Source organism: Pelobates fuscus, chromosome 7 (genome assembly GCF_036172605.1).
Source record: "Pelobates fuscus isolate aPelFus1 chromosome 7, aPelFus1.pri, whole genome shotgun sequence".
In the NCBI taxonomy this organism is placed as follows: Eukaryota; Metazoa; Chordata; class Amphibia; order Anura; family Pelobatidae; genus Pelobates; species Pelobates fuscus.
The window spans coordinates 109,792,019-109,936,197 of NC_086323.1; the positions used below are offsets into that span (position 1 = coordinate 109,792,019).

Genomic DNA, 144,179 nt, shown 5'->3' on the forward strand with positions numbered 1-144,179 from the left:
CGTTGTCTGCAGTTGTGAGGCCGGTTGGATGTACTGCCAAATTCTCTGAAACGCCTTTCGAGACAGCTAATGGTAGAGAAATGAACATTCAATTAACAGGCAAAAGCTCTGGTGGACATTCCTACAGTCAGCATGCCAATTGCACGCTTCCTCAAAACTTGCGATATCTGTGGCATTGTTCTGTGTGCTAAAACTGCACATTTTAGAGTAGTATTTTATTGTGGCCAGCCTAAGGCACACCTGTGCAATAATCATGCTGTCTAATCAGCATCTTGATATGCCACACCTGTGAGGTGGATGGATTATCTCGGCAAAAGGAGATGTGCTCACTAACACAGATTTAGACATATTTGCAGGGTCGCCATCAGTGGGTGACAACCATGACGCCCCACGTGGAGCGACGAAACTGCCGCAGGTGCATCTGCACCAGGGCCCATCAGGTGGCCCAAGCATGGTGGCCCAAGCATGGTGGTCAGCGCTGCGGCCGGCCCCTTTAAAAAAAATTGTGGCTGCACCGCAAGTGCTGCTGGGAGGAAGTGACGGACGGTCACTTCCTCCCAGCTTACTCCGCGTAGGGGGAGAGACAGCCGCTCCCATAATCCCCAGCCACCCTCCTGCAACGAAAAGGTAAGGAAGAGGAGGGTGGCTGATAAATGAGGTGTGTGTATATGTATATGTCTGCATGCATGTCTGTGTGTGTATGTCTGTATGTCAGTATGTATGTATGTATGATGTGTGTATGAGTCTATCTGTATGTGTGTGTGTGTGTCAGTATGCATATATGATGTTAATATGTATGTATGTGTGTGTATGTCAGTATGTATGTGTGTATATATGTATATATCTATCTATCTATCTATCTATCTATCTATCAGTGTGTATGTATGTCAGTATGCATGTCTGTATGTATGTATGTGTGTATGTGTCTATCTGTATGTGTATGTGTATGTCAGTATGTATATATGTCAGTATGTATGTGTGTGTATGTCAGTATGTATATATGTCTGTGTATGTATGTTAGTATGTATGTGTATGTATGTATCTATCTATCTATCTATCAGTGTGTATGTATGTCAGCATGCATGTATGTCTGTGTGTATGTCAGTATGTATGTATGTCTGTGTGTTTGTTTGTGTATGTCAGTATGTATGCATATCTCTATCAGTATGTATGTGTGTATGTATGTATGTCTGTGTGTGTCAGTATGTATGTGTGTATGTATGTATGTCTGTGTGTGTCAGTATGTATGTATGTATGTATCAGGGCCGGACTGGGAAAAAAATTAGGCCCGGGCTTTTTTCAATCAGAGTGGCCCCCTAAGAAGGGGGCAGGGCCTGAGAGGGTGTGTTTTGTCATCACTAATGACAAGCACGCCCCCTCTCAAAGTGAGCATGTTGGTTCAATGCGCAGAGCCGCGCTGAAGAGCTCTGGCATTAGAAAAAGGCCCTGTATTTGTTCTGCGCAGTGCAAGCAAATTTAATAACATGCTTGCGCTGTGTTTGCTTTTAAATTGTCTCTGGTGTCTCCACAAGTGGGATACCAGAGGACAAAAGGGCCAGGAAAGTGTATGGTGCATGTGTTTGGAGCCTGCTTGTGGGATTGCGTGTGTGTAGAGTGTGGTGTGGTATTGTGTAAATAGGTCAATTTCATTTGTGTTTGTGGTGTAATATGTGTGGCTAGGGGCTGTAGAGAGTGTGTGTATAGGGGGCATAGTGTTATAGGGGATGTAGCGAGTGTGTGTTTAGAGAATGTTGTATGTGTTTGCTGACACGGAATGTAGTGTGTGTGTAGGTGGTGCAGTGTGTGTGTGTGTAGGAGATCTAGTGTGTAAAGGACCCAGAGTGTGTATAGGAGATTGTGTGTGTGTGTATAGAGGATTAAGAGTGCATATAGGGTAAGGGATCTAGCGTGTATCTGAAGCGTAATGTGTGTAGTGCTGTAGTGTGTGTGTGTGTATATATATATAGATATATATACACACATATATATATTTGGATGTATTGTATGTGTGAGGGGCGCAGTGTGTGTGTATGTAAGAGGGGTGCTGTGTGGGAGGGTGTTTTTATCTGCCGTCACATTCTAATTTTTTTGTCTGTTAACTCACTGAGGGTTATTTATATATTATATATATATATATATATGTGTGTGTGTGTGTGTGTGAGCGAGGGTGCTGTCTGTCTGAGGGTGCTGTGTGCTGTGTGTCTGAGTGTGCTGTGTGTCTGAGTGTGCTGTGTGTCTGAGTGTGCTGTGTGTCTGGGTGCTGTGTGTGTCTGGGTGCTGTGTGTGTCTGAGGGTGCTGTGTGTGTCTGGGTGCTGTATGTGTCTGAGTGCTGTGTGTGTCTGGGTGCTGTGTGTGTCTGAGGGTGCTGTGTGTGTCTGGGTGCTGTGTGTGTCTGAGTGCTGTGTGTGTCTGAGGGTGCTGTGTGTGTCTGGGTGCTGTGTGTGTCTGAGTGCTGTGTGTGTCTGGGTGCTGTGTGTCTGGGTGCTGTGTGTGTCTGTGGGTGATGTGTGTGTCTGGGTGCTGTGTGTGTCTGAGTGCTGTGTGTGTCTGAGGGTGCTGTGTGTGTCTGGGTGCTGTGTGTGTCTGAGTGCTGTGTGTGTCTGGGTGCTGTGTGTCTGGGTGCTGTGTGTGTCTGGGGGTGATGTGTGTGTGAGTGTGATTTTTTTATTTAAATGTAATTTTAATAATTTTTTAATAATTAATTTTTATTAATAATAATAGTAAAAAAAGTTATATCCCCCCCTCCCTTCTTACCTTTAGCCTGGGAGGGGGGGGAGCCGTTTTGCCTGGGAGGGGGGGGAGCCGTTTTGCCTGGGAGGAGGGGGGAGCCGTTCTGCCATTGGAGAGCCATGCTGCCTGACCCCTGGTGGTCCAGTGGTGAGAGTGAACTCTAGCCTGCAGGCTAGAGTTCACTCTCGCGAGATCTGAGCGTTGCCATGGTAACCGCGGCAACGCTCAGAATCCCGCGAGAGGACCCGGCGGAGCTGCTGGATAGAGCTCCGCCGGTCCTCTCCTACCTCCCTCTCTCACACCCCAGCAAGCGGCCGCCTGGAAGTGTCTCTGGGTCGGTAAAGGGAGATCTTTGATCTCCCCACCGGCCCATGGAGACACACAGCAGGGCTGGCGCTCGGGTAGCGCTGGCCCTGCAGGAGCCGGCCGGGGAGATCCTGTGATCTCCCCGCCGGCCTCGGCCCCACGGCCATCGCAGCCCACCGGGCATTTGCCCGGTATGCCCGATGGCCAGTCCGGGCCTGGTATGTATATATCTATCAGTATGTATGTGTGTATGCATGTATGTCAGTATGCATGTATGTATGTCTGTATGTATGTGCGTATTTGTCTATCTGTATGTATGTGTGTGTCAGTAAGTATATATGTCAGTATGTATGTCTGTGTGAGTGTCAGCATGTGTATGTCAGTATGTATGTCTGTGTGTGTGTGTGTCAGTATGTATATATGTCTGTGTATGTCAGTATGTATGTGTGTGTATGTATGTATAAATCTATCAGTATGTATATGTGCATGTATGTCTGTGTGTGTGTGTATGTCAGTATGTATGTCTGTATGTATGTGTCTATTTGTATGTGTGTGTGTATGCCAGTATGTATATATGTCAGTATGTATGTATGTATGTATGTCTGTGTGTGTATGTCAGTATGTCTGTATGTATCTGTATATGTATATATCTATCTGTATGTTTGTGTGTGTGTGTGTGTATGTCTGTATGTATGTATATCAGTATGTATATGTATGTATGCCATTATGTATGTATGTATGTCAGTATTTATTTGTGTGTGTGTATCTGTATATCCTTATGCATGTGTATGTGTCTGTATATGTGTGTGTGTCTGTTTCAGTATGTGTGTGTTAGTATGTGTATATCTTTCTGTGTGTGTCTGTGTCCTTTTGTGTCTGTGTGTGTATTCCTGTGGGTGGGATTTGGAGGCGGGGCTTGGAGGCGGGCACCTGGGGGGCCCAGACCTTGAGCTGTGTTAGGGGCCCCACAATTTCTGATGGCGGTCCAGCATATTTGTGAACAGTATTTGAGAGAAATAGGGCTTTTGTGTACATAGAAAAAGTCTCAGACCTTTGAGTTCAGCTCATGAAAAATGAGGGAAAAAACAAAAATGTTGTGTTTATAATTTTGTTCAGTGTATTACTCCTTTGCCTGTACCAATCACCCTATATCAGTACCCAGTGGTACACATAAGTTGTTTAGCATTCTATACAATTGTTTATTTTCATTTTTAATAGCCGCATAGTCAGTCGATCCAGCTTGTTTCTCATATGTCTTTTTGTCCCACCACTGATTATCTCTCCTACTTATATGCTATAAAAATGTGCAGTATATCTGAAAGTCACGCCAATGATTTAACTGTCAGTATTTACTATGCTTGTGACTGCTGTCGTGGCTCAGCAAGCTTGTTGTTATTCTTTGCACAGCATAAATAAAGATTGACAAAAAATGATTTTGTTTGTTGGATTGTCAATTTAAAGGACAGTCTATCTGTTTGAAATATGAGTGACTATTGGTTACTTCACAGTAAAGCATCACATTTACCAGTTAGAACATGAAGTACCATGTAAATATACACAAAGTGGTGAACCACGCCCTGAGACAGTATATAAAAAATTGAAGTTTACATACACCCAGCAGAAGGAACTTTCCTGGGTGTAACTTAACAGAAAAATATAATAGTACAGCACAGTATAATTTATATCTCAATTAAATTAGCAATGGCAAAGGAGTACTCACACTTTATAGAGATAATATAGTTCTGTTTCTGTAGGCGTAGACGGTATAATTCCCGTCTGTGGATACAATAATGGAATCCAGGAGTCTTGGCTTCAAGCAATGGTATATGTAAAGAAACATAAACAAGAGACTCCAATTGTGCAATACAGTTATGCAGTGTGACAATGTATAGGTAAGTATCCTACCTACAATACCCAGAGCATGGACCTGCTCTGGTATATATAGGCTTGGGTGGAATAATCCCCACCTATGGATATGCTGGATGTCCAGGGAGCCAACTGGAATAAAAATTTAATAATATTCCAGGGACTGGATATAGTAAATTAAAATATGTACTTTATTAAACGGTGAATAATTTTAATTAAAAATAATTAAGAAAATACCAGTCCACAATGGAATTAGGAAAAATATCAGTCCACAAAGTGTGTGTTGCTCAGGCATTGCTAATTTAATTGAGATATGTATATTACATTGAGCTGCACTAATATATTTTTCTGTTTTGTTGTTAAGATACACCCTACGAAAGTTCCTTCTGCTGGCTGTATGTAAACATCATTTTTTCAATACTGTCTCTAAGCACACTTCACCACTTTGTATATTTGCCTGTTTGTCACAAGGTTGCGGGAACTCCTTGAGGGTGGATTGCTGCTACTAATTAGATAGAGAGCACCTTTTTAGATATTTGGTTTCTATAAAATACCATGTGCTTTAAACAACTACGGTCTTAATCTCGAACGATGTTTTTCACCCTTTTTCTACTAAAGGAGGAATACAAAAAGTTTGTGTCGCCTTCAAGGTGAAGTGAAAACATACAGAACTATATTTGAACTTATCTAGACGGTGCCCTGATATTTAACCTGGACCTAAAGGGAAACTCCAAAGTTAGTTTCACACCATTATAATACATTATACATTCCATACCTAATAAAATGGATACTTTCTTCTTGATATCCTTCTTCTGCAGATTTTCCAAGGTATCAGATCCTCCTTCACTTAATTTCAAACAATATTTTAACGTGATATTTTTGCGGTTCATTTCACATTAGCCATTCCATCTTTATTAATCTCTAGATTTGAATTTAAAATGATGGAGCAACTGGTGGAGGGTTGTACATTATCTAGCCCATTAACAGTGAAGCGGGAAAACTTGTCAGCCTTGTTTCAAATCTGCTACTTTCAAATAATACAATTCCTGTTTTAAAAGTGTAAGTGACAATGTCCAGCCCACCCTATAGAATAGGACACATTCAACCAGTCTATTCTGGAAAAACTAGTTTAATAAACTCAAAGAGAAGTGATGCTACATAGTAAAGTGCCTTTAATGACACTGTGTTACTTTAAATCCCAAATCTTTCTTGGTTAAATATACACAGCATCTGTAATTGTGGGTAGGTGCTAAAAAAATATTTCACAACATTTAGATTCTAACTTCCCAAATCCCCAAAGAGAAACCACAAGCTGAACGTTTTTGTTTTTTTGAAACTGCATCATTACATGTGTGTACATGTATGTTTAAAGCATGTGGGGGAGGGGATTAGTGAGGCGGTTTAATATAATTATGGTGATTGCTTCACTGTGCTTTAAACGGGCTCTGAGGTGTTTTCCTTTTGAGTCCCTTTTTTATTTGACTTGATTTTGCTTATCATGAGAGAAGAAGGCGTTGCAAACTGGACTGTAATAGGGAGAACAGACACTCTCCAGATAGGCTGGAAGCAAACACAAGGAGAGAGAGGGAGGGGGCATTGAGAGATGGGGGACATAGAGGGAGAGGGGGAGAGAATAGCTGGGGGATATTGAGACTACAGGGGCAGCTAGGTACAGGAAAAGACAGGCAGATTCTGAATCACCCAGCTGAGAGAGGCTTGGGAGAGAAAGGAGAGCGTTGTGATCTGCAGACAGCAAGCTCTTTATGCAGAGAGATACTGGAAGGAGACAGGATGCTAGAGATGTCACTGGACAGGGCCATTTAAAGGACAGCGTGTGAAGGGGACTGAGTGTGGGAGAGCGTTAAGGGACGGTGCATTAGAGAAGGGTTTAAAGGGGCACAGACTGAGCATACAATCAGGTACATAGCTGTGCGTGCTACAGGGAAGGCACACACACACATTGGGGAGGGACACATCAAACAAGATAAATACAGAGAGACGCTGCTGCAAGGAGAGAGTGCAGAGAGTGGGTCTCTCTGCTCTGTGAGGGCTCTCACTTTCGTAGGAGGCAGTTTGGAAGGAGATCCACACACATAGAGAGGCTGCTCTGCTCTCCATAGATGAAGTCAGCTGCCCCTGCTTTCTATTGAGGGAGTCTCAGCTGCCCTTGCTCTCCACATTGGGAGTCTCAACAGCCCTGCTGTCCTTTGAGGGGTCTCTGTTGCCTCTGCTTTCCACTCAAGGAGTCTCAGCTTCCTTGCTCTCCACACAGAGGGTCTCTGCTGCCCCCTGCTCTTCAGAGAGAAGGTCTCAGCTGCCCCCTACTCTCCACAGAGGGGGTCTCAGCAGCCTGGGATAGAGAAGGCGTGTGTGAGAGAGAGAGAGTGCAGGAGCCAGGCGCAGAGATACAGCAGCAGGACCCACAGACTGATAGAGAGCCTTTCTTTGTTTATTTGCTGCAGTAGCTGATAGCAGAATCTGGCATTACAAGGACACACATGCTATAGCTGTCTGTGCCAGGCTGCCCCGGGAGCCCAGTGATCAGCCCAGGTTTGGGGATGGGGACACAGGCCGGGGGTCTCCCCAGGATGAGGCGGGGGCTGTTGGACTGGAGCCCGGGCTGTGCTGTGTGCTACTGACTCCTGGACTATCTCATCACCAACCCCCAACCCCGAGCAGACCAAGGATCCGCCGCCTGGGACTCAATCTCTGCAATGGGTGAGTAGGGGGCTCCTGATGGGGGCTAAAGGGGTGGATCTGGAGATGAGAATGCAAGGGAGGGATAGAAAATTGTTACATTCCCACCTCCACAAACACCATCCATGGTCTCTCTACAGCTCCATCCTGGAAGATTATGATGCCTCATCATCAGTGCAGCTTTATTATACAAATAATGTCTACAGTCATGATTTAGTCGTTATTTTGTTTGATCAGCCTTGCTGGAACATCTTCCATCCATATATACCCCCCACACACACATACCTACACATCCATACATATAATATGATGTGTAACTGTTCTATATGTCTTTAATTCAGTATCCTGATCATGACATCATTGGCCTAACAGTGCGATATGGTATTAATCACAATATCCTGTGAGAATAGATTCATCGTTGCAGATTCATTTCCATAGAGCTTCATGTCTTATCAAGGCATACATTGGGATTTAACTGTATAGAATCCTGGTAGAATCCTGCATATTGCAACATTGCATCTTCAGACTCCTGGGGGTGTTCAATACAAGGTATACGCACAGATGGCCTTTTCTTATATAGATTCGGCACATTATCTTGCCTTTAATCTTGAATATAAGCCTATCATGCACAATATCCGCAATAAGTTACTGCAGGAGGAATTCACCCCTCCCTATTATGGGCCAAAACAATGCTGATCTTGTATGACCTTGTGATGAAGGTGCTATAATGCATCCTATGAAATAACTCACTTTCTATTAACCCAATCACTGCCCCATACAGTGTCTCATTTCTCAGGCAGTGTGACATAGTAATCCATTGAGGGCCTTTCAAATCCTCTCAACACATCAATTCCTATTTAAACCAATTGAAAATAGACCACTTACAGCTTTTTACAGTTCACCATAACATAGGGCATTTTAATAAGCAGGTATTGCAGATACTGCTTTGCAGAGGCCAAATCAGTACTGGTACCATGAAATGGATGAAAGTCAACTGAACTTTTGCCTTGCGTTTTGTACCTCTAGCCTAAATTAAAGGAAGATGGATGAGTTGGTTGACAAGCTTAAAGGGACACTGTAGGCTCCTTAACATTTTATCCCATTGAATTGGTTATATTGTCTGGTGTCCCACGGCCCTTTTATCAGTGTTAAACCATTTTTAAACAACTCAACAGTAAATAAGGTTTTTAGCCACCTGTAGCTCACCACCACTAAATGCATTACTAAATCAGAGATTACACACTTCCTTCTAGCCATACCAATTCATACCAGAAATGTGAGTTGTGATATGCTGAAAGTAGTCAGCTGACACTCTCAGCCAATCAGAGTCACCCATTGCTGCTCAGGCTAATGCTTCCTTAGTACCATAAGCAGCACAGAGGGGATGGCTGCTGGGGGCACTCTTTTATCATTAAACCATTTTAACACTGTATGGATGGATGTTGGCAGAAACACTCCAGATACTATAACAACCACTTCAATAAGATAAAGAACTTACACTGCCTACAGTGTCCCTAAGGATGGCATATTTAGATTGTGAGCTTGTTTCATTCGTTTGCAGGGCCCTCTTTACTTACTAATTCAATACGTGTCTTGCTTCCTATTGTACAGCACTGCAGAATACGTTGGCTCTATATAAATAATTGAAATTGCATCCTTGCAGTTCATTTGAATAGTGAATTAAGGTCTTGTAGGCATTGTCCTGTTGCACATGGGGTTAACACAGCTGTAATTTAGCACTTCATATTTTTAATATACCTGCATCTAGCTGCCATGTACAGAGTCTTATGAACAGCAGAATCCCTCCCCTTCCCTCACGCTAGCGAGACTGAAAGTGACTGACGTTTAGTCATCAGCACCTGTTGGGATCGTTCATTGGGGCGGGGGGGGCTAAACCATTTAGGGCCCTGAATGTCCCCAGTTCATTGGGTGAGCATATAAGCATCAAAATGAAACACACTAATAAAACCGCTTAAAACTTGTAACTCAAAATCAGAAAACCCCTTATTATATGGTGTGGACTTTTTAGCCAGCATCAGACATTTCATTGCGAATGTGGCAGGGTAAACTTATTAATAGATTAGCATGGACAGAATTGCCATCTGCACGGTTAAAAATATCACAGGACTTGCATGAGGATTGCCTTCTTCAGTTTTATATTCAATTCACAGGTATTATAAATTCTTTAACCACATTTTACATAATGTGAAAATGTCACCATTAACTATTAGAATACTGACTAACTATGGTTCTATGTAGATCTGTGAGTGCACTATATTGTACCCAAAACTGAGATGTTTGCAGCTCCCTCAATGTATCCATCAATGTAATCCAATTATTGCATCATGGGTGAGGTCACTTGAATCAGGAGCTCCTAGAAACAATAGATAATGTAGGTTAGGAAAAAAATAAATAAATGTTATGTCAAGTACAAAAAAACAAAGCAATCATAGGGTAACCAAGAGTATCCAAATCAACCACATTAGCTACTAGGGTGCACTAGTTTGGGGGGACACAGTACCAGACATCACAGGTAAATCAAAGACATGTGTATGCTGCTCTACTTCCAGTGGGTCATTTCAATAAATTTACAAAACCCACACTTCTTTGATGCCCACGATGCAACTAGTCCTCATAGGAGTGGTTGTCATAATGCTATGTTTGTACTTTTCTAAACTAATCACTTGTTGAGATTGATCTTTATATTTTTGGATAATCAGTAATGAAAGGCAAGAATGTCAGGGCATTGCATAGCAAAATGGAAATAGTATAGGGTAATTAATATGATCAAAATGTCATCACTTACGCAAGACTCATCTTTGCTTTAAATTTGAGGTTTACAAAAAGGAAGAGGAAAAGAAACAACATCTAAGCCTTGTACTCTATATGAAGCATTGCTTTTAGTAGTGGGTTAATCAAAGAAATGATCATTTTATAGGCAAATGATTGGCTCGCCGAAGAGCAAAGATCGCATGACGACTATAACAAAGTATTTTTTTTATTTTTTTTTAAACTTTATTCCCGAGGAAGTCAACCATGTATACCAATGAAATGTGCTGGGTTTTAATTTACTGCAGTCACTAATTTGTGATCACTGCCTGTGTGGACTACCTCCCCACCCTCCTCTTAAATAGGATACCATTCTCTTTGTGCAATTTTGAGTTTTTACCCTGGAAGGTCAAGATTGACAATGGCTGCTATCTGTTTACGTGAGTAATCATTACATGATATCTGCAAGGCATCATTTAAACTACGTTTTCAGCAAATATGTTTTCAAGAGGAAAAAAATCCCTATGCACACTCAAATGGTGATGTACTTTGCAAAAACATATTTTTTGACGTATTGACGTATTTATGTCAACGGACCCTAAAAAGGAGTTTAGTCAGTGGTTTGACTGAATACTTTTTAGCCAGTTATAACTATTTCTAAATCCATTTTCATTAAGTATCATCTTGTTCTTTTATTCAATTTTTAAGCTTCTACAAGTGGAAATCTTAAATCCTAAATGTTTTTGAGACAGCTAAAATGTGTTGTATTGGCATTTAGGGGTTTAAGCTGTATTAGTATAGGGTCATACATGTACACATACATACATTCTGTTTGGAAAAAAGATGTGAAATTTTAAACTATTCCAGCAAGTTACTGGAGCTGAGTGAATGAAAAATGCTAATTTAAAACTGGGGTTAAATAGTAACTTACATTTTAAAGATTCTATCATCTTGGGACTGGTTAACAAATATGTGCTATAGTTCACTCTTTCAAATTGTCATCACTTTGCTCTTTCTTCCCCACCCCCAAACTTCCTTTCTGTACTTTGTTTTTTCAACACGGTTTCTTCTCTGTGTTTTAACATTGCTTTTGCCAGAAAGCACAATGCATTTGTTTTATCAGATTTGTGTTCCCCCAGCTTTCTCCCCTTGTAAATTTTTTTTATTTTATTTTATTTCTTGTGATTGCTACTACTTTACATAAAAAAAGCATCCTATGCTATATAATTAACTGAAAACAAACACATTTATGCACGTAGGAACTATGCAAGACAAGAACCCATTTGAAAAGAGTGTATAAGTGATCTGCAGCTCTACAAATTCTTTCTGGAAATATAAAAGCGCCCAATAGGTAATTATCCCACAAACCTATTATAGTATCAGTGGACAGGGCTGTCTTAGCAGAATTATGACCCTGCCTACACAACCCACCGGAATGTAAATGTAAATTATCAATAACATTAAACTTGTACTTACTTCCAGCTAAATCAGTGTTTAGACATTACAAAACATGCTGTAGAACAGTGATTAATCCACACAAACCTTTTGTAGGTAGCAGGGGAAGGTAACGTACATGGACTGTTGGAAATATTAGAAGAACTTTATTATAGCTTTTTTTTTTTTTTTTTATCATTCTTTATTTTTGCATTGACAGACAATACAGCTTGTAAGCAGTACTTGGGCTTGTGCAAAAGCCGAGCTTCAAAAGGTACAATGGCATTTCAATGATACAGAAAGAAGATGATGGTTTTGTTAGAAATACATTTGATGTTCGGAAGCCTCATCTTTTCTTTCTTTGTTATTTTTCTTGAGGCCGCAGTTCGTCAATGTTTTTTAATTTTTATACAAACAATAAAAATTCAAAACCGGAAAACACCGTAATAGGTGTATTCCTTGAGGTAAAAGGTAACTCTAGAATTTTGGTATGTAACCTGTTAATCTTTTTTTTTTTTTTTATTAACATTCTTTATTTATCGGTTTTGTGGTTATATCAATAGTCAAGGGAAGGGATACAGAGAGTAATAGGGGTGGGGGGTGGGGGGGGGGTGGGGTGGAGTACCACAGTTCCATCCACTCAGGTTTGTACCGACGTAGGGTTCGTTATGGATTGTTGTAGTACAGCGGTGAATGTTGAAAATTACAAAGATAGCCATCAATCATTGATACCTTATTTATTTGCAGTTGTGGGTCTACGGTTGTATTGTCCGGTGCACCTTCAGTGCGGTGGAGTTATTGAGGTAGGGTTTATTATAGCTTTGCAACTTCTGTGTGTTGATTTTGTCTTGCTTATGTACAATCAGTAAGTGTAAGTTGTTTTTATCAAGGTCAAGATATGTATTCGCAACAGGAAGATCACATGTACAGAAAACAGCTGACAGTGAGATGATTAGTCCACCTAAACGTTTTAACAAAGCAGATCGGAAGGTTCTGAATAAATCTCACGGAATAATATATTGAAAAGTTGGCAAGGCTATGGGGCCCCTGTGCATGTGGGGCCAACAGGCAGCTGCCCAGCGTGACCGTGCATTATTATTATTATTATTTATTGCCATTTATATAGAGCCAACAGATTCCCTAGTGCTTTACAATATTAGAAGAGTGGGAGGATTTAACTATAAATAGGACAATTACAAGAAAACTTACAGGAACGATAGGTTGAAGAGGACCCTGCTCAAACGAGCTTAGTCTATAGGAGGTGGAGTGTAAAACACATTAGGACAGGAAATAGCAATCAAAATAGGTTGGAGTGAAGCAGAGCTGGAGTAGAGAGTAGAGTTCTGCCCTTTAGGAGAGAGCAAGAGACAGGTAGGTTACTCTGGGAGGCCATAAGCGTTAAGGCACTTCTTAAATGATTGAAGACTAGGGGAGAGTCTGATGTGGTAGGCAAACTATTCCAAAAGAAGGGAGCCACCCGCAAGAAGTCCTGCAAGCGTAAGTTGGCCGTACGGGTACGAGCAGCGGACAGGAGAAGGTCACGGGCAGAGAGAGACCGAGCAGGGGCATACCTATGGATCTGTGTAGAGATATATATGAGGGGCTTGAATTGGTCAATGCTTTATAGGTATGGGTTAGCACCTCGAACTCCTATAGCTTACAGGAATCCAATGTAAGGACTGACAGAGGGGTGCGGTGTGAGAGGACCGACTAGAGAGGAAAATCAGTCTGGTGGCAGCATTCATTACAGACTCTAGCGGGGCAATACGTATAGTCTTTTTGGGAAGACCAATTAGAAGAGGGTTACAATAATCCATGTGGGAAATTACTGGAGCATGGACAAGCTCTTTAGTAGCATGTTGCGTAAGAAAGGGACGGATGCAGGCTATGTTTTTAAGATGGAATCTACAGGATTTGGTAACATGCTGGATGTGAGGCTCATAGGTAAGGCCAGAGTCAAGTAGGACACCAAGACAGCGTGCTTGCAAGGATGGACTGATGTGTATTCCACTGACTTCAAGGGAGAGCGAAAGAGGAGGATCAGTATTGGGAGGAGGAAAGACAAGAAGTTCAGTTTTAGAGAGATTTAATTTTAGAAAGCGGGAGGACATCCAGTCAGAGATGGAGGAAATCAAGCAGTCACATGTTGCAGAACGGCAGGGGAGAGGTCCGGGGAGGAGAGATATAACTGGGTGTCATCAGCGTACAGGTGGTAGTGGAATCCACATGAGGCAATAAGTTTGCCAAGAGAGGCCGTATAAAGAGAAAAAAGAAGAGGACCAAGGACGTAGCCTTGGGGAACTCCAACCGAGACAGGACGAAGGGATGAGGTATCATTAGAAAAGGAGACACTGAATGAGTGTTGGGAGAGATAAGAGGAAAACCATGGGAGGACAAACTCAAAGAGACCAAATGATTGAAGAGTTTGAAGAAGGAGAGCATGATAAACAGTGTCAAAGGCAGCAGAGAGGTCAAGTAGAATTAGTATGGAGTAGTGGCCTTTGGATTTAGCTGCTATTAGGTCATTAGTAACTTTAATAAGAGCAGTGTCAGTAGAGTGGAGGGAGCGGAAGCCAGATTGAAGAGGGTCAAGGAGAAAGTTGGAATTGAGGAAGTCAGACATACGGGTAAAGACAAGTCTTTCCAGAAGCTTTGAAGAAAAAGGGAGCAGGGATATGGGACGGTAGTTAGAGGAGGTGGACGGGTCGATGGATGTTTTTTTCAGGATAGGTATTACAGTAGCATGTTTAAGGTCAACAGGGACAATGCCAGAAGAGAGAGAGAGCAGTTGAAGATGTGTGTTAAGGAAGGCACAAGACAAGGGGAGAGAGAGATCTGATAAGGTGAGACGGGACAGGATCAAGTGGGCAAGAGGTGGGGCAAGAGGAAAGGAGAAGAACAGCCACCTCTTGTACAGTAGCAGGGGAGAAAGTCTGAAGGGTAGGAAAGGCATGATTTATGTGTGGTTGAGAAAGAGAAAGGCAGGGTGGGGAGAATTCTTTCCTTAGCTGTTCAATCTTGTCGTTAAAGTAGCATGCAAAGCTCTCAGCTGTAAGGTCAGTTTGAGGGTGGCCACAGCAGGGCGCAGAAGAGAGTTAAAGGTGTCAAAGAGACGCCTGGAATTGCGGAAGCATGAACTAACGAGAGAGGAAAAGTATGACTGGCAAGGGCAAGGGCTGCGCTGTATGAACACAATATGAATCTATAATGGAGAAAGTCTGACTGGGTGCAAGTCTTCCTCCAGAAGCGTTCAGCACAACGGGAGCATCTTTGCAGGTAGCGTGTTGATTTAGTATGTCACGGCTGGGGGCGTGTCCTCTCGAGGTGCATGTTTGGAGCGGGGCAATGAAAAAGGAGCATTAACACAGCCCTGTCAGAGGAACAATAAAAAAGTGTGAGTGTGTTAATATTAGAGGGAAACAAAAACAAAAATCAAGATTTATTGAAGGTGCCAAATAGGTACATACACACAGAACTCCAATAAGTCTCCTTTCTCCCCATTGAGAACAATAATATAATCACATACATAATAGAGTAAGTAGAAATGTATTAAAAATCCTCTTCTCCTTTAGAGACAGCAGATCCCAGTACCTCAAAACTAAAATAAAACAAGAAGATAACCATGTTTACAAATCATCATGCATTGTTGTATATTAAAACAAACTAACGTGTATTGGTTACAAATCACACTCTTACACTTTAACAATATAGCAATCCATCCAGCTACAGGTTACTTTTTTTGTGTCAGGTCTGCTTGTCAAGTTGCACTTACGGGGTAATTTTAAAATGCCAACCAAACTGGATACATAAACAATTTAGGCTATTTGACCTTAAAGGAACACAGTAGCCACCAGAACAACTACAGCTTAAACAGCTTAAACTTCCTTTACCTCCTTGTTTGCTTAGCTCACTGGATGAAAACTCAAAAGGCAGCAATTGCTCAGGCCACCTGCATTGCAAAATCTTCTCATTGAGCTGCATGGGGAAGTCTGTGATTGGACAGTCACAGAAAGCCTGGGTGGAGTTAGAAGGAGAGGGCCTGTAAAGGCTGCAGACAGCAGATCTGCAGTGCAAACTGTTTTTAGATATATCCCCCAATGACAATATTTCACAAAGCTACAACTCCTTGCAATGAAGCACTCACAGTGCTCTTCCTGGGAACATAACAAAAACAGAAACTGGGAAACCATGGGACATGGGTCTCAAATAAGAACTGCTCTGTCATATTCAGAACAGTCAGGATATGCTCCATACCTGTTATGTCATCCAGGAAATGGAAGCAATGCAATATCACTGTGTTCACTGTTCTTGAATATATTTCTGAGTGAGAATTACTGAGTGTGTTGGGCCTGTTTGACTGGCCCAACACAAACTCTGTGACAACTCTGAAAACAAAGTGAATTTAAAATGAATTTAAAACTTTAAAGGGTTACTCCAACCATCATGACCACATCGCTGATTTGAAGTGGTCATGGTGGTAGGAGTGAGTATGTGCAGTGTGTCTGCTTGAAACACTGTGCATATACAGATATTTTAATTGTGTGCTGGGGGCTAGTTACACCCCCAGCACGTGTGACACTGAATGCTGACAACAAACGTTACCCCACAGTGCCAAATAGGGCATATTGCACTGCTCACTCCCTCACAAAAGGGTTATGGTACCTTTACTTCAACATGGCCAAGCTGAAAACCTGGATGAATTTAAGATTTTTCTCCTGTTTCGCTTTTTTGGCCTAAAAATTTAAATTCACTTTAAATTCGCAGTAAGTCCATGTAACATTTGGGGAACTCACTCGAAACAGGTTTGGGCTTCACAAATTTGGTGCAGTTGTGCTTGCTTTTTAAAAATAAAATAAAAAATAAGGGGATAGTTTGATGAGCTCTAATTTTAGGTCAGCTCCTTTATGAGCTACAGAATATCAAGTCATATAGAACATCCCTCTTGGAGCACTGGCACAAGGACATCTTCCGGCCTTGCATTGCAGCTAAATGAAGTCGACCCCTTCTACGATAAGAGCAACCTTTAGGTTAAATATTATCAACAATCTACCTATGTTATGCAATGTTGCAGGTGACTCAACATTGCAAAACCTTTTGAAGAGAGATAGGAACATATATATATAGTTTTACATTAATCTGTAGGAGATTTAGAAGCGTCATAACACTTTCATACATACACATTTATTACAAGGTGACATAACAAAGTTTGCAAGTCAATAATCTAAACATACAGAGTTTCTGTTGTAGCGACCACAAATCTAGCCTGGATGTTCTGCTAACTTTAATTAATTCCATGCTAAAATAAAAAGTGTAAAAAGGCATAAAAAAAGTTTCAGCCAACAAATTCTAAAATGAAATGTTTTAAAGAAATAAAAAATTTCAACCATTTCAGGGTTATTTACTGTGAATTTAAAGTCAGTTTACAAAGAATTAAAAATTTTGAGCCACACATAGTCAAATCAAAAATAGAACTAAATTGTAGAAGCTTTCCAAAATCACCTATTATGGCCTAAACATTGAAATTCTATTTGAATTCTGAACTTTTTCACAATTTAGTAAATAACTAAATAAATGTGCATTTAGTAAGGTTCTCGTCATACCCCAACTTGATAAAAATGATTTTTGAATGTTGTACTCATTTACTGACCTGATGATAAATATTGCATGGGCAGCACCCAACTTTTGGGCTGCCAACCTTTTTAAATCTTTTTGATTGCCTTTCTCAATTACCATGCTGCCATACGGGTAACCCTTTCACATTATGACTCAACCCATTGTATCTGTGTTTCCCTATTTTGTTGAATGTGTAAAATGGGCATACTCAATAGAACAGTGAGCAGTGGCTGCATACAACAGCTTTATTGTGTGTGGGTATGCTGTCCTCTGTTCCTTGAATGAGAAATGACTTAGTCTATGTAAGTGGGAAGTCAAACAGGCCCAACACACTCAGTAATTCTCACTCAGAAATATATTCAAGAACAGTGAACACAGTGATATTGCATTGCTTCCATTTCCTGGATGACATAACAGGTATGGAGCATATCCTGACTGTTCTGAATATGACAGAGCAGTTCTTATTTGAGACCCATGTCCCATGGTTTCCCAGTTTCTGTTTTTGTTATGTTCCCAGGAAGAGCACTGTGAGTGCTTCATTGCAAGGAGTTGTAGCTTTGTGAAATATTGTCATTGGGGGATATATCTAAAAACAGTTTGCACTGCAGATCTGCTGTCTGCAGCCTTTACAGGCCCTCTCCTTCTAACTCCACCTAGGCTTTCTGTGACTGTCCAATCACAGACTTCCCCATGCAGCTCAATGAGAAGATTTTGCAATGCGGGTGGCCTGAGCAATTGCTGCCTTTTGAGTTTTCATCCAGTGAGCTAAGCAAACAAGGAGGTAAAGGAATTGGTTGTCTGATTGACAGCCAGAGGGGCTGTCATTTATAAAAGTGCCAATTTCTATTGAAATCTGCATTAAAAAAATTAAAGGGACACTACAGTCACCAGAAAAAACTACAGCTTTTTAAATTTGTTCTAGTGAGTAGAATCATTACCTTCAGGCTTTTTGCCGTAAACACTGTCTTTTCAGATAAAAAACAATGTTTACATTGCAGCCTAGTGATAACTTTACTGATAACTTCACTGGCCACTCCTAAGTTGGCTGTTAGAGATCCTTCCTGGGTCATGGCTGCCTAAAATGCATCCAAACACTCAGTGTCTCCTCCCTCTGCATGCAGACACTGAACTTTTCTCATAGAGATTCATTTATACGAGGAGATGCTGATTGGCCAGGGCTGTGTTTGAATCATGCTGGCTCTGCCCCTGATCTGCCTCCTTGTCAATCTCAGCCAATCCTATGGGGAAGCATTGTGATTGGCTTAGGCTACCACTTCTGATGATATCAGCACACTGCTTGTTTTTCTGAGTCTAACAGCATGCAGAGTTACAGCTTCAGGCTTGAATACAGTAAGATTTTTACTATATTTATGGAGGCATGAAGGGCTGAGGGGCTAGATGGTGGTTTTAACACTATAGGGTCAGGAATACATGTTTGTGTTCCTGGTCCTATAGTGATCCTTTAATAAAACAAAAAAAAAAAGGACACACGCTTCACACATAAAGCTCTTAGCAAGCTAAAGTGTGTAGGTGTTAGGAGTGTTCTTCTCTTAATGCATTATTTCTGTAATACTCAAATATTATTGATAAATCTATGCAAGATTATCATAGGCAATCATGAGGAAAACAGTCATGATGTGTTCAAAATGCCAGTCTACCTAAAATAGCTTTATACTGAATTCTGTTAATGTTTAATGGACCAGGGGGTAAGGCTAATCCTTCCTTATAACGAAATGTATTGCATAAAACTAGTCCTTGAATGATGCTGAACCGGAATAGTAATGTTGTTCCACCATAATATGTAGTACATTGTCAGAGACGTGCCCAGGTTTTCTTACAATCGCATACCTCTCAACTGGACAAAGAGGGACACTTTAACTTTAACAGAGTGAGTTGGGGTGAGGGATGGAGGCATATGGGTCTAAATGGACTGCCCATCCAAAATATGGGTGCTTGGGAGACATTCCAATACCTGACAATGCCAAAGGAATGCCCAGTCCCGCCTTCCATTAATGTCACAAAACTAATTATAAAAATATTTTCCTCCCATGATAAAAGTACAGTGATCAGCCTTGCCCTGTTCAATCAATCATACCTAATCAAAAGAAGACAAACAAATGACCACATTTCCTTATGTTTTGCCTATTGAAATTGGCATAATTAAACATATCAACTTGAAAATAATATAAATAAAGATGGCTACAACCCCATTCCATTTCAAAGAAAATGTACGCACTGGGCTGCTCACTGTGTGCAGTAATGAGAAATCCATTTGTGCCAACATATTGTAAAGATGATGTATACTTGCCCAAATATGGCTTTCTTATTCACATGTTCACACTAAAGGGGTACTATCAATTCTCAGGTTTTTTTTTTTACATTATGTTTACGTATTCTCTATGTATAACAATTAATCCTTTGTGAGGTCTAAAAAATAAAATTCAATGTAGATATTCAGACATCAATGCTGGAACTGGACCCTCCATCTTGTTCTTTAACCCCTTAAGGACCAAACTTCTGGAATAAAAGGGAATCATGACATGTCACACGTCATGTGTCCTTAAGGGGTTAATAGGTTTCATTATCACAAGAAACATTTTATTGCTAGTTTCTTAAACAAATGGTTACAAATGGCTCCAAATTCAGTATTGGACATCAAGAGATGAAACAGGGCATCCTCCCACAGACGGCTGTGTTAATGTCCGGTATTGACTCCACTTTTCCTGCACAGAATATACACATACTCAGCTGTCCTAATTATGTCTGACAACCCTATATCTGAAATAGGTCACTTTTGAGAATTAAGACATGTAAGTTCCATGACTTACTCATATGCTTCAGACAGTATGACCTTGTTAAAAAGAGAGTCACGTAAGTTGCAGGACTGTATGTTGTGGAGCAATATGATAGATTATTAACTAGCATCCACATTAGTTAAATACCATGTCACTCTTTTCCAAGAGGAACGCGGAAAGAATACAGCCCGACACGAGCCGTTGAACCTTTCCCACAAGATGTTCATTTCTGCTATCGGTTTGTTTGTATGGCATGTTAGTCATGGTGAATATATTCAATGGGAATACATAGACAACAGGTAGTATCGCATTCCTGCCCACACATGGCTTAAAAAACACTTTACTAAATTTACTAAAGAAGTTGCATGCTTTCTCATTGTTTCCTTAGATAAATAAAAGCCCCACTGCCATGTAATCAACATACTGTGACATTCTTTTTTTAGCCTTTGCTTGAACTATCCCAATCTATTGTTTAGTGTGACTGAAGGCGTGACTGGTTACTCAGACTGAGAAGTTTTAGGACGCTTGTGTTAAAGAGGACAAAGTCTAATTTTTTTAGTGCTTCTGCAATCTTTCTCTACATCGTGCAAGTCATATATAACTTGATCAAGTGTTGTAAAACACGAAACCCGTAGATTACCAATATCGGTCCTGCAGGAGAGAGTTTTTCACTGAATGTCCAACGTAATTTATTTTACAAGAGTACGGCTTAATAATAATTTTTTTGAAGGAACGGGCAGTGAACAGAGTCTTGTTGCATGATGGCCTACTCGGTTACTGCACTCTCTAAGCGTGAACGGCAAGGAGGTCAATCAGTTATCAGTTTAAGCACTGTAAGAAGTACCTAGTGATGTGCCTATGGGGTTCTGAGTGCATCCAAGGAGTTAGAAGGTGGAGAGCAACTCCTCGGCCAAATGTCTGTGTCCTGGGCTTCTCCAGCGCTGCTTTGCAAGTGTAGTTAGACTTTTTTATGCAGTAAACATACACCCATGAGAAATATTATGGATAGATGTGGATAGAGCAAATTATAACACCATTGAGTGGCACTCACTGAAAGTTTCATCATCAACTAGTCCCACCTCCTGGAAGGCATTGTGTAACATTCCTTTGTCTGTCAAATCTATACCTAAGATGAAGGTGACTCCATTATCCTCATGGGTTTGTGATGACAGGGTCATTGTGATTCTCCCAACTAGTAAACTGGAGCTATGCCATTTACTCATTCAACAAAGAGTGTAGTCTGATTGAAAAGACAGGCAGAGCTCTAAGGAAAAAAAATGTAGGAGATACAAATGTCAAAGAGGAACTATGCTGGAAGAACAGGGCTAGAGCATTCAAACCATGGGTGTTCCCTAAAGAAAGCTTTTGCTATTGAAAATACAGGACCATGGTCTGTTGGAAGAGTAAAGTCCAGATGAAAAGGTAATAATATATGCAGACACCAGGTTGCAAGGCTAGTTGAGTACTTTGGACTCTACTTGTGTTTTACTTAATTTCTTCCTTGCATAAAAAATCCATCTGCTTCCCACAGCAGTAAGAAACAATGACAGTGGATTCTCACCAACTCAAAGAATGTTAAATACAATTTTCAGAAGAAAAGGAATCATTACGTGAGTTGCTGCTTTGTTGCACAGTAACTAATCCTTGTGCTTCATCTCAGGTTTATGTCAGTGTTCTTGAGTGCCCCCAGTTCCCATTAGTGTTAGGCTATTGTAGAGTGTGTTTGTCTATGTACAGGTCAGTATATGTGAAATTGTGTCCTATGTTGAGCTTTGCCTAATAGTTTCATGTTAAACGTTGTGGAGTCAAACACCCAGTATTGAGATGTGATTTGCTTTATGCACATCTAACCGATATCTATCGTTATAAAGATTCTAAAATAACAACATTCATTTCGTAAGATCACATCTTAAAACTAATGCCAATCCGCACCCCTTGTTTTGTGTTCCAGCATCCATTGTATTATAACATACTGCTTGGCAACACGTGCATATTGCACACTGTTGAGTAATCTGGCATTCATGCTTTATGAAATCTTATTAAAATCAGCAATTGTTTGTGGTTTATGAGGCGCACGTGGAGATGGTAAAGATTGAACTTGGCGATCCCCGCACCATAACAACTACATCCAATTGTTATGGCGCTAGGAATTTACGGGAACAGTCCCTTTTACCCTTTAATTTGCGACATCATTCGGGAATGTCTACCATTTATATTCATGTATGTAATCATCACAGTGATGATTGCATGATTTTGATCACTAAATTTCAGGCCAAATAAGCTGACTTGGGATAAACAAGCTGAATTAGAGTTTTTCCAATTTGGTTGCTTTGAGCTAAATATTTTATGTTCCCTTGTTAGTCCTCACAATTCCCAGTTAATAACAAAATATAATAAATAGGATGAATCGTAGTGAAATGAAAACTTAATTATAAACATTAGGCCAAACTAGCCGAGTATGAAAAATTAATTCATCCATTTTAGCTATCTTTACAATTTGACTAGTTCAGGCATGATTTTGCAATCCAGCTTGCAGTTCACTTCAACTATGTGTATAGTGAACAAAGCTATTTGTCTTTACACATGCCCAATGGCATTGAATACACTGATTATTCTTTTATTATTTTGGGGCATGAACTTTTTCCACTTTGCTGTATGACAATTTAGTAGAATATATGAAGAATTATTATTATTATTTTTGGCATTTGTATAATAAAAGGGGGAAATATGACAAATAACAAAGTGTTAGAATTAAACCAAACTGTGCAAAGAAAAATATTAAGCATGAACTATTCAGATCATATCTACAACAACATGCTAACTAATATTTGCATAACATCATTAAATTATTTTGTTGTGTTTATATGCAATTAGAGTGGCAGTATCAGGTTGCTAGGTTTGGAACACCTACAGAGAGAATACAAAGTGCTCTTTGTAAGCTAGGTAATTATAGCCTGTGCTATCATATGTATAATTACTGGTAATATTTACAACTTGACTTGTCACTTTGTATGTGTTTTTTTACGCATTAAACCCTTAAGGTTAAAATGCAGTCCATAGCTTTATTATATAAAGTGTGAGTCTTGTATACCCTACGACTGTATGGAATCTACCCTGCTTACCTAATATCTGCAGTTCTATACTACCCTGTTATCAGTTCTTCATTCCAATGGACAAGAACAGTGCATCTTATTTACACAGACTGGTTTCTGAACACATTTATTGCAGTTTAAAGACACATTACTGAATGTATTATTATTATTATTATATTATAAATTATGATTGTGGAGCTCTGTTATAAAGTCAGACACATCAAGAATACTGAATACCTACTAAAGAGGGACATTAGGAAAGAAAAGCGAGACAGGAGGATATATAGATACTGTCACTACTAAATAGGGAGGTATGATATATAATATATATACTATACATATATATATAGTAGTTTTGATATGTAGAACCCTCCTTCTGTGGTGGAAGCTCGGTAGAAATTAAATTTAGTAGGCCAGGATTGCCACGTGGCATGTGTTTGTGCATATGTTGGTGTATCAGTTAGTCAGTTACACGTAGCTAAGATACAATCAACAGTGTACTGAGCAAGTGCAGGAATGCAGGAACTGAAAACACTTCCCCTCCTCCATTGTTCTGGGTGAGCCATGTGGTCTAACATGTAAGGGAAGTTAGGCTTTGTTCAGCTGATTGGGTAAAGAGTATATGTGGGTAGAGTTAACTATAGGAGGAGCTATATGTCTATATCATGCATTTACACAGTCAGTTCTGGGCTCAGACTGTTTGTTGTGGTGACGCTAGTCCATCTGAGTCCCGGTCGGTGAATCGAATAAAGATCTCTTCCTTCCTGAAGAAACCTGTGTCCATCTCTCTGTGCTTGGCTTCCGTCAGTTTCTCCGGTATCATTTGGTGCATTGGCCGGGAATCTCATCGTTCAATGGTAGCTGAGAGCAGAGGCGTGAGACGGTCTATCTTTGCCCACGCTCCCTACGGCTGCACCCCTGAACTTTTGCGTGGACCTCCCTTCGTCTCGGCGCCACTGGTCTGTTGTCCAGGAGATCATCAGCCTCTACGTAGTAAGTGCTGGGGTGCATCCGTCGATGAGTGTGAACTCAGGTTCAGGAACGAGGAGGTAAGACGACTACCGTTTTAGACGGTGGACCCACTAGGGGTATTGGATACCGATTGTGCGGTAGGCCCATAAGGGGTTTGTATTGTGTATGGAATTGGCCCCCTCAGTAGAGGGAAGGAGTGAAGGCGCACCGCTCGTAATTAAACGCCCTGTAGTCAGCCCGTTTAATCTTGGTTTGGAGTCAGGCTGGGTCCTGTGTAAATAGCCCAAGCCGGACACCGGTGTCTTGTCTAGACTAGGGTATCTAGGGTGTATATTTTGTTCGCTAGGTCGGAGGGACCGGGAGACTAAGCGGCGCCTGGTGTATATTCAGTCCGCTAGATCTCAACCTATCTTGGCTAAGTGGGAAGGTGTGTAAACCCACTAGACTATTGATAGAGTAGATAGACTAAGAGGGTTCTGTGTAAATTCCGCCCTCTAGTTCGCTATATGTGGTGCTTGGGCAGCGTCGGCTAACCAAAACGGATGTAAATAGTAGTCCCTCAAAGTACTGTCCGATAGATTAGTTGGGGAACTGTAAATGTGTTAAAATTTATTGTAGTCGAGTGTATATCTTGCTAGATAGCATGAGCTCTGCCGTCTAGCGAGAGTGTGAATAGTGTGTAATTGTATAATAGCGCACGGTACCATAACTATGTATTATAATTACTGATACTGTAAATAACCACTAATAACTGTCGTTTATGTTGTATGTTTAACACCATAACTACTACTAACTGACCTGTGACTTTAAAATTGTACTTTAACCAATGCTAACCGTACTATAACTACTGTTTGTAAAGACGATGTTACTAGGGTGTGTTATAGACGGGTAATTTGAAAATTTAGAATTATAGCGTGGGTAATTGTATAGTTTCACCAAAAGTACAGTAATAGGTATTTAGTGTTTGGTGTAACAGCTGTGTGTATATGGAAATTCCCTGTATGTTTTGGTGTATGAGTTTGACCTAGTAACTGTGCCACATGGTGCTGTTGCCAAGGAAACAAGTGTGACTGTTGGAGGTGTGTTTGTTGTGTTTCTTTGAATTAGACGCTCAGTTGCTAAGTATGGGTGCGCCGGATTCAAAGATTGTTGATCCCTTAGAATGTATGCTAAATAACTTTAAAAAGGGATATAATGTGTGGGATTTGGGGGTTAAATTGGCTCCAAATCACCTGACTACCTTATGTAGTAGAGAATGGCCTCTGTTGTAATCTGTCTTGATTTAAATCTAGTGCAGCGTGTACATGTGGCTGTATCTATAATGCTTGAATTCTATGACCAGTTTCCATATTTTGACTGTTAAACAGTTTGTGTTACTAGATGGCTACCAAAACTGGTTTGTCCATCCCCAATGGAATCTGACCCATTTGACCATCCCTCAACTAAATTATTTAGCAAGAACTGGTGAAGCTGGTATGTCCACCTGTGCTCTATTGTGCCTGGCTCTCAGATGCCTGTCCCCTTGCTTTAAGCCGTCCTATTTCTGTGCCTACCTACCCCCCCAACTGGTTCATTGTACCCTGAGGCCCTTTTTGGTGGAAGGGTATTTTAGTGTTTTTTTATTATTGTTCAGTTTTATTATTAGCAGTCAAAATTGTGAGGAGAATTCTTAATAACAGTAACTGAGTCCACTGAATCAGATAATTCTGAGCAATTACACAATACCATTACCATTGACTATACCATAACCACTGATAATACCATAACCACTGAAAACACCATAACCACTGACATAACACTATAATTACTGATATACAAGAAACACTGCTGTGCAATTACATGCAAAGATGGTGCAAAAGGTGGAGCGCTTACAAATAAAATAGAACACTTACTCCTATGGACTTTAGGAGGTAATACAAATGTTGTTAGAGTCCTCTTAGGTCTTCATGGAATGTGAAGAAACCTCAATAAGGAGACATAAAAAAGAGGCAGGGAAGCAATGCTAACCCTAGTGTAGAAATCCTTAATATGTTGGAAAATAAGATAAAAATCACGATTTACTTCTCACCTTATTAGGAACCTATAACTGGGCTCCAGTTATGATGGTATACTGTCAATTATAGGGTGGCAGTTCCCTTCTTGGTGGTGGTATAGATGTGTCACACACACATAGGATACTTGTAGGCTGTGAGGAAACCTTTAAAATGGAGACAGAAAATAAAAAAAAACAGGGAAGCAGTGCTAACCCTGGTGCAGGAATCCTTAATATGTTGAGAAATAGGGTATAAACAACAATTTTCTTCTCACCTTATTAGGAGCCTATAACTGGGCTCCAAGTATACAGGTATACTGTCAATTATAGGGTGGCAGTTCCCTTCTTTATAGCAGCATAGATAAATCACTGGTCCACTTGATGAAAATAATTAACATTTATTGTAACTTTATCCATAAAAACAATAAAATATACTCAAGTGCTGGGTCCAAGACGCGTTTCGCAGATATAATCCGGCTTTCTCAATTGGTGAAAAGCCGGATTATATCGGCGAAACGCGTCTTGGACCCAGCACTTGAGTATATTATATTTATTTTATTGTTTTTATGGATAAAGTTACAATAAATGTTAATTATTTTCAAGTTAGGCTTTGTTCAGCTGATAGGGTAAAGAGTATATGTGGCTAGAGTTAACTATAGGAGGAGCTATATGTCTATATCATGCATTTACACAGTCAGTTCTGGGCTCAGACTGTTTGTTGTGGTGACGCTAGTCCATCTGAGTCCCGGTCGGTGAATCGAATAAATATCTCTTCCTTCCTGAAGAAACCTGTGTCCATCTCTCTGTGCTTGGCTTCCGTCAGTTTCTCAGGTATCACTTCCTTGTCAGTTATGGGATTTAAGACTGGTTACAGCAATGTCTGCTGGTAGTATTAAATATGCAGAAGGTACGTAAATTATGCAAAACATTATCTCTTGTGTGCATTTATACAAAACTGCTAGGGTCACTCAATGTTCCAATGATAAGCTTTCTCTTATCAGTTTTTATAACGCTATGGACACTGAAGGGATTATTCTTTAACCCTTTCACTGTCAATATTATGTATCGTGTGAGAGATTCATAATACCCCAGCATTGTTTATATATTTCATAGGCACATTTGCAGCTCTTGTAGTTGCCCAAGTCCTAGACGCATGTACATCAATTGTCTGTATCCAGCACATGGCAGGGGATTCTGCTAGTTCATGGTCATATAAAGCAGAATTCAGCATTGCAACTGGAAGGAAAATGAATACAGAGATCTTGCAAAGCTGCTTGAGTGAATGGTGAATTAAAAGGAAAATTGTGTGTGTGTGTTTGTACGTATTGTCTGGAGACAACATGGCAGCAGTTATGTGCGCCAAAAAAGCACATGGAAATTTGCAGGTAATATGTGGCATTTCTGGGTAATGCAGCATTATGGGGCATGGCGGCAGTTTTAGTCAATGAGGTGGCAATGTGCACCATGTAAAGCAAAGAATATAGGACTAATTTGATGACACATGAGACATATATGGGGCACTATCACAACTTATCAGGCAGCATATGTGGCTCAGTATGAAACACATGCAAGGTCAGTTGTGTTGCCTCGTGAATGTGGCAATATACAGGCAGATGTGTGTTAGATGATTGCTTGGTAGCATATGTAAAATAATTATGGTAAATATATGGACAAATATGTCATATGAATAGGCTTGCAGCATTGATTAGAACCCAGGAAAATGGCAAAATAATGCATATTCAAAAATAGTAAAATATTGTTCCCTGATATTTATTATTCCATAGCTGATTATTTTGAGTTCTGTTCTGCCCGTAAAGTAGAATGAGCAAAGATCGTATTTTTTTTTTTGTCATTAAAAAATGTGATAACTATTGCATACTGATATAAATAAATAAATAAATAGTAGACGTGCACATTAATGTTCATTATAAATTTATAGTACCAGGCATACCATATCATATCCAGCTGCGTTTATTGGGGATACGTAACAACTTTCTCGAGCCTAACATACAACTAACTGTTGCACATATGTATACCGAAAATCTATATGTAATTGAACAATAACGTGTTTAATTAAACAGTCAGTGAAGTCTCTAACCACTACAATAGTGTATTAAATAGACAATCAAAATACTAAAAAAAACAGCTGACCTAGAACAAAATGGCCTGTCTATTTGCCTAAACCTTTCAGTTCAGATGTACATTTCCTGCAGTTAATATTTTTTTTTACTGACAAAGCTCTTATGATATATAGAAAGTGGCGTCACTGCATTCACTCCAAAATTAGGTTGTTTTTTTCTGTTTCTACAAATATTTTCCTAACGCTGTTCCACATTTTTCCTGTTTGTGCCCTTCCCTACTGTTTGGTTCTGCTTACTTTTTGTTGTTGTATTTTTTTTATGGTGGTTCTCTCAATGCATAAAAGAGCATCATTTTGATTTAAAGAGCAAAAAAATGAAAGAGGAATAAAAAATGGCAGAATGACAATTATTTTGTTGAATTACAGAAAAAACAAACCTGTTTCATACATAAGTAAATGGTTCATTTGCACAAAACTGCATCAAAAGTGAAAGTGACAATATTTATACATAGCCCCTTAGTTCTGTCCAAGTTCAAACTGTACTGAAAATCAGATCTCTTTTTAAAACCAGTTTTTTTTTGTTTTTTTTAACCTTTTCTTTCAAGGTTTCTTAGTGTGTCAGTGTGCTTGGAATTTCTGTCGTGTTCAGTTGTATAACTTGTTGACACTGTGTAACTAAATGACAACATAAATATGTTGTAAACATTTAATAAACTGTGGCTAAGTGGAAAGCCATTTCTTTGAGATGCCTAACCCATTCCGTAATATATTTTCAACAAGGACTAAGGATGAGAAACAAGTGGTGGACACGTAAGGTTACAATAAGATCTCAGAAAAGAATGTGGTTTATTTATTAAACAGTTAATTGTGTTAAATTGTAAACCGATTTGCAGATTTCTCAGTAAAATAGACAGGCTTTGACTATAACTGGAGAATTTTTCCATAAGATTCAGACAAATAATGTTTGTCATATACAGCATGCTGATCTCCCCATTTGTATATAGTATTCTACATCTTGTGAATATCCAGGTTACCTTAATTTGTTTTGCCTTGGTGAATATTTCCAACTTGGCTATTATGGTATGAATTTTGCAGTTTGGTTTTAAATTCACTTCAGTTAACTATTTAGTGAATAAACCCCATCATAACATTAGACTTTTTTTATCGAGTCTTGATTTGTATTTAAAGGGAATCTCCAGTGCCAGGAAAACAATCAGTTTTCCTGGCACTGCAGGTTCCCTCTCCCTCCCACCCCCCAATCCCCGGTTACTGAAGGGGTGAAAACCCCTTCAGTCACTTACCTGAGGCAGCGACTATGTCCCTCGTCGCTGTCTCCTCCTCCTCGCCGCTCCTCCTCTGCATTGCGTCGGCCGGTGGGCGAGACTGATCCCGCCCACCGGCCGAGGAGACCTAATTAGCGCTCCCCATAGGAAAGCATTGAAAAATAATTTCAATGCTTTCCTATGGGGAAATGAGCGACGCTGGAGGTCCACACACACCGTGAGGACGTCCAGCGACGCTCTAGCACAGGTTTCCTGTGCTATGAAGGAGGAAGTGACCTCTAGTGGCTGTCTAGTAGACAGCCACTAGAGGTGGAGTTAACCCTGCAAGGTAATTATTGCAGTTTATGAAAAACTGCAATAATTACACTTGCAGGGTTAGGAGCAGTGGGAGTTGGCACCCAGACCACTCCAATGGGCAGAAGTGGTCTGGGTGCCTGGAGTGTCCCTTTAATATATTCCAGTGTAGAGTTCGCTCATAGAATCTAATGACTCTCACATTTGCAAGTACAGACAGAATTAATTTATCGATGATGAGTGTGTAAAGTCAGTGATTCATGTTTGCTCTAAAAAGATCAATCCACACCTCTTATTTTTTTCTTTCACTCTCTTAAAACTCATTTTCTTTCCTTCAGCAGTATTTGATTATCTTAACTGTTATTTCCCTACATATTGTTTTCTTATGACATTTCAGCTGTACATCTAATAAACTTTGAATTAAGAAAATAACTATATGTTGCTACCAACACAGCCTATATTGTAAAACATCAATTGAGCCCGTGTGGCAAATTCTATCCTATTTTACAACTATGACTAAGTCTAATACTAAAAAAGCTTTCATAATGTAACTTTCTTTTTGTATTTATATTTGCATATACACTAAAAACCTAAAAAGTAAAATAAAATTCACATCTGCACATGGGACATAGATAGGCAAGAACGCTGCTGTAATCGATTACTAATACAAAAAGATAAGTCCCGCGCTCACTCCCATCACTCCTGGGTGGCAGCAACGACCACAGTACACATCAGCCCCAATACATACAGTAAAAAACAAAGAAAAAGTTACCTGCGCTCTCTCCTAAATCTCTATGTATATTTAAACAAATAGAGGTCATTTAGTTACTCCAATGGCCATTTGTAATCGATTACTAATCTATCTCTGTTCCTCCTATATCTGCATCTGTTCCAAAGAATATCCTTCCACTTGTCGTAAGTTCCATCCCGTAGGACGGAACAGGCAACCTTTGGCACTCCAGATGTTGTATAGTACATCTCCCTTGATGCTTTGCCAGCATTGTGGGTGTAAGAGCATTATGGGAGATGTAGCTCACAACATCTGGAGTGCCAAAGGTGCCTAGCACCATCCTAGGATCTATTCCCACTCTCCATTCATATCCCTAGTATAAATTTCCACTCTACAATAGCAACTCCTTCTTGGGACCCATATTCCCCCAACTTGCCATAAACACTATGTTATTCTTAAGGCAGGTAGCATGATTTGGGAAAGGAGGCTGGGTACCATTTCACTAACTCTCCAATATCCCCCAATAGTGCTACTGGGCTTGTTAGGTGGTGGTAGTCTGCTAATCATGTGCAATCTGTTCAATGTGTTCTTAGTTCATAAGACACTCGAACAAGCAGTCCATATGTAGCAATCGGCTACTAAACAATTCATTGAAAACACTTTCCATTGTGGTTGACAGTTTTTAATGTTCTCTATATTTGTTTCAACTGGAGTGGGCTTTATAATAGGATTTCTCTTTAGTTTTAATATATATTTATTATTTATATGTATTTGTGTTGATATTTAATTCACTCAAAGGCTCAACGGGTCTAAAGAAAGATCAGTTGAAGACATTGATTGATTGGCTGAATTTGCCACTCACATTAATCCCAATACACACATTCTCTCTCTCTCTCTCTCTCTCTCTCTCTCTCTCTCTCTCTCTCTCTCTCTCTCTCTCTCTCTCTCTCTCTCTCTCTCCACAGAAGGGTTCATGCTGAGCAGCAATTATGCAATGGGAACCTGGTAACTGCCTTTGGGGTCAAAGGCCGGTTACAGCCTATAAGATCTAGAGGAGGGGTATTTAGACCCAGTTCTCATCCTGCTCAGTGCCCTGTCGTGGTTTCCCTTGTGGTTGTCCGAGAGCACGTTATTGATTCTGGTTATTCTGGTTATTTGACTTTGGTATTGTTTTTGACTTCCCTGTTTTCTGGCATCCCTGACTCCTGGCTTTTCCTTATCGTTGTGTCTCTTTCTGTATCCCTTGACCTCGGCTGTTCCTGACTATTCTTTGGTACGTTAGTCCGGCCATTCTAAGGTCCGGTATACGTTACCTATCATTCTGTAATCCTGACATTACGACATGGCCATAGATCCTGTAGAATTGTGTAAGTACATAGCTGCTTGTGAAAGGAAACTGGAGGACAATGATCACCGCATGGATCAATTTGCCCAGGCCTTCAGTACGTTTCTTACCCGAACAGCGCATCTGCAACCTGCGGCCTCACCTCCACCTTGTGTACCTCCAGCTATAGTACACAAGGCACCTACTATCTCCCCCCCCTGCAGTTTGATGGTAATATTCAAGAATCCCGGGTATTTAATAACCAAATGGAGTATCATTTTGAGGCCTCACCGGGATCTTTTTCCACAGACAGAGCTAAAATTGGTTACCTAATGGATTAATTAAAAGGTAAAGCTTTAGCTTGGGCCAATCCATTATGGGAGAGTAATAGGAGTGTGGCACACAATTACCAGGAGTTCCTTACGGAATTCAAACTTACGTTTGAACCTTTAGGCAGAGAGGATGACGCCTGTACTGCCCTGATGCACATCAGACAAGGGAACCGGTCTATCTCGGAATTTGCCATAGAATTTCATACCCTAGCTTCTGAGGTAGACTGGACTAATAGTGGGTTAATCTCTGCATTTAAAAAGGGATTATCTGAAACTATGCTAGATGAGATTGCCACCATAGACTTACCCAAAAGGCTTAATGAATTTATCACTTTTGTCATGCAGATTGATAATAGATTAAGAACCAGAGAAGCTACTAGAAACAAGACCAGACGCATGAGTATGCATTTAGCACCCCGTTTCTCCAGACCTATTGTCCCTAAAATTCCTGTACAGTCCGAACCCAAACCCATGCAGTTGGGGGTCACTAGACTGTTGGAAGCAGAAAGACAATATAGGAGAAAAGAAGGGCTATGTTTATACTGCGGTGGGAAGGGACATGGGATATGATATGAGAAACAATTGTCCCATATGTCCGGAAAACTACCGCACCTAAGCACCTTAAGGGGACAGGTCTTAGGTGTAATGGGAACGTCCGCTGAAGAGAATAAAAATAGGTTTCTCCTTGACATTTCTATCGCCTTTGACAAAAATAACTTTTCATGCAAAGCCCTGATGGATTCAGGTGCTGCTGGAAACTTCATCGACGTTCAATTTGTCAAAGGTAATACTATACCTATTAAAGAGAGACTATCACCCCTAGCTGTTGAAGCTATTGATAGGAGACCACTCTCACAACCATTGATAACGCATGAAACCTTACCCATTAATATTTCCATTGGTGCATTACATAAGGAAGAGATTACATTTCAGGTGATTGCATCTCCTTCTTGTCTTATTATATTAGGATTCCCATGGCTTAAGAAGCATAACCCTCATATTGACTGGGCTAATGGGGAAATATTAGAATGGGGTAAGGATTGTTATGAAAGGTGCATATTGCATGTCACCAAAAGAGCAGGCACTATTGAATTACCCACTAGTACACCTCAAAATCCAGAGATCCCTATACAATACCAAGACATTAAAGAAGTATTCAGCAAGACTCTAATAGATAGTCTAATACTCTACCTCCTCACAGACCATCTGACTGTTCCATTAACTTACTACCAGGCGCTATGTCACCTAAGGGAGCAGTCAATGCTCTACTTCCTCAGGAGAGTAGTGTAATGGAGGAATATTTTAGGGATTCAATGAATAAAGGCCATATACGAAAATCATCCTCGCCTGCTGGCAGTGGTGTATCCTGGTTTTGTGCTGCCCTGGGTGCCAACTCCCACTACCCTTAACCCTGCAAGTGTAATTATTGCAGTTTTTCATAAACTGCAATATTTACATTGCAGGGTTAACTCCACCTCTAGTGGCTGTCTATTAGACAGCCACTAGAGGTCACTTCCTGGGTTCTAGCACAGGTTTCCTGTGCTAGAGCGTCGCTGGACGTCCTCACGCTGTGTGAGGACCTCCAGCGTCGCTCAAAACCCCATAGGAAAGCATTGAAATGATTTTTCAATGCTTTCCTATGGGGAGACGTAATGCGCATGCGCGGAATTTCCGCGCATGCGCATTAGGTCTCCTCGGCCGGTGAGCGAGATCAGTCTCGCCCACCGGCCGACGTAATCACTAGGAGGAGCGTTGCGGAGGCGGAGACAGCGGCGAGGGACATCGCCGCTGTCCCAGGTAAGTCACTGAAGGGGTTTTCACCCCTTCAGTAACCGGGGATTGGTGGGTGGGAGGGAGAGGGACCCTCCAGTGCCAAAAAAACGGATCGTTTTTCTGGCACTGGAGTTTCCCTTTAACCCTTTTTTTTTAATTTATTTTTAACACATTAACACATTTTTTTTTAATTTATTTTTAACAAATTGTTTTTTTAATTTTTTTTTAACACGTTTTTTTTATTTTATTTTTAACACTTTTTTTTTAAATTAATTTTTAACACATTTTTTTTTTTAATTTAACACCCCCCTCCTTACCTTTGGGAATGCTGGGGAGGGGGGTGTCTCTTCCTCCCTGGTGGTCCAGTGGCTGCTGGGTGATCGGGCGGCACTGCCTGGCGGGCGGGCGGGCGGCCGGCTGGCCGGCGAGGGAGCACTTCCCCTGAGCTGTCTGCTCAGCTCCCTCGCCAGCCGCAGAGTGAGGCTGGGAGGCGGAGCCAGAATATGACGTCATATTCCGGCTCCCAGACTCACTCTGCGGCTGGCGAGGGAGCTGAGCAGACAGCTCAGGGGAAGTGCTCCCTCGCCGCCCGCCCGCCAGGCAGTGCCGCCCGATCACCCAGCAGCCCGCCGGCATGTCTGTTAGCCGCAAGGCTAACAAGACATTTGCCTTGGGCATTTGGGGGCGGCTTTTTTTGCCGCCCCCTGGAAAATGCCGCCCAAGGCAAATGCCTTGTTTGCCTCGCGGCTAATACGCCCCTGCCTGCTGGTGCAGGATGCCCATGTATCGATTACAGGGCATTGAAAAAAATCACCATTAAGAACGCCTTCCCCATTCCTCTTATTGCTGAATTATTTGACAGACTCCAGGGCGCTAAAGTGTTTACTAAGCTTGACCTTAGAAGCGCTTACAATTTAGTGAGAATTGCTAAATCAACACACACTGCATCCACTACACAAACACACACACACTGCATTCACTAATCAAATACTCTCACTGCATCCACTACACACACATATTCTTGAAAACATAAAAAATTCTGACAGGCATGTATATTTTGTGCATTTACCTTAATTTATATAAAAAAAAATAAGATATGCTAAAAAATAAATACCGTAAATAATATAAAAAGCATTTTGTAGGATATTGCAAGTACCTTGTAGCATACTGTAGGAAATTAGTTGATTCTTTTTGCAAGAAATAGAAGGAAAACAGCAGTGTTATATTCCATTACATTATTGTTACCAGTGACTTTTCATTTTATTTTATTTTGCCTTTTAAAATGCACCTGTCACAGCTTACACAACTCGGGCTAGTATTGAAGAAATGCCAGCAAATGTATAGGTGTTTATATAATGCTGTGGACCCTTCCCCCACCTGCCAATCAGTGGCTCAGCATTAGACCTGTTTATCAGTAGCACAAATCCGAATCTATGTCCCAGCATAACCCCACACAGAAATGTGTACATCTGTTGCATAATTGGTTATCACAAAGATTTTTGAATATTGAGGATAATTAAAATGGCTGCCGTGTGACCTATGACCTTTTTGTTGCATAGGGTATAGCACAACATGATTCAAAAGTTTCCAACAAGCAGTTTGGTTTTTACAGGCATTTCTAAAAAGTGGCATGATTATAAAAAATTTTAAAAACGGTTTCCAGCTATTTTGTTGCTTTGCCACATAATAAATGATATTGCAAGAAGACTTGTATAAAATGCTCATACTCTATTTTACTGAAACTGGATTCCTTTCCCTGTATATCTTACAGTATAAATAGTCATTTCCGTTTGGCTGGAAAAGAGATGTATACAATAAGTGCCACTTGTGTAACTACATGTCCAGCTTTTACATTTATTAGACAAAATCTATAGTCTCTGTGTTTAGTTCTACGCTGGTGGGGATCTTGGACTCTAACCAACATAAGAGTTAAAGGAACACTATGGTCACCTAAATTACTTTAGCTAAATAAAGCAGTTTTAGTGTATAGATCATTCCCCTGCAATTTCACTGCTTAATTCACTGCTTAAGTCATTTAGGAGTTAAACCTATAGACTGTAAGCTCGATTGAGCAGGGTCCTCTTCAACCTATTGTTCCTGTAAGTTTATTTGTAATTGTCCTATTTATAGTTAAATCCCCTCTCATAATATTGTAAAGCGCTACGGAATCTGTTGGCGCTATATAAATGGCAATAATAATAATAATAATAATAATAAATCATTTTGTTTCTGTTTATGCAGCCCTAGCCACACCTCCCCTGGCTATGATTGACAGAGCCTGCATGAAAAAAAAAACTGGTTTCACTTTCAAACAGATGTAATTTACCTTAATTAATTGTATCTCAATCTCTAAATTGAACTTTAATCACATACAGGAGGCTCTTGCAGGGTCTAGCAAGCTATTAACATAGCAGGGGATAAGAAAATCTTAATTAAACAGAACTTGCAATAAAGAAAGCCTAAATAGGGCTCTCTTTACAGGAAGTGTTTATGGAAGGCTGTGCAAGTCACATGCAGGGAGGTGTGACTAGGGTTCATAAACAAAGGGATTTAACTCCTAAATGGCAGAGGATTGAGCAGTGAGGCTGCAGGGGCATGTTCTATACACCAAAACTGCTTCAGTAAGCTAAAGTTGTTCAGGTGACTATAGTGTCCCTTTAAACCAAGACAAATTTCATGAGCCACCAACTGATTAACATCAGGAAAGAACATTTCCTGTATTATGCAACAACTCACAATCTCGATCACATAAATAAATATATATAAATACCATAGCAAGGCCAGGATGAGAAAGTCCCCACAGTAAAGTTAATTCTCTGTATCCCAGCATTTATCATTCTTACTGAATGAGCTGATATGATTCTATTCTCACTTTTGATCTTTAAGGTGCAAAATGTTTCGCAGGGCACATACAGAGGTCTTAGCGGCCACAACTAAATCATACTGGATTTTATCAGGTAGTTTCTGTTACTACTAACCTAGCAAGCATCACATAATTTTGCACTAAATACACGCAATACCTATACATTATTATAGCTTTAGGTTTTCTTTGTTTTTGGACAAGAACCCAATGTAGGTATGGGCATTGATTTTGTTATTTATTCCGCATTTGTATTCATGTCCAAACAAACTCTGTAAAAATAACCCTTTGTGCTGTCAAAAGGCAAGGCAGCTACCGTAAACCATCGTGGATATATCACGGGTTAGTTAAATGTGTATATGTCAGTCAATGGGTACACCGACATCCAATTCTGTGATCTAATTCCAAGACCCAATTTTAAATGCTGACCCAGAAATTAAGAATTTCTCAATTAGGTCTCTGATTAAGGACTCTCTGTTAACCCAAACATTGGGATTTACTATGTAAACATTGTGGCTAAGTGAAATACGAATTGAATGATGAAAAAAGACAAGTTATAAAACTTCTCCTATACAACTATGTGCACGTATCGCCTAATTTGAACTTAATCTTGAAATACAGTGTTCATGTTACCTCATTTCACTATTTAGTAAATAAGCAATGTATCATTATATCCTTGTTTAATATTCTATTGGATCTCAAAGCCAAATTATTTATTAAAATAAAGTGACTGAGAGTACAGAAGTTTCTCTGGTCTTTTCTGTATTGTAAGAGATAATCAGTAATAACTAACCACAAATGAGTATGAACTGTGTTAACGTGATCCTCACTCAGCCACTAGACTGCCTAAGGATCATGAGGAATATAGTTCAGAAGAGATACCAAAGTTATCCAACATTGTGTGTACTGGTAATAATCACTGCCAAGCTGAAGATTACACAGAGAAATGTATGTATTCTGCTTACAATAACTTAATATAAAAGGGACACTGTAGGCACTATAACCATTTCATCTCATTGCCTGGAGTCCTTTGGCACACTTCACCCATTCAGTGTTAAAACATCTTCCAACAATGGAACACTAGATAAGTGTCCCTGGTCACCTACAGCACAGTCCGTACTGGATATATTGCTAAGGCAGGGATCACACACTTCCATCTATCCATAACAATTTGGTCCTGTCTTTATTAAAATATGGATAATGATGTCACCAGGCTAATATAATCTCAAATTCACACCAGCAATTAAAGCCACCCTTTGCTGCTCAGGCTAAAGCTGGAAACTCTCACTTAGCATTAAAACATTAAACCCATTTAACGTTGAATGTAAGGACAGTTCCAGAGATTCTAGGCCCTATAAACACAAGCAATGAGATGAAGCAGTTACAGTGTCCCTTTAAGTATAGAATTAATAATAAACATGTTACGTTTCTGAGCTTATATCACACTGTGTTTAGCTTTAAATAAAGTAAAAATAATCATAGCACCTGTGTAGAAACATAATCCATTTGCAAAGTTTGTGGTAAACAAATGAATGAGCTGCTCTCGCTAACCGAAAATACACTATTAAACATGCAAAATCAGTTTCCAAAACCAAATGTGGAACAGAGGACGAAAGACACATTTGTACTATGACCATTTAGTTGTCTAGCTAGCTGTAGCCAGTAGTTGGTTATTCTGTGTACATTCTTTTCATACCACATTTTAAGGCCAGGATTTCTCAACCACATGTCACTAAGATCACTTGAGCCAAATCTTCCCGTATAAACAAATACCAACTACTAGCAACTGCTTTCTTCAAAAAAACCTTGTAAAATGTTGTGCAATATGGGAGCGCCATGAGATGTATGGGGTATCTGTAGCAAAAGTCGAGAAGTTCACAGATATATAATTAAAAATGCTGAATTTATGCAGTGTTCAGGCTGTGTCTTAGCCCATGTCCAAATAGTTAACAAGTTAAAGAAATGTAATATATAATTAACTATGGCACAGAAAACCAGAGTCATAAAATATATTTCTGCATTATTATTATTATTTTGAAAACAAATTATGCAACTTAAACCATGGTTTTAATCAGTTTGATTTAAATCAAATCCACCCTGTCAAATGGCCCCTATAGTAGCCCTAAACCCTATACCGGCATGAAGAATGTTTTTAATTGTGTTATAATAGTGGTCTCACAGGGTTAGTTAAACATCCACAGAGATGTTTAGAGTTATATACATGCAGAGCGTCAAGGTTTGTGCTTCATGTTCCTATGTGGAAGTAATAAGACAATTGAAATATTTTTGTCAATATATGCAATTATGCACTATTTCTCCTACGATTATCATTTACTGCAGTCTATCCATGTTGAATTTATATAGGGCACAGTGTAGTGCCCTTGACCTAATCTTCACTTATGCATGTACAGTAACTAATATCTGCAACACTCCATATCCACTCTCTGATCACCACCTCTTATCATTTGCTCTTGCGTACCCCCTCACCCAACAACCTCAGCCTAACCCCCCTCAACTCAGGAGGGACCTTAATTCTCTTGATCTCCAACAGTTGTCAGCTGACATTGATTCACAACTGCTGTCCATCCCTTCCCTCTCCTGTCCTTCACTGGCCATCTCCATATATAACTCTACTCTTACATCTGCCTTGAACACTGCAGCGCCACTCCAAACCAGCACCTCGAGGAGGACCCGCCCCCAACCATGGCATACTAAATCAACGCGCTACCTGCAAAGATGCTCCCGTTGTGCTGAACGCTCCTGGAGGAAGTCTCGTACCCAATCAGACTTTCTCCATTATAGATTCATATTGTGTTCATACAGTGCAGCCCTTGCCCTTGCCAAACTGTGCTATTTTTCCTCTCTCATTAGTTCATGTTCCCGCAACCCCAGGCGTCTCTTTGACACCTTTAATTCTCTTCTTCGCCCTGCTGTGGCCACCCCCAAAACTAACCTTACTTCTGATAACTTTGCATGTTACTTCACTGACAAGATTGAACAGCTAAGGAAAGAATTCTCCCCTCCTTGCCTTTCTGTTTCTCAATCACACATAAATCATGCCTTTACTACCCTTCAGACATTCTCCCCAGCTACTGACCAAGAGGTGGCTGCTCTTCTTTGCTCCTCTCGCCCCACCACTTGCCCGCTCGATCCTGTCCCATCTCACCTTATCAGATCTCTCTCCACTTGTCTCGTGCCTTCTCTAACACACATCTTCAACTGCTCGCTCTCTTCTGGCATCGTCCCTGCTGACCTTAAACATGCCACTGTAGTACCTATACTAAAAAAAACATCCCTCGACCCATCCACCCTTTCTAACTACCGTCCCATATCCCTGCTCCCTTTTTCCTCAAAGCTTCTGGAAAGACTTGTCTTTACCCGTTTGTCTCATTTCCTCAGTTCCAACTCTCTCCTTGACCCCCTTCAATCTGGCTTCCGCCCTCTCCACTCTACAGAGACTGCCCTTATCAAAGTCACTAACGACCTAATCGCAGCTAAATCCAAAGGCCACTACTCCATACTAATTCTTCTTGACCTCTCAGCGGCCTTTGACACCGTTGATCATGCTCTCCTTCTTCAAACTCTTCAATCGCTTGGTCTCTGTGGCTCTGTCCTCTCGTGGCTTTCCTCTTATCTCTCCCAACGCTCATTCAGTGTCTCCTTTTCTAATGATACCTCCTCCCCTCGCCCTGTCTCGGTTGGAGTCCCCCAAGGCTCCGTCCTTGGTCCCCTTCTATTTTCTCTTTATACTGCCTCTCTTGGCAAACTTATTACCTCTTTTGGATTCCACTACCACCTGTACGCTGATGACACCCAGCTATATCTCTCCTCCCCGGACCTCTCCCCTGCTGTCCTGCAACGTGTCACTGCTTGCCTTTCTTCCATCTCTGACTGGATGTCCTCCCGCTTTCTGAAACTCAATCTCTCAAAAACTGAGCTCCTTGTCTTTCCTCCTCATAATACTGATCCTCCTCTTTCGCTCTCCCTTCAAGTTTGTGGTACCAACATCAGTCCATCCTTGCAAGCGCGATGTCTTGGCGTCATACTTGACTCTGGTCTCACCTTTGAGCCTCACATCCAGCATGTTGCCAAATCCTGTAGATTCCATCTTAAAAACATAGCCCGCATCCGCCCCTTTCTTGCACCAGATACTACCAAGGAGCTTGTCCATGCTCTAGTAATTTCCCGCATGGATTACTGTAACCCTCTCCTGATTGGTCTTCCCAAAAGCCGTACTGCACCCCTACAGTCCGTAATGAATGCTGCTGCTAGACTGATTTTCCTCTCTAGTCGTTTCTCTCACACCTCACCCCTCTGCCAGTCCTTACATTGGCTTCCTGTATGCTATAGGAGTCAATTCAAGGTACTAACTCACACCTATAAAGCACTGAACAACTCTAGCCCCTCTTATATCTCCTCACAGATCCATAGGTATGTCCCTTCTCGGTCTCTCCGCTCTGCCCGTGACCACCTCCTGTCCGTTGTCCGCACTCGTACGGCCAACTCGCGCTTGCAGGACTTCTCGCGGGCGGCTCCCTTCCTATGGAATAGCCTGCCTACCGCCATCAGACTCTCCCCTAGTCTTGCATCTTTTAAGAAGTGCCTTAAAACCCATCTCTTTAGGAAAGCTTATGGCCTCCAAGACTAACCAATACCTCACATACCTGTCTCTTGCCCTCTCCTAAAGGGCAGTCCACCTTATTTGATTGCAAATTCCTGTCCTAATGTGTTTTACACCCCACCTCCTATAGAATGTAAGCTCGATCGAGCAGGGTCCTGTTCAACCTATTGTTTCCTGTAAGTTTATTTGTAATTGTCCTATTTATAGTTAAATCCCCCCTCTCATAATATTGTAAAGCGCTACGGAATCTGTTGGCGCTATATAAATTGCAATAATAATAATAATAATAATGTAGTAGTCACGCTGTCAAGACTTATGAAACAAGTGAAAATTTTATTAATTACTTTTCATGGTAAGGAATTTTATGAACCTTAATTAAAACTGGTTTAATCTGTGCAGAATCCAAAATGATACTCTATTAATGCTAATATCATTAAATGGTAACTCCAAGCACAATAACCTCGACAGACTGCTGCAGTAGTCGAACCATTTACTAATGGTTTGACCATTTGTCTGCGGTCCAAGCCTTTCTGTAGCTCAGGGGTTCTCAACCCAGTCCTCAAGGACCCCCTACCAGTCCAGGATTTAGAGATTACCTGGGTGTGTCTAAAGTGTTTGAAAAACAAACAAACAAAAAACACCTTACACACCCAGGTAATCCCTAAATCCTGGACTGGTAGATGGTCCTTGAGGACTGGGTTGAGAATCCCTGCTCTAGCTGGATGATGAGATAGGATTTAATATAAAAAAAAAACAAAAAAAAAAACAAGACTTAAGGTAAGAATTTAATAAGAGTTGGGTAAAAGGCAAAACTTTCATTAACCTTGTCATTTTTAAAGAATTAGTAATTTATGTAAATTACTAATATGTATGTAGTTATTATAATACATAATAATGAAAGTTTAAATTTTTTAAAATTCTTTGGTAGTAAGAAGTTTAATGATTCATAATGAAATATTCTGTGGCAAAATAAAATTGCACAGCGCACATTTTGTGCAGAAACTGAAACAAAATATTGAAATGTCTGTTCTGAGCCAACTGTCCTGAAACACTCTAGAACTGAATCAGAAACAACTGTCCTTAGAAATGCTACATAAATACTTTGTTCATGAAAATTAGATTCATATACTCTTATACTTTGGAGAAATGTAGTTTGACTGTTCCTTTAAACTGATACACACATGTGTATGCCACTTCTTTTTTTAATTAGCATTTTTAAATTACATGATATAAAACAGTGGTACAGCTGCAGCCAGTCGTGTAGATAGCACACAAAATAAGGATGTTGCAAATCAATTTAATGAAAGAGAAACGTCTGCAGAATTGGACCCCAGCAATCAATATTCTGAGACTTGCTTCGTAGATAAAATATCTGTGTAATTGTCTTTGAGGGTGATTTTAAAGTCAAGATCACAAAGTAATACATAAATAATAATAAAGTAATTAAATATAGTGAGATTGAATGTGTAGAGAAATTATAGTGGGTTCTAAATTTATCCCTTTAGAACACAGTCAGTCATCAACATGGAGACTACAGCTTCATTCTACACAATGAGGCTCTAGTGTCCTCCTCATTAAGAGGTCTATTTGGTGACCTTTTCTTTCTTTTCCAGTAATCAAGATATGCTCATAAGATTTTGACAATAAAAGAACATGCTATGGATAATTAGGAAAATCAGACGCTAGGTAGATGAATGATAACACTCATTTCCAGAAGGACTTTGCCACCTTAGTTTGGCAGGCAGCATTCTAAATTAGAAAAAAGTGAGACAATTTGTCTACATTCTTTAAAAAAATGAATTGGATCCCATTTATTTTGATTTGCGGAGTATTGGAGGTATGAGGGAATATCTTGTGAGTTCCATAGTTCCTTGTGGAGATGCAAAGAAATGTTTGGGCTTGGCAAACAGTAAAGTTTGAAGAGTTTCCTGTCAAATTGAGTGGATGGTTTGACTAGTTGGCTGTGAGTAAAGGTTTGGGGAAGCCCGTTTCAGACAAATTATGTTTTTTAAGCTTGTTCTTCCCATGAGAGTGAGTTACACTAATATAAATAACAGTTTCTGATGGTTTGCATTTTAAATCTACCGGGAATTAATCAAATAAGAGCAGAAAGTATCATCAACCATCAAACGGGGCAGGTCACCTTGAAAGGAATATAATGTTTCTATAATGTGTGTATGGCAAAGTCCCCTTCAGATATGAAATATATATTATCTATAACAAGCAAATGTGCAGATGATAATATATTCTTTTCTAAATGTCCCTTCTCAGTTCTCCATTTGCTAAATAAACATATCTTGATTTTGAACGTCCTCATTTTATGTCTGCATTGTACATGATTTTTATGTGGGGATTTGTCTTTCATTACAGTTAAAAATGTAATTAAAAACAAACAAATGTTTAATGTGATTAAAACAGAAAAATTATTATCACAATTACATAGTGAACAATCTAACTAAGGTTATAAAAGCATGAGACTAGAAGTAACTAGAGTGAGTATGACTACCAGAGACATAAACGATCAAGGAAAGAACTAATGTAACACTTTGGAATATGTTCTAAAAGCAATAAAGAATATGGTCCAAAGTATAAAAAAGTTATGTTGTCATCATTAACTAGGTTAGATCATCTCTCAGTTCTAAATAGATTAAGAAAAAGATGGGGTAAGGAAAAAAGAAAGATGAAGTTTAGAGAAGCAAGAAATAGAGTGGAAAGAGAGAGAGACTGGAAGAAGCTGTTAAACAGTTTTAACTCTAAAACCAGTTGTAACTCTAAATAATTAGCAAGGAAGGGTTGAGACAGAATGCAGACATAGCCAAAACAAACTGGATCTATAAAATATATCATGTCTAAAATTTGATTTGAATGTCCGGAAGAGAATGAAAACCATAACTAAAGCCCCAGATTTCAGTTACAAATCTTTCACAGTATTTGCAACCCCCCTGCAATATTGCATACAATTGATGGCTAACATGCAGGATGCAATGTTTTTATACCCCACTAATATTAATGGGTAGTACACTCAGTGGTGTACACACAACCCATGGGTCCCTGGTGCGAAACGGATCCATGCCCCCCCTCCCTCCCTCTTTCCCTCCTCACACTCCCTCTCCCCTTCCCCCCGACAGACATACACACACATACATACACACACACATACAGACAGACAGACACACACACACAGACACACATACATACAGAGACAAATACATACACACAGACACATGCAGACAGACAGACAGATTAACATCTGGGAGGCCAAAGTTTAACAACCTTAGGATAATCGGAAACTGTCACTTCCGGAGTACAGACAATGCTGCTATGCAGAGAACTTTCTATTGGTGACAGTTCTTTAGACTCATCCCATTAAATATCCTAAGAATGTATACTTGGGTGAGATGTTCAGTGGAGTTACACTTACCTCTGCCGCACTCCTTGGCAATGAGAGCCCCAACACAGTGCGCATGCCATCATGGGACAATTGTGCCAGACTAGCATAGCATTTAATGCACATTGATATAAAGAATTATTAAACCAATAGCTAGCTCTTAGTTATTAGAAGTTGCCTGTCCCTCTGAAATGACAGTTTCTCTTTAACATTATTTTTGAACATTCCTTAGCCAAGTCAAAATCACATCTTGTGGCATTATTCTCAAATGCACAGATATGCATACACTGTTTGTATTCTATTTACATTAGGCAAAACACACTAAGTAGACAGTTTGACTAGCTTATCCGCAAATTAATAGGTACGTCATCTGGCAATATATCATCTGGCGGAGAATCCAAGAGCCATCTCCAGGGCCGGACTGGGGATACGAAGCAGCCCTGGAAAAAAATCCATGCCAGTCCCATAAGTCATTGTGCTATGTAGTGTGCACACACACACACACACACACAGAAGCTCACTCACTAGCAGATGCGCGCACATACACACACACACACACACACACAGAAGCTCACTCAATCACTAGCAGATTCACACACACAAATACATCCACACACACAGAGGCAGACATCCACACACAAAGAGGCAGGCATCCACACACACAGAGTCAGACATCCACACACAAAGAGGCAGGCATCCACACACACAGAGTTAGACATCCACACACAGAGAGACAGGCAGACAGCCACACACACACAGACAGCCACACACACACACAGGCAGACAGCCACGCATACACGCACAGGCAGACGGTCACACACACACAGTCAGACAGTCACACACACACACAGTCAGACAGTCACACACACACACAGGCAGACAGTCACAGACACACACACACACAGGCAGACAGTCACACACTCACAGACAGACAGTCACACTCACACAGGCAGATAGTCACACAAACACAGGCAGACAGTCACACACACACTCACAGGCAGACAGTCACACTCACACACACACACTGACCTGCTTCTTACCTCCACATCCCTTGAAGCTCCTGGAGGCTGGTTGTTGGGGAAGCAGGGACTCCTTCATGCTTCCCATGCTGCAGTTACCAGGGCCCCCGCCGCACAGCTCTGCCCCGTCGCCCTGCTAATAGCCGTCCGCTAAGCTCCGCCCCTGCCGAAATATTGTTTTTTTTTCTTTTGATTTTATTTTATAATCCCGGCCAGCCATGTGCGAACTGTACACCTGGATTCCTGGAAAATTTCCCGGTGGGCCAGTCCGGCCCTGGCCATCTCAACATCTGTAATTTGAGCAATTGCCTAGCACTTGTCTTCTTGCCTTAGTTATTACACTAAACATCTGGGGCACATGAATGACTAAAACCACCTTAGTAAACCTACCTGTAGGCAGAGCCTCACCTAACCTAGATGTGCATGAAATTTTACTAACCTCTCACTATTGATGAAACTGTGCAGTAAGATATCAGTATTTGAACAAGGCAACAACTGAGCAACTGTCAGGGTACCTGAGGCCTCTACCTCTAAGGGAGGTAGAGACTTGGTGGTTTATCCATCCAGGCGAGCTGTTTCCTCCGTTCCTCGCGGTCCATCCAGCCACTTAAACACCGGCCGCGAGGAATCCACATCCTTTTCTAGCAGGACGCTCAATACGTGACGTCATGACGCTATCACGAGCGACCTGTCACTCAAGTGTCCGATATCCAATCGGCACTTGTCAGAGGCGTGCTTACCATCCGGAGCCAGGGTATTTAAGCTTACTTCTCTCTTCAGCTCATTGCCCTGTCGTGGTTCTAGCTTGTCTAGTCACTCAGTGCTCTGGTATTCTAGTTTGCTCTATTTGGTTTTGACTCGGCTTGTTGTACTACCCTGCTTCTCTGTTATCCCTTGACCCGGCTTGTCTCTCGCTTATCTGTCTTCTCGTTCCCTCGACCTCGGCTTGTCTCTGACTATTCTCTATCACTCTCGGTACGTTAGTCCGGCCATTCTAAGGCCCGGTATACGTACCTTTCCACTCTTTGTACCCTGCGTGTTGGATCCCTGTCCCGATCCTGACATTACGACAGGGCCAATGGATCCTGCAGGTACAAACAGTCAGCTTGGTTCTTCGGATCCCAGGTTTGACGCCATGGAGCATAGGATGGATCAGATGGCTTTGGCACTACAGGCACTTTTGTCTCGTGCTAGTAATCCACCTGAGGAGACATGTACTCCGTCTATTTCTCCTGCAGTCTCAGGTCTAGAGGTAGCCACTGTAGGTGCTTCTTCCCGTATTACCCCACCAGTACGTTATGGCGGGTCACCGGAGAGGTGTCGTGGCTTTCTGAACCAGATTAGCATCCATTTCGAATTACAACCCCGCTCTTATCCTACAGATAGAGCGAAGGTTGGATTTGTTATTACCTTACTCATTGAAAAAGCTTTGAGATGGGCCAATCCTTTATGGGAGAATGATAATCCACTAGTCTATAATTATAATGCCTTTGTAGCTGCGTTTAGAAGAACTTTTGACCCTCCTGGTAGAAAGGTCAATGCAGCTAGATTACTGTTGCGCCTTAGACAGGACAATCAAACACTTGTGGACTATGCACTAGAGTTCAGGTCCTTGGCGGCAGAAGTTAAGTGGAACGAACAGGCTTATATAGATGTGTTTCTGAATGGGTTATCAGATGTAATTCTTGACGAGGTCGCTACTAGAGAACTCCCTGAAAATTTGGAGGATTTAATCTCTTTTATATCTCGTATTGATGAACGCTTAAGAGAGAGGCAGAACACTCGAGATAGAACCCGTAGACCCTCCTTTAAACTAGCGCCTACCTTTCAAAATTCTGAGTTCGAGGACTTACGTATTCCTGAACCTATGCAGATAGGCAGTACTCATCTCACAGAGAGGGAGAGACAGTACAGGAGAAGGGAGGGTTTATGTATGTATTGTGGAGTCAGAGGTCATTTACGCCTAAATTGTCCCAATCGTTCGGGAAACGCTCGCACCTAAGTTCCTCTAGAGGACAGGCCTTGGGTGTTTCTACTTTGTCCTCTATTCACAACTACAAAGAGCTCAGGCTTCTGTTACCCGTTTCTTTAAAGTGGGAGAGGGGAGTAGTTAAGACTATGGCACTAATCGATTCTGGAGCTGCTGAGAGCTTTATAGATCAGGGTTTTGCTGCCAAGCATGCTATTCCATCCCAGTTAAAAGAGACACCACTGGCTGTTGAGGCCATCGATGGTAGACCGTTACTTGAGCCTGTTATTTTCCATGAGACCATACCGATTAACTTAACTGTTGGCATCCTACATAGAGAGGACATATCCTTACTGCTCATTTCTTCTCCGTCTATTCCCATAGTTCTGGGGTACTCCTGGCTGAGGAGGCATAACCCTATTATTAATTGGGAATCATGGGAGATAGTTTCGTGGGGACAGAATTGTCAAGAGAAATGCTTGCGGAAGGTTTCACCTCTCGGCTTGACCAACACATCGACTAACTCTGACAATCCTACAGAGACACAAATTCCGTCTCAGTATCTAGATTTAAAGGCAGTATTTGACAAAAAGAAAGCCGATACCTTACCCCCACACAGGTCCTTTGATTGCAAAATTAACCTACTCCCTGGTACCATGCCTCCCAGAGGTCATGTATACCCATTATCTACAAAAGAGAACTCAGTTCTAGAGGAGTATATTCACGAGAATTTAGACAAGGGATTCATCAGGAGGTCCTCCTCCCCTGCCGGGGCTGGATTTTTTTTTGTTAAAAAGAAAGATGGTTCTTTGAGACCTTGTATTGATTATCGAGGCTTGAATAAGATAACCATTAAAAATGCCTACCCGATTCCCTTGATCACCGAACTCTTCGATCGTTTGAAGGGCTCTACAATTTTCACCAAGTTAGACCTCAGAGGGGCATATAACTTGGTGAGAATCCAGCAGGGACATGAGTGGATGACGGCATTCAATACTCGATATGGCCACTATGAATATACTGTTATGCCTTTTGGGTTATGCAATGCGCCAGCTGTATTCCAGGATCTGATAAATGAGGTTCTTAGGGAATTTCAGCAAGATTGCGTCATTGTATACCTAGATGATATACTCATTCATTCTAGTGAGATTGAGACTCATCACAAGCAAGTCAGGAGGGTTTTGCACAAGCTTCTCCAGCATGGCTTGTACTGCAAGTTGGAGAAATGTAGCTTTGATCAAACCCAGGTAACCTTTCTCGGCTATGTGATCTCTGGGGAGGGATTTAAGATGGATCCGGATAAGCTCCAATCCATTCTAGAGTGGCCTTTACCCCAAGGTCTTAAAGCCATACAGAGATTTATTGGTTTTTCTAATTATTACAGGCGCTTTATTAAGGGCTATTCTTCCATTATCGCACCTATCACTAATATGACCAAACAGGGGGCTGATACTAAGAATTGGACTACTGAAGCTCTCCTTGCGTTCAAAACTCTCAAGGAGCTTTTCGCTTCCGCTCCAATTTTAGTTCACCCCGACACTTCTCTGCCTTTTCTACTTGAGGTAGACGCATCAGAGACTGGTTTAGGTGCTGTCCTATCTCAAAGGTTGGGGGTTGATAAACCATTACACCCATGTGGATTTTTCTCTAAAAAATTGACCGGTACTGAAAGCAGATATGACATTGGTGACAGAGAGTTACTAGCGGTTATCAAGGCTTTGAAAGAGTGGAGACATTTATTGGAAGGTACATTACATCCCGTTACCATTCTAACTGACCACAAAAATTTGTCTTATATCGGAGAGGCTAAGCGGTTGTCCTCCAGGCAGGCTCGTTGGTCGTTGTTTCTTACCCATTTCAATTACGTTCTGACTTACAGACCTGGGTCAAAGAATTCTAAAGCCGATGCGCTATCTCGCCAATATGAGCCCTCTGCTTCAGTTGAACCACTTATGTCCTCCATTGTACCCAAATGCAATATTATTGCTAATACCAGTCTCAAAATTCATTCTCCGCTACTTGACCAGATCTTGAAGTCACAACATCTAGCTCCCGGAAACACTCCTGAGGGAAGAAACTTTGTTCCTCCTGAACTTCAACTGGAGCTCTTACAGTGTTTTCACGAAAGTAAAATAGCTGGTCATCCTGGGATTCGCAAGACATACTCTTTGATATCCAAGGATTTCTGGTGGCCTTCACTTCGAAAAGATATTGAGGAGTTCGTCGCAGCTTGTGAGACTTGTGCCAAGACTAAACTACCTCATGCATCTCCATGTGGCCTGTTACACCCCTTGGACATTCCTGAGAAACCTTGGTCCTGTTTGTCCATAGACTTTATCGTTGATTTGCCTGCTTCCAAGAGACAGACTGTTATTCTCACGGTAGTGGATAGATTTACTAAGATGGCCCATTTCGTGCCATTACCTAAACTTCCGACTTCTCCTGAATTAGCGGAGATTTTTGCAAGAGAGGTTTTTCGCCTACATGGGATTCCTTCGGAGATTGTTTCTGATAGAGGCTCTCAATTTGTCTCACGTTTCTGGAGATCTTTTTGTTCTCAAATGGGCATCAAATTGAACTTCTCCTCGGCCTATCACCCTCAGTCCAACGGAGCTGCTGAACGTACCAATCAAAAGATCGAACAGTATCTGCGTTGCTTTGTTTCCGAACACCAGGACGATTGGGTCGGTCTGATTCCTTGGGCGGAGTTCGCACACAATAACCTTGTTTGCGATTCAACTCGCTCTAGCCCTTTCTTCATGAACTATGGCTTTCATCCCTCGATTTTTCCTTCGGTTTCCTCTTCTCAGGGGATACCGTCGGTTGATGATCATGTCGCCAACCTGAAGAAATTATGGGATCAGACTCGGCAAATTCTCTTACATAGTTCCTCGTTGTTCAAGAAACACGCTGACAAGCATAGAAGAGCGGCTCCTGTTTTCGTTCCTGGGGATAGGGTATGGCTTAGTACTAAGAATATTCGACTAAAAGTTCCATCTATGAAATTTGCTCCTCGCTACATAGGCCCTTACAGGGTTCTCACTCGTATCAATCCGGTTGCGTATCGCCTTGCTCTGCCACCTGCCTTACGCATTCCTAACTCTTTTCATGTCTCCTTGTTGAAACCTCTTATTTGCAACAAATTCTCCTCTAAGGTCTCCTCGCCTCGTCCTGTTCAGGTGGAGGGTCGGGAGGAGTACGAGGTAAGCTCCATCGTTGATTCCAGAATTTCAAGGGGAAAATTGCAATATCTGGTCAACTGGAGGGGATATGGTCCTGAGGAGAGGAGTTGGGTACCTCAGGAGGACGTTCATGCTTCTCGCCTTCGCAGAGCATTTCACCTCCGCTTCCCATCTCGCCCCGGTTCCTTCCGCCCGGTGGGCGTATCTGAGAGGGGGGGTACTGTCAGGGTACCTGAGGCCTCTACCTCTAAGGGAGGTAGAGACTTGGTGGTTTATCCATCCAGGCGAGCTGTTTCCTCCGTTCCTCGCGGTCCATCCAGCCACTTAAACACCGGCCGCGAGGAATCCACATCCTTTTCTAGCAGGACGCTCAATACGTGACGTCATGACGCTATCACGAGCGACCTGTCACTCAAGTGTCCGATATCCAATCGGCACTTGTCAGAGGCGTGCTTACCATCCGGAGCCAGGGTATTTAAGCTTACTTCTCTCTTCAGCTCATTGCCCTGTCGTGGTTCTAGCTTGTCTAGTCACTCAGTGCTCTGGTATTCTAGTTTGCTCTATTTGGTTTTGACTCGGCTTGTTGTACTACCCTGCTTCTCTGTTATCCCTTGACCCGGCTTGTCTCTCGCTTATCTGTCTTCTCGTTCCCTCGACCTCGGCTTGTCTCTGACTATTCTCTATCACTCTCGGTACGTTAGTCCGGCCATTCTAAGGCCCGGTATACGTACCTTTCCACTCTTTGTACCCTGCGTGTTGGATCCCTGTCCCGATCCTGACAGCAACATGCCACCATAACCTTTGTGCCCTCCTGTATCTGACCATCTTTTCCTGTGACTAATTTAGGATTAATTCACAAAAGTCTATTTGCACACCTGCACAAAACAAATGCTCCCCAGGTGGCAACTTAAATAAACCATATATAGCATGTGAGCTGCACCATGTGTACTTTGCACACTGTACTCTGATGGTTTTAAAATAAACATTGCCTTACTGATTATTATTATTTATAAAATATTTTACCAGGAAAGATACATTGAGATTTCTCTCGTTTTCAAGTATGTCCTGGGTCCACAAATCATTGCATTGTTACAGTTAGTGTACAATAAAATACAAAATATACAATATATACAACATTTAACATAGAACAGGTAGGAAATATATAATCAACCATGACAGGTACATTCTGTTTTGAGGTATGTAGAGAAGGATCTCTTAAAGGACTTTAAGCTTAGGGAAGATTTTAATTTGTGCGGGAGGTCGTTCCACAACTGCGGTGCTCTGTAGGAGAAGGAGGATCGGGCGGCTTTCTTTTTATATTGAGGTAGACTAAGTAAAGTGCTGGTACTGGATCGGAGGTTGTAGGAAGTGGGAACAGCCGGGGAAAGCATTGCGTTCAGGTATGGTGGGAGTTTTCCAGAAAAACTCTTAAACACAAGGCTGGAAAGATGAAGGGTGCGTCTGGATTCCAGCGACAGCCAGTTTAGCTCTTTTAGCATGTCACAATGGTGGGTCCTGTAATTACATTGTAGCACAAATCGGCAGAACGAGTTATACAATGTGTTGAGTTTATTAATGTGGGATTGCGATGCAGATGCATATACTACATCCCCATAATCAATGATTGGCATCAGCATTTGCTGTACAATCTTTTCCTTTACTGAAGGGCTTAGGCAGGATTTGTTTCTGTACAGGGCACCTAGTTTTGGATAAAGTTTAGATGCAAGGTTTTCTATGTGCAGGCCAAAAGATAGATTGGGGTCTAACATCATACCCAAGTATTTGAAAGAGTGGACTGCGGTCAGTGTGCCATTTGAAATTGTTTTGATGGATAGGTGAGAATTGTGTAATTTGTGTAATTTAGGTACTGTTCCAAAGATCATTGTGACAGTTTTGTCAGTGTTCAGGAACAGTTTGTTTTTTGCAATCCACTTTTCTACCTCTGTAAACTGGTCTTGGAGCACAGCCTCAAGCTGCGGTAGATCGGAACTGCTCGCATAGATTACTGTGTCATCTGCGTACATGTGTACATTTGAGGATTTGCAGACATTAGGCAGATCATTTATAAATAATGAAAATAGTAGGGGGCCGAGAATGGAACCTTGGGGAACACCACACGTGACTGGGAGAGGGAGGGAGTCGCTATCAGAAATGGACACATATTGTGAGCGTTCCGATACATACAATCGAAACCAGTTTAGTGAATGATCACCCATACCTGAGTTTTTGAGTTTGTGCAGTAGAATGTCGTAGTCTACTGTGTCAAAGGCCTTAGCAAAATCAAGGAAAATAGCTCCAGTTAGGTCTCCTTGTTCCATGCCAGTTTGGATGTCATTGCAAACTTTTAAGAGGGCAGTTGTAGTGGAGTGATTCTGGCGAAAGCCTGATTGATCAGGGGTCAGATAGTTTGATTGTTGGTAATACTCACATAGTTGCGTATGGACAAATTTTTCTAAGATTTTTGACAATACCGGGAGCAATGATATAGGGCGATAGTTAGAAACCAAGGTAGTGTCACCACTTTTATGGATAGGCACTACTCTTGCAGTCTTCCAAAGTTTGGGTAAGTATCCAGACACCAAGGATTCATTAATTAGAGTTGCGACGGGTTTAGCAATTGCCGGTGCACTGAGCTTCAACAGCATTGCTGGGATTTGGTCAGGTCCGGACTGGTTTTTCATTTTTAGATTATTAAGATGTTTTTCAATGACACTAACAGGTACAGGTCTAAAAGTGAACTTGTCTATATTGGGCGTTTGCAAATTTAGTGAGACCTGATCCACATTTGTAGTTTCAGGATGCGTGCCATTTATTAGCTTGGCAATCAGGGCAGTAGAGCATCCGACAAAATAATTGTTAAAGGCATTTGCTACATCTAAGGGAAGTTGCAGGGTTTGGTTATCCACTTTGACAGTGGAGGGTTGGGAGTGGATTGGGGGAGTTTGTAGTTTATTTATGACTTTCCAAAAGTTTACATTGCTTTTCACTAGACACACTAGATGAGCACTAACAGGGTTATTTACTAACGTGAAAATTGTTGTTCCAAGTGAATTCAAAGTGGCTATTAGGCCATATTAGCGAGTTAGAAAAATTCTCCAAATCACTTTTCATTTCAGTGTGGCTACTTTGGCCTGCAATTCAGTTCACCTTGAATTCACTTTGAATTCCCAACAATTCTTACAGGATTATTTACTAACGTGAGAATGCAAAGTGAATTTCAATGTAAAGCCAGAGTAGTCAAACTGAAAGCATGGCACTTTTAGAGAATTTTTCAAGTCTGGCTGTTAACTTTAATTTTAAAATTCACTGTGAATTCAATTTGTGTTCTCAATGAATAATCCTGTTAGTGAATAGCATTGCAAGTGTCCAGGATAGGCATAGTTTCCATGTTGACACTAATGTCACATAAATTCAGTTATTGAATCTAATAATAATTCAAACTCCTAGTGGCTGCCTCAATGACAGCCCCTAGAGGCGTGGGAACTACAAAGTAAATAGTGTTTTTTCCCCCAGGAAATGCAAGGCTGCAATGGCAGCATCTTATACTACAAAATAATGTAAGATAAAGAGATTTTGGTGTCAGTACCTTAAATCTAGGTTTATTTACTAAAGTTAGAATTGTCAGAAATTCACAGTGAATTTTGAATTTAAGCCCAAAGTAGACAAACTTTGTACAGCTGACTTTTTTTCCAATGCAGGTATTTTAGCTTTAAAGTTTAAATTTACTTTGCTTTCCCAACAATAATCAGTTTAATGAATAACTCTATATGTTATGTTATTAAAATTAGTTTTGTTTTTTTTAGAATTTGTTGTTGTTTTTGTAGTGCATAGTTTAACAGACATGCTTGCATTAACATTTCAGATGATTATATATCACAATGAAAGATAGTAATGATAACATGAAAAGTCAAGAATACTGCACTTGGGACGTGGGGGGGGGAGAACACTATGGGACAGGGAGGGGGGAAATAACACTATGGGACGGGGAGGGGGGAAAGAACACTAAGAGACGGGGAGGGTGGGAAAGAACACTATAGGATGGGGGGAGGGAAAGAACACTATGGGACAGGGAGGGGATAAATGATGCTATTGGACAGGGGAGGGGGGGAAAGAACGCTATTGGACAGGGGAGGGGGGGAAAGAACACTATGGGACAGGGGAGGGGGGGAAGAACACTATGGGACAGGGGAGGGATGGGACACTATGGAACTGGGGAGGATGGGGGAAAGAACACTATGGGACTGGGTAGGAGGGAGGAAAGAACACTAAAAAAGAGGGAGGGGAGAGGAACATTAAACAGGGGGAACCACTAAAAGAGAAGGGAAGTTTTTCATATTAAATTAAAGGACCACTATAGTGCCAGGAAAACATACTCGTTTTCCTGGCACTATAGTGCCCTGAGGGTGCCCCACCCTCAGGGTCCCCCTCCCGCTGGGCTGGATGGAGAGGAAAGGGTTAAATCTTACCTTTTTTCCAGCGGCGGGCTCCCTCGGCGCGGGGAACTCTCCTCCTCCTTTCCCCTTCATTTGCTTTTCTATGCTTTTCTATGGACGCTGGTGTCTTCTCACTGTGAAAATCACAGTGAGAAGCGCGGAAGCGCCTCTAGCGGCTGTCAATGAGACAGCCACTAGAGGCTGGATTAACCCATATGTTTACAGCAAGCAGGGTTAACCCTAGAGGGACCTGGCACCCAGACCACTTAATTGAGCTGAAGTGGTCCTTTAATTAAAAAGTCTAATATTAATAAAATTTTACGAAAAAAACTTTTTAAAAATCATTTGGGGGGAAAAAAGTAATTTTCGGTTTTCGGCCAAGGGCATCCTGAATTTTCGGTTTTGGCCCAGAATTTTCATTTCGGTGCATCCCTACATTTAAGTACATCCTAAGACTTCAAACAGCTCCATTACAAGGGAGTGGTAGGGTGGAGTATTTGTAAGCTTTATTTTACGTGACCTCAAATCAGTTCTAATGTACATTGTTAGAAAGTTAACTTTCTGAGCTAATACCAAAGAAGAACACAATTATGACAGAACTATTTTTTTTTTGACATTCTTTATTTTAACGTTTTCCAAAGAACATAATGGTATACAAGTTGCCGACAATTCGGGATGCAACAGTTTACTAGTAACAATGTATAGTCCAGTCATGGTAACAGCGCCCACTGCCTCCCATTATTCCCGCGGGGGTTCCCTTGTTTGTTCGGGCCCCCCCCAGGGTGCGCTTCAGAGACGACCCCTACCCGGGTGTTTGCTTTCTGTGTGACTGTGTCCCTGAAAGGGGGGAGATAATTAAGCGTTATCACTAATGACTGGGACGAGTGGCTTATCACCCATCTGTGGGTCGGAGGAGGGTTCCAGCTCTCTGCCCCTCAAGCTGCTGGGGACTACTTTGCCCCTTGGCCTCCCATCCCGGGCCAGCCCTTTGCAGGGCAGGGGACCTTGTCTACAGTTAGCTGATGTGTGTGTGTTATCATGTGAGGGTTTGACTGTTCCCCCACTCCTGGCATCTCAGTGGACGAGGGGCGGTGGTGGGCGAGTGTCCTTTCGTTTATGTATGCCCCCTCTCTCCGATCCACAAGTCGCTTCGGGCCTCCCCTCCGTGTCTATTGTCTCCCGTCCTCTAAGTCACCGAGAGTTTCTTTCAGGCTGGGAAAACAGGGGTATGCCAGTCTCTTGTTCGTGGGGCTTATGTTTGTGGGTCTGTTTTGTTTGGAGTCGCGGGAACAGTCGTTCGTTGTATCAGTGGGTGTCTAAACTCGGAAACGTGAGTCAGTAGTCAAGGGCGTGTTGCAGTTGTGGTCTGTGTGGATGTTCATAGGCAAGTAGCTGTGCGTGTGCGTGGGTATCTGTCCAAGGGAGAGTCTACTAGGTCCATCAGTCAGTAGGTGGTCAGCGAGTTAGGGGGGAGGTGGAGAAAAAAAAAAAACGAGGGAAGGAGGAAGGGTCCCACCCCGTCACCGGCCAGAGCCCCACAGGTCCCTACTCAGCCGCCTGTCCGGGCCCCGGCGGTGTTCGTCCAGGCCCCCGCCCGGCCACATGCACGACCCAGGGCGCCCATCTTCAAGCGTTGCGTTCCTGAGTTCCCCGTATCTCAGCCATCAGGGACTCCATCGCGAAGATCTCCTCCACCTTCGCCATCCATTGTGGCAAGGTCGGGATGTCTTTTGATTTCCACCTGGGAGGGATGAGGCTTTTGGCGGCATTGAGTAGGTGTCTCGTTATAGTTTTCTTGTAGGTGGCCAGTGGAGCCTGCGTGTGGTTGAGGAGCATGGGTAGCGGTTCAAAAGGCATGTCGGAGTCTAGTATTTCGGTGAGCTTGTTGTGGATCTGCCGCCAGAAGGCCGCAATCGGGGGCACGTCCACCAGAAGTGAAGGTCGGTCCCCTCATCTAAAAAAAAACAATATACACACTCTAATAGACTGTGCAAAAACGATATAGAAAATAGATAAATAAATAAACTTAACTCAATGACAGCTTCCCAACGGCAACTTTCCACATAGGTGCCAAAATAGAACAAATGGATACACAAATAGGGGAAAACGCTGTCTGAACCTATAAAAAATTTATAAAACATAGTGAAGACTGTTACAAGTATGCAATAACAGAGTAGTATCATAATTATTGTTTGAGTTATATGGAGTATTTTCGTCAAAAATTTATTTTATGCTAATTATTATTAGTGTTTGTATGTTTTATTTATATTTTTCACTTATTATTCTATATTTAGAGTGCATATTAGGATTATTATCGCTATATATATCCTTTAATATTCATGCATTGGATTAAAGGGTTTATAACTATTGAAAATAGACACTAAATTAATTAAATATGAGGTGATTGTGTTTTTGATATCATTTCAATTTATGTTTTGATCTTTTGATATTGATACTTTTTTCTTTTTTCCAATGTGGAGTGTTAGTAGCAAGATACTGACCAATTATGTCTAAGTATGGCTTTTTGCCCATTACGCATGTGCATCCATTATTATGGGGACTCACGAAGACCATTTTACTTGTGGACGCGAAATAACAGCTGGAACGCACGGAAGTGTGATTTGGAACGCAGACATCACTTCCGGCGACGTCTTGGAAACCCGAGAAGCGGGAAAAGAACACGACGATCAGCTGTGAGTCGGCAAGCTGTTGATGAATCCGGAACCAAGTTCGAACACACCCACCACACCACCAATGGGATCAAGAGGTGTCTTATATATTGGGACTGTGGGACGAGGGAGGGTATAGCGGGAATTTTTATGTATGGTATTTGTATCATTATTTTAACTTGAGAGGTCCCTGATGAAGTTCTGATTGAACGAAACGTGTTGGACCAGTGCCTTTTTATTGTATCCAAGAATAAATACCTTTTTTCTACCATACTTTGTTCCTGCTCTACCTTTGGTTTCCGGATTTTAAGATCCATTATATCCAGTGGATTCTAAGTGTGACCCCCCTACAGGAGTAGGTGGTGGTAATTTCAAAGCGATTTTCCTAGCTACATCTTGTGAGTGCGGTCCCCTCATCTGCCTCGCAGCGCCAGCACGTATTGGTCGGCACGATCCCCATTGCGTGGAGTCTGGTTGGGGTCCTGTACCACCCGGTCAGGAGCTTGTAGTTGAGCTCTTGTATTTTGGAGCTGAGTATTCCTTGATAGGAGAGGACATGAATATTTTCCCATTGTTGGTCTGTGAGAGTCGTTCCGGTGGCCTGTTCCCACTTAGAGTGGAAGCGGGTCGGGGGGTCCTGTTCTGCTGCTTGGAGTAGGGAGTATAGAGTCGAGACCCCCTGGTGAGGTGCTCCTTGCTTGCGCAGAGGGTTTCAAACTGTGTGGAGTCCCTGTGCTGGAGATGCCTCCCAGCAGGGCCTTAGATATCGATATCTAAGGATGCCCGTAGCCTCTGGTTGGGACAGCATCTCCTCCATCGGTCTTAGTGTATTGTTGACGAGCCATGCGCAAAGGTTTTGAGCCACTCTTCCCCCGAAGCCCTCGATGTCTCGCAGCGTCAGGCCTCCGGCGATATCTGGGTTGTGGATGATCGGGGTCAGGGGGGACGGGTTTGTTGTAAGCCCCATCTTGTACCTGAGCCTCGACCAAATCCCCAGCGTCGCCCCAATATAAGGGTGGGTCCTCAGATCACCGTCTTGTATTGGGTTCTGTGTCCACGTCACTGGGGGAATTCGGCCACCTGCTTGCACTCTTTCAATGTGTACCCATTGCTTGTCCGTCGTGGGGACGTGCCAGTCTATAATCCGCAGGAGGTGGGTCGCTAGGTCGTAAGCTCGTAGGGACGGCAACCCCATTCCCCCTCTGTGTCTCGGGAGGGTTAATTGTGTATGTTTAATTCTCGGGGGTCCAGTCGCCCAGATAAACCCAGAGATTGCGGGGCGCAAGGTGCGGAAGTAAGCCGGCGGGATCGTGATCGGGATAGTTTGAAATAAGTACAATAGGTACGGTAGCAGGTTCATCTTCACCGCGCTAATGCGCCCAAACCACGTGACGTACATGCGTCCCCACCTTAGTAGATCTTTGCATAGTGTTTGGAGCATGGGGAGGAAATTTTTCTGCTAGAGCTGCGTGGGTTCCCTCGTCAGCCATATGCCTAGATACTTGATGCTATTTGAGCACCATTTAAAGGGGAAGTTCGCTGTTAGCCTGTCCGCCAGCTCCCGTGGGAGGGATAGAGGCAGTGCCTCTGATTTGTCCTGATTAAGCTTAAAATTGGAGACCGACCCATATCTAGTGAACTCGGCTAGGAGGTTAGGCAGTGTGACCGCAGGGTTGCGTATGAAAAAGAGCAAATCGTCGGCATATGCGGCTACCTTATGTTCCCTGCCGCCATGGGTTATCCCCTCAATGCCCCCGTCCCGTCTGACCGCCTCCAGAAATGGCTCCAGAGGGAGGGCAAACAGAAGGGGTAACAGAGGGCACCCTTGCCGCGTACCGTTCCGGATGTCAAATGTCTGGGAGAGGACTCCATTTATGCGCAGCTGTGCTTTCGGGGCCGTATATAGAGCCAAAATCCATTTAAGGATCTGGGGTCCGAAGCCCATAGCCCGCAGTGTGGCTTGCAGATAGTGCCAGTCCACCCGGTCAAACGCCTTTTCGGCATCTGTTGAGAGGAGGAGACCCCCCCCGCTGAGTGGTTTGAAAGAGGTGCATGATGTTAAGCGCCCAGATGGTGTTGTCCTTTGCCTCTCTCCCGGGGATGAATCCTGTTTGATCCGGGTGGACCAGGGTCAGAATTAGTCGGCCTATTCGCTGTGTCAGGATCTTAGTGAAGAGTTTGAGGTCGGCGTTAAGCAGGGATATGGGTCGGTAACTAGCACACGCCGTGGGATCCTTTCCTTCATTGGGTATCACTGCGATTGTAGCAAGGAGAGTGTCACTAGGGAATCGATCGTCCTCTAGTAGTGAGTTCAGGCCGTTAAGGAGCTCCGGTAGCAGAATGTCTTGAGGTACCGTGCGGGGAGGCCGTCCGGTCCGGGGGCCTTATGGAGGTGTGAGGTTTTCAATGCTGCCGATAGTTCCTCCAACGTGATGGGGGCGTCCAGCTCCTCCCTGTGCTCCTGCGTGATGGTCCGAGTCACATTTTGTTCCAGGTATTCTTGCGTCAGTCTTTGTCTCCGTCATTCGCGCGAGATCCGACACTGCTGTTGGTAAGTTGTAAAGCTTTGTGTAGAACTTCTTGAATTCTCCTACAATCCTGTCAGGGATCTGGGTGAGGGGACCGCTCAGCGTTTTGATCTTGGTGATTTGGCATCTCCGTCTTTTTAGTTGGAGCATCCTCGCCAACATGCGGCTACACTTGTTGGAGTATTCATAAAAATGTCGGTTGGACTTTCGGAGTGCGTGGGCCAATTTCTGCGATAATAATTGTTGTAGCTCCCTACGGGTCTCTGTTAATTCCCAGTACGTGGTCTCCGATAGGGAGGCCTTGTGTTCCGTCTCGAGTTGGGCAGCCCTCTTATGTCGTTCCATGATTCGTGCACTCTGTGCCTTCTTCCACGTTGTGCAGGTCTTAATAAAATGTCCCCGGACCACACACTTGTGAGCTTCCGAGCGGGTCAGTTGCGGGGTCTCTCCTGCCCTGTTGTCATCGAAGTAGTGCCGCAGGACTGTTCTAGTTTCCTCGAGGGCCACTGTATCCGTTAAGAGCCGTTCATTTAGTTTCCATTGTCTGCCCTTGGGTTTATGAAGAGGCGAAGTCAGGAGGGACAGCATTGGCGAGTGGTCCGACCACGTAGTGGGCAGGATGGTGCTAGTTTGCAGGAGTGAGAGGTATTCCAGTGCTATCAGTATGTAGTCGAGGCGGCTGTAGCCGCGGTGTACCGGGGAGTAATACGTAAAGTCCCTGTCATCAGGGTGCAGGACCCGCCAGCTGTCCGCCAGGCCTGCGTCTCTGAGTGCGGCTTGTGTTGTCCTGAGGCACGACGGAGGCAACGAGCATCGTCCTTTGGAGGTGTCCACTTGTGGATCCATGGGTAAGTTGAGGTCCCCGGCCACTACAAGCAGTCCCTCTCGGAATTGTTCCAGCAGTTTGAGCATTTTGGAGATGAAATTGTGTTGCTTAGTGTTTGGTGCGTAAATGGAGGCGAAGGTGTACTTTCTATCCGCGATCGTGCCCTTGAGGAATAAGTATCGCCCCAGAGGGTCCGCTTTTTTGTCCGTACAAGTGAAGGGTGGCTGGCTGGCGAAAAGGATGGCCACCCCGGCTCTTTTAGCTTCCCTATGGTTCGCAAAGAACCCCGCCAGGACACCCATGGCCCCAACCCACCCCGAGGTCCCCAGGGCGTAAGGGATGAGTGAGTGGCCACAGATTTGGTGGGCCACGTGGATATGCTGCTGGTAGGTCAGCCCGTCCCCCGGAATCCCGCGGGTACTGGTATCACCCTGTTCAAGGCTCAGGTGGGCTTTTTGAGGTCCCACGAACCCCTCATTTATTCCCTCCCTCATCAGCCCGCTCCCGGCACTGCAATTCTCGCCTCAACTCCCAGTCAGCCCGACATCCGCCCCGTGCGTGTGCCCTCCCCCCGTCAGCCCGCACGTGTCTCCACGTCTCTCCCCAACCCCCACCCCTCCAGTGTCCCCCAAGTGCTCCCTGTAGCAGGGCTGCAGTAGTTCATCAATCCATCATAATCCCAGTGTCTAGGACTATCGAACCCCATGCCAACCCCGTGGAATCCTTAAACACTCCTTGTCCCTACTCTATCCCAAGGAGGGGGAGGGGGGGAGGGAAAAACCATCAGCACGAGATGTCCTTGGGCAGGCAGTCCTGAGGGTGCAAGCCGTGGCGGGGGGTTGAAGGGTCAAGTGCCCATGTGGCTAGTGTCCGGCTGCCATTTCCCTCCCCACCTAAGATAGCCTATTCCCCCTAAGGCCCACTTCCCGGCAGTATCCCAGTACCTTAGGGCCCGGCTGATGCCCGGCCCGCGCAGGCCTCACAAGTCTGCTCATTCTTTAGCCCCTCCAGGGCCACCCCACATCCTGGGCGTCCGGGCGTCCTCCCTCCGTAGTGCTGTCTGGCGGGCTTCTTCCCTTGTGCCCTGCTGCGGTGCCAGCGGGGTTTCCAGCAGCCAGTTGCGAATGCGGAGGTTCGGCAGCCGTAGGGCTCTGGTGATCCTGGGGACGTCCTCCGGCCAGCGGACCTGGAGCCAGGCGTTCCCCTGTTTCACCTGGAGACTGAAGGGGAACCCCCATCTGTAGACAATCCCCCTGTCTCGCAGGGTCGTGGTCAGCGGCCGAAGGGCGCGTCTGGCGTCTAATGTGAGGCTGGACAGGTCTTGGTAGAACGCCACCTCCGTGCCCACGAAGTGGAAGCTGTTGGAGCCTCTTGCTGCCGCCATGATCTTTTCTTTTAGGCTGTAGGAGTGTAGGCAGCAAAGGACATCCCTGGGGCGGCCGTCCGCTCTCGGCCGCCCCAGGGATCCGGTCATACTGTATCTCCGCTGGGCAGTCCCGGCCTAGGAGCTGCTGGAATAGCGTGGTGACCGTTTCTGACAGGGGAGACTCCTCTGGCTCAGGGAGGCCGCGGATCCTGATGTTGTGGCGTCTGCTGCGGTTTTACAGGTCTTCTACCTGTCTTCTGATGGAAAGTAGCAGTTTTCCCTGGCGGGTAGTGGCCAGCTAAGCCGCCTGGTGCTGTGTGCGGCTCGCCTGGGCTTCTGTCTCTAGGGCTTCCACGCGGGCCTCCACCACCGACAGGTCATTGCGCAGGGCCGCGATTTCCTCGCGAACGGCCATCCGGAGATCCTGCAAAAGGCTGGAAGTATCAGCCTTCCTCAACATTTGCCCTGAGATCGCGGCCAGCTCCTGCCGGATCATCGCCAGGGTGTCCTCCTGTGTGTCTCCTGCGGTGGCGCTTCACGCGCTTTCTGCCCCCGGGGAGTCAGGCGCCATGTTTCCCAACAGCCGGGGACCACCGCGGGAGCCTGGGGTGGACACGTAATCACCCAGCGTGCCGGTTTGTGTGGGGAGCCTCCCAGGGTGGCAGTCTTCCTGTTGCGGACCATTTTGGTGTGCTCCGTGAGAGAAGAGGTGCTGAGTTCTCGCTGTTTAAGGGCCGGGAGGTGAGGAGCTCTATCTCTAAGCGTCCTTCACCATGCTCGGTGCGGCCACGCCCCCATGACAGCACTATTACGGTGCTTAAAGGGGAAATGTAAATGGTATAGATGAATAAACCACTGAAAATCACCCATAACGTAACGTAACATAACGTATCAACCTTTTTCATATGATCCTCCATTTTCTTTAAATGTAGATTAAATATTTAGCAATTAGCATCGGAATCCAGACCAGTTAAGGCACAGCCAGGGCACACGTTGGAGAACGAAAAACAGGAACACCACTTCTGTTTCTTCTCTTTTCTACATGGTCTCTCTGACTGCCTCTCTGCTGTTTCTAACTGGATGGCTGCCCACTTCCTTAAACTAAACTTGACCAAAACTGAAATTCTGGTCTTTCCTCCCTCAAGTGTAGTTACTCCTGTGTCTGTCTCCCTCCAAGTCAATGGTGCTACCATCAGCTCCACCACGCAGGCTCGCTGCCTAGGTGTTCTCTTTGACTCCGACCTCTCCTTCAAGCCTCATGTTCACTCTATCACCAAATCCTGTCATTTCCATCTCAAAAACATTGCGCAATCCGCCCCTACTTAACGCCAGATGCGACTAAGGTGCTGGTCCATTCCACTGTACTTTCTCGCCTTGACTACTGTAATCCGCTTCTCAATGGTCTTACGTGCTCCCAACTTGCACCGTTACAGTCCATAATGAATGCGGCGGCGAGGCTCATCTTCCTGTCCGCCCGCACCTCCCATGCCTCACCCTTCTGTCAGTCCCTACACTGGCTTCCTATAAAATATAGAGCTCAATTTAAAATTCTGGTTCTTGCTTTCAAATGTCTACATAATGCTGCTCCCACCTATCTATCCTCCCTTATACACAAGTATGTCCCGTCTAGGCCCTTACGATCTGCTGAAGACTTACGTCTATCTTCTGTCCGTACTCCCACCTCTGATGCTCGCCTTCAAGACTTCTTGAGGTCTGGAGGAGAAAAATGGGGATTAAGGTCGGAATACAAACGCTTACAACCAAACCACTACAATACCCCTACTCAGGGGGGCTACCAAATCGAATGGTGCCCCTCACGAGCTCCTGCATTGCCAACCTGACGAAATGAGGCTTGCGGCCTACCTGGGACTGAACCGCGGGGAGACGGCCGCTCTCTGGGGCACTGACAGTGCCAGGAACCGCAGCGAAACACTTCCCCCACCCCCCCCACGACCGGTGGGGGTTATCCCGGTCACGAGAAAACAACGGGACTCACCCGTCTCTCCCCACTGCCGCAGCACACACGGACAAGCCACACAAATCAAGATGGCGGCAGCGGGCTGTGAGATGGAGACAGCAGAGCGGCAAAAAACACTGGAGCAGCGTCTGGACGACCTGCTACAGAGATTCTGGCAAAAGCTTGAACTCAAAGCAGACCAACACAAGCAAGCACAGCGGGGAGGCTCACCTTTTGGGGACAGACCTCACCAGAGGGAACCCCCTCGACTGCAACAAGCACCAAGCGACACACACGTGGCTGGGCCCGCCATTACCATTATGCGCGCCCTGTCGAAAGGCCCACGAGACCCCCCGAGGGTGGACACACTGGGCCAACCACGGAGACCCACACCCCCCCGGAAAAAGCGAAAAACCTACCACCGACAAGCACAGCGCAAGCTGCGAGCTGTACTCCAGCGGCAAGCCCAGCGGAGACCTGCTAGCCGCACACACCAACACCACCACCTTAGGGTTGTACTAACCCACACTCCCGGCACCCGAACCCAGCCACAAACCAAGACACGAGCCGGTGAGTTGGGGCGCATGCAGCGGGGAGCGAGGAGGGTGTCCTCGGGCACAGCAACAGCACAGCCAAGTACCCCTACTCCACGTAGCCCACCTGGGCTGAAGGCCACCAGGGCTAAAGCCCGAAAGCATCTTCCACAGCAGCTGAGGTCCCAGCGTTGTAACCGGCAGCACAACGCCAGACCCCCCAGCACTCCCACAAGAGGAGGAAACTCGGACTCTGGCAGTCACCGGGTTTGTGGCACAGTGATGCAGGCCTGCTCACCAGCCTGGGGCTGGAGGATCACCACTTCCCGTAACCGCACAGCTGCGGCCCTGTACAGCCCGCCAGCGCGCACCAACGTTTTCCCAGCGAGCCACAGAATGGACTATCTGCTTCAGCACACCAGTGGCGTAGGGTGAAGGTTTGCAGTAGCCTCTATCCCTGCTGCCACCCGGTCAGCAGAGCTGAACCAAAGGGGTATTTACCTTACAGTTGCCCTATGCTCAGCGGCTTAAATATATAGCTTAAAATGTTTTACATGCTTAATAAACCACACAATACTACACATACCTATGTCACACAGGACCGACAAGTCTAACATTGTCCCCACACTCAAACGCAGGTGACAAACACACACATACCTGTTATAATCATACTTTTAGAAAAAAGCCATCACCAGCTACTTGTCTGTTTTACATGATTGTACCAGCCTAACTCTACCACCATGACACACAGGCCCAGCATAAATATGCAATGTATGTTCTACTTTGTCATTTACCTTTCCTAAACTAGATACTAGCATTGCCTGTTAGGTCCTTTTTGCATTAACGTTACCAACTTAAGCTATAATTTTTGATGTTAAGCTATAATTTTTGATGTTAAGCTATAATTTTTGATGTTACTATGTCTAAAACCCGGTTACCTCACCATAACGGGAACAACCAGGCGTTAACTCTAAGGCACTAATCTTACGCTCCCACATATCCTAAGCCATTGCTATAGTCTAACTGTGTCCTTCATTATCAACAATGTGCCTATAACCTACTGCTCTATCGCACCAGTATCGCACTGTTCCTCATGGCACGTAGTTGTTAAAATCCGACTCGATATTACGCGTATGTCTAATCAGTTTTAATGTTATCTTGTTAAACTTGTATGAAACTCCAAATTACCAAAAAATATGCAAGCTATCTATGTACCACATTTATGTTAATCACTCTATGAAAACCGCGCTTGTGAGGGCTGATGTGGCTGTACAAGCAATGTTGTAACCTCCTATGCACAACAAAAATAAAAATAAAAAAAAATAAAAAACCCACTTCTTCATAAAAGCGCATCAATTAAACTCTTAATAGCTCCCAACTGATTCTTCTTCTGCAACTGTCACTAGTCTAATACTATCCTTACCTTTTTTTTCATTTTACCCCACTCCCTCTAGCATGTAAGCTCATTGAGCAGGGCCCTCAACCCCTCTGTTCCTGTGCGTCCAACTTGTCTGGTTACAACTACATGTCTGTTCGTCCACCCATTGTAAAGCGCTGCGGAATTTGACGGCGCTCTATAAATAATATAATAATAATAATAATAATTCTGAATGTCAAGTCCAAAGGGCCAGCTTATAACAATGATTAACAGCGATCTAAGACAGGGTTATTCTATTCTAGATTAGAGCTAAGTACAGGGGTGTGTACAGGGGTGTGTATTTCTATATTTTATTTTGTTTTTCAGGTATCACAAACACCGGCTTGTTAAATTAATCATAATATCAACCCCTTAGAAATCAATGCTATATTAATACCGTCTCATCACACGCTTCCTCCTTATACTTTTTGCTTTTAATAAATGTTGAGTTTATTTGCAGTTCTTTACAGCTTTTTCAACATTAAATGAGCAGGGCATTCAATTTTAATAAAGGATCATTAAAAAACCTGTTTGATATGGTGGAATTATTTTGTCGTTGGTGCTTAAGGGGTTAAAAATGTCAAGCTGTAATGTTTCCCTTTAAGAGTCGGCATCTATTTATGTAATACTTTCTATTGTATATACTTTGTATTATGTACAAATCATACATTTATGCAGTTTATTTGTTTCTCCCCACCCACATTATGCAGAATTAATAGTCAGGCATTGGCATTATCACTGACAAAGCTAGTGGAGGTTTTAAGTGAATAGTTGACGCACATTACATCAGTGTATTATGACTACTGAATGCATGGAAGATTTAACGCCTCATCCTCTAAAACAATGATATTGCCCATCATAACTTGGAAAAAATCTGTTAACTCTTACTTCACCAAGGAAATATGGAAACCAAAATATTCAAGTTAAAAAAATATATTATTATAATAATTTTGCCTTAACTGTTTTCTAGATCATATAGTGATTATAGATATTCGGGTAATTAGTAAGATGCAATAATTACAGTGTATTATTACTATTTTATAGAGGGAATATCATTATTTAAAATTAGGTCTCAGATATTTTAGCTCTGATTTCAGTACATTTGCTCTCATTTGCAACAGCATTTATAGTATGAAATGTTTTTAGTTTTTTTAAATTACATTTTTTTTTTATAAAATCCATTAAAAATAAACAAGGCTATGGCTGTATCTCACTACCAGTTTGCACTTAGCCAGATTAAATGTATTATACATATGAATTTATTACAATGTTCCCTTAACCTGCTCTATTAAACATATTTATAGCACAATCTGCTATTTTGTATTATATGCCTGGACATTATTGTATGCTTTGCCTAGTTTTATTGCATAATATCTTCCTATATCCATTCTCTATGGTGCACCCAGTTGGCCTTTAACCGTGTTATTTTACATATTTTTATGTAGAGCAGTTTTCCTGTAAACATATATTATACTTTTTCATTTGCTAGAGTTTAAAACTATTCTTTTCAAATAATGTTTATTAAAAAGTTTTTATATTTTCTATAGAGGATTGGGCAAAAAGGCTCAAAACCAGGGTACACACAGATCCCATCTCAGTGTCAACTACATAATATACAATGAAGGGATCACAGGGTACATGAATGACCAAAAATGATAAGAACAATATTTATGAAAAGGTTAGAAGAATATAGTCATTCCTACTGAAAAGTCCCTGGACCCTCAAACAATATTGAATTTTTTTGTTGTTGTCAATCTTTCTTTTATTAAGGCATATGTGATGGGTACAGAATAAAGAAAGGGAAATGCATGGGTGATTTACATGTTAGGGTTAATACAGTGAAAGCATTGTTTGATTACATTTCCAGAAAATTAATGCCTCATTTTTTATTTTTTGTATGTCAATTAATGTCTCTAGCTGTCTCTAGCAACAAAAACAAACAAATTAAACTGATAACAGGTTGAATCTAAACGTACAGGTGCATATACACCGAGCTGGCGTTGTGCAAGCTAACTGTGTAGGTTGATATAGTGGCTGGTTCTCTCCCTTCCTTGCAGAGCAACCCTGTGCAGCGGTAAGACTATGTATAGTGAGGCTTTCTGAATGCTATTAACGTGAACCTAGGTGGGGGATGAGAGGATAGCTTACTCGTTGCTTTTAGGTCCATCATTTTGGTAGTCCAATGTCCCACATGTGAGGGTAAGTCCAAGTTCAAATGCCTGAAATGGCTGCCGGCAGTAGGTTTGAGGTGTAATTTCCCTTCATTATCGGGTCATCAGTGCAGTTGCGGCATACAGTGGAGTGTGGGAACGCGGGGTGTGGCTGTTCGTTTGGTCGTTGGAGTTAGCCGCTACCTCTGCTGGGCTTCCTGGGGGGTGGCACCTTGGAGTACCGGTAAGCGGATCAGGTGTATGTGTGGCGGGGGTCCCTCCCCCGCTCCAGGCCTTGTTGACGGTTGGCACCTTTGGACCACAGACTCGGGTGCTCTGGGTTTCCTCTGTGGGCGCTACAGAGGAGCCTGGTGTTCTTCCACCGCCAGCGGCATGTGGCTCTCCGGCGTTGTGGCCTCGGAGGGGTTAGCCTCACGACCTTTGGCCCAGATGGGTTCATGCCGTTGGGTATATGCTGTGTAGCTGCACCCGGGCAGGGCCTATTCCGCCCCTCTCCCCACTCCCCTCCGCATCTCCTTCACAGGGAGCCGCTCGCCGTTCCAGTGTCTCCCAGAAGCGCTGAAATAAGGCGTCTAGCCGCTCTTGCAATGGCTGGTAGGGCGCCAGCTTGGGCACGTGGTCCTCCGCCGCCATCTTGCAAGCAGGGAGTAGGCCGCTTGGGGTCATTGATGTGTGTGGCATCTTGTAAGCCAGGTCGGTGTGGACCGGGATAACCCCCGCCGGTCCATGGGGGGGGAACGTGGGCTCTGCAGATTGTCAGCCGAGTGTGGTGGCAGCGGGAGAGCGTCCGTCTTCCCCAGGACGCCCATGCATGTAGGCTGCATGTGATGGCCGAGCGGTATCGAGCGGGATACCCACTTGTGTGGCATCATTATGATGGTCTCAGGCTCCCCAGACGAATGTCAGCTCGTGGGTATCAAGTTTAGGTGGCTGTGCGGGTAAATGTGGTTTAATTTCTCGTTTGTGGCAGGAGCTGATGTTGCCTGCGTCCGCTCAGCTCAGCGGCCAGGCCCCCACAATATTGAAAATGTTATAAGTATTGACACAAGAAAAGCATGGGGAAAAAAAAGAACAAGTAAAAAGTAAAAAAAATAAAAATAAATAAACACACAAACTAGTCTGTAATACACGTCTGGATTTCTTATACAGAAAGTGCTGACTTTCTTTTTATTTTGTACTCTCTTCTCCCTTTCCTCATTAATCGTCACTATGTTTCAGGTTTATTCCTGTTGCTCTTCCCTTTTCCATTGTTCTCAGTGTTTCTTTTTTCCCTCTTAATTGTTACTTTCCCCATCTCTCTTTCATATGCTCCCTGCCTCTTTATTCAGTGCTCTTCTTGCCTCTCTTCTCCCTTTCCATGCACCTCTTTTTTCATTTCTCTCACCTACCGTTTTTTCTAATATATGCCTTCCATATTTCTCTCCCTGCTTTTGTTTCACCCATACCTGTGCCTTTCCTTTGTATTAGTTTGTAAATTTAAAATGCTACTTACCTCTTTGTTGCATTGGCATTACTTGCTTTTAGCAGCAATGTAACAATTCTATGCTCTTTCTATGCTGTGGCAACAGAGACAACGTCAGGTCTACTTTGCAGTCCTGTTCTCCAGTATTGAAGCAAGTTATAGAAAATGCAACATCACGAGTCTCCATCAGCGATGCCGCAAACCTCCTCCTCGGGTTGTGTCATCCTAGAGGCGTGCCTCCAGGATGATGTAGCAATCTAATGCCCCTCATATAGTAGTATTGGGGAATGTAGACGCATGCACGGCACTCGCCATGATGCGCCAACAATTCCTCCACAGAGAATATTTGCAAATTCATGAATGCGCGTGTGATGTCTCTCGTACCTAGAGGGCCTGGAGGTGTGACTTGATGCCTCGCTTCCAATCCTTCTATTTAATTTAATATTGAGTTTTGGGGGTAGGACAGTGGGGGCAGCACTGCAGGTACTATAACAACTTCAGTAAGATAAAGTTGCTAAAGTGCCTACAGTGTCCCTTTAGCAGGCTCATTTTGGCTTTTGAAATAGATGTAGTGCTGAATGGGATCAGAGATCTGACCCATAGCATGTACTGCCATGCTCAATAGTGCTTTCCTATCATGTGACGTGCATGTATGTACGCACACTGATGTGTGTCTCCTGACAGCCTCACTGAATAAACCATTATGATCCAGGAAAGTAGAAATAGTGAATAAAACCGCAGTATTTCCAAATGAAATTGTGTACGAAACCAAAAATCCTACCCTAGACAGTGAAGCAAACAGTAGTTTGCTTCACAAATCTCAAAGATGAACCACTGTACTGTACTTTCTATAAGACTATAAGACTATTGCCCAAAACTTTACTTTCCATGTAAGTGAAAATTATCATTTATACTTGTTATACCAATCGACGAGGCAATCTTTATATACCTTACATTGTCAGGTCTTTATAATGATAGTTCCACTGGTGCCTCATACTTCACTAATACTTTACCTTGGATTTACTTGGTTGCTACAAGGATTCTATAACGTCTAAACATACAGTTTATCAGATTGACTTTTGTACTTTTCAGGGCCATAACACAGATATTTTCTATGGCACTCCCCCTTGTAATATGGATGTTTCTTGTTTTTTCTTCACATTTTTGTTGCTTGCATGCAATCACTTACAACGCTTTTCTATGCTGTCAAGTACTTCTAAGGACGAATGAAAACTGTGAGCAAGTGTCACGTTGTAAATGTAGAAATGATCGTGTTTGGAGCAATGAGTTTATCTGATATCTGCTGGAGGTCAAATATAGACGATATATGTCATCTATGGAATTAAATTAGGAGTACATGTGCAGGAAAGCAGGAACATGAGAATTATTAGGTATGTTGTATTCCATTTCTGTTTTTGTCAAGTTTTTAGATTATACTTTTTGTGGTAGCAGATCATTCGCAAGAAAGGAAAGTCTGGGTTAGTGAATGCAAGAAGTGGATGATTGGTTTGAGTTATGCCACAAGCGATACTGTAGATGAGCCAAGTAGATGGCAGAATGAAAGCATTATTATGATACAAAGAAACAAGTGACATAATTATTAATGACATTCAAACATTCTCAGAACATCGCAGACATTCAGACTGTAATTTGTTTGTGGCAATGATCAACTTTCCTAATGTATCTATTCATATTGTATCTCCTAATGCAGAGGTAGGCAACCTTTTAGTATTTTCTGTGTCAAACCAAAATGTTGGCATGCCTATTTTTTTTAAATTGAGGTGTGTGTGTTGCTGTATGCTGCTTGTGTTATTTATGGGTGCTGCAGTTGCTTTGTAGCGTTGTATTTGCTTGTATGTGGGCTGTTATATCTTGAGTAGTTTGTGGTGTTGTGTAAGATACTTATGCATGTAGGCTGTGTGTAGGGGCTAGTTGTGGAATTGTGTTTGGGTGGTGTGTATATGTGTGGACCTGCTTGTGGTATTGCATTGGAGAGGCTGCTTGTGGGATTGTGATCGTGTATGTGGATTGTTAGTGGGTTTTGTGTTTTGGGGGAATGTGTCAGGTTTTTACAGGTTTTTAGCTTTATTGACTCCCCCCTCATTATTTTTTGAGGGAGGGGGGGGCTAGGTAGGGGGATCATCTTTTTTTGGGGGGGGGGGAGGAGGTGACTAGGGGTTTGGGGACCCCTAGTCACCTGGGGGGACATTTTTTTTAGGGCCCCCACCCGCCGCTCAGGGGTGGGGGCCGGGGGAGGACAATAGGTCCCCCCCCTATTGGTATTTAGGGCCCCCACCCGCCGCTCAGGGGTGGGGGCCGGGGGGGAGGACAATAGGTCCCCCCCCCTCTATTGGTATTCAGGGCCCCCACCCGCCGCTCAGGGGTGGGGGCCGGGGGGGAGGACATTAGGTCCCCCCCCTATTGGTATTTAGGGCCCCCACCCGCCGCTCAGAAGTGGGGGTCGGGGGGGAGGACAATAGATCCCCCCCCTATTGGTATTTAGGGCCCCCACCCGCCGCTCAGGAGTGGGGGCCGGGGAGGAGGACATTAGGTCCCCCCCTATTGGTATTTAGGGCCCCCACCCGCCGCTCAGGGGTGGGGGCCGGGGGGAGGACAATAGGTCCCCCCCTATTGGTATTTAGGGCCCCCACCCGCCACTCAGGGGTGGGGGCCGGGGGGGAGGACATTAGGTCCCCCCTATTGGTATTTAGGGCCCCCACCCGCCGCTCAGGGGTGGGGGCCAGGGGGAAAGGACATTAGGTCCCCCCCTATTGGTATTTAGGGCCCCCACCCGCCGCTCAGCCCCTCCATGTGTCTCATTCCACCCCAAAAGTCCTCCCATGTGTCTCATTCTCTCCCCTCCATCTTCTCCATGTGTCTCATTCCCTCTCCCCAGTCCCTCCATGTGTCTCATCCCCTCCCTCCTCCCCCAGGTTTTCCCATGTGTCTCATTCTCTCTCCTCCAGCCTCTCCATGTGTCTCATTTCCTCCCCCCAGCCCCTCTTGTCTCACCCTCCCCCCAAAAGCTCCTCTATGTGTCTCATTCCCCTCTAGGCTCTCCATGTGTCTCATTCCCCCCCAGCCCTTCCATGTGTTTCCTTTCCTCCTCCCACTCTCTTAGTGAGCACTTCTTGTCAGACCGCTCAGACTGTCACAGCGCTGCCCTCCTGCCGGCAACCTCTGGCCCCGGGCTAGTGCAGCTGTGCACTGGCCCTGAAGGCATGCCGGCGGCACATGGTCGCAGCTGCTGCTGGCCCCCTGGAGTGTTCCCTGCGACCGTGTTAGGTACGCCACTGGTTTGAAGGCAGCCAGTAGAAGAATTGCATGCCATTTTCTCCTGTGCCCATTGCTGCAGTCTATCATTTAATGGTCGCATGTCTGACCTGTTGCAGACCTGTGGCCTCTGGACTTCTATTTGTTTCTATATCCACTTTTAATTACGATTGCTGTATGGCTACAGCCTTCCCTCAGATTGGAACCCTTCACAATTATTCCATCCACCCTTTAGAATTAGTGGTTAGTTTTGCAAAACCAAAAAGAGCCCTATAAACAGCAGCCTTTACCTGTCTTAGAACCCCGCTGCTTTTGTCAATTTATCAACAGGTCATTTTTTTTTTCTAGTTATACCGGAATCAGGCCATTGGTCCCACCTTTAGGTGGTAGAACCTAGCACATGGCTATACACTCATTGTACATACATATGCATGCAAGAAATGTTTGGTTTCTGGTGATTCACGACTCAATGTTCCACACTTTGTGACCCACAGTGTTACTCTTCTGTTGGTGTTGTGAAATCGGTATTTTAGTGAAATATTTTCCATAAACAACTGTGACTTCATTGTGCATTGTGTGGGAGGAAATGATAAGATTTTGAAGGGGGACAATTTTTTAAATTATCTTTAGACGTCTCAATAACTGAATATTCTGAATATTCTAGATGCTTCCTTGTTAAACAGCTGCTAGGTTACTGTAGCTTGGGTAGACTCTTGTGTAGCGTTCTTAGTTTAATCATTATACCATTCTTTGTTAGTTGAAAAAGCAAGTAGCACGTGCCCTCCATGACTTGACAACTGAGCCTTTGTTAATCGAGCGTGTGTACATAGAGCTTGTTTTGTCACGGTAATTGCATTTTAAAAGGCAAAAATATGCTGCATTACCTTGAGGTGGATTTATGATCATTTTAATCCTGTCTTACATAGTATAGTTTGGCGATCAGGTTGTGATGGTAAAATGAGCCACTCTATAACTAGGTGATGGACGCCTTGCTGCAGATAGCATGGTGGAGAGTTGTTGCTTTTTGGTTTAATGTTCCCTGACCAGCCTGCCCTTAGGCTTGTGTGTGTGTGTCTAAAATCCGTCAGTCTCTGCATTCACAGTTTAGACTAGAATTTTCTGGCTCAAATCAAACGCACCTTGGATTACACCATCCGGTAGATGCTTAGTTCCCTTCCCCTGATAAAACCTTACCTAGTACCCATTTAAACCCATGAGATGTCATTCCCTGTTTAAAACCAGCTGCATTTAGAGTCATCAAATGGGGAAATGAAAACAGCAGATACAGTGTAATCATCAGTAGTCCTTATAATGATGCTAATAGATGTAATTCTTAATTTAAAAACAAACCAATTTGCAACAAAAAACTGGGGGGTTGCTGCTCCACCTTTCCCTCCAGCCTCCACTGTTGGCTACTACTAATACTTAACACCCAGAGAGTTCATAATCCCCCTTCCTGGGGTGAATATTCTAAGTTGGTTACTGACAGAGTTTACAGATTTAGTGAATATCCCAATTAAAATGCGGAATGTTCCACCCTAAGATACACAACAGTTTCTTAATTTTGTATTTATTTCAATATACTCTTTGGTAACCATATTTATTTTTTTTATTTTGCAGCTTTTATATAGTTTGTTAATAATAAATCAAATTTTTTTTTTTATAATTTTGGCTTTGTATTTCCCATGGTAAAATTACTTATTTCTGCCAATGAAAACTAGGGGCTTGCGGTTCACATCACCACATTGAAATGTCATTTTAGGCAGAATAAGCATTATAACTCAATGTAGTGATTATGGTGCCAAGAGTCAGTGGGTGCCATCCCCCAGTTTTTTGTTAAACCATTTATTTTTTTAGCAGTTTCTCAAAAGCCGAGGTTGTCCCTGGCACCAAGTAAACACTCACTCACCAGCTGACTTCAAAATAATGAATTTACACTTCTGCATTATCAGTATCGGTTTTGTTCAACCTGAACAACAAAAATAGACTGAGTGGTTATGTGTTAGTGCTTATAGTTTCCACTTTAACAATGTGCAGCTGGCACCTGTACGTGACTGATACCCAGTTTAAAAACATGCTGCAATATCAGATTTAGATTCTTAATTTAGGAGCAGTGAGACATATGTTTAAATGGATTTATGGTGCAAATTGCTCTATGTTGAGCAATAGCTGTGGAAACCACAGACTGTTAACGCTGATCGCTCACATTAAGCATTTCGGACCATATTTGCTCTACATGGTCCACCGAGTTTTTGACGTGGTTCAACATCATGCTGACTTACAGCTGTTGTTGAACTAGAGCTGCAGGCACTCTTAATCATTCCCTAGCTGGCTGAACTTTATGTGTCTATGAATACAGGCGAACCTACTCTGGACAGTCTTATTCATCTTCTCTAGAGCCAAAAAGCACACTCGATGCAGTACCATTACTGACAGTTTCCAATGATGGAAATGAATCAATACATTGAATCCTGAACGAACCAACTGAATCACTCAATTATCGTCCATAGATTATTTTAGTTTGCTAAAACACAGTTTGCAATTCGTGCATTATATAAGTCCGATTGCTGTCAGGTTTATTAGAAAAGTATAGCTAACAAGATAAATGTGTGACGACATGGCCACGTTTCAGTGTATTAATGACAGTTTCAGTTCTTCTCACACAGAGATCAAACACTATAAAGACAAGGAGGGAGCAGCATTAGCCAGAAATTACGTAGGTTCACTTTAAAGCCTAGCCACCAGCCCCCTCTCCTCTTCCCCGCTATGGGTAACCTTGCCTTGCCAGTTCAAAAACTTGTGCCTTTAGGACTTTGTACCCACAAGGAAAACAGTAATTAATTTATTTGCAGTAAACTCTATGCATCAAGGATTAATAAGCTACACACTTTATATTGCGCAAACGTATCCGCTAAACACGCTTCAACATACCGGTGTTTATGTGTGAAAGAGCCATGCTTATCATCTTACATGGTTGATTGCAGAATCATTTGAAAGACTTTTTTAAGACTTTGGCAGGAAAATGCAAACATAACATGTGATTACATGTTTAAATAGTTGTTTTTCCGCCTTCATCCGAAAACATGCAAGCACACTTTTATATAAACCATGTGATTGCCATATTTCGAATTTAGACAGGGTTTCAATGCTAGGAGGAGTAGCATAAACTCACCTCAATAAATGTCAGTAGTATGTTAAAGTGATAATTCAGAACTCTAAAGGAGTGTGTGAATAGTATGTCCTCTTTTTCATTTTACAAAATAAGATTTACAATAAAAAATATTTCAGCAGAAATTAGCACTTTTATAAATTAACCTGGTTATCGGTCCTGTTACTTCCTGGTTTGGTTAGCTCAGTGGAGCTCAACTCAAAAGTCAGGAAATTTACCTTGCAAGACTTTTCACTGAGCTGCATTGAGAAGTCTGTGATTGGACAGCCACAGAAAGTGTGGGCGGGTTTAGAAAGGGAGGGCTTGCAATGGCTGCAGACAAGAGAACTGCAGTGTTTGCAGGCTGTTTTTAGATGTATCACCAATGAAAAAAAAAATGCATAATTAAATGCATGCATTTTTTCCATGGAGTTTATTTTAAAGGACCACTCTAGTGCCAGGAAAACATACTCGTTTTCCTGGCACTAGAGTGCCCTGAGGGTGCCCCCACCCTCAGGGACCCCCTCCTGCCGGGCTCTGGAAAGGGGAAAGTGTTTAAAACTTACCTTTTTCCAGCGGTGGGTGGAGAGCTCTCCTCCTCCGATCCTCCTCTTCTCCTCCCCGTCGGCTGAATGCGCACGCGCGGCAAGAGCTGCGCGCGCATTCAGCCAGTCACATAGGAAAGCATTCATAATGCTTTCCTATGGACGCTTGCGGGCTCTCACTGTGATTTTCACAGTGAGAATCACGCAAGCGCCTCTAGCGGCTGTCAATGAGACAGCCATTAGAGGAAATAGGGGAAGGCTTAACCCATTCACAAACATAGCAGTTTCTCTGAAACGGCTATGTTTATGAAAAAATGGGTTAACCCTAGAAGGACCTGGCACCCAGACCACTTCATTAAGCTGAAGTGGTCTGGGTGCCTAGAGTGGTCCTTTAACTAAACAGTGATTTTTATTTATTTGGGCAGTGGAGTATCCCTATAAGTTAAAGTTTGTCTAAAAATCGAGAATACTAAGAAAAAAGCTAATTTTAGGGAAAGTATGCACTTTCATGTTCAGGTTTACACAGGTGTAATATGTTCTGGATGCTAGACGGCAGAAAATGCGAGCTACTGAGAGAGAGAGAGAGAGAGAGAGAGAGAGAGACAGAGAGAGACAGAGAGAGAAAAGACAGAAAAATCGCAATGAACTTGAAATTAAAACGGACTACTAAATGGTTAATTGTGGGTTTTAGATACCTCAATTTGTATTATTTTTTAAAATATATTTTAACTACTTTGCCCTTTGCTCGTGGGGCATTTATTTATTCAGGGGAAACAACTGATGAATGAGTGCACGTATATCTGCCTTATTATGGAGTGTTCTAAATCAGATCGCTTCCAAGTCAATTCAGGGGCTGTACAGCAAATTATGAAGGATAGAAATATGTACTAAAAAAGAGTAAACAGTTGAGTCTTTTGCATATAATAATGTTTGAAATATTAGGACCTGAGACCCTTGATAATATTAAGTTAATTAGCGTATCATCACGTTCATGAGTCGCCACTTGTTCTACACCCCGCAGTCGCAAACAAAAGAACATCTGTCAAGTCAGGCACCTCACGCAACTTGGACATCTGTGTTAACACAGACTTTTCTCTGTAATTTCGAAGTAAGAAAAAAATAAATAATGATTCCTTATCTTATCAGTCAGCCCATTCACTTGGCGCACAAATGAGAAGGATTCAGTTTGTTCAGTCCCAGTATGAGAGCTATTTTCCCAGTCTGAATGATCAGTTTAACAGTTTTTTTGAGGTCTCGTGGAAAAAAAAAGAAAAAGTGAAATTAACATTAAAATAATTTGCTGCACATGTATGTTGGCATAATCATGTCACACAATCAAACAAATGGATTGCTGTTAGAGGAGGAAACAGGCACAGAATGCAGTAAAGTTAAAGGTCCATGGACCATCGTCATGCAAATAACAATCTGATCAGACTCCTCTAAATAGGGAGCAGGTAGTGGTTATGCGTTGGGCTTGGGTTGCCAAATCCACCATGTTTTTCTGGACGCATATCACATCTTACTGTTGACAGACAGCAAACTAAAAGTGTTGCCCTGGTGCATGTAGAATTTATATGCTAATGGATTCTCAGTAATTAAAAGGTTACTGCAAACACCATGACCACTTCAATGCACATTAGGAGATGCCTGAGGTGTAATTCTACCTCTGTCGGTGTCATTCCAGAATTGGCGTCTGTCGCCAGCACAAACATACAATTGCAGCAGGGACACTATAGGCACCCAAATTACTTAAAGTTGCCTGGGTGCAATGTCCCTGTCACTTTAATCCTGCCATTTAAATCACTACAGTTTTTGAGAAACAGCAATAATTACATTCCAGGACTAAAACTGCCTGTAGTGGCTGTCAACCATAGGCTTTTCCTGGTGGTTAAGTGACTTTTGGTCACCTCACTGACACTGGGCATCCTCACACTCTGGATGAGGACATCCAGTGTCAGTTAAATTGCCAAAGAAATGCATTGAAGCAATGCTTTTCTATGGGGAGGCTCTAATGTGGTTGCAGCACTTGCCGGGTGACGGCAGAGGATGCAGAGTGCTGATTCAGCGCCCAGAGAGATCAGCACAGGAATCGGGAAGAGTTCAAATGTTGTTGGTTTTTTTTAACCCTTGCATGAAGGGGGCGGAACAGAGGGAACTATAGTGTAAGGAATACAACTTTGTATTCATTACACTAGACTAGAGAAACCCTTTACTTATACAATCAACAGTTTTTTTTTCGAGCATCGGAATATAGAAACTTATAAAAAAAGCTCTGACTCTTACACTGTATGAAGTCCATTATATTCCTGTAACCTGAGTTTTTCCTAAGGGGAACAGAAAGAATTTTGAAAATGTAATTTATAAAACTTTGGCACACAAAGAGGTTATGTGGGGACCCAGAAAAATTCATCCTGAAGAGAAGGGAATGTTGTGATGTGCATGTTTTTAAAAGTCTTTAATATCCACCTAAACAGATACATTTATAAAAAAAAAAAAAAAGCAAATAAAAACAGTAAATGCGTTTATTAATAGATAAAGATATATATAGATAAATGCGTTTATTAATAGATATGGCATTCAGTGCCTGCTTTTTAAAGGAACATTCCAACATTAAAAAAAACAACAACAATTCATTCAATAATACTACACAGATAAAAACCCAGATCGACTTGTTGGGGTGTGAATTAAAAGGAATTTGAACACATGACCGCGTGAAAATCTTTCTCATCATGGTTATAAGCTGTAAGCGTCGAGATCTGCATGTCTCTTCCTTCCTGATACGTTAACAGACCTGCGTGTCTAAACCTCTTACAGTTAAAATTTAATATCTTATCTCCTAAGTTATGTGCGAGACCTGCGAGTCTCAAACCCTTGCCATGATATATGATTATACGTTAAACCAATAAAAAAACTAGATTTACAAATAAAAGGAATTTGAAAAGTACAAATTGCTCCAAAAGCCTTTTTTTGCTCAACTCTACCAATTTGTTAGCAGCCCTTTACTAATAATGCTTTATATGTGCTGTCCATCAGAATGCAGATAATAAGTGCTAAAGAGAACCTATATTGCGAGGAAAAGGAAGTTTTCTTAGCACTAAAGCTCCCTATATTGCCTCCCCCTCCATGGTGCTGAAGTGTCTAAAAACTCCTTTATCACTTACCTGATTCAAACTCCGCCTCCGCTCCTCTAACAATGTCAGCCGCGGGGGGCCCTAATACACATACGCCAACAACGCATTAGGACTTCCCCCTTAGAAAAGCATTGTGTAATGCTTTCCTATGGGGTTTAAGTGACGCCGGATGTTCTCATGCAGGGCATGAGTACATCCAGCGTTAGGCGACCAAAAGTTGCCTAACCACCCAGAAGTCCATCTAGTGGCTGTCCTTCATGTGACAGCCACTAGAGGTGGGGTTAACCCTGCAAGGTAATTATTGCAGTTTATCAAAAACTGCAATGATTAAAATTGCAGGGTTAAGGGAACAGAGACATTGCACCTCAACCTCTCCAATGAGCTGAAATGGTCTGGGTGCTATAGTGTCTCTTTAAGAAAAGGGTGTACGTGGCAGTCATAATAATACAGCGCACCAGTTCAGTGATGTTGGCCACAATCTCCTGAGGTGCCATACTCCCCTTAATAAATCGACAACTTGATAGATACCCCCCCATCCCAGAAATGTTTTGCTCCACTAAGTACATGGATAGAACATGCATTCAGGTGCTAACAATCCCAATTTATCTAATAATTACTTTGCCCAATTGGCAAAGCACATGTTTATATAAATAAGGGTTGCAGAATGCACCACATTTTCCTGAATACATATAACCTCTTCATGTTGACAGGCAACACCTGTAAAGTGCTGTCCCACAGAATGTAGCATTCCTACGCTGCAGAATTCCTCAGTAATTTAAAGGGACATTATAGTCACACAGACCACTTCAGCTCAATGAAGTGGTCTGGGTGCCAGGTCCCTCAGGTTTTAACCCTTCAGATGCAAACATAGCAGTTTCCAAGAAACTGCTATGTTTACATTGGAGGTAAGGCCAGCCTCTAGTGGCTGTCTTCCTGACAGCCGCTAGAGGCGCATCTGCGACACTGGAGGCATATTATGCCTCCATCGCGCTGAGCGTCCATAGGAAAGCATTGAGAAATGGTTTCCTATGGACACTGCCGTGCATGCGCATTCGACTCCGCTGATGTCAGACGGGGGAGCTGATGTTGGCGGGGGAGGAGAGGTCACCAGCGCCGAGGGTGCCGGGCGCTGGAATAAGGTAAGAGGCTGAATTATTAGCAACTATAATGTTATCAGCAAGTGTTACAAAACTGTTAAAAACTAAACAAAAACAAAGCATTGCATATATCATAGTGCCAAAAATAAAGCTTTGCATAATGGTCGCACACTGCATAATGGGCGCACCCCCATTTTTAAGGAAAGGAATTAGGCATAAAATCTGCGACCATTATCCCGTGAAATATGGTACTCTCAGTAATGTGTCTTTAAACCGCAATAAATGTATTTAGAAATTAGTCTGTGCAAACAAGATACATTGTTCTACTTCTAAATTCCATTTGATTTTCATTAATTGCTATTAGTAAGCCACCTAAAATTTCTCAGAATAGCCCTGCCCGTGGCCACCCCCCTCACATCCCTAACATTAAAGTGTCCCTCTTTATCCATTTGAAATGTTGGGAGGTATGGAATAGTGGTTCTGCCAAGCCTAGACATATATCACTAATTCATGCTGTGGATATGTAGACAAAAACTGTTGCGTTTAAGTATAAAGGGTATTTCTGGGGTTACATTCTAAAAGAGGAGCAGTCACCATGGAAACCAATGGAATGTCTCTACTGCCATCAACCCCTAAGGTTCCAAAGGAAGAACAGTGATTGTATAATTGATTTCAGACTTGCATCCATGTATAACAGCACGAGCCGTTTATATATGTGCTCTGTGATAGCACTGCAATCTGGCCACATTTTATGGGATGCCTAATATTCTACAGGTTGCTGGCAGTGCATGAAAACACTCTGGAAGATTATAGCATTCATATGATCCCAAGGCAACAGCAGCAACTAAACAATTACAAAAGCATTTGAACGATATATACTGCTGGATAGCAGTTTTTACTTTTGTAATACTTCACTCATATACTTCATATATAATACTGCAGAGAGAGGGGGCTCTGAAATCAATGTTTCACTGGATGCAACAATAAGTACCAAGCATCTAGAATGTGACAGTCTATTTTCACTATATAACATTTAATGCTGAATTCTAGGAAGAACGCTCTAGTTGAGACCAGGTTTTGTAGCATATGTCTACCGAGTCAGAAAATAGCTTTTAAGGTAATTCTTAAGGCCCAAACAGCCAAACTGGAGACGTAGCTGACTAGGAGAATTTTTCCAACTCTGCTATTTTGGACTCAGAATTGAAATTCACTTTAAATTCTCAGAAATTCATACGTCAGTCAATAAATCCTGTGAATAGAATTCATTGCCAGATCCACTAATTCTCCCTGCACCTATTTTACAAACACACAAGTAACATTTATACAGGAGGGAAATCTTTTAATTGATCAAGAGGATATTTCCAAAGGAATGTGGGAAGCAATTTTCATGCACTGCCCACCAACATAAAGACTTGATATGCGTCAAGGAAAATGTTGCATCCATTCGCATACACATGTTGAGTACTATGGCGTTTACTCACTAATCTCCGAGCAGTAGCGAGTTGAAATCCAATGGTAAAATTCAGGCTGTCTTCAATTTACTGCAATCTGACATTTAGTGAATAAACCCTTAAGTGTAATTAAGCTTATTTCCCAGAGAGCTAGTGATTTGTAGAGGAGCTGGTCAATTACATTGTCTTTTCATTGACAAATCTTTCTTCTTCTTTTTTTTTTTTTGTAAATCACATTAGTGATTCAGGTTGACTCTGTCACACCCTTCCACTAAAAGGTTTGTGTTTATTAATGTCTTTGGAGGATTTGACTTTAGTGTTTGTCAAATTGGTTGTTCACACTTATGAAGGCCAGACGGACTCTTTGATATTTACATGTGAAATCTCTTTGTATAACTGTTAGATCACTGCATTCTAGTGAATGTGTTCTTGAGTAATCTTACACAATGGTGCCCACTTTTTTTTTGTGCCAGTTTTTTTAAATCTGTTTTTATATCAAGAGCATCAAATTGATGCCTTTACTGTAACTCCCACAAATCTTTACAGCAGATAATAGCAGATCATTATTTGTATTGCAGTTTAACACAAATGTAGAGAGGACTAAGCATATTTCCTGTAATAAAAGTGTAATTCGTCTTTTTTTTTTCCCCATAGATTGAGATGTAAGGATTTTTATATTATTATGCTGCTATTCTAAGGAATTGACCTTTGTTAAGTATTGGTGTCATATTATGCAGTCGATAATCATAAATGATTCAATCGTAGACTTTGGAATTCAGCAAAATTCTTCAGAATGTTAGCTGAACTGCCCTTTTCTATAAATGATCAACGGCAGTAAAAGTTTATAGGCTGCATTTATATGTTTTAGCTCCATTTCCAGCACATATATGTTAGGTTATTTCTTTTGCTTGAAGCACTGAGCTTGCCAGATCTTTGTTTAAATTATGGATACGTAAAAAATAATGCATAGGGTTTTCTAAATTAAATCATAAATGGCCCCTAGAAGTCCACTTCTAAATTACTGTGCTGACATTGTCTAATCTCGGAAACCCTGATGTTTCTGAACTACATTGTCCATAAAAATAAAAACATCCTGGGAAATATAGTTTAAAACCATCTACTGACCTCTCAGCTGTCAAAGGTGAGGGTTCTTAATTAGTATGGTGTGCAAAGCAACTGTGATCACAGTAAGACTATAACAAACAAAGTCTAAGATGGTTATAAAAAAAAAAAAAAAACAAGAGTATTTATACATTAGAATAATAAAAAAAAAAAATCATGTTTAAGTTACCATTAAAAGTAAAAAAAAAAAAAAAAACATATTTTGTTACTAAACCCTACACCCATTTTTGGGTCTGCTAACACTTCCCTTCTCTCTATGGCTAACTTAGAAAAGGGAAAAACCCTTATTACAAAATATGTCAACATAGTTCAGAAAAAAAGATAAATCTGTTGAAAAGCAGAAGAAAAAAATGTTTTTACTCCATAAGTTATATTCCATAAAGTGGCTGACCTCAAGGGAATAGCAGGTTTACCGTGTTATCAAGAAGTTTGTAAGAGCACTTGCTTGACGCTTGTCTGTGTGTAATGGCACCATAAAATATTACAGTTGTTTGTCTCTATTATCTATACGTTAAAGTTTAGAATTCTTCCAATAAACATATGTTGGAAAAATCATCTAGTGCCAAGGTTAGCCGTAAAGTATTTTAAAAAGCACTGGGTGAGTTTCCTAAGCTCTGCTTAGCCGTCTATTAAGTCATTATTACTGCTGACTAGTGTCCAATCAGATGCTTCGCAGAGAATCCATGAGACACAGGGCGTATGAGCAGGCATTTGCCACAACTTAAGCTTGAAATCAATGCTTTTCTAGCACGTTAAACTACAATTTAAAGTAAGCGAGGCCAAAACACCCCAACTGTCTGCTAGAAAACTGTGGATTTACTAAGATGTTCTTATAAGAGTGCAAATTGCAAGAGAAGTTAGAAAATAAGCCTGCAATAACATGGACATTAAAGCGAACCATAGTGGTTATGGTTCCAGAAGTGCCATGGTGCCATACCACATTGTAACTAGTCAAATACTGTTTAGACAGTTTTGCTACCAACTACAGAGAACTAGAAGCTCCTAAACAGTATCTTCTGTTAGATCTCCTGAGCTAGCTCAGACAGAGACCTTCCAGATCTTCATTGGAAGCAGAACAGGTAAAATGTTTTGACTACTTATAATGGGAAGGTACCATGGCACTCCTGGCACTATAACCACTACACCACGCGTAGGTGGAGGCAGCGGCACACGTTGGCGTGAAGCTGCGTGCCTCTTCGCGCCTCAACACTCCTCCCCCTGCTTCTCCATATGGCCGCGGTCCTCACTATAAGAATGGATGGGGGCTGACTCATGACACTGGCAGTCATGGAGGCCCCCGGGGCGGACCGCCCTCTCATTAGACGCCATTGTCACTAAGGTTTTTAATATGAACCTGTGACCTTTTCAATAACAACAAAAATTTTATTTCAAATTATTCTATTAGCCAAGATGTTTTTTCTTATGTAAACTAAATGACAAAATGTAAGATCTCGAATGTAAAATCTCTCATTTTAACTAACAGAATGAGCTGTACAATTTCCTGTAAAGCATCCACAACTCAGTGTCCACCGTTTCAGAGCCATCTAAAAATCCTGGATTGGAGATTGTTTCGCCTAGAATAGATAAAGGTTCAGTGCTATTAAAGCAACATGCCAACGTTAATAAAATAATATTCTAGTTTAACGGTTGGAGTGCTAGTGACAACTGTCTACAATTCCTGTTTATATGAAATTGGTGTGTGTAAGCTGAAATGTTTTAGGTGTCTGGAGTGGCTCTTTAAGATTGAGGGTTGATACATGTCCCTGACTTTTTGGGGGCTTTACCACTACACATTATAAGCACCTATGGCATTATCCAGGTAAAAAAAGAGCTCTTCCATTCAAAGATACATTTGCAGACAGGAAAAGGGCAAAGACAAGGGGGTAACAGTTTTATAAGGCTGGAGAATGATTGAAAGAAGGGTGAAGGAGGAGAATAGAGGAGCCAGAGAAGGACAAGGTTGGGGGCAATATACGTACAAATCATGGCCTGGCAAGAGATAGGTCTCCAGATGTTATAGAACTACAAATGTATGATGCTTGTTAGCTTTCAGAATAGCAAAGCATCATGGAAGATTCAGTTCTATAACATCTGGGGATCTACCATTTGCCCACCCTATGTCTAGATGGAAGAGCAGGCGGAGAACAAATGGAAGTAGTCAGCAGAGAGAGCCAAGTGTGGGCCAATAGGTGGGAAGGACAGTAAACTGTTATGAGTGTGAAAGAGAAATATATTGGGGGTATAGAGATGGATAGGCCAAAATTTGAGATGTGCATGATAGGCAGATGGGGTTGGAGAAATACAAAAGAGGCAAAATGAATATGAACGAAGATAGACAAGAAGCAGATATAAAAGGATGGTTCTAAAGCTTGATGCTGTACGCTGCTGTAAGTGCATATATGTTTGAGCATGTATACACATGTTAAGTATTGTTAAGGATAATTAGTAAAATGGGAAATTAACCAAGAAATCGCAAAATTTAGGTAAAAATACATGAATTTGAAACATTCCTTAAATTAAATATTTTTCTTGTCCAGCCTCTTTTTGGCTTCAAATTTAAAACTTCATGACGAACCCCCAGCATTTTACAGTGTAGTGAATTTACTAGACATCGATACAGGACTCAGCTCTGCATTATAACATAGAAGGCGACTGTGACAAATGCACACCATCATTGTTTGTATTTTAATTGCATTCGTTCCATTTTAAAAGTTTGTTACAGTATCTGCAGTTAATTGTGTTGAGGTGGAAAAAACCTTTGAGGGAGATTTGCCAATGACCTTCTCAAGTGTTTCTACTCTTATTAAGATGCTCAGTTCCCATGATCTAAATGTGTAACTATTATATGTTTTACCAGCTGGTTTAGATCAGACTGTCCAAAATAAAATATTTTTCCTGCATATAAACCAAGAGTATATGCACAAAATTGTTTATAGTGAATTGTAGAGAAATGGTCATGTTATGCAAGCCCAGTTTATCTAACCAGCTAATGCATCATATGTATTTTTTTTCATGTTGCTTGGCTTAAAATAGAGCTTGAATGTAAAATGTTGAACTTAGGTGTTTGGCAATTGCAATAATGTGCTGTTGGTGAATTGTGTAAATGCTAGAGGCTATATTTTACATAGATGTTTTGAAGTGAAAATTAATCATTTGATCTTAGCAGATGTACATAGCTGTCATAGGGCCATAAGAAACTCAACAGTTACCAATAGCTAATGTTTCCAAGTTATGATATTAGTTTCTACATGTTTCTTAATGTTTCCCTTTTCTGTGCTCCACATACAGGATGAAGATGAGGTGGCACAAGATGTTCCTGCTGCTTTGCATGGCTGGCCTGTGTGTTATCTCCGTTCTTCACTTCCTGAAAGCCCTATCCTATGTCTCCCTCTCTCGGGAGTTGGTCTCTTTAAGTCCTAACTTAATATCTGGCATCTTCTGGGAATCTCGTCCCTTGGTTCAACAGATTGTCGTCAGAGATGATGATGGTGCTGAGGTCTTGCGCACCCCTGCCTACTATCCACCTCAAATTCATGCTCACCTGCCCAAACCACCTCCCTCGGGGCAAGGTGAGCAGCTGAACATAGATGACCTGCATCTAGCTGAGTTTGTGTTGCAAGAAGACACAACAGAATATTTTGTACGGACCAAATCAGGTGGTGTATGTTTCAAGCCCGGTACAAAATCCCTGGAGCGTTCCCCTTCAGAAAAACCAGAACGCACCTCACCACGAAAGCAAGCTTCTGGCTTAGCCAAGCATCAACAACAACAACAGACACATCGCAGAAAATGGGTAGAATGTGTGTGTTTGCCAGGTTGGCATGGGCCTAGCTGTGGTGTACCCACTGTTGTTCAGCATTCCAATCTTCCTACCAAGGACCGCTTAACACCTCGGCAAAAACCAAGGCGTGTAATCAATGCTATCAACATCAACCATGAGTTTGATCTACTGGAAGCACGATTCCATGAGTTGGATGTGGTTGTTGATGTCTTCCTTGTATGTGAATCAAATTTTACTGCATATGGGGACTCAAGGCCACTTTTATTTCGTCAAATGCTTCTTAATGGCACTTTTGACTACATAAAATCCAAAGTGGTTTACGTCTTCTTGAATCATTTTCCAGAGGGTGGCAAACAGGATGGATGGATTGCAGATGACTACCTACGGACATTTCTTACTCGAAATGGTATTGGACGTTTACATAATCTCAGAGACGATGATCTCTTTATCATAGACGACGCAGATGAAATCCCCAGTAGGGAAGGGGTTTTATTCCTTAAGTTATATGATGGGTGGACAGAACCCTTTGCTTTCCATATGCGCAAGTCGCTCTACGGATTTTTTTGGAAGCAGCCTGGGACCCTGGAGGTAATTTCTGGGTGCACTATTGGAATGCTTCGAACAGTGTACAGCACAGATGGTATTCGCTTGCGTAGGCGGGAATACTACACTATGCCCAATTTTCGCCAATATGAAAACAAAACTGGCCATATTTTGGTGCAGTGGTCTTTGGGAAGCCCATTACACTTTGCTGGTTGGCACTGCTCCTGGTGTTTCCCACCTGAGGGAATCCACTTTAAGCTGATTTCTGCACAGAATGGTGATTTTCCACGGTGGGGAGACTATGAAGACAAAAGGGATCTAAACTATATTCGATGGCTTATAAAGACAGGGGGTTGGTTTGATGGGACCAAGCAAGATTATCCACCTGCTGACCCCCACGAGCACATGTATGCTCCTAAATATATCATGGAAAATGTCCAACGTTATAGCTACTTACTTAAAAACCCCTACAGCAGCTGAGTTGATTGGAAACATAAATATGATGGTTATGGTACAAATATCATTACCCTTTGGGATGTTGGCTTTTTTTTTTTTTTCATCCATTACAAAGGAAATTTTCCACTAACTGGAGATGAAGGTCCTAGCTTTGTAGGCTGCTAAGCTACACAGATGAGCTACTGGTTTGCAGTGTTTAATGGTTATATTCAGAATGGTGAAGGCATTCCTTACCCACAAAAGAGGTATTTTAGCTGTGATATTCAAACCAAACAAAGAGGACATTGCTGATATTATAATTTTTGGCTTCATAAAGTACAGAATCATGGTCCCTAGCCTTGACTTCCAACTTATTTACTACCAGTGCACCACTTTTGCTTAGTGGATGAAAAGGTAACCGGTTATGTTGCAGGCTTTTGTAGTATCACTAGTTGTGTAAATCTGCTTTTAACACAAACTGGAGATGATCACAAGTTACACTGTTATAAAATTTATATATGTGTATATATATTTATATGAAGCCATTTACAAATTTACCTAATAACACTCCTGGGCAGCAAAAGAAATACAACTTTTGTCTGGATAGCCTTAAAAAATGAAATTGTAAAAAAACATAGGGACCACGCATATTGAGATATACAGCAACATGATTGGTTTATGAGGATTTGTCTAGAATGGGGAAAGTCTGCTAAGTTTTTTTTAAATTATGTTTACTAGAGAGTTAAAAACATATTGTGTTACACAACCCTCTAGTATTTAAGAAGGTTAAAGGAATAATTTGTGCCTAAAATTAATTTGGCTTTTGTATTAAAGGCTGAAGAGATAGTATTACGCATATGTATGTGAACGTCTGTCAATCACTGTAGCTTCAGTTTGCAGAGCCAAAGGAACGGTTTGTTCAGCTTAGTATAAGTGACTGCCCTGTGAGTTGTTTTTCCGCATACATATCATGCAGGTCTACCTAAACCAAATCACATGAAGGTATATATCTCTGCGGGAACCAGACCTAGCCAAAGTCCAACAATGAATATGGCCAAGACTGGTCAAGTCTGTCACAGTCTTTGACAGCAGTAATGGTAGACATAGTTAAACAGCTTGGAAATCTTAATTGCCAATCTTAGTTTTAGAAGTACATCCAAGAAAAGGTGAGAGCTTGATTCTTTTGCGTTGAAGAAAAAAATATATTTTGTTAACGAAAATCTTCAGTGAGGAACAAAGTTTTTATCAAGCTTGGACATATTTAATGTTTAGTTGTTTCCAAACATATACATACGTGCAGATCATGCATGTTGCACAAAACAGAATATATGCAAAAAGAGAGATTCTTATGATTCCTCTAGTAGGTTGGGACCCTGTTGTGATGCAATATCTTCTAACCCTTAACTCTTATCAGGAGTTAAGTTTTCCCCCCAAAACAGCTGGAGATACAATTTTTGGAAAGCCGTAGGCTGATTAAATGAGTCTTCAACTCATCAATGCTCACTTGTCTGTGGGAGTCGAAGAAACTGGAGTAGACAGATACACTCTGATCACTATCAATTGAAGACGTGATTTCCGGACGGTATGCATAGATAAAAGATTGGCTATCACAAAGACTGCATGTTTGCTTTTTGTAGAAACGAACTATGTCCACTCACATATGGGTAGATGTAATTCTATAATGATGGATTATCTTTAATGTTGTACCTTGGGTCTTTAATTCATCACCAGATGATGTTCAGCATTGCATTGACTTAGAGCCATCCATGCCAATGCTTTAATTAAAGAAGAAAAACTGTGGTATAATGAAGGCAGAAAGCACTTTTTTGTAAATGTTTTGCAAAATATTAGTGTACGAATATTTGAAAATATTAAGGACGTTTGTTAAGCCAAATCTGTTTACAACAGCCGTGGGGACAGTAAAAGCCAGGTTTCATGGGATAAGTTTTTTGAAATTTGTCTGAATATGATTTAAAAGAGACTTCACCTGCTATTGAAGCCAAGATGCAAACATGTTGGACATATGATTTAAAATATGCATGACTGAAAGACAATATTCACTCATTGTTTCTAGACAAGTACTAGGACCCTATTGGCAAGAATGGCTGTATTTGTGTCTTTCTTGTAGCACTAGACACATACAGACATTGTCTGCTGAGTAGTCATCAAGTAATTGTTTGTAGGGCTGTGGAAGGGTGGCCAGACAATTTAGGGCAGGATTTCATTACAAGAAATTTCATTAACTCTGGTAATTGAATAACAGCTCTCCCAGTGACATCTATGGGGAAATTTCTATGACCTAAGAACTGCTGTTTTCTTTTTATAGAAACTTTCCCATAGAAAAAGACCGGTATTGAACACGTTATGCGATAGGGTCTCATTAATTCCTTCTGGACCAGGGTGAAGAGAGTCAGTCACTTTTTTTTATTGTGAAGGTCCTGGCATATTGTTGGTCATGAAGGCATTGCCTTTAAACAGTCCTGGATTTGGCAGGATTGTTCCAAATCACGGCTCCTGCCCCCCATCCTGGATTTATTCCCTGGTGTCCTACTTTAAAGACACCAGGGAATCATCCTCACGTCAAAAGACCCACTTGCTCTGCACAGCGTATTCTCAGGGCATTGAGCCCATGGGCAAAGTGCTTTAGAAATACTATGTACATGGTATGCCTAAGTGACATTGACTAAAATAAAAATGTTTGTAAGCCTAGCATCCATTTACGGCAGAGTGACAGGCCCCATTTCTTGGGCAAGCAGCGATGTCCTCTACTTGCCCACCCAACCCATTACTAGTTTCATACCTCCCAACGTTAGAGGTTCTTTTGTTTGCATTTTTATTTCATTATAGTTGGTGTTCTCCTTAATAAGGGCATCTGGTCATCTTAACCTGTGGTCAGCTACCAGGAAGATGTATGGGCCTTATAAAAATTCTCTATATTGTTGAGCAGAAAAAAGAAAAAAAAAGAACTAAGATAATTTAATTATTCATAGTTTGCATGTGAATTGTTGAAATGGATAGCCTGAAGTATAATTTAGTTTATATCTGACCAAAATTACCTCACAGATCCAAGATGTCTGCAAATAGGTGTGGGACTCAATAGGAAATTGCAAAATGCAGTTTTGTCATTAATTATGTGGAGTTTGGTTGTTGTTTTTTTTATTTGAAGCATATCACATAGTTTTATTTTAGTATGAATGATGACCAGAATTTTTAATCCAATGCTGCCAAAGTAGGCCCAGTAGGCAGAAATCAAAAGTGGGTGATTCACTCCAAGCTTAGCACTTTTTTTTATCACTATCACATAGGTTCCTTGTCAGAGCTTTGCTAATGAGGATTAAATCTAACTGTTTTAGGTTGGGTTTGATTCCCTGCATGGGAAGTCCGTATATGAGTTTATAGGTTAACATTAAATTGCCAATATATCACGTCCAAGGTGGGAAAGAAATGGGCATTATTGAAAATCATATCTCCTTTGTTCTTAATCCACTGCAGAAGGTAATTGACTACTAAATACACTCTGCCCTGTAAGGTTGCCACATAGAAACAGGCATGCCAACTCAAAGAAGATCTATTATTCTCAAATTTATAGTTTCTTTCTTTTTTTTTTAATGTATATTTTTGTAAGTTCAATAAAGATTTCTTTTGTCCATAAATTTTGAATCCGGGGCACAGACAAAAATTGAAAAGGAATAAAAAAACATGGCACATCCATTAGGCCCCTTCTGGTTGTGGGTAATATGACGTAATATATGCAGCTGTTTGCTTTGGTCAAGAGTGCCAGCAATCGTACTGTGTTTTGAAATGTTGATTGCAATGTAAGAGGGAAAAAAAGATCAAATGAAAAGTTTTCAAACTGCAAAAAAATAAAAATAAAAAGTAAATATTTAATTTTTGTTTTTTTTTATTAGAACAAGGCTCACTCCTTGTTCAATATGAGTTTACAATGATACAAGTCGCTCACACATTCAGAGCTTTATATATCATTTTGTTTTTGGAGTTTTCAACCAAAATTTAATACCGAGCTGCCTGTACAGATAATCTGGACCTATATGGCAGCCCTACAGACCAGTAGTGATGGGGAATTGTATCAATTTACAGGAAGAGAGTCCAGTTACTACTGAACGAGTCGCTGCTATGACATAGCTTTTTCTTGCATTGTTTTGCTTGTACAGCGGCTCCTGATCAGCTATCAAGCAACGGAGAGCAGTTTGTTAAGCTGCAGAGTGTGTCTAAATAAGGACTGATAGCAAAACCAAGTGCCTGAAAGAGAGACGTTTAATAGGCTAAATTGACTTTGTAATGGAGCTAAATAAGGTGAAAAACTCCATCAAATGTGACTTGAACCACCATTTTTGCTATATCAAACTTCATCCAAAAGCTCATCTCCAAGTGAACTGTGTATCTATATTTAGGCTAAAACATATTCCATGTATGATGGGAAGTTATCAAACGGACACGGAATATACAATTTTCTTTATATAAAGTGTTTTGATAAATATTTGGGTATAAAGATGCATTTTAATGTATTTTTTTAAAAACCTAATAGAAGTTCCGCAACATCATCTGTGCATGTCCTGTTTTAAACCTAATTGCTTTGCTAAATGGCAGGCACAAATAGAAATAAATATAGGTAAATGCTTAAAGGGACACTCCAGACCCCTAAAACACTTTAGCTTGCTGAAAAGCTTTGTGTGAAGATTTTTTTGGGAAGATTTCATTTTGGAAAAATTGCAAATTTCAAAAGAAATTGACACTTTTATAAATTAACCTGGTTACACAACCTATGCTTTCAAGCAGACAGTGGGTTCTGTTACTTCCTGGTTTGGTTATCTCAATGGTTCCGAGTACCTGCCTTGCAAAGACTTCTCATTGAGCTGCATTGGGAAGTCTGTGATTGGACAGCCACATAAAGTCTGGCAGGGGAGGGCTTGCAAAGGCAGCAGACGAGATCTTCAGGTTCTGCAAGTTATTTTTAGATATAACTCCAATGAAAAAATGTGTAATTAAATGCATGCAACTTTTTATCTGGGCTTTATTTACTAAAAAGTGATTTATTTGATTAATTTTGTATTTGGGCCGTGGAGTGTCCCTTCTAATTTTTCAGAGGCCAGAGTAAAATTTGAAATAAGTTAAATAAAAATATAGAAACAATCTCAGAAAAATATGACAGTCCAAACTGTACTGATCACATCTCGGAGCATTTCAACCGAGGTGTAAATCAAGCAATTTGGATGCAGCAGGTTCAGCTTGCATTGCATTGTGGGTAACGGATGCCATTTGCTACTGCTGCTAATCAAAAACGTTGTAACTTCATTTTACCTTGCTATTTAACTATCCTGATTATTTCCTTAAATTCTTCCCTCTCCCCCCCCCCTCCCTAAATATGCACAACATTTAACTAATACACTATTAAAGCCTCTCCATTTTTTTTTGTTTAAACCAGAAACGCGGGCCCTGTGATATCTAGAAACTTTTTCTTTAGTCGAGCTCGGCAGTGCAGTCTGTCTGTCGTTTTCTCTCTCTCTCTCTTTTAATGTTGCTCTAATGTTGCGGTGTATGAGGCCGTAGGGATACTATTTCTGCGGCTGTTTCCTGTATAAAAGGAAAGGTCCCCCTGCACACCCAGCCCTGTGTGAAAATAGCAACAGTTGTCTCCCTTCCCCCTCCACTAACTAACCCTATAACATACGAGTCAGTTTTTCTAGCCCTGAGCATGTCGGTCAGTTTGGGGAGAAGGCTATTTTAATCGTAATAAACAACGTATTCATTTGAATGATTTTTTTTTTTTTTTGTGTGTGTACTGTATCAAATTTCCATTCAAATAGAAAAGATTGCATTATCTTTTTTTTGTCTAGATCCCTGATGCCATCGCGTTAAGAAAACAGGCACGTTTATTTACAGCATTTTTGTTGGCAGTTAAAAAAAAATAATAAAAAAAAACAAACAAAAAACCCAAAAATTGAATTTGAGATAAATAACTTTTTTTCTAGTATTCTACTACTTTGACAGCCCATTAGGAGGAGATAGTTTTAATGTGTAGAATATAAATTGAAAGAATGTGTAATGTTGTTTATGAAATAGCTTGAACGGTTACAGTGTATTTTTGTAACCCATTGAGTGCCGAACATCTGCGCAAAGCTTTGCAAGGCAATGTGCTGGAAGTATTTTGGGACAAACAGTTGAAGCTTCAATCCAAGCACTGGAATATTATTGTAGCTGGACGTATTTTGGGACAAGCAGTTGAAGCTTCAATCCAAGCACTGGAATATTATTGTAGTCTATCACTCTATAAAGCATTAACCATGCAAAAAATAAATAAAAATGTTGAATGCTCTCATTATGTGAAATGCAGGGGTTGCATTTTAGCCAATCATAAAAAAGTGCACTTTTTAGATCCTAAGGAGTTAAATTTGTTTCTGCCTTCTTTGTCCCTATTTCCTTCCAGTGTTAGTAAGTGGAGAGCTTTGTGCGAAACAAGCCCAACATTGTACTGTCTGTGTCTGTATCCCACACTCATCAAGATTACAAATCAATAGCAAGCCTTGGCACTGCTGTATTTTGTGAACTACGTTTCCCATAATGCTTGGAAAGCCCAGAGGCTGACCAAGCAGTATAGGAAAAATAGTTTGTAATTCTCATTGGACTAACAGGACTGCTAGTTGTTCTATAGTATTAATACCCTCTTTGGACTTTATAATACATTCAGACCCATCCATTAACAATGATTCACCATAAACTAAGCATATAAATACTGCAGATGTAATTCCTTATTTTTATCAAGTAAGTAATAAACTAATTACATTAGGTAATAAGTGGTGGTAAGTGAGTGATAATAACATTCCTCTGTTTCCATGACGATTGCTCTACTTTTTGCAGTTTTCACCAGAATTGCTTTTTCTCTGTCTGGCCTGTTGGGTGTATATATAGCCTTCTGAGACAGACTTTAAAAGTGCAATAATCTCCATGGAAACCAATAACAAGAACATGCCCCTGCAGCCTCACTGCTCAATCCTCTGCAATTTAGGAGTTAAATCCCTTGGTTTATAAACCCTAGTCACACCTCCCTGCATGTGACTTGCACAGCCTTCCATAAACACTTCCTGTAAAGAGAGCCCTATTTAGGCTTTCTTTATTGCAAGTTCTGTTTAATTAAGATTTTCTTATCCCCTGCTATGTTAATAGCCTGCTTAGACCCTGCAAGAGCCTCCTGTATGTGATTAAAGTTCAATTTAGAGATTGAGATACAATTATTTAAGGTAAATTACATCTGTTTGAAAGTGAAAACAGTTTTTTTTCAATGCAGGCTCTGTCAATCATAGCCAGGGGAGGTGTGGCTAGGGCTGCATAAACAGAAACAAAGTGATTTAACTCCTAAATGACAGTGAATTGAGCAGTGAAATTGCAGGGGAATGATCTATACACTAAAACTGCTTTATTTAGCTAAAGTAATTTAGGTGACTATAGTGTTCCTTTAATAATATAAATTCTCTAACTCCGAGACAAAATTTAGCCAAATCATAAACCAAACAAATCACGCAATGGATGACCTTGATTTGTCTTTTAGAATTCTGCTTATGGCCCAAAAATAGAGATTGGCGGCTAGCGGGAAATACCCTAAATCTTGATTTTTATTCACAAATTAAAGGACCACTCTAGTGCCAGGAAAGCATACTCGTTTTCCTGGCACTAGAGTGCCCTGAGGGTGCCCCCACCCTCAGGGACCCCCTCCCGCCCGGCTCTGGAAAGGGGAAAAGGGTTAAAACTTACCTTTTTCCAGCGCTGGGCGGGGAGCTCTCCTCCTCCTCTCTGCCTCCGTTCCTCCCCGTCGGCTGACTGCGCACGCGCGGCAAGAGCTGCGCGCGCATTCAGCCGGTCACATAGGAAAGCATTCATAATGCTTTCCTATGGACGCTTGCGTGCTCTCACTGTGATTTTCACAGTGAGAATCACGCAAGCGCCTCTAGTGGCTGTCAGTGAGACAGCCACTAGAGGATTAGGGGGAAGGCTTAACTAATTGATAAACATAGCAGTTTCTCTGAAACTGCTATGTTTATAAAACAATTAGTTAACCCTAGCTGGACCTGGCACCCAGACCACTTCATTAAGCTGAAGTGGTCTGGGTGCCTAGAGTGGTCCTTTAAGTGAAAACTGACCAATGAAATAAAAAAATTATTTATAAATATATAAACCTATATAATATAAACATAGATTATTATTTTTGTTACTGCTCCTTTTTTATTTCTATTGGTTACTTTTTCTCACTTGATATGTGAACAAGCAGTTCTGACAATCTCTTTTCCTTTTGCTGGGTTTTGAAGATGCTGACTACTGGAGGGGTGGTCTCCTGTGTTTGCAGAATACCGCTCCAATTCCTGGTCTTGTCCATGGTAATTTAAATACAGAAGGGGATCCTCTCCAGGCTGTGTATGCTAATGTTCTTTGACAAAAATTCACCCAGGTGTTTTTGCCAAAGTTCTCCAAACGCGTGACAGGGTGAAACGCGCTTGGCGAACTTACGTAAAAAGACTTTGGTGACTCCATTTCCCACTTGTGACATGCTTCCATCTTATGCAGAGCAGCAGAATGCTAGAAGCCCATCGATTTGCCATTTATTGGCTGAGAGAATCAGCTGACCACTCTGTCAATGAATGGCACACTGTGGGGAAAAATTTGCACGTAACTGACATTAGGCAGCCTGGAACCTTTGTTCCAGGTTGGCATATCACACCTAAATGACACCACCGGAGCTGAAGTTAAACTCTGTAGCAAAGACGTTAAACTTCGTATAAGCGGTATTTCATACTGAAACTTTGCATATACAGACTCTAGGCACCATGACAATTTGTTGGTTTTGGTTTAATGCAGTTTACTGGTTAAACCCCTAAGATTTTATATTACCACAGGTGTAACACAACTGCATACACTTAAGATAATATATCTTATCACTTATATATTTATATTAACAATAACTTATCTCCCATGATAAGTTATTGTTCATTTGATATCTATAAACCTGTAAAATCCATCATTTGCCCGGATTATTCTTCACCATTGAATTTAAAGTATGTACTCCGCGATCAAATCAAGTAATAGTCAGTAGTGAGATGTGACGCAGTACTTTTAAAAAGCTAGCTGTTTTTCCAAATGGGCCTCATCAGAACAGCGTGTATTTCAAAACAAGAGAGGTTATATCTCTGTATGAAAACCATTCATAGCTGTACAGCTTAGTACCAGAAGGCTTTCTCCAGAGCTAGTTAATGGGGGATATAAGAACTTGGATGATCAAGTGCATTCTTTTCATGCATATTTTGATAAGAGATATTAGCCAGAGTTTATTTTTCTACAGGTTAACTCTTTAATAACCTTTCCAGCACTGACGGATTTGCCTGTGAATCACTCATCTTGCTATTCTCTGCAACGATAAAATAACAAAGGATAAAAAGATTTAAGGTTATGTATTTTTTTGACCTTTTTACTTTTAACTGCCAGTGGAATTGCTAAGAATTACGGATTGCAGTTTTCAGTGTTCAATGAAATAATGTAAAACATGACTATGCAAGGTGTAATTTTTCATTTTTATTTGAGTTTATATTAGCTGATCATCTGTTAAAACCTACTAGAATTGGCAAGATTGCTAATTCTGTTAGGTTCTAGTATATTAACATGACTATACGACTAGGAGTAGTTAACTGGTGTACAGTAATGGTCTGCCGGTGAATATAGACTGCCCAAGAGAAGCTATTTTTTTCTCTCCCTCCTAACTTTAGAAAAGTTCTTATATGTCAGGTGTGAAAACAGAAAGTTGCAAAAAGCAATTAAATTCAGATTCAAGACTACAGCTCGATCCTTCCGTGTTGCTTCTCATACAAAAGCACTAAGGACACAAAATGAACAGCAGTGCTTCATTTAGAGAATTAATTATCCGCATTTGGCATCATCACGTCGTGCGTGATTATGCTGAACATGAAGCCATTGAATATTGCAGGACGTAAGCACCTGTAGGGGGTTTCTGTTCGACAGCCACTACACGCATTTTCAGCCAAATGTAAACATTGCAGTTCCACTAAAAAACAGCAGTGTTTTATACATTGTAAGAAAAAAGGGAATCCTCTACGTACCAAAACCACTACACTGAAATGTAGTGGTTATGTTACTTAAAGTGTCCTTTTAAAACCGTAAATAACCACTTGCCATTATTCTTTCCGGTATGCACAGCTATAACGTTATGACCCAGTAGTTGGGACTAAAATATCAATGCCCTTTTTGTTTTGTTTAAACAATAATGATTTATACATTACTATTGTATGTTCTTTGCAAACAGAGTCTGTGAATGTTCTGATATATTTCAGAGCTTGTGTACGCTTTGCTACATTTGGCTAGCAGCCAAAAATGTCACTATAATTTAATTTAATTTTTTTTTTATCATAGGTGCAGCATCCAACCCTCCATTGTATAAGAGAAATAAAGGGCACATTCAGTGAGCTCAGCCATTACTAGACTAGACAAAAATAATTTCGTTTGAAAATAACAAACCTGAAAATAATTAAAAAAGAAACATTCTCCTTAAGGTGTTTCTGTCATGAGAAATAGTCTACATACCACGAGAATGTATAATATTTGGGCACTATTTGGTTATCCCACATTATTTGCTGCTTTTTGTCTTTCAGCAACACAGAGGGTTTGTAAATAGTGATACGATTATAAAATGGCCACCTGCACACTGAAACACTATCAGATAATAATTAAACTATAGCTTGAAATATATTAATCTGTTTGAGTTACTATTATTTCTCCCCTCCCCCACCCAAAATATTTCAGAGGGGAACAAAGGATGGATCATCTGCTACTGTGGAACTACAACTACAAGACTAGCAAAGTGTAGAGGGATTTTAATATTAAATATCTACTTTTTAGCCACCCATAGCTTAGTTAATTTACCCAAAGCAAAGTTATAGAGGATAAATACATTTAAAAACAAACAATATGGTGGTTCAGTTGAGCTTTCGTTTTTCAGACAGCATTTTATGACCAGAAATTGCTTATATGCAAAAGTAAATTGTGACAGGAAAGGATAAGGAATTAGAAAAAGGATGTATAACATTCTGATTATAATGTTATATACATTTTTTATAGTTTTATAGACTTACACTGGCTGCAGGGCAAGATAATATGTATGAGCTTGCTGAAATAAATGCAAGTTTTTTAAAAAAGTATTCAACAAAATAATATGTGCAAATCTCCTTTAACAGGAAATATATATTTTAGCTGAATGCTTCCTTACTTTTGACCCATGAATATTTTTATTGCCACTATTAATATTAAGCATTATTTTACTTGCAATTATAGATCAGATGTAGCACCCCCTATTGGCACTGGTAGGCCCTGGCCAGATATATTAAGGATGACCCCTCTCCATTTTTAAGTAACGAGTTGCTAGTGGAATGCATATTAGATCACGGATCATATGACCACTGTAATATTTGTGTTCCTTTTCTCTTATCCAATATTTCCTGTCTCTTACTCCCTCCTCCATTTATTTTCTAGAGGTCTGCCTGTCTGGGATTCTAAATTAGTCATTTTACTGATTTACGTATGAGTGGGATTTACATCTTAAACTATTTAATTCTACCTGTTCAAATAGAATCTTACTGCTTGACACATCACATAATGAGTTAAAACTATGTAGAAGAAGTAATTTATATATACGTATATATATACATACTGCACAACCTTTAAATAATCCTTCAAACCCATTTTTGTATGATGCTTGGCTGTCTGTTTAAGGGAACGGACTGAAAATCAAGAATCGGTTACTCTCGATGTCTCTAGTTTAGTTGATGACAGGTGATAATTCTTCAGGCTTTGAAAACCAGGCTTTAAAAAAGATATATTACCTAGGGCATTTGCTAAAAAAAATCAGTGTTTGGCTGTTAGGTCTGGCTGTGCCAACTGGCAGCTTAGAAACACAGCTAATTCTAAAGTAAATAATGTTCACCACTCACATAAGTTTTTCACTGCAAAGAAATTTAATGTTAACCCAGTCGGGAGAATTAATTATTAAAATAATAGTTTGATGGGAAATCTCCATTTCTGACGTGTCAAAGAGCTTAGAGCACTCAGTTTGTACATGACATACACCACATTTTCACTTTGGAGATGAGCTTTTGGAATTTAGTCAAGAACAAATGTCCACTAATATTATTCTGGTTTCTGTCTTTAGGACATTTTATATCTGTCTGGAAGATATATGATTGTGGTATTAAAGAGAGTGTACCTTGTTTAGTTCTCTGTGTATTCTGCAATGAATGATTGGAATATGGGATATAACCTTCTATAAACTAAAAGGTTAAATTAACAATGACCGCTTACTATGTTATAAAAATAAATCAAAGTACTGCTGTCTCTTAAGTTATTGCTGGGGGGGTGACACAAATGGAAAAAAAAAATGATGCAGTATGGAGGAATATATTTTTAAGATCAATTTAAGCAATGCTGCAGCTTCATGAATCTCTGCTGTGTTGTATGAATTCCATAGAGTGTGCAATCGATTAACAGAGCTCTCTAGAAAGGGAAGAGGGCATGTAATTCTGTGCAAAGAAGGGATATTGTAATGTCTGTAATTATAGCAAATTTCTATTGTAAAGGCTGTGATCTTTTAACAATTAAGTAAAATCTTTTTTTTTTGTGTTCTCTTTCTTTGATGTAAAGATAATTATATAATGAAATGAACACGCGCAAATCATTTTCTTTATAAATGGTTCTATTTAATTTCGCCCTTAAAGGGATGTTTAAGAGAGATTATTATTAATAAAATGAAATAATAAAATAAGAAAAAACTTTTAAAGAACCTTAATTGAGTGTGTGTGTTATTTATAGTTGATAAATGAATGTCTCATTATGCTTTTACCCAAACAAGATTAAAATAGAACACATTAGATGTGATTCACCTTGTTTTTACTAGTGTAACTGGAACGTTATTTTTTTATAAAACTATTCCAACATGCATCTAAAAAAACAACAATTAACATCTGTTCGGAGTTACAACACAAAACCTATTTTAAATTATGCGCTTTATTTTTTCTTTTCCATGCCTCTATTTCTCTTAGTAGTTATTTCCTTATTGTCCCTAAATAACTAGAATTCTCTTTTTTAAAAACGTTTCAGCTTTGTCACATGCAAACAGATTCAATTATAAACAGTACAGAAGTACAGTCACTGACAATTACAGAGTATGCACAGACATTCTGTTGTTCTTTGATTTTAATGTGAGGAAAATTCTTTTAAATCTAGATTTCTACTAGACATAATTTCTAAATCAAATGTTGGTCCCTCTAAGCCCACGTTTTCCATTGTCGTGCAGACAGACATGCAAAGCTTCTGACTCTTCTCATCACTTCTGACCAATCACCCTGAGGTAATAACCCATCTTTGCCTGTTTCCATTATGATCTTTGAATAGAAAAGGCCAGTTTCTTACACAACTACTTGGAGCAAAAAAAACACACACGCACGTCTACACTTAACCCTTCATGCACACAAAGTCATACAGAGGACAAACATGGTTGATATAAGAATAACAAATACAAAACCAGTAAAAGAGCGCTAAAAATAATAAACCAGAAATATCAGTTGCAATCAAAAAGATCTAAAATGAATTATAGTTGAAAAGCTGCTCAACACATGAAAAATGTTCCCCAGGTATAAAAAGTGAAAAGATCGCCAGAAAAGTGCAAGAATATAAGAATAAGATGGCGGACGGGGAGAATCAGTTAATAAATTGTTCCATGACAAGATGGAGTTTGTTGCATAGCGATCCATGTGTTCATTCATTTCTGTTCATGTGAATCATAATACACTGCATTATCTAGAGTTTCCAGGTCTTTTAAATTAGGGAATTGTAATGCCAGTACACTTTACATTTAGGACCTTAATCAGAAGAAAGAATGCATACAATAACAGGCAAAGTCACAATCAGTCCAGTCACCAGTTTTCCTGAAGTGAACCCAGCAATCTTTAAAGTTCTAATGGATCCCATATATCATTAATCTGGTGTAGTTTATTCTGAATTCCACCCATTTCATCTAAGTCTGTTTCTGTCACCACTTCAGCACACACTCCTTCTTTTGATGCTAAGATAAAACGCAAGGCCATTCTGTTCTGTAAGACCATCACTCTGATTTGGATTTGTTAGGCATCTAATTTGGAGATGGCGTCATTGGAATATTTCAAGGCATTATCGAATACTTAGGCCAATTGAGTTCTTTTAGTTGAAGCATATCCCGCTCCTACCTGGGGAAATATAGAAAGGACCATTTTGGTTGTACTGGTTTTAATATTAAAAACATCTATTAGGTTGATCACCTCTTATGGTAAAGGCAGGCAATACTTGCCCTAGATAACAACTTCCTTTCCAGTTGCAGAATAATACTCTTTAGACATGTGCAATTCGTTTAGTTCCGAATGTCAATTTGGACGTATTTCAGGCCATTTGGACATTCGGATACTTCCGAATGTCCGAATAGCTGAATTTCCAAAGTGGCGAATTTCAGAAGTGCCGAACCAAAGTTCCGAATTTCGGATTTGCCGAAGCACTAATATACCCAGTGGAAGAATGAAGAATGTTACACTGTATACCAGTTTAAATAAAAAACTATACACAGATAGCCAGGATTCAGCCGGAAGCATTTGCAACACTTACAACAATCAAGTAACACTTAACACGGCTGCTCACTGGTAAAAAAACAAAACCTAAGTGTCCCCCCTCCCGAGCCGAATTTTACTAGACATGCCCCTACTCGCCTTATAGCGAGTAGGGGCAGAATTTACTAATACTAAGTAATCTATACCATGGGAATTAGGGAGTTATAGGGAGAACATATCTGAAGTCCCGAATTACGGAATGCCGAACCGAACATTTTGCCCATGCACATCCCTAATACTCTTTCAGCCCACTTACCACGTAGCCAATAGATACTGCGGGATAAGTTGTGATTTCTGCAATTATCATTATATGGGGCCCAAACTGCCTCTTCTGTAACACTTAGTGCAATAGAATCATTGGTACAAAAATATCCATCCGTCTTATACTCTTTAAAATTAAGACACAGGTGCTACTTTTATTTAGTTTGGAATTTCCTATTACGTTATCTCCCACCTTTTCTGTGTACCCACAATTCTCCTTGATCTGCTACATTAATTACGCATATGTCAATATATGAATTATCTTTCTCCCATGGTACTCTAATCTCCTCCCTTTTGTGTCTGACAATAGAGATGACATGAATAATACAAGTATACTACAGAAATGCACAATCCCATAAACAATATAGGAAGACATATAAAACACATTAAGAACCTCTCCTCTAGATTGGAAGAGTTCAGCGCAAAACATTTTTTTTTTCTTGTTTCCGGAATTTTCCATAAATTGGCTGCATGGTTTCATGAGTGGCACTCTTGGCACTTCTCAGCTTTCCCACCGGGGTTCGTCAGCTGGGATTACTGATCACGTTGGAAGACTAACTTGTAACTAGTACAAGCTTTAAATGGCGGTTGGGGAGGTGGACTTTAGATCAGTGATTGTAGCACTGGGGGTCTCGTAGAGTGGGTGGGGAGTTGAAGTTCTTTAATACCCAGTAAGGGTGTTTTTCCCCCATCTGAGCCCCGTGCCGTCTGCATCTTACCCTGTCAGACCCTTCAGCTACAGGGAATCACCGCTCTGGGTGTCCTTCTTCTCATACTCCTGTTCAGGAAGTTGCTATTGTAATTGAGATGTGAAGTCTGCCGCTGCAGTGGATAGGATCCAGTGGGACCAAGTCTCCATATACGCTATGGTGTTATTAGCTGCCACCATATGGAGCTACTCTATTGCCCTGAGTTCTTGGGTGAACCATGTTCGAAGTGGAGGGGGGAGTTCCACAGGAACGGTGCCGCCCTCGAGAAGTCTTGAAGGTGAGCATCAGAGGTGGGAGTACGGACAGAAGATAGACGTTTGTCTTCAGCAGAGCGTAAGGGCCTAGACAGGACATACTTGTGTAGGGAGGATAGTTAGGTGAGATCAGCATTATTTAGAGATTTGAAAGCATTCATTATGGACTGTAATTGCGCAAGTTGGGAGAACATAAGAACACTGAGAAGCGGGTTACAGTAGTCAAGGCAAGAAAGGACAGTGGAATGGACCAGCACCTTAGCCGCATCTGGCGTTAAGTAGGGTCGGATGCGTGAAATGTTTTTGAGATGGACGCAACAGGATTTGGCGATAGACTGAACATGAGGCGTGAAGTAGAGGTCAGAGTCAAAGAGAACACCTAGGCAAGGAGCCTGCATGGTGGAGCTGATGGTAGCACCGTTGACTTGGAGGGAGGGAGACACAGGAGTAGCAACACTTGAGGGAGGAAAGACCAGCATTTCAGTTTTGGTCAAGTTGAGTTCAAGGAAGTGGGCAGCCATCCAGTTAGAAATAGCACAGAGGCAGTCAGAGACACTAGTCAAGAGGGACGGGGAGAGATCAGGAGAGGACAGGTAGATTTGCGTGTCATCCGCATTCAAATTATATTGGAAGCCAAAGGAGCTAATGAGTTTACCAAGGAAGGCAGTATTGATATAGAACAGTAAGGGACCAAGGACTGAACCTTGGGGGACACCAACAGAGAGGAGTTGGGGAGAAGAAGCAGAGCCAGAGAAAGAAACACTAAAAGAGCGCTGGGAGAGGTAGGAGGAGCACCAGGAGAGAGCAATATCTTGTAGACCGATATTGCGGAGGATGAGAAGAAGCTGTTGATGATCAACAGTGTCAAAAGCTGCAGAAAGGTCAAAGAGAATTAGGATAGAGTAGTGACCACGAGAATTTGCAGCAAGTAGATCATTGGGTACTTTGGTCAGTGCCGTTTCCACAGAGTGCTTAGCGCAGAAACCAGACTGAAGCGGGATGCATCAGGTACCCTAGGTGCAGAAGCTATCTGTCTCCTATGTCTTCTGCAATTCCCCTGATTTTCAATTTTTTTCACCAACCAGCATTATTATTATTGCCATTTATATAGCGCCAACACATTCCGTAGCACTTTACAATATTATGAGAGGGGGGATTTAACTATAAAAAGGACAATTACAAGAAAACTTAAAGGAACGATAGGTTGAAGAGGACCCTGCTCAAACAAGCTTACATTCTATAGGATTATCCAGTGCCTCTAGCCGCTTTGACAGTGACGAGAGTGTTGTAGCAGTGTAGTATCCTGGACCTGCTCAATCTGCTGCTAGCTAATGATGGCAACATCCTCCTCTGTGGCCTTGACTCAATCAGTAATAATGTGACGCTTCTCTTGGAGCAGAACCAGATCAGTGTTAAAAAGGCTTCAGATATTCTTCACAAGTTCTATAATGTCCCCTTTTGTTGCAGGGTTGGAGAGGTCTTGTTGCAGTATAGCGGATGACAAGCCTTCAGCATTAGGTAAGGGATCCAATGTGTCAAGCGCTTCCTCATCCAAGGAAAGAGAGTAGTCCTGAAGGACTCATCTGATCTCTGCTGTAAGGACAGCACCCCAAAAAGCCCTTTTTAGGGCTAGAACATCAGTCTGCTTTTTTTTTTTTTCTGTGTAATGTAATTGCAGTTGCCTGCCTGCCAGCTTCTGTGTCAGGCTCACAGTGGATACTGTGCCCACTTGCCCAGTGCCACCACTCATATCTGGTGTCACAATAGCTTGCATTTAAAAACTGTAATAGATTGAATAGCAGTTAGTTGTCTGCAAGCGTCTGGGTGTCAGGCCTTCAGCGTGTACTCTGCCAACCTCTGCCAGTCCACTTTGCCACTCATATCTGGTGTCACAATAGCGTGCCTTTAAAAAGAAAAAAAAGTTTTTCACTGTAAGCTAATAGCAGTCAGTGTCCTTCAAGTGGGTGTCAGGCGTTCAGCGTGTACTCTGCCAGTCCAGTTTGCCACTCATATCTGGTGTCACAAGAGCGTGCCTTTAAAAAGAAAAACAGTTTTTCACTGTAAGCTAATAGCAGTCAGTGTCCTTCAAGCGGGTGTCAGGCCTTCAGCGTGTACTCTGCCAACCTCTGCCAGTGTACTCTGCCAACTTCTGCCAGTCCACTTTGCCACTCATATCTGGTGTCACAAGAGCGTGCCTTTAAAAAGAAAAACAGTTTTTCACTGTAAGCTAATAGCAGTCAGTGTCCTTCAAGCGGGTGTGGTGTTGTGCAGAGAGGCTTGAAGACTATGGTGAGGCCTAATAGAAAGCAGTTGTTGGTGGGGGATTCCATCATAAGAGGTGTGGAGATGGACAATGGTGGTCTTGTGAGGTGTCTTCCCGGAGCTACTGCTCACAGAGACAGGAGACGTATCGGTAATATTGTTAAGCAAGCAAAGCAGGAAGGGGAATTGGATGTACTTGTCCATTTAGGGACAAATGACTTGGCTTGCAATGAGGTTTCAGAGGTTAAGGAAGTTTTTAGTGTTTTTGCCAATGATATACGGCAGGCTGCTTCCACATTGTCATTCTCTGAAGTTCTGCCTGTGCATAACACTCAGAATGACAGGCGGATGCGTATTAGGGACTTTAACTTGTGGGTTGGTGAATGGTGTCGGGAGCAAGGATTTGGCTTTATTGCTCATGGTAGCTCTGTTTGGAATGGAAATAAACTGTACAAAAAAGATGGTTTGCATCTTTCTCAAAAGGGAACAAATGTTCTCAGTGAGCAGTTCAGAGGTTTTGCTAGGATGTATTTAAACTAGGAGGGGGGGGCAAAAGGGTGATAAAACATCAATCCAATTGTCCCCCAAAACAAGGACAGAAGGTGCCTGTAGCAAGTGTGTTAAAAAATGATAAGCTTAGAGTCATTTCTACAAATGCTCGCAGTTTAGGGAATAAGATCCATGAACTTGTGGCAATAATGGCAACTGATAGTGTAGATTTAGTCGCTGTTACTGAGACATGGTATAATGAGAAAAATGACTGGGACATAGCAATACCAGGGTACTCTTTATATAGAAAAGACAGGGAAGGCAAGAAAGGGGGAGGGGTGGCCCTGTATGTAAAGAATAGCATAAAATCTAGCCTAATAAAGGTTAGTGAGGCGAACATAGAGTCAGTTTGGGTTACGTTAGAATTTGGTAATCACACAGTAACTCGTGTAGGTGTGATTTATAGGCCCCCAGGACAAATTGAAGAGTTAGATAATCTACTAGTTGAAGAAATAGCTAAAATGACAATGAATGGGGAAGTTATCATCATGGGTGACTTTAATCTTCCTGATATAAATTGGAAAACAAAAATAGCTACTTGTGCCAGGAGCACACATATTCTAAACTCCCTACTGGGATTGTCTCTAAAACAAGTTGTTGAGGAGCCAACTCGTAAAGAGGCCATACTAGATTTAGTGTTAACAAATGGAGATTTGGTATCAGATATTACTGTAGGTGAAAGTTTAGGATCCAGTGATCATCAGTCAGTGTGGTTTAATATAAGAACAGTGACTGAGTCACACCACACAAAAACAAAAGTTTTAGACTTTAGAAAAACAGACTTTTCCAAAATTAGAATATGTGTAAAGGAGTCATTATCAGACTGGAGCAATTTAAATGGAGTCCAAAAGAAATGGGATTATTTAAAAGTTGCACTACTGAAGGCAACAGAAAATTGCATTAGGCTTGTCAGCAAAAGCAAAAAATTCAAGAAACCACTGTGGTACTCCACAGATGTAGCCAAAATAGTAAAAAACAAAAAGTTAGCATTTAGTAATTATAAAAAAACCCAGAGTGAGGAAGACAGAATGACCTATAAGATTACGCAGAAAGAGGCTAAGCAAGTTATAAGAGCTTCCAAACCACACACAGAAGAGAAAATAGCACAGTCAGTAAAAAAGGGGGACAAAACCTTTTTTAGATACATAAATGAGAAAAGAAAAGTAAAACAAGGATTAGTTAGATTAAAAACAAAAGAAGGAAGGTATGTAGATGAGGATAAAGGTCTAGCTGACTGCCTCAATGAATATTTTTGTTCGGTATTTACAGATGAAAATGAAGGAAAGGGACCTCAGTTAAGAAAAAGGATAAATTAGTCATTTATTACACGTGAGTTTACAGAGGAAGAGGTTCTATTTCAACTGTCAAAAGTAAAGACAAATAAGTCAATGGGACCTGATGGAATACACCCAAAGCTATTAAAAGAGCTTAGTGGTGTACTAGCAAAACCATTAACAGATTTATTTAACCAATCATTGATAACAGGAGTAGTCCCAGAAGATTGGAAGTTAGCCAATGTTGTGCCCATTCACAAAAAAGGTAATAGGGAGGAGTCGGGCAACTATAGGCCAGTAAGCCTAACTTCAGTAGTGGGGAAAGTGATGGAAACCATGTTAAAGGATAGGATTGTTGAACATCTAAAAACACATGGATTTCAAGATCAGAGACAACATGGGTTTACTTCAGGGAGATCATGCCAAACTAATCTTATTGATTTTTTTGATTGGGTAACTAAAATTATAGATCAGGGTGGTGCAGTAGACATTGCTTACCTCGATTTCAGTAAGGCTTTTGACACTGTTGCACATAGAAGGCTTATCAACAAACTACAATCTTTGAGTTTGGATTCCAATATTGTTGAATGGGTAAGGCAGTGGCTGAGTGACAGGCAACAGAGGGTTGTAGTCAATGAAGTATATTCGAAGCTTGGGCTTGTCACCAGTGGGGTACCTCAGGGATCTGTACTTGGACCCATTTTCTTTAATATTTTTATTAGTGATATTGCAGAAGGTCTTGATGGTAAGGTGTGTCTTTTTGAGGATGATACTAAGATATGTAACAGGGTTGATGTTCCAGGAGGGATAAGCCAAATGGAAAATGATTTAGGTAAACTAGAAAAATGGTCAGAGTTGTGACAACTGACATTTAATGTGGATAAGTGCAAGATAATGCATCTTGGACGTAAAAACCCAAGGGCAGAGTACAGAATATTTGATAGAGTCCTAACCTCAACATCTGAGGAAAGGGATTTAGGGGTGATTATTTCTGATGACTTAAAGGTAGGCAGACAATGTAATAGAGCAGCAGGAAATGCTAGCAGAATGCTTGGTTGTATAGGGAGAGGTATTAGCAGTAGAAAGAGGGAAGTGCTCATGCCATTGTACAGAACACTGGTGAGACCTCACTTGGAGTACTGTACACAGTACTGGAGACCCTATCTTCAGAAGGATATTGATACCTTAGAGAGAGTTCAAAGATGGGCTACTAAACTGGTTCATGGATTGCAGGATAAAACTTACCAGGAAAGGTTAAAGGATCTTAACATGTATAGCATGGAGGAAAGACGAGACAGGGGGGATATGATAGAAACATTTAAATACATAAAGGGAATCAACACAGTAAAGGAGGAGACTATATTTAAAAGAAGAAAAACTACCACAACAAGAGGACATAGTCTTAAATTAGAGGGGCAAAGGTTTAAAAATAATATCAGGAAGCATTACTTTACTGAGAGGGTAGTGGATGCATGGAATAGCCTAAAAGACTACCAGCAATACTCTCAGCTAAGTCTATAAGCAGGTTTTTAGCATTGTGGGGGATCTTATTATCTACACTCATCTCCATAAAAAGAATGGAAAACCTGATGAGTTTGGGATGCTACGGTATCGGTCTCTATCCCTATAAACAATAGTCCCAGGATCTAAACCCGTCCCATATATCTGAAACCCAAATAAGTTACCGAACCTATCTAAGAATTGTTCAGGATTATTTATAAGTATATGGACTGGGTTACATTCCATAGACTTACAATATGGTTTGGTAGGCAACTTAGTAACAATCATATCCTTGTCTGCTGTCAGTCCCCAAGACCAATATGGGCAATAATTATATTCCTTATCTGGGCATCTCGGACTTACGTACTTGTTTTTACTACTGGGACAAATATATTTATCGTTAGACCCATACGTTCTCTCCCACTTAAGATCCCCACATACATTCCACGGATTTCTACCACTTGATATCGCTTTACATGCATCAAATAGCAGAACACCCGAAGAATGTACGGTTTCTAACACAGTTTTATTTATTAGGGTCCACTGTGGATCTCCATTCCTGAGGGTCAGCCAAATTGTACGGGGTTGATACTCCGGATTGAAGCACTTAGGTTCTCCTACTCCTAAATGACATACACTATATTCTATATCTAGGTATCTACACCTAGACACATATCCCTTACACTCATATTGTGAATGCCAAATTAGGGTCTGGGAAATATGATTACCTGTTATAGTAGTCTTAATGCAAACCTCACAGTTAGGAGTGTCGGTACCTCTACCTTCCTGAATATAAAAAGACACATATATAAACATTATCAATAACACTTCTTTCGGCGTCTTCATCCTCAATCTTCGTCCGTGCGATGGCACCTCAGCTTCCAGGATGTAAGGGCTGCAGGGAATGGAGTTCTGCTCTTCTTCACAGGGGTCCCTTCGAGACATCCTGACTTATAATACGTGGGTGAGTGGTCAGGCGTTATTATGGCCGTCAAAACACTCACTTACCAATCTCTTTAAATATAATTGTAATCCAAATGTCTCCTTGTCACTCCGACTGAGTCGTGCGCTTTAACCGGATCTTGCAGGGATTCTCTGGATCTGGTGTAGCTTGCCAAGAATCTACTGCTGCTGGTTTAACCCTGGAGTGATGAATCCACGGAGTCACTTCAGCCACCTTTATTGCTGTAGGGGTAGACAAAAGAACAACATAAGGACCCCTCCACTTAGGCCCTAACGGTATATTATTCCACTCTTTAATCCACACTTGATCTCCCGGATGATAGCTATGAACAGGGGGATAAATATTCACAGGTAATCTATCTTGTACCCATTTCTGTACCTCCTCCATAGTTTTACCCAACTCTACAACCTGCTGCCGGGTAATTCCTTCTCCCAACTGACTCAAATCCCCCCTTAAGTTACCAAGTACGGGAGGTGGACGCCCATACATGATTTCAAAAGGTCAGAGACCCATCCTTCTGGTAGGTGTACTTCGAATACGTAACAGAGCTATAGGCAAAAGCACATTCCACTTAAGTTGGGTTTCCTGACACATCTTTGCCAACTGATTCTTAATAGTTCTATTCAGTCTCTCTACTTTACCAGAACTCTGAGGTCTATATGCCGTATGAAGCCTCCACTTAATACCAAGCATATGAGTCAGTTGTTGTAGGCACTGGTGAACAAAGGCTGGACCATTATCCGATCCTATAGAGCATGGTAGTCCATATCGGGGTATTATTTCTCGTAGCAGGAATCGCACAACTTCTCCTGCTTTCTCTGTACGAGTAGGACATGCTTCTACCCAGCCTGAATAGGTGCACACAACTACTAGTAGGTAGCGATGTCCACCGGATTTAGGCATAACTGTATAGTCAATTTGTAGATCGGACATAGGGAGTCCCCCCATATACTGAACTCCTGGTGGTTTTACTGGTCCTTGCCTTGCATTATTCTTAGCACATATTACACATCTTCGTACAATGGCTTGAGTTAAGTTGGACAATCTTGGTATGTAGAAATGTTTTCTGAGAGATTCTTCCATACTATCTCTTCCAGAATGTGTCCCGTTGTGATAGTTCTGGACAATTTCTACCGCTAGTGATGCTGGAATAACTATTCTCCCATCTTCTAACTGATAGCATTTGTTCTCCAGGTACTTTCCAGGTTCAGTCTTTAACCACTCCTCTTCTTGAGCTGTATAAACTGGAGTCCATTGAGACAGTGGAGTCGGTATAAGAGCAGCTATATGTTCCACATATTCCTGTCTTCCTGATTCAGCGGCACGCTTAGCTGCATTATCTGCCATCCGATTTCCTTTGGTTACATCACCATCTCCTCTCAGATGCGCTCGACAATGTATAATACCAACTTCTTTCGGTTCCCATACTGCTTCCAATAATTGTAATATTTCAGCTGCGTACTTGATTTCTTTACCCTCTGAATTCAATAGTCCTCTTTCTTTATACAAAGCTCCGTGGGCATGAGTGGTTAAAAACGCATACTTGGAGTCCGTGTAGATGTTCACTCTTAAACCTTCAGCCAATTGTAACGCTCGTGTTAGTGCAATCAATTCTGCCTTCTGTGCCGATGTTCCTTTTGACAGTGGCCGAGCTTCTATCACCTTGTCTATCGTTGTTACTGCATATCCTGCATAGCGAATCCCTTCTTTCACATAACTACTGCCGTCCGTATAGTATTGGACATCAGGGTTCTGGATGGGAAAGTCACGAAGATCTGGTCTACTTGAAAATACTTCATCCATCACCTCCAAGCAATCGTGTTGACTTTCAGTAGGTTGCGGCAAAAGGGTAGCTGGATTTAAGGTATTGACAGTCTCTAAATGCACTCTTGGGTTTTCACACAACATAGCTTGATACTTAGTCATGCGGCTGTTACTGAACCAATGATTGCCTTTGTAATCTAGCAATGTCTGTACTGCGTGCGGGACTCGCACATAGAGTTCTTGACCCAGAGTGAGTTTATCGGCTTCAGCTACCAGCAGGGCGGCTGCAGCTACGGCTCTTAGACAAGGTGGAAGACCACTGGCCACTGCATCCAGTTGTTTGGACATATAGGCAACAGGTTTTTGCCATGATCCCAAGTACTGTGTTAATACTCCCACAGCCATTCTTCTTTGCTCATGTACATACAGGTAGAATGGACGTGTGTGATCAGGTAGACCTAATGCTGGGGCACTCATCAAAGCCTTCTTCACATCTTCAAATGCCTTTTGCTGTTCTGGGGTCCATAGGAAGGGATCGTGTTCTGTACCCTTTATAGCTGCATACAGAGGTTTCGCCAATATCGCATAACTGGGAATCCATATCCTACAGAAGCCTGCTGCCCCCAAGAACTCTCGCACTTGTCTTCTATTCTTGGGTATTGGTATTTGGCATACAGCTTCTTTTCTCTCTGGCCCCATTATTCTTTGACCTTCAGAGATATGGAATCCCAGATATTTGACAGTTGGCCGACACAACTGAGCCTTCTTTCTGGACACCTTGTATCCTGCCTTCCAGAGAATGTGTAGTAGATCATGTGTTGCTTGCTGACATATTTCTCTTGTAACTGCGGCTATCAACAAGTCATCTACATATTGTAATAGTACACACTCTCCTGGGATGGACTTGAAATCCAGTAAGTCTTAACTTAAAGCTGAACCAAATAGGGTAGGTGAATTTTTAAACCCTTGGGGCAGTCTTGTCCAAGTCATCTGGCGTTTCGAGCCCGTTACAGCATTTTCCCATTGGAATGCGAAGATACACTGGCTTTCTGCAGCAATTCGGAGGCAAAAGAAGGCATCTTTGAGATCTAAGACAGTAAAATAGGTAGCCCCGCCCGGAATTAAAGCAAGCAGGTTATACGGATTGGGCACAACTGGGTGTATACTTATGACCGCATCATTGACTGCTCTCAAGTCCTGCACAGGGCGATACTCATCTGTACCGGGCTTTTGAACAGGCAGCAATGGGGTGTTCCAGGGGGAAGTACAGAATTTTAGGATACCATACCGTATGAACTTATCCAGATATGATTGGATATTCTTCTTAGCCTTTTGCGGGATATGATATTGCCGTAGGCTCACTGGATAGACCCCAAGTTTTAGTTCGATTCGAATAGGTGGAATATTACGAGCAAGGGTTTTGGCTAGTCAACGCTGTATAAAGTCGCCACTCTTCTTCCTTTGGTACTGATAGTGTCATTAACTTTAAAGATGTCGTTCCATTTGGTAGAAACGTTATCTGCGCTTGTAATTTTGACAGCAAATCACGTCCCAACAGTTGGACTGGACATTCAGGCATATAAAGGAATTGATGTTTCACTGCCTCCCAATGTACAGAGTCGACTTTTAAGAACCGGTTTCGCAGCACTCCTTCCAGTTGCTCCTATTACGGTGATAATTCTTCCAGATGGAGGAGCAACTAGGTCAGTCACCACCGAATGTTCAGCACCAGTATCAATCATGAATGCACTCCTTTTTCCCCCTATTGATACATCGACCATAGGCTCCGCTCGGCCAAGGGGGATGGAGCCCGGTCGGTATCAATAGTCCTCCATGACCGTGTCAGCCAATCCTACAAAGTCCCTATCTTCTCTATCGCGGGATCTCTGCACTGCGGGATAATATCTATCCTCCCTAACACTTCCTCTATTGTTACCATTACTCCCTCCGGGACCTCCTCTACCTCTCGCTCTGCCTCTATAATTACCATATCCTGCCCTGGGTCGGTCTCTCTCATACTGTTCCCTTTGTGGACACTCACTTCTCCAATGCCCTTCTTCCCTACAGTATGCGCACTGATTCCTATTCAGGGGTTCCCTATTCCACTTGCTATCGCCCTTATCCATTCCCCTTCTGTCTACGCCTGCGATCGCTACCGCTAGCATATCCGCCTTTTTACGCATCTTGCGCTCTTCCTCTTTCTTAGTCTCCGTTTCCCTGTTCATATAAACTTTATTAGCTACTTCCATTAGTTGGGTTATGGACATCTCTACAAACCCTTCTAGCTTTTGTAGCTTGCGCTTAATATCTCCGTAGGCTTGGCTGACAAAGGCAGAGTTAACCATCCGGGAATTCTCAGGGGCCTCCGGATTAAAGGGGGTATACAAGCGGTATGCCTCCAATAATCGGTCATAAAAGACACTGGGCGATTCATCACTTTTCTGTAACACCTCAGCCGTCTTAGACATATTAATAGCTTTCTTTCCTCCGGCTTTCATGCCAGCAATAATAGCGTCTCTATAGGCTTTTAAATGAATCATGTCTGCGCCATTGGCATTCCACTCGGGATCAGTGTTCGGATAATGGGCTACGGCCCATGCTGCTGGGTTAGCTTGATTTAGTGTACGGGCTTCTTCTTCCAGCGCTTTAATGGCCGCTTGGTTTATCCTAGTCCTTTCCTCGTTATTAAATAATGTCATTAATAATTGCTGGCAATCAGCCCAAGTAGGATTGTGCGTCTGGACTATTGAGGTGAACAGATCGGTCATGGCTTGAGGTTTGTCGGTGTATGAGGAGTTATGAGTTTTCCAATTAAAGAGATCGGTAGTCGTAAAGGGGACGTATACAAAGACTGGGTCAGCGTATTGTAGTTGGCCTTCATCATTAAGGTGTGCCGTGCCGGGAGTCAAACGAAGTGGCATTTGATAATGTCGGGGTTTGAGAGTACCGGTCAGTTGGCGGGTTAATATGGGGCTTCGTTGAGGTGCGTCGGTTAGGGGTTCCAGTCGAGGGGTAGTAAGGCATGGGGATGGGCAAGCTTTACTATGGGGAAGGTTAGTGAATAAAATATTCCGGGCCGGGCTAGGGGGAGCCTGACTGGAATCTTGATATGGCGCCAAATCAGGATATGTGGGGTTAACGGACGTAGGTACCAGAAGGGGAGGTTTTGTAACAAGAGGGCTGGACTCTGAACTGGAGGAGGAAGTAGATGGGGACAACGGGGAAAGGGGTGTAACATTTCCAGCAGCACTTCCTCTTCCTCTTCCTGTGGAGGAGGAGTAAGGGGGCGGCATAGGGATCTCGGACTCAGGGGGCGTGTCCAAAATGGCCGTATCATGGCCCCAGTGGACAAACGAGTCCTGGCCACCATGAGGCGACATTGCTCCTCGTGGCATACTCGGATCCACCTTGGCGAGTCATTTACGGCCTGCCTCCAACAGTCAATGTATGGAAACTGGCCGTAAAGTTCAGGCCTACCTGATACAGCCACGTGTACACGCTGTACCAGATTAGGACCTAAACTGCCACGTGGCGGCCATGCGGCAACCAAAGTAGGCCATTCCCTACTACATAATGTTATCAGGCGTGCTGGAGAAATTTTTACCCCAAAATCACATACTGTATATCCCTTTTTAAAATTCTTTAACATACATCCTAAGGGATCCAAAATCGTCGAATCTGACGCACCCATACTTAACAATGGAGCGTAGTTTCCAACGAATACTATACACACACTCTATCAACGGTCACACCCGTTCCCTCGGCAACAGCACCACGTGGTACAGTTACTAAGTTACACGCACACAACAAAAACACTCAGGGAATTCCCGTACACACACAGCTGTTACACCAGTCACTAAATAATAGATACTATGCCCTTTGGCGAAACTATACAGTCACCCACGCTATAATTCCCTATATTTGAATTACCCGTCTATAACATACCATAGTAACATCGTCTTTACAAACAGTAGTTACAGTATGGTTAGCATAGGTTAAAGTACAATTTAAGGTCACAGTACAATTAGTAGTGGTTATGGTGTTAGACATGCAATATAGACGACAATTATTAGTACTTATATACAGTGTCAGTAATTATACATGATTATGGTACCATGCGCTATAATACAGTTACACACTATTCACACTCTCGCTAGACGGCAGAGCTCACGCTATCTAGCAAGATATACACGCTACTAAAACAATCTTTAACACATATACAATTCCCAACTAATCTATTGGCCAGTACCTTGATGGACTACCTAAAACTATCTGCATCCGTTTTGGTTAGCCACACTGCCCAAGCACCACATATAGCGAACTAGAGGGCGGAATTTACAACAGTACCCTCTTAGTCTAATTACTCTATCAAAAATCTAGTGGGTTCCAAATTTACACGCCTTCCCACTTAGCCAAGATAGGTTGAGATCTAGCAAACCGAATTTACACAGGCGCCGCTTAGTCTCCCGGTCCCTCCGACCTAGCGAACGTAATATACACCCTAGAACGCTAGTCTAGACAAGACACCGGTGTCCGGCTAGGGCTATTTACACAGGACCCCGCCTGACTCCATACCAAAATTAAACAGGCTTACTAAAGAGCGTTTAATTGAGCGGTGCGCCTTCGCTCCTTCCCTCCACTGGAGGGGGCCAATTCCATACACAATTCAAACCCCTTATGGGCCTACCGCACAATCGGTATCCAATACCCCTAGTGGGTCCGCCGTCTAAAACAGCGGTCATCTTACCTCCTCGTTCCTGAACCTGAGTTCACACTCATCGACGGGGACACCCCAGCACTTACTACGTAGAGGCCGATGATCTCCTGGACAACAGACCAGTGGCGCCGAGACGAAGGGAGGTCCACGCAGAAGTTCAGGGGTGCAGCCGTAGAGAACGTGGGCAAAGATAGACCGTCTCACGCCTCTGCTTCTCAGCTACCGTTGAACGATGAGCTTCCCGGCCAATGCACCAAATGATACCGGAGAAACTGACAGAAGCCAAGCACAGAGAGATGGACACAGGTTTCTTCAGGAAGGAAGAGATTCTTTATTCGGTTCACCGATCGGGACTCAGAGGGACTAATGTCACCAAAATACAACAAGTTCTGAGCCCCGGACAATAGTGTAGGCTCCTTATATAGGCACATAACTCCTCCCATAATAAGCTCCACCCACATATTCTCTTAACCAATCAAAACGAACAAGAACTAACTTCCTGCTTGACCGCATGGCTTGTCCAGCATAATGGAGGAGGGGAATACTATATCCGGTATTCTCGCACATGCTCCGTACACTACTGATCGTATCTTTGCCACGTGCAACCAACCGACCGATACACCAGTATACGCACGTACACATGCCACGTGGTAATCTCGGCCTACTAAATTTATTTTTACCGAGATTCCACCACAATATTGGGAGGTGACCTCAACGTGTCATTGGACCCTTGCATGGACACGTCAAGGGGAAGGAGTGCGACTACATATCCGCGTATTAGATGTATCAAGAAAGCCTTGCGGACACTCCACTTAGTGGACTGCTGGAGGACTCTCCATCCGGAGACAAGGGACTACTCGTATTATTCGGCGGTGCATGGATCGTACACGAGAATAGACTACCTCTTTCTCCCCCAAACTTACTTGACCTTACTCCAAGACTCGACCATCGGACACATCACATGGTCTGACCATGCACCGGTGTCCCTCCGCATGGCCTCCCCCCTTTTCAAACCAAGGGAGCGAACATGGCGCCTGAACGAGTCACTACTGATGGATGACGAAGTTCGAGAAACCTTGACTAACTACTTCAAGGAAAACACCCATCCAGACACTGGCCAGACTATTATATGGGAGGCCCACAAGAGTGTGATCCGAGGGGTTCTCATCTCCATAGGGGCGCACAAGAAGAAAGTCGGGGCGGAACGAATACGGAGCATCCTGTACAGGATTGCGACCGTGGAACTACGTCACAAACTAACCCTTAGCGACTTAGACCTACATGAGCTCCTCGCGCTTAGGAAGGACCTGGCGGCACTCATCACTCAACAACACTTCTCCATGCTACAAAAATCCAGGCGATTCTTTTACGAACATTCCAATAAGTGTGGGCGCCTTCTGGTGAAAATGCTCAAAAAACGCCAAGAGAGGTTCCACATACATAGACTCCGCGTAGGGCCCACTCGTCACTCCGAACATCCGTCTATTCCACACCTACTACACAAAGCTTTATAATATCTCTGAAGTTGCGGAACCGGCACTCTCAGCCAGACAGCTAGAGGAGATGGAGGCGTACCTCTCGACCCACGTACACAAGACAATCTCACGGGACGTGGCATCCACTCTAGATCATTAAATCACCATAGAAGAGCTCCAGGGGGCAATTAAGTCCTCCAAAACGCGAAGGACGCCCGGCCGGGATGGCCTCCCGCTGCAATACTACAAGAAATTTGGAGACATCCTCCTACCACCGCTGACTGCCTCATTAAGCTCGCTCTTACAAGACGGCAGACTCGGAAAGGAATCGCTCATGGCTCATATCACCATTCTACCCAAAGAAGGCAAAGATCCTGAACAATGCGCCAGCTATCGACCGATTTCTTTACTCAACTCTGATTGCAAACTGCTAGCCAAGATACTAGCGACCCGTTTGAAGACAATCCTTCCATCTCTGATACATCCAGATCAAAGTGGGTTCATACCAGGAAGGGAAGCGAAGCACAACTCCATTAGGCTCCTCAACCTTATGCACTTAGCTACCACTTCACGCCGTCCCCTGGTCATACTCTCAACAGACGCAGAAAAGGCGTTTGACCGGGTGGACTGGCGATACATGTTTAGCACACTGCAGAAGATGGGCTTTGGGGAACCCTTCTGCAAGTGGATCCGGGCTCTTTACTCTGAACCAACGGCTAGAGTGCGTGTGAACGGGGGCCTCTCCACACCAGTACGAATTACGAATGGGACGCGGCAGGGATGCCCACTCTCCCCCATACTATTTGTCCTCACGCTGGAGCCTTTTCTATGTGCACTTCGATCTAACCCTTCGATCCATGGAATCCGATTCGCGGGGGGTGGAGCATAAGGTCTCGGCCTACGCAGACGATCTTTTGTTCTACATAGAGCAACCACGAATCTCCCTCCCGAACATTATAGTCGAATTCAAAACTTACGGAAACATTAGCAATTTCAAACTCAATCTAGACAAGTCAGAGGTGCTTAATGTCACGGTTCCGACACGAGATCTAGACGACCTAAAGACACACTTCCCCTTTCACTGGTGCACAGACCGCATCAAATACCTTGGAATCTGGGTCCCTAAGAACTTACACCAGCTGTTCCAACTGAACTTTCAACCCCTGCTCTCCCGCCTCTCCATAGATATGAAATCGTGGACTACACCACATTTTTCGTGGACGGGACGCATCAATTCCATCAAGATGAATGTTCTCCCTCGAATCCTATACCTTTTCCAGACCATCCCGATCGACCTCCCACACACCTTTTTCCGATCCCTTAATTCAGCTCTGACAAAATTCATATGGAAGGGGCGCAGACCACGTATACGACTAGGACACCTGATGAGGCCAAAGGAGATAGGGGGACTTAGTCTACTAGACATTGTCGGTTATTACAAAGCCACACACTTGGCGAGAAAGGTAGCCTGGCATGAAACTGACTCACAGAGGATCTGGACAACGCTGGAGAGAGATGCTTCGAGGGGACATATCCCAGGAGCGGTGTGGCTGCCGGAAGACACGGCCAAAAAATTTACACGCGAACAACCCTTTATTGGGGCGACTCTGAAGGTTTGGTACCAGACACGCTTTCGGCTCTCCCTAACAACGCTGACCGGTCCGATGTACCCAGTCACAGGCAACCCGGCGTTTCTGTTCGGACAAGATGTGAGGGCCCTGGAGTTCCTGGGGAGGGGACAACACATATGTCTCTCGGAGCTGTGTAGGGGCCAAACTCTGATACCCCTGCGGAAGTTCTTACAAGACCGCGAACCAACTATAATAGAGCAATTCCGGTACCACCAGCTGAACCACTTTCGAGAGTCGGTTGCCCACCAACTACAGCTTACAAGACCTCTGCTCTCTTTCGAGGACATTTGCTCGAAAGGGGAAGGCCTCCATCGTAGTATATCAGTCCTCTACACACTCCTGCTGCAGCAGACGGATGCGGCCCCTCCTATGAAGTACCAGGCGCATTGGGAAGAGGCATTACACACCCCATATACTCCACCCGAATGGGACAAGATGGCCTTGTGCACGGCCCTCAGCTCACAATGTGCGTATCAGGAAATCAACTACAAAATACTTACTCAGTGGTACGACACACCACAGAAGATCCATAAATATCAACCGGAGACCTCTGAACACTGCTGGAGATGCGAGACGGAGGTGGACACTCTCCTTCACATTTTCTGGGCATGCCCACTCATAAAACAGTACTGGGAACAAATACAAGAGGCAATGCAGAAGGTGGCGGAGGAGGGGGTTGCCTTTGACCCGGCAGATATCCTACTCAACAGAACAGACCTACCCATATTGAGGTATAAGAAAACGGTGTCCCGACACCTCCTAATGGCAGCAAAATCGTTGATCCCAGCATTGTGGCGACAGAAACAGCCACCGACATTCCAAGCCTGGCTCCAGAGAGTGGAAGAGATCAGACAAGTGGAAGCCGAAATAGCGGCGGTAAGTGGAAGACTAGAGAAACGCGAAGATATCTGGAGGACGTGGACGTACTACCTGTGCAACCGGGACGAGTCTGGAAACCAACCCGCCGGGTAAGAGGAGGAGTGGAGGACCTGGTCTTGCTCGCAGCGTGATGGGCGGGGGTGGCCCGCGGGACCGGGTGTTCCATCCCAGCCTGTTCCTCACCCCCTTCCTTTCCCTCTATCACTAATTTCACTGTGCCTCTCCCTCTCCCCTCTATCTCTTCCTTCACGTACGTACAGCGGAGCTTACCTATCGACCCTACCTATTAGGGTACATCCGCCTTTTCGATAACTCAATCCATGGCTGACACTCTGATAGTGATAATCCGACCAACGGTACCAGCACGGCATCTCACTCCTCCTTCAGGCGCCTATAGCACAGAGGGCAAGGTACGCCTCGGACACATAGTGGGGACTCTATCTCAGGGTGCGTAAACTGGAGGCAAACATACCAGGCACGAACGGGTTGGACAGTCTCATAACACCCCCTAGGGGCATGTGACATGGGACAGACAATAGGTAGAGAGAACAGACGAGTTAATACAGAAGAAGATGGGCTACCCACATGACCCGGACTACACCGGGACACCTGACGCACGCTACAAACAAACACAGGGAAAAGGCAGGGGGGCCCTGGGATGTAGGACAGAGACACAGTGGGTGAAATATAGAACTGTAATACCTCCATACCCCCTAGACCCTCCAAAGGAGGCGCAGTAAACCTTAGCGAATTAGACAACTAGGGGTCATGCAAACTGAAGTCCAGCCACCAACGCACGTAAATACCCAGCCACATAACCCCTGATGTGTACGCTTCGAGGGGGTAGCAGCCTGAAGGATGTATATACTTACCTTAATGTGTTGTTTAAATGCTATTCTATTTCTACTTTCTGTACTATTTAATACTTTGAAAAATATTCAAATAAACAAAGATTGACAACAAAAAAAAAGAAGCCAATGTCAGAAAGTCACCCCCTTACCCAGCGTCTGACAGCTGTCTTGTCTGAACTATTAGCCCGCCAGCTTTTACCATACAAGCTGGTGGAGTCTGAGGCATTCAAAAATGTGTGGCTATTGGGATACCGCAGTGAAAGGTACCCGGACGAAATTTCTTTTCACAAAAGGCAATCCCCAACCTGTACTCGATTGTGCAAAAGGAAGTAATGGCATGTCTGGCACACAGTGTTGGGGCAAGGGTCCATCTGACCACTGATACCTGGTCTGCAAAGCATGGTCAGGGCAGGTATATCACCTACACTGCGCATTGGGTAAACCTGCTGACAGCTGCCAAGCATGGAATGCGTGACTCTGCAGAGGAGTTGGTGACACCGCCACGACTTGCAGGCAGGCCTGCTGCCACCTCCTCTACTCCTCCTACTCCATACTCTTCCATAACCTCCTCGGCTGAGTCCTCTTCTGCTGCTGCATCTTGCTCCACATCAACGGCACCCCCCCAGCTCCCCAGGTACTATTCCACATCCCGGATACGGCAGTGTCACGCCGTCTTGGGTTTGACTTGCTTGAAAGCAGAGTCACACCGGACAAGCACTCCTGTCCGCCCTGAACGCACAGGTGGAAAAGTGGCTGACTCCGCAGCAACTGGATATCGGCAAAGTGGTTTGTGACAACGAAACAAATTTGTTGGCGGCATTGAAGTTGGGAAAGTTGAAACATGTGCCGTGCATGGCACATGTGTGTAATCTGATCGTACAACGCTTTGTGCATAAGTACTCAGGCTTACAGGACGTCCTGAAGCAGGCCAGGAAGGTGTGTGGCCATTTCAGGTGTTCCTACACGGCCATGGCGCACTTTGCAGATATCCAGCGGCGAAACAACATGCCAGTGAGGCGCTTGATTTGCGACAGCCCGACACGTTGGAATTCAACACTCCTAATGTTCGACCGCCTGCTCCAACAAGAAAAAGACGTTAATGAATATTTGTATGACCGGGGTGCTAGGACAGCCTCTGGGGAACTGGGAATTTTTTTGCCACGTTACTGGACGCTCATGCGCAATGCCTGTAGGCTCATGCGTCCTTTTGAGGAGATGACAAACCTAGTCAGTCGCACAGAAGGCACCATCAGCGACATCATACCATTTGTTTTCTTCCTGGAGCGTGCCCTGCGAAGAGTGCTGGATCAGGCCGTAGATGAGCGTGAAGAGGAAGAGTTGTGGTCACCATCACCACCAGAAACAGCCTTATCAGCATCGCTTGCTGGACCTGCAGCAACGCTTGAAGAGGATTGTGAGGAAGAGGAGTCAGAGGAGGAATGTGGCTTTGAGGAGGAGGAGGAAGACCAACCACAACAGGCATCCCAGGGTGCTAGTTGTCACCTATCTGGTACCCGTGGTGTTGTACGTGGCTGGGGGGAAGAACATACCTTCATTGACATCACTGAGGAGGAGGAACGGGAAATAAGTAGCTCGGCATCCAACCTTGTGCCAATGGGGTCTTTCATGCTGTCGTGCCTGTTGAGGGACCCTCGTATAAAAAGGCTGAAGGAGAACAACCTGGGTGTCCATGCTACTAGACCCCCGGTATAAGCAGAAAGTGGCTGAAATGTTACCAAATTACAACAAGTCGGAAAGGATGCAGCATTTGCAAAATAAATGAAAAAGTATGCTTTACACAGCGTATAAGGGTGATGTCACAGCACAACGGGAATCTAACAGGGGAAGAGGTGAAAGTCATCCTCCTCCTCCCACGACCACGCCGGCAAGGACAGGATGCTTTAAAGACATGTTGTTGATGGAGGACATGCGGAGATTTTTAAGTCCTACGCATCGCCACAGCCCTTCGGGATCCACCCTCAGAGAACGACTTGATCGACAGGTAGCAGACTACCTCGCCTTAACTGCAGATATCGACACTCTGAGGAGCGATGAACCCCTTGACTACTGGGTATGCAGGCTTGACCTGTGGCCTGAGCTATCCCAATTTGTGATATAACTTCTGGCCTGCCCCGCTTCAAGTGTCCTGTCAGAAAGGACCTTCAGTGCATCAGGAGGTATTGTCACTGAGAAGAGAAGTCGCCTAGGTCAAAAAAAGTCTAGATTACCTCACCTTTATTAAGATGAATAAGGGATGGATCCCGAAGGGACTGACAGTGGGCGATACATTCGACTAAAAAAGGCCTGATGAGATGAGCTGCCGTGGGCTAAAAATGGTCCACACGCTGCTGTATTTTAGCTCTGAATGCCGGTTGACTTGCGTGACTTATCCGCCACCAACTAGGGTTCAAGCCACAATGTTTTAGGGCACTTTCTGCGTGGGAAACAAACATCAATTTTTCTGGCCGCTGCTACAGCAGCGGCTGCAACAATACCTAATTTTTCAGGCATGTGTACATGCCTAATTTTTCGGGCCACTGGTGCTGCACTGTGGTTTCAAAAACCAAACCTAAAAAAAGGCACATAACAGGGATTAAACTGATAGGAATAGTACTACTTAACACACCACTCCTATCTGGTGGCACATTAGATTGCAAGCGCAGTGCCCCAAATTTGAAGTAGGAGGACCGACCAAGCATCTTTTTCCATCTCCCGGTTCCTAAAATTGATGCCATATACACGTCCCCTGATAGGGCGCCAGCTCGTTATTCTCTTGGGCGCCAGCTCGTTATTCACTTTTTCAATTCACTAGGGACACTTTACTGCTCTATTGGCACTTAGACCCACTCTTTGTCTTGCACAGTGTTATTCCTAGCCAGCATCTGTGATGGGAAATCAGGCAGTCATCTAAACGTTTAGATTGAGCTTTAGCTTAGAACACCCTTGAAGGTGTTTAAGGAGATTAGGGCTAGTTTAGAGGATTCTTCTTAGACCTCTCGGAGTCTTTATAGCCCTTCTACCTATCCAGCATTTCTGGAAACTAGCTAAGAGAAAGGGTGGCTGTGTATCTGTGATACATTTAACTATATATCACCTTATTGACACTTTATCACTCCGGTCTCCATACTCTCTGCCTATATCCATCTATTTAGAGGGAATTTCCTTGCCCCTGCCAATATTATATAATAGGTAATAGTATTACCATTATTACACAATTAGCCACTATAGGGGAATGAGTATAGTATCCCTTTGTTATTTATAAATGATACAATAAAGACTTTTGTCCATTACTCAATTTACTTTAACAAAGGGTACTAACCACGGTATTAGGAAGCATTACTCTGCTTTCCCTTTTTCCCTCTATTATACACCTATGCTCACTAGGATTTGTAGGTATCACTTTATTATAGTTGTCTAACCTTTCCTATGCCAGTTTTAGATCTCCTTCTTGGGAGATTTTTTATTTTTTCAGTTTATTAGCATACTTTCAGGGACCCTTGGTGTTGTACGTGGCTGGGTGGAGGAAGATTACAAGAGGATAAAACCCAGTTTAGGCGATAATCCCCTTTCCAGATGCACAGGCAGCTACTGCAAACACCACTCTCCCGACTGGAGACACACGAACACTGGAACAGCTGAACAAGAAAAGCATATAATCCGCTTACACTCCTGGCAGTCAGCATACAATCCAATTCCCCCAAAGAACGAGACGACACATCGCTTTGAGGGTAAAACAGGAACTCTGGACTGGCTCATCCAGCCTGGCTTTTATTTCCAACTCACACATACAGGCCACACCCAGGGGGAGGCATAAAAGAACCAATGACATAGATGTTACATCCCACACATCCCCTCCCCTTAGTGTGACACATAATCCCATTATGCATACAGTTCAAAATATACTTTTACACAACTTTCATAACTTTAAAACCATACATCACATTCACATAAAAATACATATCCACAATCAATCCATTCAGGGGAACAACATATTAAAAAAATGGCATGAATCCGACCAGGGGTTCAAAAGTTACTAAAAGTATATTTTGTCCCTCCTGGCTGGCAGAAAAACATCCCCACAATGCACCCTGGTTTCCTCCCTTCTGCCCTGGAGTTAATTGGAGAAGTAATCCAATTATCCAGGACTAGAGGCAGACTCCATTAACCACATGGTTGCAAAACGACATAAAACACTTTAAAATACATAAAGTCACATTTACACATAACACAAAGACATTTCACCTATCCCCAGATAGCTGGGATCTGCGCGCACAAAACTACCGAATAGCGCGCAGATCCTACTCACACAGTACAATTGCCATGGAGCTAAAGTCTTTCCCATAGTCTTTCATTATATGAATATGCTCCATGGTATGGCTATCTGGGGTATCACATTCCCATAAAGTCTGGTCCATAGTCAAAAGGCAAGAGGCGGGCAATTAGCCCCCTCCAAGGACACGTGGCGAGGTCGGTTTCGCCACAACCTTCAATGACATCAGTGAGGAGAAGGAACGGACATGGCTAGCTTGGTATCCAACCTTGTGCAAATGGGGAGTTTGCGGTTGTGCAAATGGACTGTTTGCGGTTGTTTGCGGTGCATTAAACGGGGAGTTTGGTCTGTCACTGTGAAGCGGGCGTAACCCTTACACTACCTGATCGATATAACATCATACAGTAGGTCCCCCCTCATTATTTTTATGGCCCCCACCCACCCTTATCCTTATTTACTGAATATTCCCCTGTATAACAATGTTTGGCATTTAGTGAATATTCCCTATTCTGCTCTGTGTCAGTGTGTATCAGGGTCTCTGAGGACAGGTGTCAATCCATATCTGCCAAGTGACCCTATGTAGGGGGAACAGTCCCTATTCTGCTCTGTGTCAGTGTGTATCAGGGTCCCTGAGGACAGGTGTCAATCCATATCTGCCAAGTGACCCTATGTAGGGGGAACAGTCCCTATTCTGCTCTGTGTCAGTGTGTATCAGGGTCCCTAATGACAGGTGTCAATCCATATCTGCCAAGTGACCCTATGTAGGGGGAACAGTCCCTATTCTGCTCTGTGTCAGTGTGTATCAGGGTCTCTGAGGACAGGTATCAATCCATATCTGTCAAGTGACCCTATGTAGGGGGAACAGTTCAATTTCTGCTCTGTGTCAGTGTGTATCAGGGATCCTTATGATAGGTGTCAATCCATATCTGCCAAGTGACCTATGTAGGGGGAACAGTCCCTATTCTGCTCTGTGTCAGTGTGTATCAGGGATCCTTAGGATAGGTGTCAATCCATATCTGCCAAGTGACCCTATGTAGAGGAAACAGTCCCTATTCTGCTCTGTGTCAGTGTGTATCAGGGATCCTTAGGATAGGTGTCAATCCATATGTCAAGGTGTCAATATGTCATGTCAGGTGTCAATCCATATCCATTGTGATTTAGGAATGTTAGGTGATTTATGCCCTTTATGGATTAAAACCAGACTCTGCATCAACTGTGTAATTTTCCATGGGAATTTTGCCATGGATCCCCCTCCGGCATGCCACAGTCCAGGTGTTAGTCCCCTTGAAACAACTTTTCCATCACTATTGTGGCCAGAAAGAGTCCCTGTGGGTTTTAAAATTCGCCTGCCCATTGAAGTCTATGGCGGTTCGCCCGATTCACGAACGTTTGCAGAAGTTCGCGTCCGCCGTTCGCGAACCGAAAATGTTGAGTTCGCGACATCACTATACTTGTGTATCCTGGGACTCTGTCTCAGTGCAGACTCCCATAACGCATAGCCAGCACATGGTTCCATATAAGCGGTAAGCGTTATCACTTTCAAGGGGAAGCATTTCTGTTTGCAAAGTATTATACTTCTTTTCTCAAGCTGATACCATTGCCTTTTGGAGATTATATTTACTTTGTATTGTCTATTGTCTTTCTTATATGACATGTTGTAAGCACTCTATAATGAACTAGAAAAGCTAAAATTTCTGGGGAAATTGTGTGAAGTGTTCTTGCCTCCACCAGTAGTCTACAACTGGTGTGGTGGAATCTCGGTAAAAATAAATTTAGTAGGCCGAGATTACCACGTGGCATGTGTACGTGCATATGCTGACGTATCGATCAGTTGGTTGCACGAGGCAAGATATGATCAGTAGTGTACGGAGCATGTGCAAGAATACAGGATATAGTATTCCCCTCCTCCATTGTGCTGGACAGGCCATGCGGTCAAGCAGGAAGTTAATTCTTATTTGTATTGATTGGTCAAGAGAATGTGCGGGTGGAGCTTAATATGGGAGGAGTTATGTGCCTATATAAGGAGCCTGCACTATTGTCCGGGGCTCAGAACTTGCTGTATTTTGGTGACATTAGTCCCTCTGAGTCCCGATCGGTGATCCAATAAAGAATCTCTTCCTTCCTGAAGAAACCTGTGTCCATCTCTCTGTGCTTGGCTTCCGTCAGTTTCTCCGGTATCATTTGGTGCATTGGCCGGGAAGCTCATCGTTCAACGGTAGCTGAGAGGCAGAGGCGTGAGACGGTCTATCTTTGCCCACGTTCTCTACGGCTGCATCCCCTGAACTTCTGCGTGGACCTCCCTTCGTCTCGGCGCCACTGGTCTGTTGTCCAGGAGATCATCGGCCTCTACGTAAGAAATGCTGGGGTGTCCCCGTCGATGAGTGTGAACTCAGGTTCAGGAACGAGGAGGTAAGACAACTGCTGTTTTAGACGGCAGACCCACTAGGGGTATACCGATTGTGCGGTAGGCCCAAAAGGGGTTTAAATCTGTGTATGGAATCTGCCCCCTCTGTCGGAGGGAAGGAGCGAAGGCGCACCGCTCAATCGAACGCTCTTTAGTAAGACCGTTTGATTTGGTTTGGAGTCAGGCGGGGTCCTGTGTAAATAGCCCTAGCCGGACACCGGTGTCTTGTCTAGACTAGCGTTCTAGGGTGTATATTACGTTCGCTAGGTCGGAGGGACCGGGAGACTAAGCGGCGCCTGTGTAAATTCGGTTCGCTAGATCTCAACCTATCTTGGCTAAGTGGGAAGGCGTGTAAATTTGGAACCCACTAGATTTTTTATAGAGTAAATAGACTAAGAGGGTTCTGTTGTAAATTCCGCCCTCTAGTTCGCTATATGTGGTGCTTGGGCAGTGTGGCTAACCAAAACGGGTGTACATAGTTTTAGGTAGTCCATTCAAGGTACTGGCCAATAGTTTAGTTGGGATTGTAAATGTGTTAAAGATTGTTAGTAAAGTGTATATCTTGTTAGATAGCGCGAGCTCAGCCGTCTAGCGAGAGTGTTAATAGTGTGTTGCTGTATCATAGTGCACGGTACCATAACCCTGTATATTTACTGACACTGTATATAAGTACTAATCATTGTCGTCCATTGCATGTTTAACACCATAACCACTAATAATTGTATTGTGACCTTAAATTGTGCTTTGACCTATGCTAACCGTACTGTAACCGCTATTTGTAAAAGACGATGTTACTGGGGTGTGTTATAGACGGGTAATTCATATATAGAGAATTATAGCGTGGGTGACTGTATAGTTTCGCCAAAGGGCATAATATTGATTATTTAGTGACTGGTGTAACAGCTGTGTGTGTACGGGAATTCCCTGAGTGTTTATTGTATTATTGTGTACGTTTCACTTGGTAACCGTACCACGTGGTGCTGTTGCCAGAGGAAACGGGTGTGACTGTTGAATAGAACGCGTGCATAGTATTCGTTGTCAACGACGTTCCATTGATAAGTATGGGCGCGTCGGAGTCAACGATTTTGGATCCCTTAGGTTGTATGGTAAAGCATTTTAAAAAGGGATTTAAAACGTGATTTGGGGGTTAAAATGTCTCCTGTACGTTTGGTCACTTTGTGCACTAGGGAGTGGCCTATTTTGGTTGCGGCATGGCCGCCACGTGGTAGTTTGGATCCAACCCTGATACAGCGTGTACACGTGGCTGTGTCAGGTAGGCCTGAACTTTACGGACAGTTTCCATATATTGATTGTTGGAGACAGGCCGTAAACGACTCGCCAAAATGGATTCAGATATGCCACGAGGAGCAATGTCGCCTCATGGTGGCCAGGACTTGTTTGTCCACTAGGACTGTGGTTAGGCCCATTTTGGACACGCCCCCTGAGTCCGAGATCCCTTTGCCGCCCCCTTACTTCCCTACAGGAAGAGGTGACGCGAGTGCAGGAAGTTCTATACCCCTCCCCTCATTGCCCTCATCCACTTTCGCTTCCTCCTCCAGTACAGAATCCACCCCCCCTTGTATTAAACCTCCCCTTCCGGAACCAGAACCAACCCCCGTTAGATCTGAATATCCTGATTTGGCGCCACTTCAAACTTCCGGTCAAGCTTCTTCTAGCTCGGCTGGGAGTATTCTATTTACTAGCTTTTCCCAAAATCAAGCTCCCACATCCTCATGCCTTATTTCCCCCCGACTGGAACCCATATCTGACGCCCCTTCACGTAGCCCTATACTAACCAGACAACTGACCGGTACCCAACAACTTAAGCATTATCAGATGCCTCTTCGTCTGAATCCTGGGTCAGCCTATCTCGATGCCGCAGGTCAAATGGCACATGCTGACCCAGTCTTCGTATATGTCCCGTTCACGACTACCGATCTCTTGAATTGGAAGACCCACAATTCCTCGTACACTGAGAAACCACAAGCTATGACCGATCTGTTCACCTCGATAGTTCAGACACATAATCTGACATGGGCTGATTGCCAGCAGTTATTAATGACATTGTTTAATAATGAGGAAAGGACAAGGATTAACCAAGCGGCCATTAAAGCGCTAGAGGATAGAGCCCGTGCTTTAAATCAAGCCAATCGGGCAGCATGGGCCGCAACACATTACCCTAATACCGATCCCGATTGGAATGTTAATGGCGCAGATATGGTTCAACTCAAAGCCTATAGAGACGCTATAATTGCTGGCATGAAAGCCGGAGGAAAGAAAGCTATTAATATGTCGAAGACAGTTGAGGTGATTCAGAAAAGTGATGAAGCGCCCAGTGTCTTTTATGACCGATTATTGGAGGCATACCGCTTGTATACCCCCTTTAATCCGGAAGACGCAGATAATTCCCGAATGGTAAACTCCGCCTTTGTCAGCCAAGCTTACGGAGATATTAAGCGCAAGCTACAAAAGTTAGAAGGGTTTGCAGGAATGTCTATCACCCAACTAATGGAGGTAGCAAATAAAGTATACATGAACAGGGAAACAGAGACAAAGAAAGAGGAAGAGCGCAAGATGCGTAAAAAGGCTGATATGCTAGCGGTAGCGATCGCAGGTGTAGATAGACGGGGCCCAGATAGAGGCGATAGTAGATGGAATAGGGAGCCTTTGAGTAGGAATCAGTGCGCGTATTGCAAGGAAGAAGGGCATTGGAGAAACGAGTGTCCGCAAAGAGAGCAGTACGAGAGAGACCTACCCAGGGCAGGTTACGTAAACTTTAGAGGCAGAGCGAGAGGTAGAGGAGGCCCCGGAGGGAGCAATGGTAATAGAGGGAGTAATGGGAACAGAGGAAGTGTAAGGGAAGATAGGTACTATCCAGCAGCACAAAGGTCCCACGATAGAGAAGGTAGGGACTTTGTAGGATTGGCTGACACAGTCATGGAGGACTATTGATACCGACCGGGCTCCATCCCCCTTGGTCGAGCGGAGCCTATGGTCGATGTATCAATAGGGGGAAAAAGGAGTGCGTTCATGATCGACACTGGTGCTGAACATTCGGTGGTGACTAACCTAGTTGCTCCTCCATCTGGAAGAACTATTACTGTAATAGGAGCAACTGGAAGAAGTGCTGCAAAACCGGTTCTTAAAAGTCGACTCTGTACATTGGGAGGCCACATAGTAAAACATCAATTCCTTTATATGCCTGAATGTCCAGTCCAATTGCTGGGACGTGATATGCTATCTAAGTTACAAGCGCAGATTACGTTCCTACCAAATGGAACAACATCCTTAAAGTTTAATGGACCTTCAGGTATTATGACATTATCCGTACCAAAGGAAGAAGAGTGGCGACTTTATACAGCGTTGACTATCCAAAACCCTAGGAGTGATGAATCCTTATTCAACATACCAGGAGTTTGGGCAGAGAACAACCCACCAGGACTGGCCCGCAATATTCCACCTATTAAAATCGAACTAAAACTTGGGGTTTATCCAGTGAGCCTAAGACAATATCACATCCCGCAGAAGGCTAAGAAAAACATCCAATCTTATCTGGATAAGTTCATATGGTATGGTATCCTAAAATTCTGTACTTCCCCCTGGAACACCCCATTGCTGCCTGTTCAAAAGCCCGGTACAGATGAGTATCGACCTGTGCAGGACTTGAGAGCAGTCAATGATGCGGTTGTTAGTATACATCCAGTTGTACCCAATCCATATAACCTGCTTGCTTTAATTCCGGGCGGGGCTACTTACTTTACAGTCCTAGACCTCAAAGATGCCTTCTTTTGCCTCCGAATTGCCGCAGAAAGTCAATGTATCTTCGCTTTCCAATGGGAAAACGCTGTAACAGGCTCAAAACGCCAAATGACCTGGACAAGACTGCCCCAAGGGTTTAAAAATTCACCTACCCTATTTGGTTCAGCTCTAAGTCAAGATTTATTGGATTTCGAGTCCATCCCAGGAGAGTGTGTATTGTTACAATATGTAGATGACTTGTTGATAGCAGCAGTTACAAAGGAAATATGTCAGCAAGCAACGCACGATCTACTACACATTCTCTGGAAGGCAGGATACAAGGTGTCTAGAAAGAAGGCTCAGTTGTGTTTGCCAACTGTCAAATATCTGGGATTCCATATCTCTGAAGGTCAAAGAATTATGGGGCCAGAGAGAAAAGAAGCTGTGTGCCAAATACCGATACCCAAGAATAGAAGACAAGTGCGAGAATTCTTGGGGGCAGCAGGCTTCTGTAGGATATGGATTCCCAGCTACGCGATACTGGCAAAACCTCTGTATGCAGCTATCAAAGGTACAGAGCACGACCCCTTCTTATGGACTCAAGAACAGCAAACGGCATTTGAAGATGTGAAGAAGGCTTTGATGAGTGCCCCAGCATTAGGTCTACCTGATCACACACGACCATTCTACCTGTATGTACACGAGCAAAGAAGAATGGCTGTGGGAGTATTGACACAGTACTTGGGATCATGGCAAAGACCTGTTGCCTACATGTCTAAGCAACTGGATGCAGTGGCCAGCGACTTCCACCTTGTCTAAGAGCCGTAGCTGCAGCCGCCCTGCTAGTAGCTGAAGCCGATAAACTCACTCTGGGTAAAGAACTTTATGTACGAGTCCCACATGCAGTACAGACGTTGTTGGATTACAAAGGAAATCATTGGTTTAGTAACAGCCGTATGACCAAGTATCAAGCAATGTTGTGTGAAAACCCAAGAGTGCATTTAGAGACTGTAAATACCTTAAATCCAGCTACCCTTTTGCCACAACCTACTGAAAGTCAACATGATTGTTTGGAAGTAATGGATGAAGTATTTTCAAGTAGACCAGATCTTCGTGATTTTCCCATCTAGAACCCCGATGTTCAATATTACACCGACGGCAGTAGTTATGTGAAAGAAGGGATCCGCTATGCAGGATATGCAGTAACAACGATAGACAAGGTGATAGAAGCTCGGCCACTGGCAAAAGGAACATCAGCACAAAAGGCAGAATTGATAGCACTGACACGAGCGTTACAATTGGCTGAAGGTTTAAGAGTGAACATCTACACGGACTCCAAGTATGCGTTTTTAACCACTCATGCCCACGGAGCTTTGTATAAAGAAAGAGGACTATTGAATTCAGAAGGCAAGGAAATCAAGTACGCAGCTGAAATCCTACAACTATTGGAAGCAGTGTGGGAGCCGAAAGAAGTCGGTATTATACATTGTCGAGCGCATCTGAGAGGAGATGGTGATGTAACCAAAGGAAATCGGATGGCAGATAGTGCAGCTAAGCGTGCCGCTGAATCGGGAAGACAAGAGTATGTGGGGCATATAGCTGCTCTTATACCAACTCCACTGTCTCAATGGACTCCAGTTTATACAGCTCAAGAAGAGGAGTGGTTAAAGACTGAACCTGGAAAGTATTTGGAGAACAAATGGTATCAGTTAGAAGATGGAAGAATAGTCATTCCAGCATCACTAGCGGTAGAAATTGTCCAAAACTATCACAACGGGACACATTCTGGGAGAGACAGCACAGAAGAATCTCTCAGAAAACATTTCTACATACCAAGATTGTCCAACTTGACTCAGGCCATTGTACGAAGATGTGTAACGTGTGCTAAAAATAATGCAAGGCAAGGACCAGTAAAGCCACCAGGAGTCCAGTTTATGGGGGGACTCCCCATGTCCGATTTACAAATTGACTATACAGTGATGCCTAAATCTGGTGGACATCGCTACCTGCTGGTAGTTGTGTGTACCTATTCAGGCTGGGTAGAAGCATGTCCTACTCGTACAGAGAAAGCAGGGGAAGTTGTGAGATTCCTGCTACGAGAAATAATACCCCGATATGGACTACCCTGCTCTATAGGATCGGACAATGGTCCAGCTTTTGTTCATCAGTGCCTACAACAACTGACTCATATGCTTGGTATAAAGTGGAGGCTTCATACGGCATATAGACCCCAGAGTTCTGGTAAGGTAGAGAGAATGAATAGAACTATTAAGAATCAGTTGGCTAAAATGTGTCAGGAAACCCAACTTAAGTGGAACGTTCTCTTGCCCATAGCTCTATTGCGAATCCGCAGTACACCTACCAGAAGGATGGGCCTCTCTCCTTTTGAAATCATGTATGGGCGACCACCTCCCGTACTTGGTAACTTAAGGGGGGATTTGAGTCAGTTGGGAGAAGGAATTACCCGGCAGCAGGTTGTAGAGTTGGGTAAGACTATGGAGGAGGTACAGAAATGGGTACAAGATAGATTACCTGTTAATATTTATCCCCCAGTTCATAGTTACCACCCAGGAGACCAAGTGTGGATTAAAGAGTGGAATAATGTACCGTTAGGGCCCAAGTGGAGAGGTCCTTATGTTGTTCTTTTGTCTACCCCTACAGCGATAAAAGTAGCCGAAGTGACTCCGTGCATACATCACTCCAGGGTTAAACCAGCAGCAGTCGATTCTTGGCAAGCTACAGCAGATCCAGAGAATCCCTGCAAGATCCGGTTAAAGCGCACGACTCAGTCGGAGTGACGAGGAACCTTGTGGATTAAAATTTTTATTGTTTCAGAGATTTGGTAAGTGAGTGAGAAGGCCATAATAAAGCCTGTCCGCTCACCAACGAGTGTATAAGCCAGGAAAAGTCCCGAAGGGACCCCTGTGAAGACGAGCAGAACTCCATTCCCTGCAGCCCTTACATCCTGGAAGCTGAGGTGCCTTCGCACGGACGAAGACTGAGGATGACGACGAAAGATGTATTCTTAATAATGTTTTTATATGTGTATTTTCATATTCAGGAAGGTAGAGGTACCGACACTCCTAGCTGTGAGGTATGCATTAAGACTACAAGAACAGGTAACCATATTTCCCAAACCCTAATTTGGCATTCGCAATACGAGTGTAAAGGAGATGTATCAAGATGTAGATACTTAAATATAGAATATAGTGTGTGCCATTTAGGAGTAGGAGAACCTAAGTGCTTCAGTCCAGAGTATCAACCTCGTACAATTTGGTTGACTCTTAGGAATGGAGATCCTCAGGGGACCCTAATTAATAAGACTGTATTAGAATCCGTACATTCTTCGGGTGTTCTGCTATTTGATGCGTGTAAGGCGATATCAAGTGGTAGAAAGCCGTGGAATGTATGTGGGGATCTTAGATGGGAGAGGACGTATGGGTCTAACGATAAATATATTTGTCCCAGTAGTAAAAATAAGTATGTGAGCCCTAAATGCCCAAATAGAGATTATAACTTTTGCCCATATTGGTCTTGTGTGGGGTGGGCAACTTGGGGACAGACAGTAGACAAGGACATGATTGTGACTAAGTTGCCTACTAGTCCATATTGTAAGTCTATGGAATGCAATCCAGTCCATATACTTATAAATAACCCCGACAAGTTCTTAGATAAATATGGTAATTTATTTGGGTTTCAAATATATGGGACGGGTTTAGATCCTGGGACAGTATTGTTTATAGGGATAGAGACTGATACGGTATCCTCCCAGACTCATCAAGTATACCATTCCTTTTATGAAGAGATGAGCATAGATAATAAGATCCCCCATAATGCTAAAAACCTGTTTATTGATTTAGCCGAAAGTATTGCCGGTAGTCTTAATGTTACCAACTGCTATGTGTGTGGAGGTACTAACATGGGAGACCAATGGCCTTGGGAAGCAAAGGAGGTAATGTCCGGTTCTGAGGCAGTTGACCAATTAATATCTACACAAGCCGATTATCATATGAGTGTTAGAGGTAAATCTGAGTGGAGATTAAAGACCTCCATCATAGGTTATGTTTGCATAGCAAGGAAAGGAATGATGTATAATACTTCTGTAGGAGAATTAACTTGTCTAGGGCAAAAAGCTTATGATGATGATACGAAGAATACAACTTGGTGGTCGGCTTCAAATGTCTCAGAACCATCTAACCCGTTTGCAAGATACGCCAATTTAAAGGATGTGTGGTTTGATCTATCCATCACATCTACCTGGAGAGCCCCAGCAAATTTGTACTGGATCTGTGGTAAGAAAGCCTATTCGGAGTTGCCACAGGACTGGGAAGGGGCATGTGTGTTGGGTATGCTCAAACCATCCTTCTTCTTGTTACCTATTGAAACAGGTGAGACTTTAGGTGTTAAAGTGTATGATGTGAATCATAGGAAGAAAAGGGGACCCATAGAGATAGGCGCCTGGGAAGATAATGAATGGCCTCCCCAGCGTATTATAGATTACTATGGGCCAGCCACGTGGGCAGAGGACGGTACCTTTGGTTATAGAACCCCAATTTATATGCTCAACCGTGTTATAAGATTACAGGCAGTGGTTGAGATCATCACTAACGAGACATCACAAGCGCTCAATCTTCTAGCGAAGCACAATACCAGGATGAGGACAGCAGTATACCAAAATAGATTAGCCTTGGATTACCTTTTGGCAGTAGAGGGAGGTGTATGTGGGAAGTTTAACCTGAGCAATTGCTGTCTTCAAATAGATGACGAAGGGCAAGCAATAGCTGAGCTTACTAGCCATATGGTTAAACTAGCGCATGTGCCTACTCAGGTATGGAAAGGGTATAATCCAAGTAGTTGGTTTGGTAGCTGGTATGAGTGGTTTGGAAAGCTTAAGGCAGTGGTAGGTGGAGTCCTACTAATTTTAATGTTGTGTCTACTCCTGCCGTGTCTTATACCCTTAGTAGTTAGGTCTGTGCAAAGCCTGGTAGAAAATATAGCAGAGAGGAAGGCTGCTGCACAGATAATGGCAATTTATAAATATAAGGCTCTAGATCAGGGAGAACCAATGCAGGAAGATGAGTGTTGAAGATTCACATCATAAGATAAGTCTGGTCTGGTTCAAGGTAACTTGCGGTGTATGCAAACTAAGGTTAAGTGATGCCTCAAGTAATTGTGAAATATCAAGAGGCATCAAAGGGGGGAATGTGGTGGAATCTCGGTAAAAATAAATTTAGTAGGCCGAGATTACCACGTGGCATGTGTACGTGCATATGCTGACGTATCGATCAGTTGGTTGCACGAGGCAAGATACGATCAGTAGTGTACGGAGCATGTGCAAGAATACAGGATATAGTATTCCCCTCCTCCATTGTGCTGGACAGGCCATGCGGTCAAGCAGGAAGTTAATTCTTATTTGTATTGATTGGTCAAGAGAATGTGCGGGTGGAGCTTAATATGGGAGGAGTTATGTGCCTATATAAGGAGCCTGCACTATTGTCCGGGGCTCAGAACTTGCTGTATTTTGGTGACATTAGTCCCTCTGAGTCCCGATCGGTGATCCAATAGAGAATCTCTTCCTTCCTGAAGAAACCTGTGTCCATCTCTCTGTGCTTGGCTTCCGTCAGTTTCTCCGGTATCACTGGAGTGGGCGGAGTAACTGGGTGAAGTGGCTTGAGTAACTGTGGAAAGGTTGTACTGGGCAGAGTAACTTTTTGGACTGGGCAGAGTAACTGTGTGGGGTGTTTGGAGTGAGTAAAGATAGTAAACATTACACTAACCAATTGATTGATCAAATTTAAAAAGTGCACATGGCAAGCTTGATAGAGTGAGAAATGCATTTCAACTTTTATTTATTTATATAGCACATTTAATTGCAACGTTGTTGCCCAAAGTGCTTCACAGTTACATTAAAACATACATTTATAAAAACATTAGCAGGTGTACAAATGGCCCTGTCTATGACATCACTTTCTGCTCCAGCCTGGCACAGGTCAGAGTATTTTGGTGGTTGCCATCTTCAAACGGTCGTATTTTACAAACTTTAAATCCTACAGCAATGAGATTTATATTGTGAGAATCACAAGACCCAGACCTACATTGTGATGCATAGTATGTCTCAGGGGGTCAAGTCCTGGGGAAAAAAGTGTGGGAACTCCCCCCCACCAAAAAAAAACCCACTCGAATGCATATATAAACGCGTGCACACACATACACTCACAGACACACACATGCACTCACAGACGCACACACATACTCAGACACTCACACAGTGGTGTATTTTAATTTTGTGCTGCCCTAGGCATGACTATACCTGAGCACCCCCTAATCTAAATTTACCACCCCTTCCTGTCAAGGGCGCACCGCTTCCTGATTAAGAACCCACCCCTTCCTCTTTAGACTCCACCTTTTCCTGCTCCTTTTTAAGAAATACTATAGTGCCAGGAAAACAAAGATGTTTTCCTGGCATTATAATTCCCTGTAGTTCCCCCCTCCTTCATGTCCTCCCCTCCCCTACTCGACACTGATGGGGTTAAAATCCTATGGGTATTTAGCAGATGCTGGATGTCCTCATGCACAGGGTGAGGACGTGCAGCATCAGTTAGGCAACTTTTGGTCACCTAACCACCCGAAAGTCCCTCTAGTGGCTGTCTGATAGACAGCCACTAGAGGTGGAGTTACCCCTCAAGGTAATTATTGCAGTTTCTGAGAAACCGCAATAATTACACTTGCAGGTTTAAGGGGACTGGGACACTGCACCCAGACCACTTCAATTAGCTGAAGTTGTCTGGGTGCCTATAGTGTCCCTCTAAGCACACTCTCTGACAGACACCCACACTGGCAGATACACACTGACAGTAACATCCACACTCAGTGACAAACACACAGACGTCACTGATTTGACACACACACACATTCACTGACACACACTCATTCAATGACAGAGAGACACACACAAACACACTGACAGACACACACTAATAGTCACACACACACTAAATGACAAACAGACTCTCACTGATTTGACAGACACTTACAAACATACACTAACAGAAGCACATACACGCAAACATGTGCATACACTAACAGAAGCACATAGACTCATACGCACACACACGTGCATACACTAACAGAAGCACATACACGCAAACATGCATACACTAACAGAAGCACATACACTCATACACACACACGTACATACGCTAACAGATGTAAATACACTCAGACACAAACACACACATACACCAACAGACATGAACTAACATACACACACATAGACTAACAGACATACACACACACACGTACACTAACAGACATACACACACATACATATACATACACATACACTAACAGACATACACACATACACTAACAGACATACACACACATACACTAGCAGACATACACACACACATACATACACATACACTAACAGACATACACACACATACATAGACTAACAGACATACACTAACAGACATACACATACACTAACAGACATACTCACATACACTAGCAGACATACACACACACATACATACACATACACACACATACACTAACAGACATACACACACACATACATAGACTAACAGACATACACTAACAGACATACACACATACACTAACAGACATACACACATACACTAACAGACATACACACACACATACATACACATACACTAACAGACATACACACAGACATACATATATACAAATTATTCAAATTAACATTGCCCACCCACCCAGCCTCCCTACCTTTTAGGAAAGCTGGCATGGATGGGTCCCTGGGGTCCAGTGGGGCTGCAGTGAGGCGGGCTGCTCTCTCCCTGTCACACGCGGCGAGGGAGCTGTGTCCTCTCTGCTCCCTTTCGCCGCGTGGGTTGTCTGCTGATGCAGGGAGCCGGAATATGACGTCATATTCCGGCTTCCTGCATCATAAAACGGCGCGCGTCGAGAGGGAGCAGAGAGGACACAGCTCCCTTGCGCGTGTGACAGGGAGAGAGCAGCCCGCCGGGGGGGGGGGGGGGGGGAGGCAATCAGGTGGCCCCCCATGACAGGGGAACACAGGGCATTTGGAGGCGGCATTTTTTGCCGCCCCCTGAGTGCCTGCAGGGGAAACGGCGTTCCTTCTGTGAAAAAAGTGCAGGAACACCGTTCCCACGCGTTCCTGCAGGACTCGAGCCCTGGTATGTCTCTGAGATATTAACAATGAAGGCACAGTCGCAGTTTAGAAATTGCCCTTCAAATGTGAGCTTTGCAGAGTGGAGTTTCAATTAATGTCAATGGAGTGCGTGAGTTTCAAACAAATGGTCATATTGTGAAAACTATAAGGACTATGACTTAGCTGTGGACATTTTTAGTGGCAGCAGGGATAGCTGAACGTTTTGATATAAGATTTGTGTAGGTGGGCTTGAAAATGAGGGAGTGGTGGCAGTTTAGAAATCATGTCCTGACTTTTCAGCTTTTGCCAGCTCCCACTCTAGCTTTGCCATTCATTCCTATGGGACAAATTTCGCCACAAGAACGACGATATTCCATGAACCTTTCGGCGAAACGTTCCACAAAGTAATAGCAATCCGATCGGGAACAATCTGCACGTTTCGGTATATTACTGTCTATGTAGTGTAAAAACTGTGGGAGGAGTTAGGGTGGCAAATTTGGCTATAATAATAATAATATATATGTGAGATAACATTAAGTGGTCTTGCTATGCAAGAACACTTAAATATAATATCTTGCTTTAGTTGAACCTTGTAATATGATTTACTCACAGGTGTTCCCTGACTTTACCAGCTCCCTGTTTCTTTCTCTCTATTTAATCCTCATCATGGACGTGGTCTAACCTCAGCATACCTGTGAACTCCTGTATTCAGTTTACAAATCTCTCTACACCTGACCCCGTTACAAACATTAACATGATATCTCTCCAGTTCAGTGAATCCTTGTGTTCATCCGATTTACTAACCTGTGTTAAAGATTTCTGTTCAGAGTGCCAAATCTTCTAAATACTTTTAATGCCTTCCTGTTCTTGGTACTCTCACCTTCTATACAAACAATTCCAGTGATATGTTTTGCATCCTCAATTAATCTCTAAGACTATACCTTCCGTGTATTTAGTTATCTCTCATAGTAATTCAGTTCTATTAGACTTGATGTGGCACATAAAAAGTATATTCTATAGTGAAGGTCTTAGTATTTTGTTTTTCTTTATTTGACAATTATTATTTATATTTTGCAAAATAATAATAAAAAAAGTACAGAAAAAAGTGAAATGCAAATAGGGGTATAGGGATAATGCATAAGGAATGTGTATAAACTCAGAAATAGTAGTACACTAGGCATCTATAAACAGAGGGCCCAATAGAGTTAAGTATTTTTTCTTGAAAAATAAGAAATTTGAGAGCAGCTAAAACATAAAGTGTCTGGAATATTAAATGTTTCTTGTAAAGGTCGGATGGATGTACAAACTTTGTTAATGTAGATGTTCCCTAGAAAACTTAGATGGGCCTAACCATAATTCGTAACCATGGATGAACCCCAAAGTAAGGAACAATGTAAGGTAGACAGGGCCGGTCCCCTCCCCCCTCTTTTCCCTGTCCCTTGGTGTTTCTCCCCCGTCCCCTCCCTGTCCCTTGGTGTACCCCCCACGACCTTAGTGGTCACACTCCCCTTCCTGGTGTGCCTTCTACCTCTCTTTGCCTTAGCATTGCCAAGCGGAGCAGATCCCCTACAGGAGCTTCAGTTTTCTGTACTCGGCCGGACTGACAGGGAGTGCTCTCTCAGTGAGCACCTCCTGTCAGTTTGGCCAGGTACAGGAAACAAAAGTCCCTGTACCGCTCTCCGCTCTGCCACGCTACACTCAGTGGTGTATACACTGACAGTCACACACTCAATGACAAACACACACTCATTCATTGAGACACACACAGACGCTGACAGACACACTGATGGTCACACACAGACTCAATGACAAACATACTCTGTCTACTGATACCGGGAGCCGGAATATGACGTCATATTCCGGCTCCCGCGGCATCAGCAAATGGCGCGCGAGGGAGCAGAGCGGGGAAATTAGAGGTCCCTCGCCGCCTCTGATTATGCCACTGCCACACGCCGCTCCGGGGATCCAGAAGGTGGCCTGGCAGGAGGGAAAGCTTCCCTCCTGCCGGTCACTGAAATCTTGCGCCCCCAGAGCCGGTGCGCCCTAACGCGGCCACCTGTGCCGCCTTATGGACGCGCCGACCCTGAGTGTAGAATGGTAAAAGATGTAGCCAAGCTTGCAGCAATGTAATGTATACTAATTTTAATCCCACATCTTTAGAAGCAGCTAAGAAATGGCCAACTCTTAAGATATATTTGGTTTAAAGGCCCGGCATAAGGTAGACAGAGCATAGGAAACAGAATATGGCCCTCCAGTCTTACCAATCATGGGTAGTTCTGTACAACTGATAGCATATCAAGACTGCCATTAAAGCCCAATGCATACCTATACACCTGGAATCCTTCAAACCCCTTCTTAAAGAGACACTATAATCACCAGAAAAACTACAGCTTAATGTAGTTGTTTTGGTGTGTATAGTCAGCCCTGCATGCCTTTTAATGTAAACACTGCCTTTTTAGAGAAAAGGCAATGTTTACGTTACTGCCTAGGGACACCTGAAGTTGCAGTCACTCAGACGGACACTAGAGGTGCTTCCTGGGTTAGTGCTGTACAGTGTGCAGCAAGGGCATACAGCGTCTCAACAATTTGCATGGAGGCGATGATCCAGCAGTGGAACTACCACCAGTGCATGAACTTATGGCAACCAGATGGGTACCGCAAACAGAGGCCTGGTCGAGCACCGTATCCCTTGTATGATCGGTGATGCCGTGAGGAAGTGAGTACAGATCTCAGCGAAATAGGGGAGAGCCTAAGTACTCGCAGGAG

General features: G+C 42.6%; 1 protein-coding gene across 2 annotated transcripts; it reads left to right on the forward strand.

Annotated features, from left to right (window-relative positions):
• Positions 1 to 7,346: 7,346 nt before the first annotated feature.
• On the forward strand, positions 7,347 to 92,016 carry MGAT3 (beta-1,4-mannosyl-glycoprotein 4-beta-N-acetylglucosaminyltransferase). Of its 2 annotated transcripts, none has more exons than XM_063426394.1 (2): positions 7,347 to 7,621; positions 87,580 to 92,016. In XM_063426394.1, the coding sequence occupies exon 2, from the start codon at positions 87,581 to 87,583 to the stop codon at positions 89,093 to 89,095; it is 1,515 nt and encodes a 504-aa protein (XP_063282464.1). In that variant the 5' UTR covers positions 7,347 to 7,621; position 87,580; the 3' UTR covers positions 89,096 to 92,016. The 2 variants fall into 2 exon arrangements, with proteins under 2 accessions (XP_063282464.1, XP_063282463.1); XM_063426393.1 differs by lacking the exon at positions 7,347 to 7,621 and adding an exon at positions 43,457 to 43,567.
• Positions 92,017 to 144,179: the final 52,163 nt, after the last annotated feature.

Excerpts from the sequence above, each read along its gene's own strand:
- MGAT3 (XM_063426394.1), top strand. The coding sequence starts at position 87,581 with ATGAAGATGAGGTGGCACAAGATGTTCCTGCTGCTTTGCATGGCTGGC.